The sequence below is a fragment of the Thermobia domestica genome, chromosome 1 (assembly GCF_964235325.1).
Source record: "Thermobia domestica chromosome 1, izTheDome1.hap1.1, whole genome shotgun sequence".
In the NCBI taxonomy this organism is placed as follows: domain Eukaryota; kingdom Metazoa; phylum Arthropoda; class Insecta; order Zygentoma; family Lepismatidae; genus Thermobia; species Thermobia domestica.
The window spans coordinates 207,178,676-207,322,854 of NC_137454.1; the positions used below are offsets into that span (position 1 = coordinate 207,178,676).

The following is a 144,179-nucleotide window of genomic DNA, read 5'->3' on the forward strand; positions in this document are numbered from 1 at the left end:
AGTGCGGATTTAGACGAAATCGATCAACTATCGACCAAATATTTACCATTTGCCAAATACTCGAAAAAAAGTGGGAACACAATACACCGGTACATCAACTATTTATTGATTTTAGGAAGGCGTACGACTCGGTTAGGAGAGAAACATTGTACAACATTCTTACAGAACTTGGAATACCGAGAAGGCTAATTAGATTAATTGAGATATGTATAAATGAATCCCAAAGTAAAGTCCGGGTAGGAAAATTTTTGTCCACGAGCTTTCCGTCGAAAATGGCCTGAAAAAAGGAGATGAGTTGTCGACATTATTATTTAATTTCGTTCTGGAATACGCTATAAGGAAAATCAAAGATAGCAACCAGGGCCTACAGTTGAACGGAATTCAGCAGGTTATGGCATATGCTGATGATGTAAATTTAATAGGTGATGATACGAGAACAATAGAAAGAAATGCAGAGATCTTATTAAACGCTTGCAGGGACATCGGTTTAGAAGTAAATGCATAACAAACTAAATACATGGAAATACGTCGGGACCGGAATACAGCAAATTAGGGATGAGTTAAAATATTAAATAATACTTTTGATAAAGTGGATAGTTTCAAATATTTAGGATCAATATTAACAGAGGAAAATCATATTCACGGAGAAATTAAATGTCGACTAAAAGCAGGGAATTCGTGTTACTATTCGGTTCAAAATCTCTTGTCGTCGCGAATTCTGTCGAGGAATTTGAAGCTTAAAATATACAAAACGGTAATCATGCCTGTTGCTCTGTATGCGAAACATAGTCGCTTACTCTGAGGGAAGAACATAGACTGAAAGTATTTTTAATAAGATCCTTAGACGAATATTCGGACCCAAGAGGAACGGGAATGGGGAATGGCGGAAACTTCATAACGAGGAACTACATAATTTATATGGTTTACCCAACATTGTTAGGGTCGTCAAATCCAGGAGGCTTAGGTGGGCGGGTCATGTAGCTAGAATGGAAGAAAGTAGAAACGCTTTCAAAGTCTTGACTGGAAGACCAATCGGAAAACGACCATTAGGAAGACCTAGGCGCAGATGGGAGGACAATATGGATCTCGCAGAGATTGAAATACAAAGTAGAAACTGGGTGCAGTTAGCTAAGAATAGAAGTCAGTGGATAGCTTTTGTGAACGCGGCATTGAACCTCCGGGTTCCATAGGCCATGGAGTTAGTTAGTGAGTTATCAATAGCCTAGAAGATATAACCGTGATACGTTAAAAACTTCTTTTCGTTTATATTATTCTCCCGAGAGTTTATTCTGTGCTGAGACGAAATAGATCAATCACACATGTGAATATCTCTTTCTTTCAAATTCTAAGTGTTCTCGTTTGAACGATGTATTATTACTTTTGATTGCTGAAATGTTGTACTTGATTGTTGTTCATTGCCCTCATTCAACGTCTGATAAGAAAGTCGAAGCAGTACTCCAGTTTCTTTGGGAGGCACCCTTGCGTCGCCACTGCACTAGATCCGAATGTACACTAATGGGATCTACGACTAAAAATAATGGACATTCTCTTTTACCCGACTTTGATCCGATGTTTTATTCTTCAGTTATGGCTGTTCTTACATTTTTCCGACAAATTTTCGTGTGATCAAGGCGCCAAAAGGAGGCGTTTATACACCCAGGTTGGTGTGTACTTTTCATTTTATATCCGTGTCAGGAGTCACCTCGTGAAGTTTATGTTAATTAAGTTACACCCTGTAAATATACGGGCGCCTTTTAATGTATTAAAACCCAAAGTTTGTTTAATATCGTAAATAGCCAAACTGTGAAAACTTCTAAACATTCTTTAGTTCTTGTAAGATTTTTTTGTCACACAAAATGAAGCTAAATATACTAATAAATCAATATAGCTATATTTTAGAAATGCAATAGGCACTGATTATTCCAATACTGCTCTAAAAAACACAGGAATAATCACATGACAAGGGCGCATTATGTAAAGGGCGCACTATACTCTTCACTGGTTCTTCACCAATAGTATGTATTCATTGTACAGAACTGTGCCATACAGAAAAATTAAACCTTTTATTTTTGAGGTGGTTTTGCAAGGGCGCTTTGCAAAGGGCACACTGTACCCTTCATGAGTTCTTTACCAACAGTAACAGTATGTATTCATGGTACAGAACTGTGCCATACAGAAGAATAAATGAAACCGTTTATCTTTGATGTGTTTTCGCAAGGGCGTCTTATGTAAAGATCGCACTGTACTTATGAGTTCTTTACCAATTATAACCGTAATAATTTATTATTTAAAAATGTACCTTTATATATAATGTGATGTTCCGGAGGGCGCACCGGGACATGTCCCGGTGGGCCAGCACGGGCCTGACCGGAACCCCTACATTTTTGGGCTGGCTACGGGCCTGTCTATAGATCAAGATTAAGCAAGAATTAATCCACAATATTGAGAATTTACTGTTGCACCAATATATATATATATATATATATATATATATATATATATATATATATATATATATATATATATATACCGGATTCAGGGGTAAAAGTGGATCTAAAAAGGTGGGGGGGACGGTAGGTAGAGGCATGACGTCACACCGTCCCCCCTACCTATCTTTGCCCATTGTAATTATTTTAGGAACTGGGGACGCCATACATATTTTTTTTCAAGATGGGAGGACGGCGTCCACCCGCACTTTTACCCCTGACCGGATTAATCGAGAATTAAAAGAATGATTTTGTAAATCAACGAAACGAGTCCTAGTTCTTGAAGAAGCCAGTAGCAACAGTAATCCACGCGCAACATCTTATAGCGTTGCTACTTAACAAACGTGCAGTATAAATAAAACTTCGAAAACGTGTTTTGCAAACTCTGACGAGGATAAGTCAGAAAGATGTCGGTTTGTTGAGTAAAATAACCCGGATTCAAATCCCGGCTGATACGAGAAAACTTTTTTTTCTTTAAAAATACATTTCTATATATGAACTTCTGCATTTGTATTTGTTAATACTTCTTTCTTACATTTTCATAGATTATTTTAAATTAGTGACCATGGACTAGTGAAGTTAGGTGAAGTCATGTATCTTTACACTTTTGTTTCTTTCTTTAGATAGTGAGGATTAGTGCCCCCACTAGAACGTGTTCTTGAAGGAATTGTGCTGTTTATAACACGAAGATTTTTTTTAAGTAATTGACCGGCTCCGATGCCATCTTGTTCCAATTTCGGCTATTTGCAGTATAAATACAACGGTCAAACCTACGTTTATAAGGTTGCCTCGGTGGCCTGGTACTTAAAGCTTAGGCGCCAGAAATAAAAGTCCTGGGATAGAGTCTCGACAGGGGCAATTTTTGCTTTCAAAATAAATTTCTATAGGTTCATATTTATTAATTGCTTTCTTGCCTTTTTCGTAGATTATCTTAAATTAGTGACCATGGGTTAGCGGTGGTTATGTAAGATCAGGTACCCACAACAGATAGAACGTCCCCATAACACATTCTTTACACAGCAATACGTTAATTTTCCTTTGGCACAGAAAGTTATTGCGAGAGTCTTCCCCCCTGATAAGCCATTTACTAAATGCCGGAGGTATTAGATTTCTGCATTGCCCTGAAGGACCAATAAATGCCTTTGCCTTGCCTCCATGACTTGTTATAGTCTAGAAATAACCTATGCATCATTATTCCCATGTTGAACAAGAACTATGTCTTCTATAAATATACCACATTGACTTGATCCCTAGTCTTTCGTTGCAAGCACTGCTATCGGCTGAAGGAATTCCACTCGCTTTCTCTCGCTTAGCAACAGCTGAACCCTTATTGGCTCAACGCGTGGTGTGTGAGGGTGTGAGCTTTAGTTCGCATTTTTGCCACGGCTCAAGACATTTTGGCAGCACAATAAAAATTTATATTGGATAATATCACGGCTAACATTTTGAACTATACACAGAAGTCCTTTTGGCATGTTATTGTTAATGATGTTTTTAAAACGAAAGACTGTTTTTAAAACTTACAAACTATGCTGTGCTTAAGTGTTGGAACTCTTATAAAACGACTTTGTCCGTCCGTCAGTCCATCGGTCGACAGCAGTGGCCGCTTTAGCGGGTAAGCATGGGTCTACCCAAAAGTTTTGAAAGATACGTAAACGCTAAAAGATACAATACAGAGTAAATATATTTTCACTATTTATATTAATGGTAGATAATTATCTAACAAATAGCATCAACCACTGCTGTAAAAGTAATTTCCTACTGTCATTAATCAATCAAATATGCATATGTATTCGTAAGCAAGAGAGCGGGCCTACCCAAAATTAAAATCTTAAAGCCGCTCCTAGTCGACAAGTATAAGAGCGACAACAGTAAGAGATATCGAAAAGCGGTTTTCTGCAATTGACTCAGTGTCCAAAGAATAGGTTCCATATCCTCCATTAAAGACGGAAGTGGTTCAAATTAGTCGTTTCCGGTTTCAATGTTTAACGCTATAGGCGAAAACGGTAACATATAGGGAACAGTGTTTTTGGCTAATAATTCAACATTGGTCATTCCAACACTCCACCAAACTGGAAGTGGTTTAAATTTACTATTCCTTCCAATTTCCATATCGGTTTCAACTTTTATCGTCATAGAACGAAAACGGTAACAGATAGCGAGAAGCGATTTAAAAAAAAAAGATTCAGCATATTAAAACAACACATCACGAATATCCAAAATACTCTACCGAAACCGTAAGTGCTTCAAATTTAATACAGTAGAGCGTCGATTATCCGAAGTAATTGGGGGACATGGGTGTTCGGAAAACTGGTTTGTTCGGATAATCGAACTGTACTGAACTGTACCAAACCGACAGAAGTGTGCTGATTGATGAAACACAGCGACTGGCGGCTTGGCCGGTCAGCAGCGCCTTATGAAGGCCCCATTAGAAGCAATGTTCCGCCAGCGGTGGCTCAGTACGGCGACTACTGTGGTAAACTTGGTTTGGGAGTGAGGGGGATGATGAACGGTAGGGTGGGAGAGTAACAGGTGCGAGCATGTACACAGTTCGGTTAAGCGGTCGTTCGGTTGACCGACGTTCGGATAATCGACGCTCTACTGTATTACTTGTAGTTTCAATACTGATTTCTGTAGAGCAGATATAGTAAATACTTTCAGGATACAGTGTATTGCAATTATTTCAGCGTCCAAAGGACAGATTTCATTTCCTCCGTTAATCTTCTACTCAAACCGAAAATGGGTAGAGCTAGCTATTTCGTGTTTCAACATTTATCGCCATAGAGCGAAAGCGGTAACAGTTAGCGAGAAGCGGTTTCTGCAAGAGATTTAAAAACGACATGTCATGACTATCTGCATTATTCTACCAAAACCGGCTGTGATTAAAATTTACTATAACATTTGTTGCCATAGAACGAAAATGGTAATAGATAGCGAGAAGCTGTATTTGTCAAACGATTCAGCCTCTCAAGACAATATATCGCCACTATCCACGATATTCTACCAAAACGGGAAGTGGTTCAAATTTACTAGTACTTCCAGTTTCAGTAGTGATTTCCGTGGAGCAAAAACGTTAAAAGGTATCGAGAAGGGGCTTTTTTTCAATTGATTCAGCGTCTCAAGAATTGATTTCTTCTTCTCGGATGAAGCTCCATTCAAACCAGACTGGTTAAAATTAACCATTTTAGCTTTGAATGTTCATCGCCATAGAACGAAAACTGTAACAGATAGCGATTTTTTAAAAATAATTCAGTGTCTCAAGACAACATTGCCAACATATTACCGAAACAGAAAGTGGATGGAATGAGCTATTACGTCCGGTTTAAATACTCATTTATATAGATCAAAAAAAGTGGAAGATATCGAGATCCGTTTTTTTGCAATCAATTCAGCGTCTAAAGAAAATATCCCCTATTTTCCACTAACTCCTATTCATACCGGAAATAATTGAAATTAGATATTTCCGGTTCAAATATTTATCACCGTAGAACGAAAACTGTAACAGATAGCGACAGATGGTTATCTGCAATTTATTGAAAGTATCGAAACAACCCACAGCATTCTATCGAAACCGGAAGTAGTTAAAATTTACCACTACGACAGGTTTCAATACTGATTTCTAAAGAATAAAAACTGTAAGAGATATCGAGATGCGGATTTTTACAATCAATTCAGCTGCCCAATAATAGATTCAATTGCCTTCGTTAACTATCTATCAAATTTGCCATATTCGGTTTCAACGTTTATCGCTATAGAATGAAAACGGGAATTAACACAAGAGAAGCCATTATCCATACCACATGGCGGTCCCTGCGGAACATCGACAAAGATTGACGCGCTGGTTGTGTACGAAGCCTTCCACACGCATAGCAGAAGGTGATAGAGATGGAAGGCGACGTACATTGAAGGAATAGAACAAGTGTTCTGTGGATAAAGTCAGATACGAATTATAACAATGATGCCATTATTTTTAATCAATTTCTTGTAATATAGTGTGTCCGGATGAAATTATACCAATAAGAAATTTGAAGAACTCGAGAACCAATAGTGATAGAATCGTCTGGTTTTGTTTTTCGGAAAGAATAGAATTTTATATCCAGCAAAAAAAAAAAAAAAAAAAAAACTCAACTCACCTTAGTACCCCTATATGTGTGATCCTTTTGTTGCTTGGCAAACATCAAGGCGGTACTCAACCTCCCTCCAGGAATTGCGTAACATTTGAAGTGTCACGAATACATAAGTATGGATAATTCTTTGTTTTAGATCATCCACTTAAACTTGGGTCTGGTACACGAAAGTCTTCATGTACAGTTCGCGGCATAGAAGTTGTTACACAAATTCTAAGTCCAAATTAATAACAACCTCTTGCCCCCGTTTTCTTATGCATCCAGAAATACCTGTCTCAATCGATTAGTTGCTTCTAGTATTCAATCCAACTCCTCCCCCTCCTCCACACTTCCTTGTCTAAAGTAGTGTGTGTGACGCAGTACACTCTTTCAATTCAGCTGAAAAAGAAACAGGAATCAAGTTTACAACGTTATAGCTTTAAAACAGTCTTTTCCATGCGTTTGTTCTGAAATATTTTTAAGACCCTAAATTTAAAAAAGTCACACAATGTTCCCAGAGCTTCATAAAGACCTTTAGTTTCATTCTTTCCTTTCTTTAAAGACAGCAAGCTAGTAAAATACTCCCTAATAAATCTATGGAAATTGCCAATAACGGCAGTAGGTTTTGTGCTTCCTAAAGTCTGTAATGCACGCACAGAGCTCTAAAATACCAGGGAAGCAAGAAAATTCGTGCGCTTTTATACTATGAAAGAAAATTGTCAATTACAGGATTTTAACGGTTTATTTATCCGTCAAAATAGCCTTCATTTGCTTCTACAACCTTCTCCCAGCGCTCAACAAGCTTGTAAATGCCAGTTTTGTAGAATATTTGTTCCCGAGACTCGAAAAACTCAGCAACTGCATTTTTGACGTCTTGTTCAGTCTTGAACTGCCTGCCACGCATAAAGTTGTCCATGGCCAAGAATAAATGGTAACCCGAAGGGGCAACATCTTGGGAGTAGGGGGGATGAGGTGGAAGCTCGCAACCAAGTTCTGAGATTACCTTCAGCGTCTGTTTTGCGATGTGAGGGCGCGCCTTGTCCTGGTGATAGAGCACACTTCTTCTGTTCACTAGTGCTGGCTGTTTCTGGGTCAGTTTGGTGGCTACCGTTCTTAGTTGTGATGAGTAAACATCTTTGGTAATTGTCTTACCACGTTCCAAGAATTCGTAGTGCACGATACCGTTTGTAGTCCACCAAACACAGAGCAAAACCTTGCGTTGATGGATGTTCGGTTTTGCAGTCAAAGGCTTCGGATCATTCGGTGATAGTCAATGGTATGACTGTTTTTTATTGTCATAAATGACCCACTTCTCGTCACAAGTTAATATACGGTCCAAAATTGGACAGATTTTGTGTCAACAAAGATGAACAGATATTCAGTCTTAGAACTTGGCTCGTAAAGGTCAGCTGGCGAGGGACCCACTGACCCAGTTTCCAGGTCTTCCCCAACTGATGCAGACTTACCCGAATGGTTTTCCTGCTTACCTCGAATCGGTGAGCAAGTTCCTCACATGTTTGACTGGAATCATCTTCAATAGCGGCCTTTAGGTGGTCCATATCCATTGATTTAGGCCTCCCAGAGCGAAGCTTATCTTGCAAGGTCATGTCACCAGTTGAAAAGGTCTGGAACCATTTTTGTGCTGTACGTTTACTTATTACACCCTCTCCGAACGCAACACATATTTTTCTAGCTGCTTCTGCACCATTTGTCCCCAATTTAAACTCGTAAAGCAAACAAGCTCTAAAAACTTCATTTGACACTGACATGATCACGAGGGATTTTTACACACCACACTAACAAATGCGTTGTTGTATTCACCGTGGCTGATGCATCAATGAATAAGCTTTCCCAAGCAGTCAAAACTTTCATGCTGCGGCGAGGGTCTCCGCAGCAGCCAAATGGACGCGGGAGTGGTTAAAAAGCCCACTCACTTTCTTGCTTCCCTGGTATCTACTGACAGAAATTAGTGTTATTCAATAATTCATTTAATTTCTTTACAGTAATTGCAAACAAATGTTCCAGGGGGGTCATTTGGGCAGGACAGGAGGGTACAATTCCCTTTCTCTTAAGCTTCATAAATGCGTATTGTTTGATCAAATGTATAGTAATACACTAATTAAAAAGTGAAAATCTTATGTCTGCGGAGAATTTTCCTACTTCCCCCGAATAAAATCTAAAAGACACTGCTTTTAGCAAAAAACCTATGGAGTTATGATAGCACATTGCTAGAGAGCTTACATTTGGTTTCAAGTGTCGAAGGTTTGATCTCAAGCCATATGAGTTCCTGGGCGACATTGAGAGAGAGGAAGAGAGAGAGAGATTCAAGTATGGAGACAGAGAGGAATGATTTATACACACAGATTTAGAATTGGGGAAAAATGATCGGACAGCATTCGTATTATGACGAAAATTATGATTTTGTGAAACAGAAGAAGCGAAGGTTTCGAACTGCGAGGATCACATTAGGCAGTTGTCGAACTAAGGTGGAGAACTCTTTTTAGAGCATAACATGATTACGAGGGCAGAGAAAGATCTTGAGTACTGAGGAATTAAGAATTTAAAAAATCTGAAGCTTCCGAGACGGGTTTCGAACCACGAAGCTTGTAGTTATCGAAACATGACTTTATCCACTATACTACGGAGAACTCTATGTACTCGTTTACATACGTTTCCTTTAGCTACGACACTAAAGACGAATCATTTACCGCATAGTGATCGTGATTCAGTGGTCACGGCGCTGGATCAGTAATCTGGAGGTTCGTGGTTCGAATCCACGTTGGACATTTTTTTACTAGAATTTTTAATGGCGATTGATCGACGATGACATAAGTTTTATTATATTGAGATATTTGAATACTCGGATGTTTCAATACTTGTACTATCAAATCTTCATGGTAATAATAGTAATAATAATGAACTAATAATAATAATTATTATCTCGTAGAAGATTAAAAGCTAGGAGCTAATTATCGCTAGGTCATACCATTACAAGCAGAAACGTGACATTTGGAAATAATATTTCGGTTTTGTTAATGTTGCCCACGAGAAGAGGAATTTTTCATCTCGTTTCGAAAAGAAACAAAAAAAAAATGAGAATTAACATTTTACATTCGAGACGGGACAAGGCTAACTCAAATTATCGTCTCGCTTTGGAGATGAGAATCGAGACGAAACGAAAAGTATCGTAAACATTTCTCGTCTTGTCTTGGTTCTCGAAATAATGTATGTCCATTCTTTAAGTAACAGTTGTTCTGTAGACTGAATCTTATAGGCTTTTTGTTACTTTGTATTTCAGAGCTAATTGAATTATGGTCTGTGTAGGAATTTTTGTAGCAAAGCTTTTATAATTACCTCTGCATATCCTAAAAATTAATTTATTATGTGCCTTACTATTGAGTGATATTCAGTTATTTTTATTAGTTATTTTCCTTAAAACATACAGCAGAATACTTTCTACATGAAACTTTAGTGGAAAGCTTTTGTTTGAAATGTGGGTAGTTGCAGAGGTATGTCTTGAAGGTACGGAACCCCTTCTCCGAAAACCCTATGTTTAAGTAAGTTTTTCCAACTTTCAGGTTAACTTTAAAACTTTTAATACCATTATGTATTATTATTATTATTATTATTATTATTATTATTATTATTATTATTATTGTTATATGAGATCTCAATATTACGTACTATTCCAATGCAAATAAGCATACTCAAGTTAAGAATAATAAAGAGAAAAGTTTTGAATCCTCTATAAGAATGAATTGCCTTATAAGAGATATTTTGAAAAGAAAAGGGGGGAAGAAGGTGTCAGCTACTGGACAATATAAAAATCAAACCTTCGGATGCCTTAACGGAAACTAAGTAGGATTTGTCTTCATCACGATACATAGTAACACCCTTTCTTTGGTAAAAGACATTGGATTATGTATGCGTTATATTGATTTTTTTAACAAAATATAGAAACAAATATAAAAAAGAATAATTCCTATTTACCAATTTTTGTTGAACGAGTGTATGAAATGTGTTGAAAATGGTGAACGAAAATATTATTATTATTTCTAGTAAGAGTGGAAGAACTTAATAACAATTCCACAATGAAGTTTCAGACAAATTTATGACTCATACTAGGCCTGAAGGATGACCCGTTTGTATTCATGAATTGTTTGCGAAACACTCGTAGCAAATTGCAAACGTTTGCGATTCCAATATTTTATTAACGATGATGCACTGATTTCGGCCATGATAAAAATACTATAGTCCAGAGAATTCAAGTTTAAATTTAAAGAAAGACCGAAAGTATCTCCGTAACTTATCTCTATTATATTCGGTTATTCTCGTTTTACAGGTATTTCCAGTAACCTTGAACGTCCGGGACACGAACACAGATACATCCAGGACATGTAATATTTCAAAGGCTCCCCCACCGGGAATCGAAACTGAGACCCCGCCTACTGAACTATCTGATGGGCGGGGTTCCTGGTTCGTTCGCAAGGCAAGTAAGCTTCAGACGGACACATCGTGAATTTTCTCGGGACACTCCCACTTTCTCATTCCACCAATTCGTCCATCGTAATTCACTTGTTTTAATCAGTCTTCATCAACCTAACACGCTTAATCGTTGGACATTAAACATAAAGATTTCATTTTCAAGCTCTAAACCCAAACCAATCCGAAGCGAAAAACATATGTATTTTCTATTGCTCATTAACGTGTTTTCATAATATATATATATATATATATATATATATATATATATATATATATATATATATATATATATATAGAGAGAGAGAGAGAGAGAGAGAGAGAGAGAGAGAGAAACATGGGGAATCGTAATTCCATTCAAAAGTGAAACAGAAGACTCATAATACCTTAACCTAAAACGAAACTATTACATATCGTTTAGAACTTTTCCAAAATATATACGGATATTCTGAAAAGTGGCAATATAGTGTCTATTTTCAAACAAAACTGAACCAAATTACGGTTCGTTTTCTGAAATAAACGGACACACTCTGTTTCAAGTTTAAACCGAACCCAAACCAGTTTACCCAGAGATGGCGTGGGTCAGTGAAACCTTGACCCACAACCCACTGATCCAGCACCCATCGTGACTGTCTGACCCATGACCCACCGTGACCTACTACGGCCCACCACCCACTATGACCCACTCCGACCTAGCATCCACCATGAACCACTGACCCACCAAAACACATCAACTCTGCTATCATCCACCCCCTCTTTACGACTAAAGAGTTTACACTTATAATACATTCAGGTTGTAAAATTCTAACTAATCGGAGTTTGAATTTCTATCGTCAATCGCTCAAGCACCGCTCTTACAATAACGATGGATCTGACCTTTACGATATAAAATAGTAAAGTGTTTGTCATGGGTAAAATTACGGTGAATTTCAATTAAATTATCATGGTCTAATTATTTCCTTGTTGAATTATCGATACTTTTCAGTGGAAAAACGGATGAAATTTTAGTCCCAATTCAAGGTCAGTAGAAAACGTACAGAAGCTTATATTACAAATTTTATGTCTATTTTTCCCACAATTTTATGGGTTGATTGCCCTATGCTTTAAGCGCTCCATATCATAAACAAGCTTCAGCAATTATTATAGTAGAAACCGCATGGTAAGCAGGGGCGGATCCAGGGGGCAATCGCCCCTTAGAAGAAGAAATAAAACCCAGAGTTCGGAGCTCTTAAAAGTAGCTCTAAGTAGCAGTTTTACAACCCACCGCCCCAGCAGAAGTGCGTCCTGGATCCACCCCTGATGGTAAGCATATATGGACATATGATGCGAAGCACTGTATTGTTTGTGTCTCAACTAATATCGATTGTTTTCGATTATTTTTACAAACTAATCCACTATCAATTTACCATATTTAGAGAGTGCTGTCCCTCTACATAAAGGAGAAGTTTAAAAAAATGCTAGGAGACGTTCTGTTCATTTTCAATAAGGAGATAATATACTGAATTTCAGCTCCGTAAGTTGAATGGCTTGTAAGATACTCATTTTTTTTTTCGCAAAAATTCGGATCCTAACTATAGCTTAGGATATTATTATAATGAAAGCAATATGATAACATCCAAGTTTGAATTAAGGTCTAACTTTATACCAAAATTCATTTCATTTGACTGCAATTTGGCCGTAATGATTAGGCACACTTAGTTACTTCATTTCTTTTATATAATAATTTATATACAACAGTGATTCAAAAATGTATTTTTTCCTGTAGTTAGCTTCTCTAAAAACTCGTCTCGAAAGCCAAGTAGTAGTATAAGTCCTATTGCTATTATTACAATCACAAATATCAATATCCAAGAATGGCTCAAGTTCTTTTTTCACCTAGAAATACTCATCTTAGGTAAGTAAACAGAAACAAATGAAAAAGGGAAATGGAGGCCTTGAAAGTAAAATGTAGACAAATTCACCAGTGTTCAGAAGCATATTTTAAAATCACGCTCGATCCTACTCATAGGAGGTGGTTAGTTGCAGTTATCAGTTTCTCGTCACGTAGCATTAATAAATACAGCAGAAATCAAATAACTGTTACTGGTGGTCTTCGTGGCCGTGCATACTAGCGCAGTGCTCTAGTAATTATAATTGCTTTTGGCGTGGGTTCAAACCAGGTGCAAGGATTTTTTCTATTTTTATAAAAAAAATACTCAAAAAGCGATTTACTTAGGTTACGTGGCAGATTTGCTATAGGATTCCACTGTATAAGAAGAAGAAGAAGTAGTAGTAGTAGGAACGGATTACAAGCCCCGCAGGACTCGTTTTGTTCCACCTTGACTGCCATGATATAAATTTAAGCTCAACTGCTTCTTTAATTTTCTTCAACCCCAACAAAGTGACAATTTTCTTCTATTACAACACAATATACACCAGGTTTGGACCTGGCCAGCAACCAGCCACAGAGGTTTAGAGGGGCCATGAATATGTTAGGGGGAAAAAGAGATTAAAAATTCTCTTACACATATCTAAATTGTGTTTTCTGTGTTAAGGTCTGGAGATACCACGAAATGTTTAGGGGGGCAGGCCCTCTAGCCCTCCTCTGATTGCGGGCCTGTTTTTGGACAATCGCAAACTGAAACCAATAAGAAACGTGTTTTTAGTTTCTATGACTAGGGTCGAGTATTAAAAGAAACATGCTGTTCAGAAGATGCTGCCTACATTGCAGTGAGCAGAGTATGTCGGTGCGTTGTGGGACGCGTGGGTCATGGTGAATGGTGAGTCGCAGTGGGTCATGCTGAGTGGTGGGTCGCAGTGGGTCACATGCTGTTGATCAACGACCCCTGACACTCAGAAAACTCGACGCACTTGACCCACTGACTCACTGACCCACTCCAACTCTGCTTGGCACTTTTCAGAATATCCGTACATATTTTGGAAGTTTCAAACGATATGTAGTTGTTTCGTTTTAGGTTAAGATATGAGTCTGCTGTTTCACTTTTGAATGGAATTACGATTCCACATGTTTTTTTTTTCTACATATTTGTTTTTGTGAAAAAATGTTAATAAGAAATAGAAAATACAACTGTTTTTCGATTCGGATTGGTTTCGGTTAGTTTGAAAATGAAATCTTGACGTTTAATGTCCAACGATTATGCGTGTTAGGTTGAGAAGACTATGATTGAAACAAGTGAATTATGATGGACGAAATGGTGGAATGAGAAAGAGGGAGTGTCCCGAGAAAACCCACGAACACGATGTTGTCCGTCTCAAGATTACTTGCCTTGTGAATGAACCAGGTACTCCACCCATCAGATAGTTCAGTAGGCGGGGTCTCAGTTTCGATTCCGGTGGGGGAGCTTTTGAAATATTACATGTCCTCGATGTATCTGTTTTTCGTGTCCCTGTCGTTCAAGGTTACTGGAAATACCTGTAAAACGAGAAGAGCCGAATATAATAGAGATAAGTTACGGACATACTTTCGGTCTTTTTTTAAATTTAAACTTGAATTTTCTGGACTATAGTATTTTATCATGACCGAAATCAGTGTTTCATCGTTAATAAAATATTGTAATCGTAAACGTTTGCAATTTGCTACATAGACTAGTGTTTCTTGACTCTTACTTAAAAGTTCGATTTTAGGGTAGTGGCTTGACCATTCTTTTCGTGAGTTAGGGGTCAGCAGTTCGAGTCCTTCCGAGGATATTCAGAAAAAAATATAATTTAGAATATAGATATTTCTGAAGTATAATAACATGAAAAATAGTTAATTACTCTCGTTCTTACAAGTTAAAGTTGAAAAGACTTCCTCCACAGGGGAAAAACTAACAACATGACGTCACAGTCTACAATCTCGATTCCTACTGTCTGAAAACTTCGTGTTACGGAAGCAATTCATGAATATAAACGGGTCATCCTTCAGGCCTAGTATGAGTCATAAATTTGTCTGAAACTTCATTGTAGAATTGTTATTACGTTCTTCCACTCTTAGTAGAAATAATAATAATATTTTCGTTCACCATTTTTAACACATTCCCTATATTCCTTCAACAAAAATTGGTAAATAGGAATTATTCTTTTTTATATATTTGTTTCTATATTTTGTTAAAATATCAATATAACGCATACATAATCCAATGCCTTTTACCCAAAGAAAGGATGTTACTATGTATCGTGATGAAGACAAATCCTACTTAGTTTCTGTTAAGGCATCCGAAGGTTTGATTTTCATATTGTCCAGTAGCTGACACCTTCTTTTTTCCCCTCTTTTCTTTTCAAAATATCTCTTATAAGGCAATTCATCCTTATAGAGGATCCACAACATTTCTCTTTATTTTTCTTAATTTGAGTATGCTTATTTGAATTAGAATAGTACGTAATATTGAGGTCTCAAATATACAGCAATAATAATAATAATAATAATAATAATAATAATAATAATAATAATAATAATAAAGACAAATTCTGTATGAGGACACATTGTATTAAAATCTGTAAAATCGCCTGTAGCGTTAGGCAGAAGTTACAAAGTAGCCGGGATTGAAGAGAAGTGTCAGGACCATGAGGACATACCCTCTGTATACGTCCCTACAACTAGCTAAATGTTAAAACGGAAAGTTTCGAGGCAAATTTCATGTAGAAAGTAGGAATACAGAACTCACAAGAGCCGTAAGAAAATTTGTTTTTAAGTAATAGTTATACGTTAAGACAAAAAGGCTAAGTTGACAAAAAATCTTATAAACTACTTCTTGGAGGGAATTTCCAACAGAATTCCTCTAGAAATTAGCTCATACAAAAAAATGGTGACACGGTGTATACATGATTGAAAGTATGTTTTATTTCAATTCCAATGAGGTATAAACCGTGCTTATATTGTGATTTTCGTGGAAATTATATGTGATTTTATGTGCACTAATGAATATGCTAAAATGAATAGTACACTTAGCATATTTTAATATAAATATGTTTATTTCTCTAGAAAGAATAATGCGATTCTTATGAAACTTAGAGGGCTTACTAAGTATAAATCAAGCTAACATACAGCATAATTTGTGTGCTTATATACCTAAGGGTACCCGAGCTACAGGTATGAAAATGGTTTTAAAAAAGGGAAATTTGAGAGGAAGTTTCCCGAAAATCCCTCTGTCACGGGAAAACTGAGGGTGATGGAGAAAAACTGATTGCAGATTCGAATTCTACGTGAAAAATTCTATTAAAATCAGGCATTTTCTTCCGTGTGCCAGAGAAAAAGTATTTTTTGTCGACTAGTGTAATTAGCTCTAGCTTTTAATCTTCTACGTGATAATAATAATTATTATTACTATTATTATTCATGAAGATGTGATAGTTCAAGTATTGAAACATCCGAGTATTCAAATATCGGAATATAATAAAACATGTGTCATCGTCGATCAATAGCCATCAAATATCTTAAAGTAAAAAAAAAATGCGCGACGTGGATTCGAACCACGAACCTCCAGGTTACTGAGCCAGCGCCTTGACCACTGAACCATGATCACTACGCGGTAAATGCTTCGTCTTTAGAGTCATTACCTTAGGTTTCTTTGCCTCCGCTTGCAAAGTTGTATTTGTTTCAGAACGTCTATCGTATTTCTTTTATTATGACATAAGTTAATAATCTTCGGCAAAATTTATATTAATAACTTGAGTTGTTCTTAAACCTTTGGTTCACAAGTTTGTTTCTTCTCCACACGAAACCACAGATATGACTGATTTAATTCTCATACTCTGCATTTGTTTCAAAGCAGTCGCCATTACCTGATCAATGATTTATATCCGCCACGATACATTGTAACTAAGTTACAAGAGGTTTACGTCCTATCTGAACGGCGCATCCACCGAGTCAACTTTTGCTAAAAGCAGTGTCTTTTAGATTTTATTCGGGGGAAGGGGGAGATTCTCCGCCGACATAAGATTTTCACTTTTTATTAGTGTATTACTATACATTTGATCAAATAATACGTATTTATGAAGCTGAAGGAAGGGGGAATTACACCCTCCTGTCCTGCCCAAATGCCCCCCCTGGAACATTTGCTTGCAATTACTGGAAAGAAATTAAATGAATCATTGGATAACACTCATTTTTGTCAGTAGATATTTTATAGCTCTGTGCGTGCATTACAGACTTTAGGAAGCACAAAACCTACTGCCGTTACTGGCAATTTCCATAAATTTCTTAGGGAGCGTCTTACTAGCTTGCAGTCTTTAAAGAAAGGAAAGAATGAAACTAAAGGTCTTTATGAAGCTCTGGGAATATTGTGACTTTTTTTTTTAAAAAAATTAGTCTCTTAAAAATATTTCGGAACAAACGCATGGAAAAGACTGTTTTAAAACTATAACGTTGTAAACTTGATTCCTGTTTCTTTTTCAGCTGAATGGAAAGAGTGTACTACGTCACACACATTGCTTTTAGACAAGGAAGTGTGGAGGAGGGGGAGGAGTTGGATTAAATACTAGAAGCAACTAATCGATTGAGACATGTATTTCTGGATGCGTAAGAAAACGAAGCAAGAGTTTGTTATTAATTTGGACTTAGAATTTGTGTAACAATTTCTATCCCGCGAACTGTACCCCCAAAGAAGAAGGTCCAGGTTTAAGTTAGGTGATCTCAGGAGGTGATCAGTTAGGTTATGTGACTTTCCTTTCCAATCGTTCTGAGGTTATCCACAAATTCTCTCACGCAATGAGCATAATATGGAGGTGTCTTGTTGAAACATATATTCCTGTGGTATAGAATAATTTTCCAACATTGCCTGGTACATTGCTCCTGTAATTGTATCCTTTTTAATGAAGATTGAGCCTATTACAGAATTTTGAGTCAACGCACACCAAACGTTTAATTTTGGGCTATTGCGCTCAGTCAACGCATACCAATAAATGATGGTAAAATTATAAAATTTGTAACATAAAATTGAAAATATGCAGTATGGCTACAATTATGTTGATGCATTGCTACGCAATATATAGATGCGAAGATTGATAAACGCATGTGCATCACATAATCACTAGGCGTAATCAGTGGAGCAAGGGGCCAAGGGGGAATTATAGCCTAAGAACCTTTATCCTCTGACAGAAGTTTTTCGGAAGATGGTTCAGGTGACTGTTAATATTTCATAAACATTTGACTATCACTCTACAATACGGCTTAAATAATTTCTCTTGGAAAGACAGAAGTAATACTTCGCTAGTGAAAACCTGTTTTCTGGAAAAGGGTTCAAGGAATTTGGATTTCATAAATTACTATTTATTTGTTTATTAATCTTACAATGCATATCTCGTGGAAAGATTCAGAAGTAGCAGTCATTTCAGATTTTGCTGGGGGAATAAAGGTGGTAAGCGTGAGATTCTCCACTGACAAAGTGTTTCACGTTTTTTTTTAAAACTATTTATTAAAAAATAGGTATTCTCAAACTCAAGGGGCAATTACCTCTGTTCTTCTCAAATGGCGCCCCTGTTCAGACGCGGTAGTCTGCGAATGAGAATAAAGTTTTTCCATTTTCTCAATAATGGATCCAGTGATACTGTTTATTGGTATTTCATAACTAAATTCTACTTATTTCTCTTTGATAGATTTAGAACCACTGGTTCACTGGCAAGAATGAGTTTTTATGGTCGGAAAAAATTAAATGAAATCTAAGTTTTACGTCCCACGATTATGCCGGTTAGGCTAAAGGAGACGGCGATGATGAAAGATGAGTGAAATGAAAAGTGGGAGGAAACGGGAGAACCCCGAGAAAACCCACGAACACGGTATTTGTCCACCACAAAGTCCACACGGCGCGAGCTGGGATCGAAGCAGGGATCCCAAGAACCGAAGGTGAACGCTCTACCACTGAGCCACCGCGCACCCATTTTTTAATGGTCGGAGTTTCCGCAAAATACCTCACGTGATTTTGTCTTATTTCGTTGAAAATGTTGTGTACTATTGCATGCACTTCTATTTTTACTCCACCTTCACAAAGACATACTTTTTGTCAACCTGATGATCATTCACTTGTCATTGTAACTACTCTTCACTATTAGCACAAATCCTTGGGGAACTTTACTTCTACCACGTTCAAAAATGTTTTTCTTCTCTTGGCCGATAAAATATTGACGGTCCTTGTTGCAATTATCTTAATATACATGCTTTCTCTAAAGTATCAAAAAATCTCTACATTTCATTGACCACATAATGTGCATACAGCTTCTGGCATGTTCAGCAACTGGAGCTTATAACTCCTGCTTTTATGCCGCTTTATTCTAGGTTCAAATTCCAGTTAATGGTATTTGTGATAATGACGGAGACTTTCAATTTCAATGCAATGTCCCCTTGTGGTGCTGCATTTGGACCGAAGATAAGATCTTAAACTGTCGAATTAGGTCTGGAATACAATCCAGTTCTTGTTCTAAGGAAGTCAAGTTTTACTGTCATTAACTGTTATTAAGATCAAACGAAATATTTTCTTGAACATGTTAAATCCTAGCATCTTGCATTGTCAGATGATTCGCACAGATGAGTACTTTGCACCAGTAAGGCAATAATATACCCCTTCAAAAGAACGACGATGCTACGTCACACAAGCTACATATATACAGATATGATTTACTAACGTCACTCAAACTGTAACTCTACTGTTACATTCCAAACCTGTTTCCCCGAACAACTCCATGTATCGGCAATGATATAGAAATCTATCATGTATTGCTATTCTGTATTTATACATAAATCTAAACCAAAGAGAAGTTTGCAAGAACAATTAACGGTGTATCAAATAACCTTTAAAGAGATAGGAAGCTTTTTTCTAAAGTATTATTAATATGTATGCAATGTCTGTTGGTTTTTTTTTTTTTTTTTTTCCGGTGGAATTACGGAATTTCTCATAATCACTCTGTTTTGGTGATACATGCTGCCGAGTGCATTGATTTTACCCTTTGAAGACTAAAGAAGATTACCCAATAAACTTTCTACAGTAATCGATACGGCTGATCCAGATCACATTACTACAAATATTGCAACGTTGTAACATTGAAGACCGATTATACTTTATTGTCATCACTAAAAACTAGTTTACACATTCTACATGTTTTTTATCAATAAAATCCACGATTGACCAACTGGAATATAGGTTTCACAAAACTATGCTACGTCAAGCAAAACTGCATTAACATTAGTTAACTACGTAGTTCCGCGGTTATTTAGTTGTGTATACCTACTTTTGCTGATGACTCTCTATCAAACAGAATCCAGTCAAAAGTTCCTGCCTTTATTATCGTTGGGAACTTTAAGTAGCAATCAGTGTTAAAAGGAAAAATAAATGAAATCTTTCAGTTTTATGTCCCATGATTATGCCGTGTAGGCTAAAGAAGATGGTGATGATGAGAATGAAGACATGTTGGGATGTAGAAAGTGGAAGGAAACTGGAGAGCCCCGATAAACCTACGTACACAGTGATTGTTCACCACAAAGTCCACCTGGTGCGAGCTGGGATCGAACCAGGGATTACATGCACCAGAGGTGAACACTCTATTACTTGCCACCGTGGCCTGCAGTATTAAAAAATTGCACTTGCTGTGAAAGTAGTATTCCCTGTTAAGGCAATATTCCGTTATATATATAGGATGTTCCAGAGCGACCCGGTACATGCTATCAAGTTGAAATAAAAAATTGCATCACACATGTGGGTCCAAAGAATATGTAGAAATTATTTATACAAAATCCCGACGGCCCCCTTCGTGGTATAATGGGGGGGGGGTCACGTGCCCCGTTCTTGCGTTTTTAAAATAGGAACGATATGTTTCGAATGTACATTCGAAAAGGTGGGAAAAAAATAAGATTGCCCTACAAAACATTTGTCCGTACTACCTACCGTTTTCCGTGTACTAATTGTTTTTTTCAAAAAAATGAAGATGCGCGAAATAGCGTATACGAGATAATGTAAGCACCGTCACAGTTTCGGGAAGTGCAAGACACACGCTTTCCAATGATATGCCACATGGTGACTTAGGGTCTTAAAAAAGAAGAAACTGTGTGACCCAAAAAAGGGGGTCCGAAGTAAGGTCAGAACTCGAAAATTTCAAGTGGAAAGGGGGTCGAGTAATACCTCGTTGCAAAGGTCTCTGCAAATGTTAAAAGAATTCGAACATGATTTTGGAATCCACTAACTACTTTCAACATGGCGACTACAAAAATATCGAAACAATAAATTTCTGGTTCGTCATGAAGAAATAAAACGAACTAGTGAAGTCGCCCACTTGACCAAAAAAAGGGCGGGCACGTGATAGTACCACAAAGAAGCAAGTTCTATTTGACTGCCCGTAAGCTTTTCACACTGCCCGGTTCAACGCAAGTTATGTCGCACAGGTGGAGGTGTGCCTAGCTCTTCTGCCAGTTCTAGTGTGCTTCCACTGATAACACGAATACGTCACTCTAATCTTGGTCTCATTCACCGTTGTCTGTTGCAAGACGTTGCGTCGTCGAAGGGATTGTGTGAAAAGTCTGGATTTGTTAACATACATTCCTCGTGGTCGTGTGCATTTGTCAATTACTTAGCATTGGCACATCGTGTCATGTAACTTGAAATGCCTTTCACAAACGAAGAAGCATTTGATGTGCTCATGGTGTTGGGCGAGTGCCAACGAAATAGTTCCGCTGCTGCTTGTGTGTATGCTGCTAGGTATCCCGATTGGGAACGTAGTTCAAGACATGTGTTTCGCAACCTTGCCGAACGTCTACGCAGAAGTGGAAATGTTCAACCTTCTATCAGTCACAGGAATGAACGCATAGCTCGGCCTGTTCAAGATAATAGGTCTGCTGATGTACTTGCTGCCTTCCATGTTAATCCTCACACGAGTATCAGGCAAGTTGCTCGTCAGCGCAACTACGTTGCCAAGGATTTTGAAGGCTAACACATTTCATCCATACCATATGTCCTTGCATCAAGAGCTACATGGCACTGATTTTCAAAGCAGGCTCGACTTTTGCATGTGATCTCAAGCTTAAGCTCATGCAAATGCTCGATTCTTTGACGAAATAGTATTGTGGTCTGATGAGGCTACATTTAAAAGTGATGGTCAGGTAAATCGTCAAAACCTGCATTATTGGGCCGCCGTAGACTCACAGTGGATGCAACAGGTTGATCAGCAACGTAGATGGTCTGTGAATGTGTGGTGTGGAATCATCGCGGAAGAATAATTGGAACTCATTTTTTTAAAGCGAGTCTTACGGGTGGTGTTTACCGTATATTTCTGCAAGAACAATTGTTTATTCTTCTCGAAGACGTCCCCTTACACATCAGGACACACAGATGGTTGCCTAGCACATTTTGAACTGACAGCGAGGAATCAGGTGAATGCAATATTTTTCGTGGTCGCTGGGTAGGTAGGGGTGGACCTGTGCCCTGGCCTCCTAGGTCACCAGATTTAACATGTTTAGATTATTATCTATGGGGACGACTTAAAGAAATCGTTTATCAACATCGCTCCACATCAAGGGACAACATGATGGAGCGCATAGTTGCTGCATGCAGGCAGATTAGTGAGGAGGAAGTTATTGCGGCACAGAATCATATCAGTTACCGTGTGAGGAAATGCATTGAGGCACAGGGCAGGCATTTCGAACATTTACTGTAAGTTGGTAAATGTACATCGAAATCAATGTTTTACCTTTCGTTTTCGTTCATCATTCATTTCTCATTGTTTCGTTTTTCTTTTTATTTCACTTAAGACTAATGTACTATCTTTTGTCAAGCAACGTTGTGGCAATTATTTTCTGTACAATGAAGAACCTTTTCAGTTGGCGAAGCAGCCGTTAAACACGCCAACGAATTCCTTATTGTGAGTGGAAATCGTTCCCAGTCCTAAGCCTGGAAAAAGTGTGAAGGGCGGTCCAAGTTACATTATTTCTTCATGACGAACCAGAAATTAAGGGTTTCAATATTGTTATGGTCGCTATGTTGAAAGTGGTTAATGGATTACAAAATGGTGTTCGAATTCTTTTAACATTTGCAGAGACCTTTGCAACGAGGTATTACACGACCCCCCTTTCCATTTGAAATTTTCGAGTTCTGACCTTTGAACCCCCTTTTTTGGGTCATGCAGTTTCTTCTTTTTTAAGACCTTGAGTCACCATGTGGCATATCATTGGAAAGCGTGTGTCTTGCACTTCCCGAAACTGTGACGATGCCACATTATCTTAATTAGTAAACTCTATATACTCTTATTTCACACACCCTCATTTTTTTTTGAAAAAAAAAAAAAAAAAAAAGAATGGTACACGGAAAACGGTACGTAGTACAAACAAATGTTTTGTAGGGCAATCTCATTTCCCTCCCTACCTTTTCGAATGTGCATTCGAAACATATTGTTCCCATTTGAAAATCGCAAGAACGGGACATGTGCCCCCACCCCCCTTCATCACATCACGAAGGGGGCTTTCGGGATTTTGTAAATAATTTCTACGGATTCTTTGGATACACATTTGTGATGCAATTTTTTATTTCAACTTGATAGCATGTACCGTTCTCGAGAAAAAGGCACAGGCGTGCGCAACGTGGGTGCCTTGGCACCCCGATTATACAAACCTTTTTTTTTATGTAGAATTATTACAAACAGAAGAGATTACGTGTAAATTATTTCCCGTCTGCCGTGCGTCGCCGACGCAGCGTCGAATGCAATGATGCTATCTTTTCTTAGGGGAAAGGGGGGGGGGATGACATTCCATATGGTGGTACTTTAGATCTGGCACCCACATTCCCAATGTCCTATGTCCTGTGCACGCTAGTGGAAAAGGTAGTGTCTGGGTCACTCTGGAACATCCTATCTATCTATCTATCTATCTATCTATCTATCTATATATATATATGAATCAATGTTACATATTGTGAATTTTCATGTGGAAGGATTCTAGTACGTTTTTTATAGTGGGAATATGAGCCAAGGGGCTTTATAAAGATAAGTCATAAGTATTGCAATATTTTCACAACCCAAACAGCAGGCGTTTGTATACGCGATGATCGACCTTAAGTACACGCGAAGTAGTACACATTTTCCATCGTAAAGTACGTTTGGCACATTGATTCGCTTTACAAGTTATTGCAAGATAGGTGTCGCATATTGGTTTGATTGTAACTTTACATATTTACCTGCCAGGCTATACAATGATTTGTGTTTTGCATTCTGTATCCCTTCGTCTCTGCCCATGTGTTGGCGAAAATGTTTGTTTTTCATGTTTTGCATTGTATTTGTCATATTGTATTATCAAAGACCTATCTTCAACAAATGGTTTTAAAGGAAGTTAACACAAGAAAATATATCTAGTTAACGAATGAAGTAATAAAGTTCCTTTTTCTTGTATGATTAAAAAGGTGGAAACTTTCGAGTTTCCGCAAGAATAAAATTCTCTCCTTTTAGTTCCTTCCCTGTTGCAGTATATAACGTGCATACAAAAGTGATACTATTTTGATTATCTTCACGTGTATATATATATATATATATATATATCTTTATATTTCCACCAGTATACATTATTTGTTTCAAGATTTTTGCTCGCCTTTCGTTTCATTATCTCTTCAGCCGTTACTTATACAGATTTCTCGAATTACTTTCTGCCTGCTGTCCATTCTTCCTGTGTATATATGTTCTCTTCAAATCCTACTCTAATATCGACCTGGCTGCTCATTGTAATGAAACATTCAGAACATTAATGGTTGTTGTTTGATTTTTTTTTTTTTTTTTAAAGGACAACACACAAATAGAAACTAGAATAGAGAAACTGAACCAAATGTTTAGTAACTGCCTTAATATGTGGAAAGTTATCTCTATGCAACTTCTTACAACTGTACGATGCATAAAACGTTTCCAATGTCAACAAACTTGTAACTCTCAACACATTAGAACATACATTTTTTTTTTTTTTTTTTTTTCAAAAAATCTATTTTAAACGTTCGCGAATATCCGTGATCTACCAGTCGATCAGGTATCGTTGCAAGGCTTTCTCATGTTAAATGTATCATTCAAAAACCAACTATAAGTCTGATTCTTTTGCGGGCCCTTGAGTGCAAAGCTATTACCAGTGCGATGAATAATAGAATACTAAACAGAATGGGAAGAACTGATCAATTGACCGATTACTTACTTCACATACAGAAAATAACAAAAATTCCAATAAACTACATGACAGAAATCCATACACCCAAATTAACACGAAAATAATTTATTTACACAATACACCATAGTACGTATTTCAAAGACAGGTAGATACGTTACTAGGAAGTCGAACTATATTTTGGTATACGTACAACGTAATATTAATGTCAAACAATATAATACTATCATGATTTTTTTTAAAAAAAAAAAAAGAAACTTAACATGGGAAAATGAATAAAAATAAAACTTATTAGGTCTAGTCTAGTTCATCACTCTTTTCCTATGGCTAACTAATACATCACTGGTCTGAATAACACTATTCAATGTGTATATATACACACCACACATGTTTATATAGGGTGTACATGCATTTAATTATAGTAAGTGGATCACAATAAAAACATTCTTTTTACACATAAAAAACATGAGAACACACTTAACATTTTTGTGTAAATACAAAAATTACAAACACGAAATAGCAAATCTTGATTATCACATATTTACTTCAAAAAGGAAACTCTTATTCAGGAAACACATCTTCGTACAGCGATTCGTTTTCGAGAGATATACATACATTGCGATAAATAGTACAGAGGAACAAATATTTACAACTGTTAAAAGGTATCTTTTATTCAAGTTCTGTTTTAGAACAGCGCTATTAAATAAGAAATCATAAATAAATTCATAGCTATCAATTATCAAAACATTAAACAACAATATCTATTACACCTGGTTTCAGAAAAATAAAAACTGTTTGGAAAAGCTAAACATATATATTAACCACGTGTTTCAATTGAATTTATTATAAACAGATTAAATATATTTTTCAAGTCACATTTTCTTGTCTTTTTTTCTTTCTTTCAATAAATTATTACCTTTTACGTCTTACTGTTCTTCTCTAAATAGCAGTAATGCTATCATTAGCAATTGTAACAGTATGAAACAAGAATGTAAATCCAAGATTACAATACATACACAGCTTATTTCACATTTATCACCTATATGAACATTGCACTTTCTTCAAATACTAATATCTAACGCTACGAAAATAACCACCATTTACGTCCTCCTGATATTCTTACTTATAAGAACAATCAATATTCTACAGGCAAGATATTTACACTATCGGTAAGTCTGTTTTAACTGAACACAACGGCATTATCGTAAGTCTTAGCTAATCCTGAATACAACAGCGACCAATAGAATTCATACTACATTCAAAGTATTAACTTTAAATTAATTACCCTCATTCTGGCCATCAGTATGTTGGAGATTATGTTCAAAGTTTATATGGTATATCAGATCTCATGGTCGTTTGAATTTCTAATTGTTCACTACATTTGCAAGAATTCCTCGCAAATTGTGACAGCAAGTAAACAATAGTCCACAACAGTGTCTGCCTCTTTGTCAGTTACATTGCACATCAGCTAAAGACCTAAAGAGAAACAGAAAATATTTCACGAAATAGTTACACACAGAACTCTAGTGAAAGTCTAAATTTAAAAATTATAAATGACTATGAGTTACTAACTTAATACTACAATTAAAATACAATAAAAATAATCATAAAACTAATAATAAGAAACTCAAAATCTAAGTTGTATTCGTCAATATTCCTAATATTTTAATAATTAGGCCGTGTTCTTTTTAACGTTACGAAGTTGAAAAGTTACACTTACACGACGTTTTTAACGTTACACGACGTTACGAAGTTTTAACGTTACAGAGTGATTGTAAATTCAATACCTATTTTTAATTCAGATTATCCTAGAAACTAGCATCAGCTCTAGCTGACATGTAGTGCTGTTTACTAATGTGAGGTTTACGATTTATGATTTTAGAAGTTGATCCAATGAAAACAGCAAAATGGTTGGTGTATGCAGTGTAGAAGACAGAGCTAAGATTCCCGCCAGGCATGAAGTTTGAAGTTCGGTCGTGCAAGTGCAGAGGTGAAATGGTCTGCACGTAGCTCCAATCTAACTCCATGCGACTTTTTCCTTTGAGGCTGGGCTAAGAAACAAGAGTACAAGTTAAAACCAAGGGATATTAACAGTCTTGAACAAAATATCCGTGAAGTGTTTGCAAATGTTTCAGTTGAGATGCTACGAAGAGATGTGGATTCTGTTTTTAAAAGATTGCAGGAGTGTGTGGAAAATACGGGTGCATACTAGGGTGATTCGAAAAAAATCATTTTTCTATTTCCAAAACACTATAGTGCGCAAAAGTTGCTGTTGGTATAGACAAGAAGAAACCCCCAAAAGAGAATGTTTTATTTACAAATCTTCCGGTCCCGCATCGCCGTTAAAATTTGAAAAATCCGCTAAAAACAATAAATTTTCAATATTTTTCTAAAACGACTGAATAATATAGGATGATGACCCTGCGTAGCCTAAAGGTTTCTTCAAGTATGTAAAAACAACTTTAAAATAAATAAACTATATTTATATAGTATCTTCTGGTCGCGCATCGCTGTCAAAAATTTGCAAAATTTGAGGGTTTGATATATTTTTTCTTCTTTTCTTAAAACAAGTAAGATAAGAACGCTACTCACAACGAGGGGATGGCTGTACTTGGAGTTCCACTACCCAACCAGCCATCCAATGATTAGGGTGTATTATTTACAATTATATTTATACATTTATAATTTCACATAACTCGTCCCCTACAAATTTCCATTTTCCCCTTTATTTTTGTCTAGTACTAATAATTTTAAACTCTGATTTATGCGGAGCTCAGTGATAAAGCGTTCACTTCTGGTGCATGGGGTCCTTGGTTCGATCCCAGCTCGCGCCAAGTGAGGTTTGTGTGGACAAACACTGTGTGCGTGGATTTTCTCGGGATTCTCCTGTTTCTTCCCACTTTCTTCATTCCACCATTTCATTCATTGCTCATCATCATCATCTCCTTTAGCCTAGCCGGCAAAACCGTGGGACGTAAAACTTAAAGATTATATTTTCTCTGATTTATGTAAAAATTTAGGCATGGATGATCTTGACAATAATGTAGCTCTAATGAAGCCATCTCCAGCACTGTGTCCACACACAATACCAGTTATTGAATTTGAACCTATCAATTGTGTGATTCCTGAAGTAGAAAGACAGATACTCAGCAAAGACCAACGATATTTATTGACCAAAAGTCATCCAGTTAGGGCACTGCTCTGAAGACTTTTCAGTTCGTGACTCTGACCCTTTGTCAGATTCAAGATGACTCACTATAGCTAATAGAGTTATGCGGTTATACATTAGTGGAAAGTCCTTCAGATAATGAGGCAAGTTGTCATCTTTATCTTAAAGTTATATATGCTTATGTGGTTTGCCATTAAGTTGAGCAACAATTTGACCGAAAGTTCACATGTTTACGAGACCATTCAGAAAACGCGGAAATTTGCCAGAAGAGCTGAAATAAGTTGTAGACCCTGTTATAGAACGGAATGCTTACTTTGCTCATTTCGAAAATTTGCTGGCGATAGTCATTGATGACAGAAACCACATTCGAGAGCTCAGGCTGGGATGATTTTTGAAGGCAAGGAAAGCAGCTTTTGAAATTGTTCCTATTCGACATTTTACGCCACAAACCTGAACTTTTGAACTAAAGGTTACATCGAAATAATACATTGGGATACTTGTAATCTTACTTCTTTTCCTTTATTAAGAGCATTGACTAATGATGAAATAAGACAGTTTATAAGCAAACATTAAGACAGTTATGAATTTCAAGAAATTCCCAAGTCATACTTATTCTGCTTAAAGATGAGTTAAGCTTGTGACGGAAGCTTCCGGTAGAATGTGTGGACACAGTGCTAGAGACGGCTTCATCAGAGCTACATTGTTATCAAGTTCATCCATGCCTACATTTTCACATAAATCAGAAAAAAATGAAATCTATAAGTTTCACGTCCCATGGTTTTGCCGGCTAGACTAAAGAAGACGATGATGATGAGCAATGAATGAAATGGTGGAATGAAAGTGGGAGGAAACAGGAGAATCCCGAGAAAATCCACGCACACGGTGTTTGTCCACCACAAAGCTCACTTGGCGCGAGCTGGGATCGAACCAAGGACCCCATGCACCAGAAGTGAACGTTTATCACTGAGCTCCGCATAAATCAGAGTTTAAAATTATTAGTACTAGACAAAAATAAAGGGGAAAATGGAAATTTGTAGGGGACGAGTTATGTGAAATTATAAATGTATAAATATAATTGTAAATAATACACCCTAATCATTGGATGGCTGGTTGGGTAGTGGAACTCCAAGTACAGCCATCCCCTCGTTATAAGTAGCGTTCTTATCTTACTTGTTTTAAGAAAAGAAGAAAAAATATATCAAACCCTCAAATTTTGCAAATTTTTGACAGCGATGCGCGACCAGAAGATGCTATATAAATATAGTTTATTTATTTTAAAGTTGTTTTTACATACTTGAAGAAACCTTTAGGTTACGCAGGGTCATCATCCTATATTATTCAGTCGTTTTACAAAAATATTGAAAATTTATTGTTTTTACCGGATTTTTTAAATTTCAACGGCGATGCGGGATCGGAAGATTTGTAAATAAAACATTTTCTTTTTGGGTTTTTTTCTTGTCTATACCAACAGCAACTTTTGCGCACTATAGTGTTTTGGAAATAGAAAAATGATTATTTTTCGAACCACCCTAGTGCATATGTTGAAATGTAGCTTAATAACCAAATGGTACACTTTAATAATATATTCAATGGAAATAAAACTGTGATAGGTTGTTTACTTTTGAAATATTCATTGTTACGAACAGGTACTGACTTTACAACCACCCTGTAGATATCCAATAAGTTATTTACGTTTGTAAAATTTAATTAATGTATATCTCGTGATAAGAGGCAAAGTGCAAAGTTCTGTAAATCAATTTCTGCTATTCGACCATATGCTTTTTATAATACAAGAAGGAGTCCGAAAATGAGTTTCCCCAAGCGACTGTGGACAGAGGTAGGGATGCACGACCAAAACTAGCATCACAGTAAAGATCAGACGTACCTTTATTTTTCTACATAAGTACCACGCACATTGAAAAATTTGTCAAACCGGTATATAAGCTTCAAAAGCTTTTCCAGGAAAAATTCAGGGCTCTGCATACGGAAGAAACGTCAAACAGTTTCTGTGACTTCAGCATTGCTTCCAAAGCGCCTGCCGCCGACAGTCTTCCACCTCCTTGACGTTTTCGTCTGCAGTGGCCGTGCACGTCCTTTCAGATCCCGGTATGTCCAGTACCTTCTGACGCCCCTCACTGAATTGGTGACACCATCTCCGCACCGTTTGTTTTGACATCATATCGGGCTCATAAACTTCCACGAGGCGGTTATGGATTTTGGCTCCTGATATGCCCAGTCATAGCGAACATCCGCTCGCACTTCCTAATCTGACCAGGGCGTCAAAACGCATCTACTCTTCATAGCTACCAGGCTCAAACTGAGAGACTCGTCTCCGCTTTGCGCAGGCGCTGCGACGGCGCTATCTGCAGGATCACGGGTAAACGATACCCACTTGGGTCTGGGAGTGTTGTGCGTGCATCCACTGTCTTGTTTCCCCCATTGCTGTTCGCTTTCCTGGGGAAAACGAGAGGCGAAACTTATTTTCGGACTCCCCCTCGTATTATGTTAAATAAGGACAATATGCTTTGTCTAAATTCTCCTGATCAAAATAGATAAGACGAGGCTATATATTACATTAATTAAACTATCTACTCTTGAAAAACATTGTAACAGTCAATATGTATAAAGTATTGAATGGCGTACGATTGGTATACTTGAGCTAAGATTTTTATCAATTAATTTGGCATTCATGTTTTTGATGTTGAGTTTTAAAAATTATCCGACGACCATGGAGGAATATTTCAATATATTTCAACGATTTCAGAAACAACAAATTAAATCATATTCAAAGTAAGTGCTCAATCACAGCATTGCATATTTGAGATTAGAAACATTGGTTCTTGTTCATTGTCTATTTATGAGAACTCGCAAAATGACACCGATTAACTCGCTGTAATGGTATAAATACACGTCAACGCTAGTAAGGTATAAAAGTGTAATTAGAAATCACCTGTGCAATTTTTTATCGTTTCGTCTATACAGTATGCGAAGTGACGGGGAATCTAGAGATTCCCCTTGACATAAAATTCCACTTGATCAATTTCTTTCTTAGTCCCATACTAAGGCTGCTAGTTAAGAATGATCTTTTCTTGTTGAATGCTTCTTTGGCTATGACAATTCTTGACCTGATCTCTTTGGTGTAGTAAGCGTCTCTCGTCAAAATACTTCCAGATATTTGAAATTATTGAAGTTTTCTTTGTTCTACTCTGACCCATACGAGTTTCCACGGGATATTATCATAACTTTCGATTTATCGATGTTCATTTTCATTCCAATTGTTTCCTAGTGTCAATCATTTTGTCCATCATCTCCTTTAGTAGTCTACCTAAAAGCTATAAATAAATTTACAAAATTAAGTACTTTCCAAGTGTTTTCATGGTGTGATCGTGAGTCGGAGTGGAAAATATTGTACAGTGTGCCTGGGATATGACCTAACGCAACTGCTTTTTTCTAATCCCTTGCTCAAATCACTAGGTAAAAGAAAGAGAAGTGACAGCAGATGGTTTTATACCATGCTGAAACGAATGTAGATGCTTGAGATATGCCATTCATTGCATGAAATGGTGCGCAGCCCACGTCAAACTATAGGATCCGGCCTACGACTTACCGATAGTGTAATGGACTACTTTTGGACAAATTAACGCGAGTCTACCTGAAACAAGAAAAATATTGTGCAACGAAAACAGGAAAATACGAGCCATAGCTTTTCAGATTGACAAGAGTCACGTATTGCTCAGCACAGGCCGAGCCAAACACACTATTTGCCTCAGTTTTCGTTTTTCTTTTTAGGAGTTGTGTGTGTGTTCGAAATAACGTCATTAATAGGAGTGAAATGAAGAAGACAATAATACACTTTTGTACACGGTAGAAAAAAAATGTGAATTAGTATGAGTAACCTGTCTAATAGAAAGTTCGTATCGTTATCACCTTTCAAGTCCTTTAGAAGCTCAATCCTGTTTCTGACTTCGTATCTCAAGTTGCCAGATTGTGTAACAAGCAACGAAAGTAGCATACTCGTACCACAAAGATAAGTTTCCTTATATGACTTTCTGACTGACGTGTGTTAGGTTCACGCTGCTAGTAGTTCCTGCGCATATATGACGTAAACCTCTCAGTACAATGTTCCCTGCATCAAAACAGCTTGCTATACTATTGTATATCTAGGCCAGCCTACAATCTCTCTTAATCCGATCGTGCACTTCAGTGCAATGGCCGAGTACATGTTTGATGAGTATTCCGACATGATATTAACATATTGTAAAGCCCATCGTAATGGAAGTCATGCTCGTCGTCTTTACGTGGAACACTATCTGCATCGTCGAGTGCCTTCACATACTATCTTCCCCAGAACAGAACGTCGGATCAGGGTCACCAGTACCTTCACCGTCAACAGAGCTGAGTTGAGTTATTTTTAGTTTAGCGTCCCGTTCAGCAGCGAGGCTATATGAGACGTGAACCTACTGATTAACGTGGAATACGAACCACATGAGCTCACGCCGGGAATCCGTGAGCTCCCGCGCCAAAGGCACGTACGCTAACTGTTTAGCCACGAGGGAGCTCTTACCATCAACAGAATTGACTGTGGTGTTCTGAGGTGCGTGCGAATAAAAGAGTTTGAAGAGGACGTCCTTCAACGCACAGAGAGGATTATCCGACGAGATCCGACGTGAGTGGTAACAGCACAGCGGTTTGGGAGATTCTCCACTAAGAACAACTGCATCCATACCATACTTAGTGGTACTTTCAGGGCTGTGAAGATGATCCTACATTTCCCCAATGATACTATTTACTGACGTAGTGACCTCCTCAAAATATGGCATGTTCAAATGTCGTAACAGCCAGGTGCGGGCACAAGAAAATCCACGTACTGTTCGCGAGCACTCATTTCAGGAACGATACATTGTGAACGTATAGGCAGCCATCATACATGGACGAATAATTGGCCCGTATCTTCTCCCACAACATCTCACCGGTGCCAGCTACCTCATTATTTATTTATTTATTTACGGAAGATACTGACACAGTTTTTGGAAGAAATTCCTCTTGGAATCTGGCAGCACATGTTGTTGCGCTTCCTAGTTTCATGTGTGCTGTCCTACATCACTTAAATATACAACTTGGACAACAATCACTCAATACAGTTTTGTGTTAGTGCAAATATTCAAACTATATATGCAACGAAAAGCTATGTGTCAGTGCGCAGGACAATCTACGTATAATGTAGATAGTAGATTTTACGACCAATTACTTAAGAACGAAAAGCATATTTTGCGGATTCTTGAATAAAGTTTTATGAAAAAGGCTCATTTAAGTGTTTTGTATGAAGCATTGTGCTATGCGAGGCAGAAATAGGGCTTTGAAACACAGCGACGAGAAACGACTGGAAGCCTTACAAACGTGGCTGTAGCGAAGGATGGAGAAAATTAGCTGGGTAGAGACAACAACGAATCTGGAAACGCCGGAAAAAGCAGAAGAGATGTATGTGATATTAAAGACAATCAGAGAGTGGAAAAGAAGCTGGTTAGGTCACTGGTTGATAAAGGATTGTACTGATAGTGTGAGGAAGAGTGGTTCATACGCTGAGACGAAGCGATCGGGAGATCGTAAGAAACATTTCTTAGCTTACTAATCATGACCTGCCACTAATGACAAATCGCTTATGATAAAGATGATGATGATATCACATACAAGGAGGGTGAAAAATCCCTTTATATAGTAAAGTATGGGCAAAAAGTCCGCACTTTTGCGAAGAAATCGAATGTAATCCATCGCATTTTAAGATTTGGGCAGGAACAACAGCTGACCATCTGTTAGGACCATATTTTTTCTTATAATCCTGCATAAACTACGGTATTGAGACTATGAGCTGTTGAAGAGTTTCACGGTCCAACTTCAAAGACTGTTAAACTGTCATTAGATCCTATTAAAACGTATATGGGACCTGCAAGAAAGTATATTCTTCGAAACTTAAAAAAGGACACTTTGTATTGAAATTATGTGACCATCCACACCATGAAATCGATTACGACAATAACACTACCAACCGTTGAAGATTTTCATGGTCTAGCTCTGATGACAATGATCAGATCCTAATGAAATTTATGCAAAACCACCTCACGAGCAAGTTTTTTGAAGAAAAAGGAAATCAACAAAATTGGTGAACCTATGTTGAAATTGTGTGATCATACAATTATGAACACTGTTATCCAGTGAGAAATTTCGTGGTGTAACTCCAAAGACTATTGTTAGCTCCTCATGAAATTTATATGGAAGCACCAGAAAAGAATACTCTTTCAAAAATAAAACAAAATAGAATCGGTGCATCTGTGTCGAAGAATTATCCTTGAATATACGCACAACATACACATAAACAGGTCTAACTGAGAACCCCGTCCAGTTTCTTAAGTCGGTTAAAAAAAACGTATGTATCTCAGCTCAAGAAGTCAGAGACGCCACATTTTGTCCATATTACGGGATTCAAAATGTTCAACTGGCTCCAGAGCTAAGATCCTAACCATACATCACGGCACAACACACCTTGATATAACTTGGTGCATCTATAACCTGTTATCCTATATTGTTGTATTGATTGATTTCTAAATCCCAAATAACTTTATTACTTCAAAGTTGCCTTTATTACCGAGAATGACTACTTTCTTCCCCTGACCTCAAAGAACTTTTCAATAATTTCCCTGGTTTTTCCTGACAAAAATCGAATTCTCTGATTTTCCAGGTCTGTGGGAACCCTGACATTGGATATAGCATATTAGATGATTATTAGAACAAGCAAATAAATATAGTGTAGTTATATAAAGTTCGCACAGAATTACAAAGTCTCCTTGTCGTCAAAGAGACTTTCAATATTTCTTAATGTGTACGAATACCAATTTTATTATACTGATAATTCTTAAAACTTAAATACATTTATAAAGTTTGTTGATTGTTGAAAAGAGTGAGTGTGCATATAATGTCTGCTCCGCAATTTTCGTTTGATTATGTTATATATATCGCGTTTGTGAATTGTATCTGTGTATATGTGTGGGCAGAACGAGTGGTGCTTCCAGAGGAGTGCTTTTTCACAAACGATATCTCTCGATATTAAGGTGTTTTTATGATTTAAATCGTTGGAAAATCGGTCTTTTAAACACCAATTTAAAAATTTCTATTGTTTGATTAAAATTATTTATTTTATCAACAATGGTGGATGGAGACATCGCACGAAAATAACAATCCAGAACTGCCTTTGTGCAGCGCGGCGGCTGATCGGCAGAGGCTTGACGCCAGTTATGATGGCGTAAATCATTTAACCTTATGTGATGAGGGCCACAATCTTGACGGAACTATTTCTGACATCGGAGGCGCATCACTTATTAAGAATGAAGAATCACTTAATCTTTCTTACGATGTATCCTGCACTCATTGTGAAAAACATCTAGCTAATCACAGAGCACTTGCCATCCACATTAGCAAAAGTCACCAAACTGTCCACAAGAAAAATAAGCCTTCCATACCAAAACAGAAGCCATCTCTAAATTACAGTGCTACTTCATCAAATGGAATTGAATATGATAATCAGAACAAATAACAATTTCCGACTTTTGCAATATACTAGTCAAATTAAAATCTTCTGTACCTTTATTAAGAAGAGTTCCCAGTATCTGTAGCTATCTGTCTCTATGATGTTATCCGTCGTATTGTAAACAGAAACGAACTAGACGTATGGATGGATCTGTTATTACTCACGTATGCAGTCCTCAATGTTCCTTCACAATAGGATCAAGTAAAAAACTTAACGACCTGGGTCAAGCAAAGAGTCTGCGAATGGAATGATTCTCACCGACATTCGTTACCCCATCATTATACAAAAAAATACAAACGCAAACCTCAACATTCTTCTGATCCAACATCCTTTAACGCCAGAAGAGTCGAGAACAAACTCAACAATGGAGACATAAGAGGTGCAGTCAGATTACTAATTTCTGAAGATATTACCGCCACACCTAATGCCTCTGTTTTAAAAGCACTTAAGGAGAAGCACCCTTCACATTCAGACACTTTTACATTACCAGATCCTCCTAAAGATCAGCCTAATACACCAGAGCTTCAGCTTCTGAATTACAATATGCTATAAAATCCTTCCCATCTGGATCAGCTGGAGGTTTTGACGGTCTCCGTCCTTCGATTCTTAAGGATTTACTCTTACAACACGAATCAGATTCAAAGGAAAGATTAACCACAGTAATTCTAGAATTACCTCATTCAATCCTTTCAGGTAACGTACCTCACAAAATAAGACTTTTTTTTTTTTTTTTTTTTTTAAGCATCGCTTATTGTACTCAATAAGAAGAGTGGTAGAATTAGACCAATCGCTGTGGGCAACATTTGGAGAAGGCTACTAGTAAAGGTTATATGTTCCAGAATTAAAGAATCCATCATAGCTTAACATTATCCTCACTTGGGAGTATGCGTCCTCAATGGAGCCGAAGCCGCAGCACATGCAGATCGCATTTACTTTTCTACTTCTCATACACAACAAAAGGCTTTTTTGAAATTAGACTTTCGTAATGCTTTCAATGAACTGAACTGAGACGCAATGCTACTCACAATTAAATCTAATTTTCCATCGATTTATCATTATGTATATTAATGTTATGCGTACTATCGCAACGTGGAGTACAACAAGGCGATTCTTTAGGTCCCGCTTTGTTCACCATTACAATTCAGTCCATAGTGTCTAGGATCAACACAGAATCAAATATCTGGTACTCAGATGACGGTACTATAGGAGAACATCCTCACACAGTTGTAAGTGAACTACACAATATTCGAATTATGGTAGCAGACACTGGACTACACTTAATTTTCATGAAGTGTGAAGTAGGATTTTTAGGAATTTCGCAAGATCAAATGGAAGTGTTATATTTACAATTTAAAAATTCAGCACCGGGAATACAACTTATCACAACCTCTTTAGCCTTTCTTCTTGGTGGACCTCTTTCACCTGAAGCAATATGTAACTTGTTAGTCAAGAAAACTAAAAAGTTAGATTCTTTTTTGTCACGTTTGGCCTTAGTCTCAGCACATTCAGCTTTTTATCTTCTGCGTGCGTCGTTCTCCATGCCAAGACTGGTCTATATTTTACGTTGTTCTCCTTCTTGGTGTGAAATTGACTTACTCGAGAGTTTGACATTGTTTGGAAAAGTGGATGAGGATCGTTACTCAACTGTAACCTAAATAGTAGCGCATGGATACAGGTCTCCCTTCCAGTTGATTCTGGAGGTTTTGGTATTCAAGCTGTCGATTTGGCGTATCCTACATATCTAGAGTCGTTCTATGGATCTCGACATACCATTGAGATACTCCTCAATCAAGAAAATGAGCCTCACATAGAATTTGATGTCCAAGACTGCATATCTGGCTGGTCTAACCTAGTTGGTTTAAGTCCTCCTGAAATAACTAGCAGAAGTTCACCATCAGTTTGGGACAACCCCGATCATCAAATTGCATCAATCAGTACAGAAGCAGACAGCCAAGAGGACAAGGCTAGACTTCTCGCCCCATCTCCAATTTCAGGTGCTTGGCTACAGGCATTACCTTCACACAACCTAGGACTACACCTTTCAAATGAAAGTTTTCGTATTGGAGTTGCACTTCACTTAGGGATAGACATATGTAAATCACACAACTGCTCTAAATGTGGTACATTAGTCAACCAGAAAGGGCTACACGGTCTCTCTTGTATAAATACTTCCGGAAGACAAATGAGACATTCGAACATGAATGACATTATCTGGAGAACACTCACATCGGCAGAAGTTCCATCTGTTCGTGAACCTCTGGGATGTAACAGATTTGACGGCAGAAGACCAGATGGCATGACGTTGGTACCATGGAAGAGGGGAAAGATTCTTCTCTGGGATTTCACCTGCTATGACACTTTCGCGTCATCCAACCTTACTCTTTCGTCATCACTAGGAGGAGCTATTGCAGCCCGCAGGAAATGTGAGAAAAGAAGAAAAATAAAGAACTACTCGATACGTACATGTTCGTGACCGTGGCCATTGAATTGAGCGGCACTTAGGATCTCGAAGGTCTAAATTTCATCAAAGAAGTAGGCCAACTCATTGCACACGTTATTGGAGGTTTTCCTCTTATAACTATGAAGAATTTGCTGTTTTCTCATATCAATTTTCCTTCTTTCTTTTCTACGCACCATCGTTTTATTATTATTATTATTATTATTATTATTATTATTATTATTTACCTTCTCTGTTTTTCTTTCATGTCTTTCACAATCACCACATGATTTTGTATATCGGGAGATTATATATTTGGTCTAGGAATTAATTCGTGCGGGTGGACAAGAGATGGCGCAACGAACGGAGCGTCCCACAGTTCCGTGTATCCACACATGTGTTGCAAACCCCTGTCATCGCGTATCGTTCGTAGTATAGGGCAGTGGATTAAAGCGTCAACAACACCAGTTTGTAGTTAAGTGAACATGGCGCAATTTGTGCTTGATAAAGTGTTTTTGCGGGGTGTCCTGCTGCATTACTTTAACATGCAGAAAAGTGCGACTGAAAGTCATCGTATTTTGGTGGAAGTGTATGGTGACCATGCTCTAGCTGAGCGAACGTGTCAGAAGTGGTTTGCACGGTTTAGAAGTGGTGATTTCGGCTTGGCAGACCAAGAGCGAGCTGGACAGCCAAAAAAATTTCAAGACGAAGAATTGACAGCATTGCTCGAGCAGGATTCGTGTCAAACGCAGGAACAACTTGCAGCAGCATTAGGCGTTGATCAAACAACAGTCTCCAAACGCTTGAAAGCCATGGGAATGATTCAAAAGATGTCACATTGGGTTCCACATGAATTGAAAGACAGAGACGTTGAAAGACGAAAAACCATTTGCGAATTGCTGCTTCAACGACAGAGCAGAAAGGGGTTTCTGCATCGAATTATTACGGGTGATGAGAAGTGGATCCATTACGAGAACCCTAAACGAAAAAAGGCCTGGGTGAAACCAGGTGAACCAGGTCCATCACAACCAAAACGAGATATTCACTGTGCAAAGGTTATGCTGTGCATATGGTGGGATATGAAAGGTGTGGTGTACTATGAGCTGCTGCAACCGGGTGAAACTATGAATGGAGAACGCTATCGACGACAATTAATGCGTTTGAAGCAAGCTCTGGCCAGAACACGACCAGAATGGGAGAACAGACATGATAAACTTATTGTTCAACATGATAACGCTCGCCCACATGTCGCAAAACCGGTCAAAACCTATTTAGAAAATGTCGGATGGGAAGTTTTACCCCACCCGCCGTATTCACCAGACGTTGCTCCTTCGGACTACTACTTGTTCGATTGCATGAACGATTTGATTGGACAGCGGTTTACTTCTTCAGAAGATATCGAAACATGGGTCTCTGACTGGATCGCTTCCAAGGATGAGGACTTCTTTCGCCACGGAATCCGTACATTGCCTGACAGATGGGCGAAAGTGGTGGCTAGCGATGGACAATATTTTTCTTAAGGTATTTATGTATTTTGTGTTTGTACTACAGCTTCAATGTGTGCGTACCAACCGCACGAATTAATTCCTAGACCAAATATATATATATATATATACCGAGAGCAGTTCTTTTCTATCGGATGGAAGCTGCGAGCTAAGAGAGAGCTTAATTCGTATACCAAAATATAAATTAAGTAATATATTGTTATACCAAAATATAAATTAAGTAATATATTGTTATCATAATAAAGTAAAATACTTTTCAAAAAATATAAAAAAAGTAATTTTGGTTTCGTACATAATGCAAAACCCATTAACTTTATACAATTCACTCACCACTAATGGAGTAATCCAATCACCGTAACAAGCTTTGCCAACTCCGATAAGAAATTTTTCACAGTAACAAACTTAATTAACTACTGAAATTATTCTTGTGATCATGTCACAATGAGACTGCAAGAAGTCTGTAATTATATATGCAACTTGCTAATAAAGTTTGTTACTAAATGTTCAATTCTTTCTGTAGATTACATTTATCTGTATTTAGCTCTGGATCTTTTTCTCCGGTAAAGAAGGTTCACACACACACTTCTCTATCACTAACGACACCCTGTGGAACACCGAAGACTCTCTGATAGTATGTTTTTTCAGTAGCGTACACAAAGTCGTCAAAGGGGAGAGAGGTTTAATCTTGAAGTTCATACAGCTTCAGAATTTCTGTATATACATCTTAATATGGTAAATGTTATTTTTTCATACCTTGTCAAGGGGGAAGGGTTAAAACCCAAGCCTGCTATTTCTGTACGCAATTGTGCTCAGTGGTATTAAGGTGTTCCGATACACCTGATAAGAGTTAGCTTTAGCTTTGTCACGTCTATGTAAATGAAAAATTACTAACTGCAAGAGCTGGTTAAAAGGTAGTGGTAACACTGTTATAATTCTTCATAGTACTACTGTTTCAATATAATCGTTCGCCATATCTTGTATGACCTTCTGGCCCTCCTGTGGAGGGCATTGTACACGGTTAACATGTCCATCATTGTCGATATTTCGCTGGGACCGGTCTATTTCACCGATGATGTTTTCTCTTGTGTCATAATGCTTACCGCGAAATGTTTCTTTAATCTTGGCGAGGAGATCGTAATTGCATGGACTCATATTCGGGGAAAGGTGGATGTTCAAGAACTTATCATCAGTTATGTGGGAACTTTTGTACTACATTAGCTGTATGACATCTGGTATTGTCATGCAAGATAATGGACGTCGTTATTAGCAAGTGCCATTGTTTCCTTTAAGTGCAGAATGCAACTGCATCGACCAACTGGCTGCAAAATACAGAGAAGTCCCGGATTACTTCATGAATGTTGTATGTCATCTTCAAGGCTACCACCTTGCATAGGAAGCACTTTCTTTAAACAACGAAATCCAGTATGCTTCCTCTTACTGGATTACAGCTTCAAGCGTGCTTCGTATAAATAAGACCAGGTCTTGTCCATAGTGACGATCCATCCAAGAAAGTTGGCAAATTTCTTCTCGTATTGCAGCAAGTCATGTGCAATTGCATAGTGTTGCCATTTCTGTACTTCGGTGATTTGACTGGATATACACAGCGCTGAAATTTTCACTATTACCAAACTTGTTTGATTGCTTAGCAGAGAATTAATTTGAATAGATGGAAATTATATACTGAAAGAGAGGAAATGGATATTACTTACGAAATGATCTTAATGATTCACGTAGCATTTACTGCAGATTCCTCATTGAAGATTGGTTTACTAATATCCATTTTATTGCATTCATTGTCTGTCAATCTGTGAGAACTACGATCTTTCATAGGAAAGAAGAAAAAAAAAAAACATTTGCATTAAAGAACATAAATATAAAAGAATAAAGTCTCAAGATAATATACAACTTACGACTTAATACTTTTTACATTAGGAATAGAAAAAAAAATACTACTCGGCTGTAATAATAAAATGCTTTGAAATATTCGCTATTCAAATTAAGTCAATTATTCTACAATTTCACTGAAAACGAAATGATGAAAGTTTGTATTGCTTGAATGAAAGTTTTTATTGCAAAGCAACAATTCATATTTTCATGACAACAAAGCACAGAAATATATATCAAGAGATAATGTTAACTATTCCACGTCCCTATCAACTGGCCTATCGTACATGTTAGAAAACAAACAAACAAAAATAAACACACACACACATTATATACACAAGTTTGTTTTTCATTGTTTTCAGCAATTGCATAATGTAGACAGATCCTTAACACACCTTTTGATGCACTGAAACATCAGCAAGGTTGCCAATTCAGAGTGTTAATTTATGAAAACTACGATTTCCCTAGTTCCCCCTTACGGAGGCCTCATCCGATTAGTTATCGGTGGAAATGAAAAATTCTTTTTTCCATTCCACAGTTTCCAAGCTACTCCAACTAAACAAACTGAAAATTAATGACAGAACATCCATACGTATGAGTTATGAGTCAATTTACATGTTTTGCAAAAAAATTGATTTACACCTTCGGTTACATTTGGCAACATTGTGTGGTTCCTAGTGTACTTCAATCGTTGCTTCCTAGTTTAAATATATATATATATATATATATATACAGGGTGTTTGAAAACAACACCGACTACGTTTGGGAGGTGATTCCTGACACCAAGATAAGACAAAAAGTATATACCAACCTGGGTGCACAAATGCTTCCTTTCGGAGTTATAGGCTGCCGAAAACATGAAGAAAGAAAAAAAAACTTTACAGCTCCATAGCATGTTTCAGAATCCTAAAGTACTCACAAACCAATTTTTATAGAGGGGGTCTGACTACGGGCATGCAATTTGAAGTACTCTCCAACCACCTATATAAAAAAATTGTTGAGGAAGTATCACAGGATACTGAAAGTTGGATATTTGGATAGAGCACATAATACTTCCTAAGTGAAGTCTTGATCCAACTACGGTAGGTCCCATAGTTTTGGAGCTATTGACCTTTAAAATTTACATTTTCATGTTTTCAGCAGCCTATAACTCTGAAAGGAAGCATCTGTGCACCCACCATGGTCTATACTTTTTGCCTTATTTTGGTGTCAAGAATCACCTCAAAAACGTTGTCGGTGTTGCTTTGAAACAACCTGTATATATAAATTAGTAGTTTTACTGATTTTGACACTTCAGTAAATTTAACACGGTTCAGTTGCACATTTTCAATCTATCAATTTCATATATAGTGAGTCAGTTCCTATCATGTTTCTTGAGACCGGGCTCTTCAGTTCGATTTTAATTCATAAGTATGCATTATTAATTATACGAATTAATTATTCGTGAACTCTACAAATTCCGAGCAATTCAGTCTCAAACCATGGACTCAAGTTTGGGTATATATGCTGGTGTATAATACCTAGATATTAAGAGAAAAGGAGCAACTCTGTCCCTTGTGGTAAACAATATCACGTTTAATTACGAAGGGATATTCTGTGTAAAAAGCTGGAAGGTAGCTAGTTTATATTTATTTATTTATTTATTTATTCTAGAATCAAATATCTGAAATTCGAGTCGGAAACTACCCTGATTTAATAAATGAGAATTGGGGAGTAAGTCACGGCAACCCAGTAATATTTCGACAATCGAAACATGTATTAAAAAAGTGTTATATACAGCTGAAAGAGTATCCATAATGGATATTTTGTTGGTAGGAATCATGAAAGATAGCCTAAGAAACCCTGTAACATCACATGTTACAAAAACTCGTCTCATTATGATAAACCCTCAAAATAATCTCCTGCATTGTCCACAGCACGATGACATCGAAGTGGAAGATTTCGAATACCATCGGCAGCACCATCCTCTGCACCATGCCATCTGTTGGCGCACAGCATGTCCAATGTCCAGGAGGGTCGCGTATCGTCTACACGCAGTGGCTTCTTCACCTTGGCATGTAAAATTCACATGGTGATAAATCCGGTGAACACGCTGGATGCTCCAACTCTTCCCATTCCCATCGGTGCAGTTGGTCCCATACATCTGGACGCTTCTCCATACAGCACTTTGTAGATGTCGCTGCAAGAAGTCTTTCTAATACGCTGATGTGACTGTGGTATTAAGAGGAACGAAGTGAGAATCAAATATTCCCCTTGTGTCAGATGCCACAATCACCATCAATCGTGTGGGCGAGGAATTCTTCCGAAACTTCTGAATACGCGGTGATCCTGGATGTTTCCACTCTATGGACTGCGATTTCATCTCAAGTTTATACGCCCTGGCTCAGAATTCATCCATGACATGACGATGATCTTGGAAAGAAATAGGTTGCCCTCATTCTCGCAGTGCTATAGGTGATCGGAACAAACTGCATCTTGTGCCCACTTTTGAACCTCCGCGAGGGCATATGGAACCTATTTCCATGCAACGTTAAGTACGTTCTTGTGTCAAAATTTTATTAATGGTGTGCTTCTCAATCCAAGACTCCGTCTCTAATTTACGCAGCGTCCATCGTTTCTCGTTCTCCAACAATGTTCCCACACGGCACGAGACATATCGGCTCACAGGCCGGCCTGACTGTTCCATGTCGCTGTTGTTTGGCATCTACGCTGCAAAGCCGTTACCCTCCTTGCGACAGTTCGATATGGTAGACCATTTTCGCTAACGCTTTTACCAATTTAGGTGACGCTCACTCGGGATTTCTTCCACGCAGAACGGCCACTTTGATTTATGATCTCTATTCCACTCTGGTCATCTTTATTTTACACCACGAATAACTCACAACTGTTTTCCCAGCGTCCCGTGCTCATCCAATACAATAAACAGAGCCATCTATTGACCAGAGGGTAAAGTATTGGCGTCAGGCTTCCTCCTACAGGCTGCATTTTTTCGTTCATATTTGCTTATCGTTAAAAATTACTGGGTAAATCATGACGTATTTTGAGTATTTATCATAATAAGACGAGTTTTTGTAACATGCGTATTAATACATGTGTATGTCACACAGTTGGTTGAGTTTTCTTTCATGATTCCTACCAACAAAATATTTATTACGGATATTCTTTCAGTTGTATGTAACACATTTTTAATACAACCTTCGATTGTCGAAATATTACTGAGTTGCCATGACTTACTCTCCAACCATTGTATTTTGTTTCAGCAATTAGTAACTTTATTTAAAGTTGAATTAAATTAATATTTTGTTTTAAACTTTAATAATTTATATTAACAATGGTTTTACAAACTACGAAATATGAAATAATGTTTAAATCACATCGGATGACAATATACATATATATAATTTATACACGCTAATTCACAGAAGTTACAATGCTAATTCTATCTGAAATTTTGGGAAAAACGTTAAAAATCGACTTCACTTTCTTTGATGTCTACACAGATTGTTTCTTTAAAATCTATACAACAATGTCTTGGGCACTTCCAGTATATAAATTATCTACATCAAATAAGTTTTAAGAAACACCTCCCTTTATATTAAAGCAAGAGAGATATCAATAATTATGAAAATCGGTCCTATTATAGTTTATTATTATATCTACAGATCTTGTAATACAAGAAAACAAACACAGCTTTTTGTTTATTTTTCAGAAAATAATTTGGTTAAATTTTCACAGACAAATAAAAACGGCCAAGCTGCGTAGAATTTTAGATTAACATACAACAAAAACAAAACATCGATGAAGAAACATTCTTAAATGATTATCTATTTAACAAAATGACTTGTTTCTAAATGAAGTTATCAACCGGAACATAGTTTTTAATTTGAATGAAGAATCACGTTATCTCAAAGAAACCATGATTTTTTTTTCCACTTTTGTGGCCTGAATTTTTTCCTTCTGGACTGAATGTTAGATATATTTATTCAGGTATCTTCTTTTGAGCCTACAGCTAGGAAAAGGTTACAGTTCTAGCTAAGCGCTGCGTTACTTACAAGAATGAGCTCATAGCTCTGTCACTATTTGTTCACTATCTAAATACGTTCACTTTATGATACCCATTTCTTAGGGCAGGACGCAAAATTTTCGGTCACCAGGTCGCCATTGGCGACTAGAAATTTAGAGCTGGCGACCTGCGTTGAATAGGAATCGTTTCTCACGAAACTTACAGGGCTGCGAAGTTTCTGTTTCGCATGAAAATAATTGTCATTGAGTGAGAGAAAACACGAAATGTAAAGTCTTCACAACGTTGTAATTCGCCCCTCCTTTCCTTAAGGACTTAAGGACATTGACCTGAAAGCTGCAATCGACAACTAGTACTTCAGTGCAGAAAGAGAGAGAGCATTACACAAACGTGAAGTCTTAAGGCACGGTATTGTTTAACATGTATATGAATTGCCCAAATCAAAATTGATTATCCTGAATCTAATTGTGTGGTTTCGAAATATTATGCCCTGATGTAATCTCTTTCTTTGTCAAATTAAGGCCGTGGGAAGGGGGAGGGGGGCTCTCATAATTTGTACGTGAGAGATACTACGACCATCATTTTTGGATTGACAAGTGCGTCTGACTCTCAAATTTTGCGCCCTGCTTTAGGGTATCAATGTATTTATTCCACTAGGTTAACCTGTAGGCACTCAGGACTTCGGTCTGGCCGCGCAGTGGGCGTATTCCACTTCCTTCGAGAATAGGGGTTACACCGCAAGTGCGAGTCAAGACAAAGGAACATACCTTGACGATGCGAAGACAGACACACTATCCACACATCTGAGGAACTAAGGACTGGATGCATCTAGCGAAGCCGGTCTAGAACTTAGGCCGAAAGGCCGCAGCACGTCTAGCTAGCGTACGAAGTGTGAAATTATACCACTAGATCCTAATGCATAGTAAATTTATTTTCACATTGCAGACAGTAGTTTCTCTGCTAAATTCGTATGAACTACGTCTCCTAACGAAGGAAATAGTGACTCGTGTTTGTGACGCTTACGCACGCAGCCCGAATACGTACATGTTTAAAACTACAAGGTTCACAAAAGTCTGTGTGGAATATCTTGCACAAACATTTATTAATGTTACTCGTTGAAGTTATTCCAGCCTTGGTAAAAACGAAAAGTAACAAGAAACAACGTTGAAACGAAGTTATATTCTTAGTTTTAAATGTAATAATGGGGATATTTTATTGGCTATCTTAGGAAAAGTTATATACAATATTTTTCTAGACTAAAAATTCTTTATGAGTTATGAGCTAAATTCGGGAAACATGCACGCTGGGCGGCTGCTGTTCAGCGAAAGAAAGAATGGTGCAAGAGAGCAAAGGAATAATAAGTGAAAAAAAAAAAAAAAAACGTTATATGACGCATAATGGAGATTTGAAAAAATGAAACTATTTTACAGACGTGACCCTGAATTACAAAATGACACCCTTCCTAGAAAGTTCTCAGCATTTTCCCGGTTCTTTTCTTTTTCTGCCTATTTCAATTCCTCCCTATTTTCGCTGCCTTCTGTAGGTGGTTCATTATATATACAGGATGTCTCAAAAGTCCCCTGATATTAGGTATCTCTGTTATTATCAGATTTACAACAAAATGTAAGAGGAAAAACAATGTCCAAATATGATGTTTTCAATTTAAAGTGATTTTTTTAAAATCGGATGAGTCGTTTGGGTTGTACACTCTTTATGCGTCCAATATTAAATGAAAATGCAATGTTACCACTTACCTAGACCCACAATATAAGTAAGTGAATGGAGTTACTGTTTGAAATGGGGACTGGCCATCGACAGGTTAGTGTAAAAGACAGTAACTTCCATTCACTTATGTTGTGGGTCCAGGTAAACGGCAACGTTGCATTTTCATTAAACATTGAGCGCATAAAGAGTATACAGCCCAAACAACTCATCCGATTAAAAAAAAAATCTTTCATTTTAGATTGAAAACATCACATTTGGAGACAGGTTTTCCTCTTACATTTTGTTGTAACTCTGATAATAACAGAATTACCCTATGTCAGGGGACTTTTGAGACACACTGTATATATTCACATGCGGCCAATTTTCATAGCTTAATGATACCTCTCATTCAAAACAAAAGTATACTTCAATTTGTTTGAATACCAAATTCTCACTTTTTCAAAGTTCCTATATGAAATAAATAAAATAAATATAAATAAATAACACATAAGTACTCACCATTTGACGTAGTTTTGTCTTCTGGCAAACCATCTATTTGCGCTGGGTGTGGTAAATTTTCGGAATTCTCAATTTTGCTGGCATCTTCTTCACAATAAATTTCTTTTCTCACGTTACGATTCTCATGGCAATATGAAGTATTTATTTGTGTGTCGTTAGAAGGCAATTGCATTGAATCAGCTTTTATCGCGGAAACACCTCCATCTTGATCACATTCACTGCCTACGTTAACAACTGTTTCTCTCTGTGCACTATTTTTATCTATTGTCTCCGCAGATTTACTCACATTCTCTTCCTGTTGCAAGCTGAGATTGACATCAGCTGGGTCCATTATCTCTCGCCTTGCTCTTTTTTCAGAACAATCGTCTTCAGCTACCGGAGATTTTCGTTTCGCTGTTGATGCAGTAGGACTACATTCAGCACTAGACACCTTTCCTCCAGAACGTGTTTTCCTCGGTTGGTAATCGGGAATAGATTGGAGTTTTTCAAGTGCTGTTTTCAAAGGCAGAAGACCCACTGCAAATGGTATATCCTTTGTAGGAGACGTAGTAGTGTTCATTAGTTCATTGGTATCTGTAATATTCGATGCAACAAGCTTCAACGAACCTTCTGTCGCTTGTGATGTTTGTAAATCCAACAGTGTGTCCACGGCTTCACTAATGTTTACTCCGACACGATCTGTTTTTTCCTCACAATTCTCTTCCTGGTTGGTGGTAGACTCTGCCGCTTCACCTTGACTTTCACATTTTTCATGCAATGCATTTGACATTTCATTCGACGTATTTTCATTTATCGTCGTGCTTACAGAACAATCTCGCTGTTTCTCTAATTCACATGAATCTAATACCAATCTACTGCTACCAGACTCTACTTCTGTATCTACCGAATCACTACCTGCACTGGCTTTGCACTCTTCGTTATGTACATAATCCTTGTTCATATTAGAGTCTTGATCCTCAGTTGATGTCTCTGATGAATTAGGAACTTGAAGATCAATTGCTGGCTTGGGTATCGACGCAACCTTATCATCTTCAGATGCTGACTTTATGACCTCAGTTTCACCTTCATGTTCTTCTTCTTCCTCAACAATCAACAGAACACTGAGGTCATTTTCTTCCATGCTCACGTCCTGCACAACGTAATCTTCATTGCAATCAGAGGCAACTTCTGTTTTACTTTCGGATGAATCGACTACTTCACTTCTTGCTTCATTTGAAGTATTTACTTCGCTTTCCTGAAGTATATTTGTAATTTTCTTTGAATCAGATCTACATATTTTGTATTCAGAATCTTCAGATATTCTTTCTTCTTCTGGTTTACACGTCATGTCTTCCTTTGTTGCTTTACTATTGATTTCATAATGACAATCTAACACCATCTCTTTAGTTTCCTCTGACATTTCTTCCGTACACTCTACATTAATAAGATTTTCATGGTGAATTTGGTCCTGACAGAGGTTTGCTTCGACTTTACTAGCAAAGTTCGTCGAGGCCTTCGAATTATTTCTACATTCAGATTCGATAGTTTTTCTTAATTCTTTTACTTTTTGAATAGGTGGACAAGAAGTGCTATTATCCAATACCATGTTTTCATCATTAGTTTCGCAGCTCGATTTTGTACTTTTCGCCAAGGAACAAATACCTTTTATGACAGGTGTCATCAATTCAAGTTGTTTGAGAGAATTTTTCGACTCCTCCATTTCTTTATTAGACGATGACGCAACTTCCTGACTAGATTTTTCAATTTTTCTTGTTTCATATTGGGTATTCGGCTCTAATACATCACTAAACGTTGCACTATCGGCAAGTAAATTTACTTGTTCTTCAACTACTACTGTTTCATTTGCACCATGCACTGTAGCACTTTGCTGGTCAGATGTTGTACTGCTCACACATTCCAATGTTTCTAATAACGGTTGTTTCGATTCTGAAGTACTATTGAAACGTTCTGTATTAACAACCTGTCCATGTACGGTTAAATTCTCTCCTTCTGTAATTTGACACTGCAAGATTCCTCCATTGACAATGTTCATAAGCATTTCTTCGTTTACAGTAACATATGACCCATCCCCACTGTCCATTAAAATGGGAACGTCTAACGGCAAACCTGCTTCTTTTAGTACTTCTGCGTACTGACTTGATACAACGTTTTTTATCGAACTGGATTCCACATTTTGTTGAAAATTATTTCTGTCTTCCCCACTATTACAACTATTCGTCGGATTGGATATAGTCCGATTAGGGTCACTCAATAACTTACTAGGTTTTTGTATTATTTTAAATTTTGTGTTGAAACTATGACTATTTGACACTGAGGGATTATTAAAAGTGTTGCTTTTTACTGGCTCTGAAACTGAGGAAGACACACGTGCATCAGTGGAGTTAGGAACCCCATAAGGCACACTGGGATCTTTTGCTGATGTTGATGTTTCGTTCTCAATGTCTACTGACTCAATGCCAGCCATTTCCTTTTGAAGCATTTCGAGCGCTTTCCGACTTGCTTCTGCTTCTTTGCGGAGGGCCATTTCGGCATCTGTCATTACTTTCTCTTGGAAGATCAAATTCATTTGACGTTTCAGAGGACGTCCCCTCTTCCGAGGACCGGGTACATAAATAGGGTAGCCGCTTGCTGACACCATTTGCTGCTGATGTTGTTGTTGTGGCTGAACCTTTACTGCAGTCCCAGAAGACTGAGATGTAACTGTGATTTTGGGATCTGCTGAAGAGTCGATGTCTTGTACTTGTTGAGGTACACCTGTGCTATGCTCCCGAACTAAATTTATACAATTCCGAATATTGGATCTTAACTGTGCGTCTACAGGTCGCTGTATGGAGGTCACGACATCTGAACCACCAATGCTTCTACCTTTCTGATCCCCGGAAAGTGACAGAAGTAATTCCGCCGTATCTGCTGTGTGTGTCTGCTGTTGCGTCAATGGTTTTCCTACAGCAGTTACGCCCACAGGGTTTACTTTAGGTGTCAAATGAGCCGTACCAGTACAATTCACGCTGGTAGGTTTCGCTCCTTCTTCAACAGTTGATGTCTTGCCATTTTCCCCTGTAAATGAGGAACAAAATAGGTTATCAAGTTGCAGTAATATTCATAACATATTAATAGAGCTCTAAAATACCCAGTTTAGACAAAAGCATCGATATAAACTTCATATCATCATAAATAGCCAAGTAGAAACTGTCAAAACGGGATATGTGAAGTGAAGGTAGTAAACAGTATAATAGTTCAAGATCACAATGTCTTAGCTGCACCTGTTTGTTTGAGATGGATTGAAGTACAAATGGGAGTAAGATAACCGTTATGGATTTGCACAAGGCAGGTAACACCGCAAATAAAATATTCAACCCTCTGCAGCAATTCAGGATTGCCAGACTATCTGCTCAATATAGTATTACGCCTGTATTCATCTACCGGATTATAGATTTGCAAGCTGGCACCTTCTCTCACTAATCGCGTATTGTACGGACTCCACTGGGCATCAAAAATGTGTCTACCCGACAGCAACGAAAGGTGGCACGGACAGTCAATAAATATTCGTTACTCATATTCACAATGTCATAATTATCTAGAGAGCCGCTATACATCGCTAGAAGCATCTTCCAAAGAGTGTTTGTGTTAACTCAGCGGTAAGCCATTGGATTTTAAATCGTAAGGTTGTGAGTTCGATTCCCATCTGAGTCAATGTTTTTTTAAAGGTATATTTTCCGCAATGCATGAAAAATTATATAAAATAATTACATTAAAATACATCAGTTGTATATATATATATATATATATATATATATATATATATATATATATATATATATATATATAACATATAATTATTGCAGAACATACTGATTATTATGTTTAAAATATAACATCTGATATAGGTATTCACAGCACGTTTGTATTCTATATGTGAGTTTTAAATAAAAATTAAGAAAATAATATCATAGCAATAAATAGGTTATATAGTGTATTTATTTGCAGCTATTTGTCATACGGAGGTTACTTCTCAATTTTCTCATTACAGCAAGTGATTTATGCTTCCTGAGACTATGCGGGTATAAACAGAAATTATTATACAAACTCGAATCTTAATTACAGACACAAAACTCACGAACCCGAAAACCATGTAAACAGAAAATCTACGAATACAAAGTCATGTCTAAGAGACCTATTTATACTTAAGAAAGAAGGCAGAATAGGATTTCTTTCCAAAGGATTTCAGTTCAATAATCTGCAATGCTTTTGCATATGGATGTGGTCTCTTTCTCTCTGCCTCTTATATATCTATATCTATCTATCTATATTATATATATATATATATATATATATATATATATATATATATATATATATATATATATATATATACGACGCGCATTTCAAAAGAAAGGGCCGATATTTTATTATAACCGACTGACAATAGTGATCGGATCACGCTTGCGCAGTAACATCACTTGGTCCATTGGCTATCAAACAACCATAGTTTCGCCAGTCATCTGTTTGTTTTCGAGTGTGCTAGAGCGTGTTAAAATGGCTGCGTGCATACACAATCCCGCTAGATGCGAGGTCCGCTCTGTGATTAGATTTCTTCATGCCAAAGGGCAAAGTGCTGCTGAAATTCATAGAGAATTGTGTGCAGTGTACGGCGACAGTGTAATGAGTGAAGGAAAGGTACGGCAATGGTGTCGTGCATTCAAAGAAGGCCATACAAATATCCACGACGAAGAGAAAGAGTGGAAGACCAAGCATTCAGACTGACGACTTGGTGTAGCAAGTGAATGGAAAAGTTAAAAGAAAATGTTTCTGTAACAATTCGACACAATATTGTTGGTGAAACCTCTGGAAATTCGATGTGTAGAGCGATAATGGTGAAGCGACGATTTTCTTTAACTTTTTTGACCTGGATTTTAAATTTACAGGGGTAACATCAAAAGCGTTGCTCACATAGCTCTAAACATTTTAATGTATGTATAAGTGTATATTCCAGCGAAACCCGGAATGTCTGGAGCAACTACTACTAACGTGGGAGACATATTACTTTCAATCTAAGAAAAAAAAATTGTGGAAGTCAGACACTCCACGGGACGGAAGTTGGGAGGAGTGACATGTAAAAATAGTGTAAAACGACTGATCGTAGAGTGTTATCCATTGTTTTCTGGGTCGTTGAGATGAATAGTGAGGCACTCAATGGCGTTATATCCAAATTCATCCCCATCTTCACAGGATGAGGGGCTCGGAGATATGACCAATAAAATGTAAAAACTTACTTAAATATTTGTCGAATTGATAGTTTTCTGCGGTCGCGAAAGCGTTTCTAATAACTTTGGAATGTAGTTTGTACCCACTTCAAGATGGGCTTTTTAATCGTATCAATTTCTCACCTTAAGAAGAAATTACCATCTCAACTAGTATATGTATCAAGTCAGCCTTCGCAATTGAGAAAAAAATTTGTAGATGTATGTTTCGTCTTTTAAATGATATACTACATGTTAAAATCAGAGATTGAGTGGGTCGGTGGATCAAATGGGTCAAGATTTGTGGGTGGGTCAGTGGATCGTGGGTCAACAAGACATGATCCACTGCAAAACACTACTCACCGTGACCACACTGACCCATTGACCCACCGACCCATTCTGCTCAGTGCCTTGTAGATAGCATTTTCTGAACACTGGTAAGTTTGTCTACATTCTACTTCCAAGACTTCCATTTTTCTTTTTTTCATTTGGTTCTAATGAAAAAAGAATAATTCAGGCTCTTTTGGAAATGAAATGAAATCTTTGTTTTACGTCCCACGATTATGTCGGTTAGGCTAAAGGGGACGATGATGATAAGTGAATGAAATGGTGGAATGAAGAAAGTGGGAGGAAACGGGAGAATCCCGAGAAAACCCACGAGCACGATATTTGTCCACCACAAAGTCCACACGGCGCGAGCTGGGATCGAACCAGGGACCCCAAGCACCGGAGGTGAACGCTCTACCACTGAGTCACCGCGGTGCCTCTTCTCTTCAGTACCATTTTAACCAGAGATGGTGTGGGTCAATGAAAATTTGATCCACGACTCACCATGACCCACTATCACCCACCACCCATCATGACCCACTCTGACCCACTACCAACTATGAACCACTCTGAACCATTGTGACCAACTCCGACCCACCAAAACCCATCGTTATCAACTCTGACCCATGATCCACGTCCTCCTCTCCATTGACTGAAGAGGTTACACTTGTAATAAAACAAGACTGTAAAATTATCACTTATCGGAGTTTGAATTATTACTGTCAATCGCTCAAGCACCGCTCTGTTACAACACCGGTGGATCTGACCTTTACGATATACAATGGTAAAGTGTTTCTCATCTTTCGAATTAAAATGAATTTAAATTTATCATATATAATTATTTCTTTGTATGCTTACATATACATTTCAGTAGGAAATAGGATGAAATTTAAAAGTCTCAAATCAAGATAAAGTAGACCAACGTAGAAAAAAAAAATAGTTTTCCATATAATTAAGCATGCCGTACTAATTTAACCTTTTCAGGACGGACAGGGATTTCAAGAAAATCGTAGACCTTTACTTTGGCGGTCCTAGCACTCCTCCTAATTATTCAAGTATGAATCATACCTTGTTGGAAAGCTTATGAAACAAAGATTCTAGTAAGATAACCTTTGAGGCTACCGTACCCAACCCGTAAAGAAGAAGAAGAAGAAAGAAAGAGAAAAAGTGATTTTTTTTTCGAAATTTGTGAGAGTCTGGTAACACTGTTTCTAGTCGTACGCTAGAAAAAATATTCTGACCTGTAGGCCAGACATTGATAATAATTATACCAAAAAATGAAGGGCAAAGGTACAATAGCTACGTAAAAAAAAAAATCGGAAGATAGAATCTAGGTGAATCATCCTGTTCTTATTTTCCCGAGAAATTTTCGTCTACCCTTACGTTGGCAGGCTTGGCGACGCCTCTAAATGTCACACATAAACAAACCATACCTCGTTGGAAACCTTATAGAACAGACATTTCAGCAAAGTAGCTTTCGTGTCTCTCGGACCAAACTAGTAAAAGAAGAAGACGAAAATCATTTTTTTTTTCAAAAATACATTTCTTCAGATTTTGTCAGACTGTGGCAATACTGTTATATACCGTACGCAAGCAAAAAAAAAAAAAAAAAAAAAATCTCAGATTTACGCCACACACTGGGGAGAATGATATCAAAAAATGAAGGGTTTAGATTCAATAGGAATGGAGGGGAAAATTCTGAACACCGAACCTACGTGAATCATCCTGTATTTTTTCGATAGATTGTGGTATACGCTAACATTGGCAAGTCTGGTGATGCCCCTAATTGTCACAAACATATCAGCTATACCTCGTTGGAAACCTTATGAGACACCCATTTCAACAGGGTAACTTTCGTATCTCTCGGGCCAAACTAGTAAAAGAAGAAGAAGACGAAAGTAAAAAAAATTGCGAAAAAATCTATTTTTTCCAAATTTGTCCGACTATGGCAACACTGGTATTTGTCGTACGCAAGGAAAAAAATTCTCACATTTACGCCAGACATTGGGAACAATGATATAAAAAAATGACGGGTTTAGGTACAATAGGAATGGAGAAAAAAATTCGGAACATCCAACCTACGTGAATCATCCTGTATTTTGCTCGAGAGATTGTGGTATACGCTAACATTGGCAGGCTTGGCCACGCTCCTAATTGTCACAAACATATCAGCTATACCTCGTTGAAATGCTTATGGAACAAACATTCCAACAAGGTAACTTTCGTGTCTGTCGGGCCAAACTAGTAAAAGAAAAAGAAGACGAAAATGAAAATTTTGGGGGGAAAATCAAGTTTTTCGAAATTTGTCGGACTATGGCAACCTGTTGTTTGTTGTATGCAAGAAAAATAATTCTTACATTTATCCCCGTTATTGTGAACTATTGTGCAGGAAATAAACCGTGTAAGTGCAGTAGGAATGCTGAAAAATCCTATCTTACTAACGGCAGAGAATAAACTCGCATTGGTTCACCTAACATTGTTCGTCGAAAGATAATTGCTTTTCTTTCCTTTTGCTTCGGCAGGAAGATTTTGTAGTTGAAAGAAATGTATTGCATATCTACAACCCTTAGGTTCAACTGATAACTATAGCTGACCTTGACCAGGCTAAAAATAGAACGGTGCGTTCTGAGGTGATAACTGTTTTTCTTTCGCTTTCTCTCTCTCTCTCTCTCTCTCTCTCTCTCTCTCTCTCTCTCTCTGTGTGTGTGTGTGTGTGTGTTTGTTCAATAAGTTACCTTGTTGCAATATCTGTTCTATAAGCTTTCCAACGAGGTATAGCTGATATGTTTTTGACAATTAGGAGCATGTCCAAGTCTGCCAATGTTAGCTTATACCACAATCTCTCGAAAACATACAGGATGATTCACGTAGGGTCGGCGTTCCGAATTTTTTTCTTCACTCCTATTCCACCTAAACCCTTCATTTTTCTACATAGTTGTTTCCAATGTCTGGCGCAAATGTGAGAATTATTTTCCTTGCGTACGACAAATAGCAGAGTTGCCATAGTATGACAAATTTCGAAAAAATTGAATTTCTCCCCAAAATTTTCATTTTCGTCTTTTTTTCTTTTACTAGTTTGGCCCGACAGACACGAAAGTTACCTTGTTGGAATGTTTGTTCCATAAGCTTTCCAACGAGGTATAGCTGATATGTTTGTGACAATTAGGAGCGTGGCCAAGCCTGCCAATGTCAGCGTATACCACAATCTCTCGAGCAAAATACAGGATGATTCATGTAGATTGGATGTTCCGATTTTTTTCTCCATTCCTATTGTACCTAAACTTGTCATTTTTTTATATCATTGTTCCCAATGTCTGGCGTAAATGTGAGAATTTTTTTCCTTGCGTACGACAAATACCAGTGTTGCCATAGTCGGACAAATTTGGAAAAATCTGATTTTCCACCCAAAATTTTGACTTTCGTCTTCTTCTTCTTTTACTGGTTTGGCCCGACACACACAAAAGTTACATTGTTGGAATGGCTGGTCTATAAGGTTTTCAACGAGGTATGGTTTGTGAGTCTGTGATAATTAGGAATGCCGCTAGGGCTGTCAACGTTAGAGTACATTACAGCGGATATTGAATAATATACAGGATGTCACGTAGGGGTGGGGTTCCGAATTTCTTTTTCCATTCGTATTGAACCGACGGGTTTGACTTTTGTGTATCATTGTCCCAAATATCTGTCGTAAATGTGAGAATTTTTTTCTTGCGTACGATGAATAACAATGTTGCCAGAGTTCCTCAAATTAGAAATATTTTTTTTTTGTCTTTATAAGAAAATATACAATAAGAAAAAGGGTAAATTCAATACCCCTCCTATTCACCCCTCTCAAGCCCAAAAGTCATGGACTGGGTATGGCTAGGAAGTATGTTCATTTGTCTCTATGGATGCCATTTTTTATCCTTGTAGCTCCATCAGGGGGGTACCTCCCCCCAAATTATGAAGGGAGAGAGGGAAAGCTATAAACACCCAACTTTGCCCCCTTCCCCTTCACGGCGGGACCCACTACATGAATGATATACACAGGATTAGAAAGTTCCATCCTTTCTGAAGAGATACATACCAAAATCATATGTCTAGGTTAATTAGGAGCTGAGCTAGAGAGGTTTGAATTGCTGGCTCAAGGGTTGAGCCGTTCGTCCTGAAAAAGTTAAAAATGCCCATGTAATTAAGGTTGGAACACAAATTTTATGGCCATTTTTCTCACAACTTATGGCTTGATTGCCTTATGCTCTGAACGCTCAATATATATAAAATACCAGCTTCAGCAATTATTATAATAGAAAGCAGTGGGTATAAAATGCGAAGAACTGTAGTTTTCATTTCTCAATTTGTTTCTCAACTAATATAAATCGTTTTCGATTATTCTTACAAATCAACCCACTACCAATTTCCAATATATAGAAAATACCCCCCTGCTCATAAAAGAAAATTTTTAAAAATGCCAGGACACGTTCTGTTTATTTTTAATAAAGAGTTATATACTGAATTTCAGCTCTCAAAGTTAAACGGCTTGTGAGATACTCAATTTTTCGCAAAAAATCGGACCCCTATTCCCCCCTAAGGATGTGTATTAGGGTATATCGAAAAAACTTTTTTTTCGAAATCTTGTTACCCTTAGTTGCCATTTTTTGCCAAATGTGGTTAATAAAACAGAAAAAATTTCAAATCGATACCTCAATATTTTGAGGTGCAGCCATCGGCTTGAAATATTTTTTAAAATGATCAAATCCGTAGATTTTTTAAGACACGAAATGAAATATTATAACTTTACACTATGTTCCACTTTCATAGTAATAATTGTTCTCCAGACATCCTGAATATACTGTAAAAAGATTTCAAGACTCTATTTCAATTGTTTGAGTTGTCAGCATCCCTCTGAACTGTGGAGGGAAAAATCAATTATCTTGTATATTAATGTATATTTGTAAAAGAATTTCGTAAAAATATTTAAACATGTTAGTGATCTTTTTGTCAAGTATCAGACACAATGGAGTCCAAAATCAATAAAATGAAAAGTATTCCAGTTTTCATACATTTGGAAAACGTATAATATTTTAAAATTTGCAGAAAACTCGCTGAGATACAACATTGTAGTTCCTGCAACACAACTCTTTTCCAAATAGATGTATTACATTGGAAATAACCCAGAACTCACCACGATGAAGGTGGCTGCAGTTCGAGTTCTGTCCTCCCTCCCACTCTTGGACTTATCTTTAATTTTGTAGTTGCAGATTATATTACTGGTTCTCAAATGATGTCTAATATTTACGTTCAGTTACTCATTTTTAATTTGCATTCTGATTCTTTGTGAACTGTAGTATCCGCTTCCGAGATTTTGAATTTGCCAAAATAAGTCCATGGAGAGCGTCTGCACTCCACACAGAACTACCCTCTTCTGTCACTAATTTTATCATGCGCTCTACTGATTGAGTGGCAAGAAAAACTTGTTACTTATTCACTTGCAACTGTGGCAATTTTTATGTTATGTTGCAGCTCATCCTTGCTTAGGTGTTGCGTTAGTAGTGGCTCCGTCAAGACACACTCAGACCAGTTTATCATATCAATGTAGGTTTTCGCGTCTAATTTGACCTCAGGAACTTTGAATACTCTCACACTGATAGATAAGGATAATGTTCTTGTTTTCAAAATTCTTCTCCAACCGAGCTTTCTTATGTTTACATCTGTGTTCAATATCATTGCCCGAAGTAAATTCTCGGGATAACTAAACCATGCAATTCGTATTATCACGGGATCTATGATTGATTTAGTATTTGAATCCATAGATCTAGAAAATAACGTAAGTTTAAATGTTTAGCTCCTCGTGTGCACGATGGTTCACTTTTAATATAGAACCATACAGAAGCATAAATATTCATTATGTAGGAAACCATAATCTTGAGCTCTTTTGACTGATTTTCCGTTCCGATGTAAAAGCAAGCGCAAAATTCCACTAGCAGTTGTCACCCACCTCACCTGATGTAGATTTCCTTGGTCCTCGTTTAAAGTTTGTTCAACTTGTTTTAAATGTTCATTTCCACGTTTTTTGTTTCTTTTATACCGCTTCATACGCAGTTTTGATTCACTTTTGTCTATTCCTCCTATAATTATTTCCCTTTTTGTTCTTTGGTCAAGAAGAAGTGACACTTCTAACTTTGGCATTCGTCTTTCTTTTTCACATTTACAGTGAATCAGTGGATCAGCACATTAACACGAAGCAATATCAAATAAGGTTTCTCTCGCAAATTTGTGAAATTGTACTATTTTAGCGTCACATGTAGGGTTGGATTTTTTCCCTGATTTTAGGAGCTGACGAACTTTTTCGTGATATTGAAGAATTAAGGCAACAATTCGTTGCTGACTTAACCTCTACGGTCCCCTAGTGCTCATTTGAGTGCATTCATTTTAATACTACGTAAATATATGTTGTTTCATTCCAATCGCATCCTTATACGTTTTGCTACTCAAATACTTATTCGAGGACACATTTAGTGCACTCTGGGTCTATTGGATTGCAGCATTGAGCACACAAAGTGAGATTCAGAAGAATGGCTGCAGCACGAGAGAAAAGGATTGAAGGTCCTGACAAGAAAACGTGAGTATATTCTTTTATTTACCTTCGGCATGGTTCAAAAAATTATTTTCTTGTAATTTAATATCAACTTCTTGATATAAGGGTATTATTTGTAGCAGGGACGTTCTGTACATTTCAGAACTGAGTAGAAACTACCATGTACTCAAATGAGTACTTTGGTACTAACGTATACATATTATTACGCTGTACTCATTTGAGTACTTTTCATATTGCTAGATATTTTTTATCTCTCAAAAGCTATTGTAAGTTTTGTTTTGTTTTAGTTGCATTTAGAAATAAATATGCACTAGATGCTGGATTAAGAAGATGTGTTAAAAGCAGGTGAGATATAAATAATGTAATAAAGTAGGCTTGTATTGTAATATTCTCTTTATAAAGTTTTATATCTATTTATGCTACGGGCGTAAGACGTAATTGAGGTTACGGACCATAACATTGAATTTATCCTTTCTCTGTTTATGCTTTTAACTTATTTTCCGATTAAGTACTGTTAATTTAAGTTTTAACTGCTGGAATATCATGAGAGGGATCGCTACTATAATTTCTAAATATTTCTATATTAAATTGCGCTCTTTCTTTGTTTTAATTTTACCAGTTTTTGTTTGCTTGCGACTAAATTCAAGTAACTTTCTTTTATGGAGTAATGTTCAGCAGTAGCTACTTAAATTCTAAGCAATTGTTCTTAATTTATTTCAAGATCTTATAGAATAAAAGTACTGCATAATCCTGATCACATTCTACAAATTTAGGGAATGTCCTAGTGACATTTCAATATCAGACGACAATGAGGCCAAAAATAGTGACTTCACATTGAAGGAAACCAGCACCAGTACTGTATCAGAGTATGATGCTCAGCAGACTAAGATGGAATTAGATTCCATTTCTTGTTTTCCAAATGAAGCACCAAATAGAGACATGATATGGGAACACAACATATATGAATTAGATCAATGTGGTAGTTAAGGACAATAAGAGTGTTCTCGTTAAAGTTATTCTCGTGATGTAAAATGTATTATTGTTCTAATGAAACATTGACGGCACATGATTATAATAGCAGCTTATCTTATAAGGTACTGAAGGTAAATATACAATTAATACATTTATCTTTGTTTCTAATTTTGTTACGATACATCACAACAATATAGCCTACTTTGTTCTAACTTTATTGTAAACACTACAACAATATTTTTGTCATTAACATTCGATTTTTCATTTAACATTTGCAAAAAGTCGTTTATGGTATGGAGTGAATTCAACCAAATTCTCAGGAGTAATTATAATCATACTGAATGGATCTTGAATGATGTTAAAAGAAAGAATTCTGCTTGAAAACGAAAGCAAATAAATTTTTATTGATAACTAGCTGTTAATATTTGCATCATTCCTAGCAAAAACATCCTTTATTTATTTTCATATTTAGAATAAATACATGCAGTACGCCCCAAAAGTACTCAAATGAGCACATGCCCTCCCTGTGGCACTTTTTAATAAGAAATTTCTTTTAATACACCGAAATACATATGTTTAACTAGAAAATATTCAGAAATAATTTTTTGGTGCATTAAAAAAAATTCAGGTCTGTAGAGGTTAAATTAGCTTTTCACATGTAGATGACTTCTTCCAAACTTGAAATTTTTAGAACTAACTATGTAAGTAATGTCATAGGCTGGCCGATCTCTTCTAGAACCGGAATTATTCTTTGTTTCCCTTTTCTAACAGGAATTGTTTTAGTACACTTTCTATTGTAGGCAGTTGAACACAACTAAACCCCTCTGAAGACCCAATAACATAGTGAATAATGTTTTTTGTGTCCTCTAACTGTAATCGAGTCTTATTCTCCAATTCCATGTTGACACAAGCAAAACAATTGCGCACTCACAAACATGGAAAAAGCCACAGACTTGTACACAATAGGATCAAGCAAAAACAGTATCATGCGTCAACGTTACCAAACTAGCAAAAGCTCAACACTTAAATGTGATATCACCTCAAACTGATTGTTATGTCTGAGCAAGGCAAGTCCATTTCGATAATTGAGTTGCAGGGAAAGCACATGCCACACACAAATATTGTAAATTTATCGATTTTCCCCCCAAGTAAAAGAGATGGTCGCACTTCATAAACAGAGCTAACAATTTCAAATTTCTTTTTTCATTGTATTTTAGCTATTTGGAAAACAATTATTACTAAGGGAAATACTGTATAAAGTAATACGCGTAAATATTTCATTTGTTGTTTTAAAAATCTTCGATTTGATAATGTTTTCTCGAATTTCAAGCCAATGGCGGCACCTCAAAAAATTTAGGTATCGATGTGTTATGTTATATTAAACACATTTGGTCAAAAATGGCCACTATGGGTAACACGATTTCGAAAAAAAAAAAAAGTTTTTTCGATACACCCTAAGTATTATAATGAAAATGATACGCGTATGATAACTTCCCAGTTGGGATTGGGGCTTGATTATATACCAAACGTCATTTCATTTGACTTTGCAATTTGACCGTGATGATCACACAGACATAGTTACTTTCAATTTTTTTAAATATAATTCATATATTACAGGTGATTCAAAAATATTTTTTCCAGCAGTTAGCTCCTCTAAAAGCTCACAGGCTGCATCTCAAAATCGAACAACTCTTACAATTGCAAATATCAAAATCCAAAAGTGCCTGAACTTTTTTCATTAGAAACAAATGTAAAAAGAAGAAAAATGGAGATCTTGAAAGTAAAACGTAGACAAGCTCACCAGTGTTCAGAAGATGCTGTCTACAATGCACTGAACAGAATGGGTCGGTGGGTCAGTGTGAGTGGTGTTTCGCAATAGGTCACGTCCTTTTGACCCACTCACAAATCTTGACCCATTTCACCCACTTACCAACCGACCCATTGACCCACTCTATCTTTGATTTTAACATGTCTTATTTCATTTAAAAGGCGAAACATACATCCACACAATTTTTTTTATCGATTGCGAAGGTTGGCTTAATATAATAGTTGAAATGGTCATTTCTTCTCACGGTGAGAAATTGATATGTTTAAAAAGCCCATCTTGAAGTGGGTACAAACTACCTCCAAGTTATTAGAAACGCTTTCTCAACCCCGAAAACTATGAATTCGACAAAAATTTCAGTAATTTTTGAGATGTTATTTTTAGCTCTCCCAGGCCATCATCTTGTGAAGATGGGGATGAATTTGGATGTAAACTCCATTGGGGACATCACTATCCATCTCAACGACCGAGAAAATTATGAATAAAACACTAAGATCAGTCGTTTTACATTATTTTTACATGTCACATCTCCCAACTTCCGTAACTCCCAACTTCATACTACTACAATATTAGATTACTTGTATATTAGATTAGATTGAAAGTAATATGTCCCCAACGTTTGGTAAAGATTGCCCCCAGACATTCCGGAGTTATGCTGTAATATTCATTTATACAGAAACATTAAAATACTTAGAGCTGTGCGAGCAATGTCTTCGATGCTGCCTCTGTATATTCAAAATCCAGTTGACATGTTTGTTCAGAAGTGTTGCTATTCATCTCGGTGATAATGAAACTATGGACGCTACACTAACACCGGTCGTTTTCAATCATTGTATATGTTACTCCCTTCGACTCTCCTTATTAGGTGTGCTAGGGGATCTTACTCCTACTGGAAGTTGAACTTAAACTTAAAGGTCATCAGAACTGCTATCAATGAAATTGGGGACCCCGAAAGATAAGGATTCGACACTAACATTGGTCATTTTCAATTACTTCTACATACCACAATTTCACACATTCCTTCAGGGTGCTAATGGGAGCTTAACTTACATGCCATCTGGAGTGCCACTTTTATCTAAGCGACCCCAAAAATTATGGATTCGACACTAATGTCGGTCTTTTTTTATAATTTTGATGTCAGCTCCGTTCATTCCTCCTAGGAGAGCAAACGGATACTGCCACCGCTAGCACTAAATTTGGTCTTAAATGGCATTAAAATTTTTACCAATTAATTTAGCGACCAGTGCTGCATTTAGAAGCTCGGCGTCCCTATGCACTTTTGCTCTCGGCGCCCCCAATAACTACATATTTCTCCGCCCCTTGATCTCCAACTTAAAAGTAAAACTTAATTCGAATATGCTTAATTAGTGAATTTATTACAGTTAAATACCACTCACTAGATGTTATAGCTACAACTACGTAAAAACAAATAAAAAATGGGGAAAATGTTCTGAATTATTTTTAGATTTCTTACATTATCATTAAACATATTAGAATAGTAAAAGAGGATTGTTTATGAAATAGTATATTTGCTCTTGATTTTTTAACTTTTTCATACGAAAAAAATTAAAATATTATTTAATTTTTAAACTTTGCGCTCTTCAAATATGTTGCCCTCTAGGCACGGACCTGGTTGGACTAATGGGAAATGCGGCACTGTTAGCGGCGCTGAAAACTTACGATTCGACTCTAATATCGGTTGATTTCGATATTTTTATGTTGCTACGAAACCACTTTGGGTGCTAATGGGAGCTTAATTGGACATGAATTGAAAGTAGAACTATTTACCTAAGCGACCACGAAACTATAGATTCGATACTAATATCAATCCTTTTCTAGCATTTTTGGTATGTATCACGACAGTACTCTTTGCCAAACTGTAAGAAATATGGTTAAAATTGCTCCAGATCTATCATAATTATGTTGAAACACACACATATATCCACTTTTATATATATAAATACAGAGTCAGCGACGAGCGAGAGAGAAAGAGCGACCCATGGCATCACAACTTCCACATTGCAAAAGCATATATCAGGTATTGAATTGAAAATCTATGTAAAGACTTTCTGCCGTGGCATGCTTCATAAGGACAATTCCAGTCTGCTCACGTGACCTTTGGGGTTCATGAATTTCTTGCGAGCGTTCCGACTTTGGATTCTCTGTTTATACCCTCTTTTTATGCCTCGAATATTTTTTAAGAACATAAATGAAATACTGTAATATGAATGTTGAGAAGTAACCGCTATATGACAAATAGCTGTAAATACACTACATAATTTATTTATTGTTATTAAACGATTTTCTTAATTTGTATTTAACATTCTCATATATAATACCGACGTACTGTGAACATCTATCTCAGATGTTATATTTTAACCATAATAATTACTATGTTCTGCAAAGATTATGTTATATATATATATATATATATATATATATATATATATATATATATATATATATAACTGATGTATTTTAATGTAATTATTTTATATAATTTTTCATACATTGCTGAAAATATAACTTAAAAAAAAACATTGACTCAGATGGGAATCGAACTCACAACCTTACGATTTGAAATCCAACGGCTTACCGCTAAACTAACACAAGCACCCTTCGGAAGATGCTTCTAGCAATGTATAGCGGCTCTCTAGATAATTATGACATTCATATCCACTGCAAACGCTGTTTTTGTTCTGTTTTAACTTTTATTTTAGCACTCTGGCGAGATTTATGTTCTATGTCTTAACTTTCAGCATTCTTTTACATATGGAAAGATTCGTTTACGTATCTAAATGTTCCATTACGTATGGAGACCTAAATGACAAACAAGCATGTGCTGACATTAATACAAAGTTTCGAAATATTGTATCACTAAGTATTTCAATCAATGTTGCTTTTCTTATACAATTGGTAACAAGTCTTATTATATTTAAAAGATGAAAAACCATCTGCAAAATTTTTCCGATTGCAGAGGTTGGCTTCGACGTTCGCACCTGCTTTACTTTTTTCCGAAAATACCCGAAGTTGGACTTAGAAAATTTTTGCCTCAAAACAGCAATAAAGAATGCGCTCAACTTTTTTGAGACAAGGTGTACATCAAAACTTTTGTCTAGATTAGGTAATATGGCTCTTTCAGATTCCAAATCTGGTTCTATTCTATTTGCTATTGAATCCAGTGTGCGAATTGAGTATTTTCCACAGGGGGATATGAATTTCACCCATATACGCATCCAATCATTACACATACACACACCAATATCTATCTATCTATCTCACGGAAATATCTCGAAAACGGTTGAACATAAATGAACCAAACAAAAACTCAAATAGGAAATGCCATGGGGCAAATCTAATGGTGTTGTCCTGGTGCCCCCAGGGACGCCCTTCATGGGGCCCGGGGACCAACTTTAAAATTTTAAATGGAAACATCGGGCGAGTAATACCTCATTTGATAGATCTTCAAACACTAAACAGCGTTGTGGCTAGTGTTGTAAAATTTTCGGAAATTTTGAACCTGCTGGTAAAAAACCGTTTCTTTCGGTTTCTTTCCAGAAAAACTGGGAAAATAACAAAAATCTTTGTGTTAGGTTAGCTTTACTAGTAATGGAACCTTTTTTATTTTTTTTTTCGAGAGCGTGAAAAATGTAAGTTAAGAAATTTCAATATTTAGAAAAGAAGTATTCGAAAATAAAACTGTTGTAATTATTCTTGAAAATTAATACTTTACACTCATTTCCTTTATGTTACTTTTATTCGTTTATTCGCGGTTGTGCATTAATTACAGAACTTTTACAGTTGCATACACATCTACAATCATGAAGCGTTTCTGTTGCAACAAATAGGGCTCTTGAATGAAATTGAGTTCTTAATGTGCTCTTTGATCTCGTGAAATTTTGTTAATTTTAACCAAATTACTTCTTAAAAAGAAAGAGCAGTAGGCAAATTTCAGTAATGCTCATGCATAAGACATATAATTACTATTATTTGATATTCAAATACAGACTAATGTAAACTTCATGTACAAAATTTTATATGTAAACAAATACTTGCTTTCTAGTGCGACAATTTATCTATATATATAAAAATAAAAGTAACTATATTTGTAACTTAACAACTCTTGAACCACCAGACAGACCTCGATAAAAAAAAAAAATTAACATAGATGAGGTTCGGGCCTGGGATGGATTTTACCATTTCACTTTGAAGGTGCAACTTGGAGGAAGGAAGTACGGATACATATTACCAATCTTAGTGTCGAACCCATAGTTTTCGGGGTCGCTGAGATGAGCAGAGACATTTTCGATGCCGTTTAAATCCAAATTCATCCGTGCAACTTGGGGGCGGGGGAGATATATATGAATATGATCGAAAATGACCGATATTAGTGTCGAATCCGTGTCTTTTGGGGGTCATGAGATGAGCATTAATACTTCCGATGCTGTTTAAATCCAAATTCAGCGCCGCAACTTGGGGGGGAGGGGGAAGAAAGGGTGGATTTATAAAAATGATCGAAAATGGCCGATATTAGTGTCGAATCCATAGTTTTCGGTGTGGCTGAAATAAACAGTGACACTTCCGATGCCGTTTAAATCCAAATTGAGCCAAAATAATACTCTAAAGGAGGAGGGTGATAGGTAAAAGTAATTGAAAATGATTGATACTAGTGTCGAATTCATAGTTTTTGGGGTCCCTAAGTTCATTAGTGACAATTTTGGTACCCTTTATACCCAAAATGAAATGTATTCTCTCCGTGCGATGAACGGGTATTCTACTAGTCTTTAATAATAAAGAACGGACGTTTCACATATTAAATTCTTCAATATATTTGTCGCTGCTCAAATTTACGCACTTGTGCGGTGTATGTGTGTATATATAAATAAGGTCATCTTTCTTTTTGAGTTGTTAGAAAAATACATATACAAATAATAAAGAGGGATTTTTATCAGAAATCAGAAAACTAAAAAGTAAAATTAAAAGCTGTTGCTTTAAGTATTTTTCCTGCTACCGAAATACGTTGTGTATGTTGCAAACATGTTACAGTAAAAACATTCTAAATTATATTTTCCGGGTTTTGCCAATATTTCCGAACAAAAGATTTTTCTAATTGGTTCAAAATTTCCGGAAATTTTACACAGCACTAGGAAGATACGTATCTCCAGAAAATATATATTTAATTTTAACATACTGGTATTAACTAAAATGATTCTGGCCCTGTTATTTTAACACTCCCCTGCCATAAAACGGTAACTTTATAATATTACTTAAGATAATTTAAATGCGTCTATATTAATTAATCTAAGATTATATTTTAGTATATTTTTGTAGCCATAACTCCATTCTATCACGGTGCTAACTTTAAAGGAGTGGTACAAATATATTTGTTGCCACAAAATTTCCCTATTCTAATACAAGAAACATAACTAATCAAGGATCTTAACTGTAAACTATAAATATAAATAGTTTTCATTTTAAAAGCATAATGTAGTAAAATATTTGAAAATTTCAATTTTTCCGTTTTTTTCCAAGCTCGGGAAAAACGGTAAAAAAAACAACTGGTTTTTTACTCAAAATTTCCGGTTTTTTCCCAGGCCTTCACAACACTAGTTGTGGCACAAGATTTTTCATATCGGTCACTGTTTTCAAAATGGGCGCCAAGACATGGTGCCTGTATCAGATAAGACGTCCAGTACCACTATTATGAAGACAGTTGGAGATAAATGAACAGTCAAAAAGTGAATCAGGAAAATGGCATGGGGCACTTCGAATGATGCCGCGGTGTCCCCAGGGCCGCCTTTCATGGGGGCCAAGGGCCCAACTTAACGGAAATATGGGTCAAATGATACCTCGTTCGATAGATCTTCAAACACTAAACAGCGTTGTGGCAAAAGATTTTTCATATTGGTCGCCGTTCTCAAAATGATCGCCAAGACATGGTGCTTGTATCAGGTAAGACGTCCAGTACCACTAATATGAAGACGGTTGGAGATAAATGAACAGAATAAAACTCGTATAGGAAATCACAAAAGGTATTTAACATTCCACGGCTCGAGAATGATTCAAAAGAGAAAAAGATATTTAAAGTAAAAGTAACAATGCAAATGAGAAAATCTAATTCTTAGAAAATTATCTTTCCGACCTCTTTCCGTAAGTGGGTGAAGCGGGAATGAATGGTAAAATCTCAATGAGAACCCCACTTTTACTTGCAGTAGGTATGGTTTGTCTGAAACATTTGTGTGCAAGTGACTGGTACTATAATGAATCAAAATAAGGTGAAATTTGCTATCAAGGGTAACAACCATTTGTACTGCAGTGTGATTGGATGGGAAAAAGAAGCAACTGAAATACAGACAACAAAGCATAATACATTTTTGGAACTTGCAAACATTTTAGCCGCGTCCTTCGCCCCTGATAATTTAACGCAATGCGTACAAGATGTTTGGGAGGCATCTGCGTCAGTATGTACCGTTTTGTAATTAGGGATCACAACTGAAATTACCACTGAAAATTATTCGACATGTAACTATGGACAACATCTCAATGAGCCTCATATTCTATCACGTGCAAGAAGACATAGAAGGAAAAAAATCGAACGAATACCATGCAGACGACTGTTGAACAAACCCAACGTTTGTACACATTATCCTACAATTGCATCGTTCGACAATTTTGTTTGCATTTCAATTGATTCATTTTTGCATTAAATCATTGCTTGCTATCAAAATGGAAGCTACCATTTACGAATTTTCCATTACAAAGACATCTATCTCTTATAAAAACCCATTTCAGATAATTTTGTTGAGTAGATTCAACTGGCAAAAACTAAGGTTCTCATTTGAAATTTCACCGTTTCTTCCCGCTTCACCCACTTACGGAGAAAGTTTGGGGTAATACTCTTTTTAGGAATTAGAGTTTCTGCTTTGCATTATGGCACTTTCACTCTAATCATCTTTTCTCCTGTTGCAACATTCTCGAGCCGTGAAATGATAAATACCATTTGTGATTTCCTATTCGAAGTTTTGTTCTGTTCGTTTATCTTTAACCGTTTTCATTCTATGAGCACTGGACGTTTTATCTGATACCAGGTACCATGTCTTGGTGGTCATTTTGAAAACGGTGACCCATACGAACAATCTTTTGCCACAGCATTTTTAATTTCTAAAAATCTATCAAACGAAGTATCACTCGCCCCAGGTTTCCATTTAAAATTTTAAAGTTGGGTCCTGGGCCAATATGACGAGTGGCCCTCGAGAGCACCGCGACATTACCATTCGATGTGCCCCATGACATTGTCTATTTGAGTTTTGTCTGGTTCATTTATGTTCAACCGTTTTCATATTAGTGGTACTGGACGTTTTATTTGATACAAGCAACATGTCTTGGCGGCCATTTTGAATACGGTGGCCGATATAAAAAATCTTTTGCCACAACGCCTTTTAGTTTTTAAAGATCTATCAAACGAGGTATCATACGCCTCATGTTTCCATTTAAAATTTTAAACTTGGGCCCTGGGCCCCATGAAGAGCGGCCCAGGGGGTACCACAACAACACCATTAGATTTGCTCCTTGGCATTTCCTATTTGATTTTTGTTCGGTTCATTTATGTTGAAACGTTTTTGAGTTGAGCTGATTTTGAGTTTAACGTCCTTTCAGCAGCGAGACTATATGAGACGGGACCTAATGATTAACGTGGAATCCGAACCACACGAACTCCCGCCGGGAATCGAACCCAGGTCTCCCATGCCAAAGGCACGTACGCTAACCACGAAGGAGCTCTGATACGTTTCCGAAATACGAGGGCTATCCAGAAAGTAGATTACGTTTTGGAATAAAAAATCAACAAAGTATAGGAAACAAATTTTATTATATACAGATGAAAGCCACACACAAATACTACTTTTCGACATAGTCACCATTCAAATTAAGGCATTTATCGTAGCGATGTACGAGCTTGGAAATTCCTTCGTCGAAAAATTCGGCCGCCTGCGACTTCAACCACTTCGTTACCTCTTCTTGCAGCTGTTCGTCGTCATCAAAACGCTGCATAGCCAGCCACTTCTTCATTGCTGGGAATAGGTGGAAGTCGCTCGGTGCCAGGTCGGGACTGTACGGCGGATGAGGAAACAACTCCCACTGAAAAGATTCAAGAACTTCACGCGTGACATTTGCCGTGTGGGGCCGGGCGTTGTCGTGAATCAACAAGATCTTAGAGCTCAACATTCCTCTGCGCTTGTTTTGAATTGCTCTTCTGAGGTTTTGCAGAGTTTGGCAATACCTTTGAGCGTTTATTGTAGTGCCTCTTTCCAGGAAGTCCACCAAAATCACACCTTTTCTGTCCCAAAAAACAGTCGCCATCATCTTCCTTGCCGACATTGTTTGCATGCATTTCTTGGGTTTTTGGGGAGAACCTGTGTGCCCCCACTGCATTGATTGCAATTTCGTTTCACAGTTCACGTGTTTCACCCATGTTTCGTCACCAGTAACGATGCGATCGAGTAAAGAGTCACCATCCTTATTGTAGGCGTCCAAAAAGTGCAACGCTGCAGCCATTCGCTGATTTTTGTGGTCCTCTGTCAAGATTTTTGGAATCCATCTTGCACAAAACTTGTGGTAACCAAGCTTTTCGCTGATGATTTCGTGCAACAAACTTCGCGAAATTTGTGGAAAACTCAAAGAAAGTTCCGTTATTGTGAACTTTCGATTTTCACGGACTTTAACATCGACTTTTTCGACAAGTTCGGCAGTCACTTTGCTGGGTCTCCCACTTCGATCTTCGTCGTGAACATTGGTTCGGCCATTTTTAAATCTTATGACCCACTGTCGCACTCCACCTTCAGTGATAATGTTGTCCCCATACACTTCACACAGCTGCCGATAGATTTCTATCGGTTTACAGTTTTTTGCTGTCAGAAACCTTATTACTGCACGCACCTCGCAGCTCGCGGGATTTTCAATTAACGCAGACATTTCAAACCGTCACAGTATCTTAACGGAGCACAGCACGAACCTCTCACTAGCACGGCTAGATGCCGACTGAGCTGCGCAACGCTCTGACCCCAAGATGGCCGCGCTAGCCCCGCCCCTAGCGGACACAGACGAAAACGTAATCTACTTTCTGGATAGCCCTCGTATTTCAGTGAAAAGTTTAAAATGGGCCACCCTATATATATAGAGAGAGAGAAATGAAATCTGTAAGTTTTACGTCCCACGATTATGCCGGCTAGGCTAAAGGAGACGGTGATGATGAGAAATGAATGAAATGGTGCAATGAAGAACGTGGGAGGAAACGGGAGAACCTCGAGAAAACCCACGCACAATGTGTTTGTCCACCACAAAGTTCACTTGGCAGGAGCTGGGATCGAACCCGGGATCCCAAGCACCAAAGGTGAACGCTCTACCACTGAGCCACCGCGGCCCCCAGAGAGAGAGAGAAGGGAGAGGGGGTCAGAACAACACCGACTGCGTTTGGGAGTTGATTGCTGACACCAAGAGTAGACAAAAAGTATAGACCAACCTGGGTGCACCTCCTTTCGGAGTTATAGGCTGCCGAAAACATGAATAAATGAACTTTTTAGGTCATAGCTCTAATACTATTGGACCTACCGTAGTCAGGTCAAGACTTTATTTTGGAAATAGTATGTGCCCTATCCAAATATCCATGTTTCTGAATCCTGCGGTACTACCCAATAATTTTTATAGAGGCAGTTGGTGCATATTTCAAATTATATGCCCGTAGCCAAACTGCCTCTATAAAAATTGTTGCGTGAGTACCTTAGGACTGTGAAACATATTTTTTGATAGCGCACATATTAGTTCGTAAGTGAAGTCTTGACCCGACTATGGTAAGTTACATAGTTTTGGAGTTATGGACCTTTAAACTTCATTTTTTCATGTTTTCGGCAGCCTATAACTCCGAAAGGAAGCATTTGTGAACCCAGGTTGGTCTATACTTTTCGTCTTACCTTGGTGTCAGGAATCACCTCCCACACGTTGTCGGTGTTGTTTTGAAATATATATATATCATCGACTTAAACGAAATTGCTCTTTCCGCTGGTCTAGTAGCTAGCGCGTATGCCTTTATGCCTTTGATGAACGTGGTCGTGAGTTGGATTTTCGGTAGGAAATCACAAAAATTTAATTTCAGTCATTCATTTCTCCTTTAGCCTAAAGGGCATAACCCTGAGACGTTAATTTGAAAACTTCATTTCATTTTTATCTCCAAAACAATATGAAATATCGATATCCGTATTATTATTATTATTATTATTATTATTATTATTATTATTACTGTTGTCTTCGTATTACAAATACATAGATATGTGTAGGTGAAACTAAATCACCATTTAAGTGAACGTTATGACACTAACACGACATACAAGAATGCTTTAAAAGGAAGTGTAGATCTGAGCTTTTAGAGATCTTTCTATCCGCTTCGACCCTGAGCAAAAAGAATGTCTTTTCTGCATGAATAGGTAAATATTTCAAGAAACAAAAGTGTGTGATGTAACGACTACTTATACAAGCTGAGAACCGAGATGTTTCACATAAACTGTCTTAACTCAAATATATAAAATTTCAAAATTTATTTATGGTAATTTAAATGACACTGTATAATAGTGTAATCATGTATTTCTATCGAATATGAAACATATTTTAGGTTCGAGTCCTAGACATGCTTATTTTGACTGAATATTAACACTCAGCCAACAACAATTCAGAAACTTTTGTTTTGAATGTTTCATATATTCAATAAGAAGTTGCAGGTTCAAGTATCTATAACAATACCATACAAAACAATCTCCTGTACTTTTACATCACCTAATATAAATACAAATAAAAATATGTACAATGAGAGCCCACTCTTGAACAAAACACTACTAAAGTCCATTGTAAATTACAACCTTAACATGAGAATTCAAGTTTTGATTTCCAAATACTTAATCCAAGATTAAGCTATGATAAATACAAAAATTACGGAAATTAATTTTTATGATGCAATTTTAAGCAATATATATGGAATTACAACCGTCAAAAGGTGTTCTAAATATATGGATACTAAATTGTCCAAGCACAGCAGCTAGGCTGCGGTACAAGCCATGTGGTCTGAATTAAGAGCACTGACTTCAGGAATGAGAGAGTGTGGCTCTTCTGGGAAACGAGCTCGGTGGCGTAGTGAATAACGGATCGGCACGGTATGCCGGAGATCCTGGGTTCGATTACTTTTTCACTCTTTCTGTGTTACTGAATTCACACCTACAAAGAATCTGATGTGTAAAAATAAGTTTAATCGGTTTCCTCCTTTCATTAATATATATGAAATTACAACCACCAAAACGTGTTCTCAATATATGAACACTGGATCGTCCAACTACAGCAGCTAGGCTGAAGTACACTTCTGTTCACAAAAACCTAAAAACCCTTTCAGAGACTAAGTCTTCGTAAAGAACCCGAAGGAACTTGAAGATCGAGGGTTCGAAACTCGGTCTCAGATTTTTTAAATTTATTTTTTAAACGTAAAGATATGATGAAACAATTAAAATGTAATATCTGTTACAATGTAAATTTCAAAATTAATGCTTTGGTGTCAAAATTGGTGTTTATTGCCTATTGCATTTTCTTAAAAACACTTTTAGATCCAAAACAAATACTTATAGGACTTCTCTAGACTTCCTTCACTGCACACGATATAGAAAGGCGAAGTACTAAGAACAGGTCTACAATATGATATCAGCCGTATCAACGTCGATTCGTACTGTCTGGGAACGTAACGTGTTTAGCAAACAATTGATGAATACAGAAGGCACATCCTTAGTATGGATAAAAAATATTAGTGACAAAGAACAAATGTTCTTGTTTCCTAGCAACTGAGGAATTGTTCCTTATTTTCTACTACTACTTCTTCTTCTACTACTACTACTACTGATAGAAATGGTAATAATAATGTTTTAAGCAATTCGCCACTTTGAATACGTTCCATATATTCGTTCAACCAAAATTTGTAAATCGGAACAATTCTTTACTATATTCATATATATATTTTGTTAAAATAACAATATAACGTACAAATAATCCTAATTCTTTTATCCAAAGAAAGGGCGTTGCTATGTATCGTGATGGAGACAACGAATCCTAAGCATGTGCGAAAGTACAGTAATGTGAATATCACTGTCCAGCTCTGTGTGAATATTTACCTTCTATTTCATTAATGATGATAACTGCATTTACAGTAGCAAAATGACACGTTTGGTGTGGGGCGTGTTTTCCTATTAGTTATCACCCTGCCTCGAAACAAGCTATTTCAAAACGGGACTGTCTAGCTCGTATATCATACATACGAAAAAAGTGAATTTTATTATTCCGTTTGTTAACACACAACCATCCCAGATAAGTAATATTTTGATTCTATAAGGTCTTAATAGAATGGTTATGTCCACTTAATTTTCTTGAGTTCTTCAATTTTCTCTACTCTCTTCAAAAGAGAGAGTGAGTGAAAGTCGAGAATCTTAACGTAAAAGACCTGGGATTCTTTTTTCTGGAAGCCGTTCTTTTCGATAAGACAGCAGCTGATAATTACTGACTGAATCTCGAGTGATCAGTTTACATTTTTAACGATTGTCTCAAATTTTCACTCACACGTTACTCCACAGCAGAGATCTATTGTTTCTTACTTGTGAAAATTTAATAGCCCTTTTCATTAGGAAATTACCAAATATTTTAAAAATTCATATCGGACGATAACTTCCGAAAAGGTAAAAAGGATATGAAAAATCTTCATAAAGCTGGGAGCTCAACTCTTCGTTTTACAGTAAGTGATGATATTTATTTTCGTGATAGTAAGGAAAATAAAGTTACCTTTATAGCAATGAGTGTAATTTATCTAAAATATATATATATATATTTTTTAATTTTTCAGTATTATATGATTAATTGGTTTTGCAGCAGAAATGTATTTTATTAGATATAAAAGTAGTTTGACTTATACATTTCTAATTACATGCTTATTTGCATTTATTTCAGTCTAATTTCACACGCATTCAAGTGTCACTGATTATTCTAGAGATTTTAAACCAAGACGACTTATAAATATTTGTTTTGGAATTAGAAGTTAAGAAAAATTGCAATATTGGCATAAACACCAATTTTAACACCAAGGTATTAAACTGAAATTTACATGTGTAACAAATATTACATTTTAATTATTTCATCATATCTTCATGTTTGAAAAATAAATTAAGAAAAACATCTAAAAATCGAATTTTGAATTCTCGATCTTTAAGTTTCACAATTTCTTTACGAAGACTCAGTTCCTCACCATGCTTGGCTACGGTCGGCACATGCACGTATTGCTGCTAGTGTCAATATAAAGAACGGAGGGAAAATGCAATTCACTCTGTACAGACCTGTGGGAATTGTGATGAATCTAGGCTTACTTTTTAGGACTGTCTCTGAAAGAGTTTCTATGTTTATGTAAACAGATGTGTACAAGGCATATAGTCTGAGTAGAGAGCACGACTTCACGAGTGAGAGAGTGTGTAGCTGTTCTGTGAAGCGGACTGGACGGCGTAGTGATTACGCATCGGAACGATATGTCGGAGATCCCCGGCTAGAGACACGGTCCAGTCATTCACTTTTTCACTCTTTGTGTTCTTTTACAGTTCAGTTTACACTTAGCATTGAATCACCTTCTGCACCAAACTTTGGACAAAAATATTACCCAATATAAGAGCTATTACATGGATACGAAAGAAAGATCAGGACCTAGGAGAAATGCAGTTGCTAGGAGTTATATAGGTATGACTAAAAGAAATTTAAAAGTATGTGTCAAAGAATGTCTCAGGTATACAAAAGCAGTATACCCGGTTTCAGCTCTTCCAAAACATTAAGAGAAATAACACAATATTATAGATTTCAGAATTTTATTTGGAGCTCAATAAGAAACTGAAAGTTTTTTTTTTTCTTTTTTTAATTTTTTCTTTGAAAACAGCCCAGATTTAACATACAGTAGATAAAAGTAGTTTAAATAATAAACGGATAACATTTAAAACTACACCGAATACAAGAACATTAAAAAAAATCCTAACAATGAGTTGGTAACTTCAATTGCCGAACACACAGTTCACTTTTGATGCGTAGGGTCTCTGGTTCGATTCCAGATCATGCCAAGTGGGCTTTGTGAACACACGCTGCATGTGTGAGTTTTTTCAGGGCTCTCCCATTCCCTCGCACTTTTACATTCTACGATTTCGTCTATTACCATTAACTCCGTCTGCCACGCCTCAGGGCATAATCATGACACGTTACACTTAAATAAGGAAAAATAAAGAAATAAAGGAAGGAAAAAAAAAAAAACATTTCACGGCAAACCACACTGCCACTTAACAGATGTACTGTAATATTAAACGAGTTGTCTCTTTCATTCTTTTTATTTATTTATTTTATTTTATTTATTTATTTTTTGATGTTTTCATTCCTCTCATTCCTATTTTTACTTTCTGTGAATAAGGCTGAGGTAAAGAGAGATCCGAAAATTTGACAGTGCCAGAAATATACATGAATTAGAAATTGAAGTATATGAGATGTGTGATAAGCTACTTTCGACGATTGGTACATAATAATAATGGTTCTACCTCAAAAGCATTGAACTGATATTAAAATACATATTGGTTTTAAACCACCCACTTTTCATTCAACCATTTGAACTACATTCTTGTGAACTTTCTAAACGAAGAAAAATGTTTAAAAAGAAAAATGTGAGTATCCGAACACGAGTTAAACGAAACTGGTAAGCCTCAAGCTTCATCAATAATAAAGATGAAAGATTTTTATTTTATAAGAATTAATGTATTACCTGCCGAAGCTGCATTTTTGTTACTGCGTGGTGGCAGACCAAGTGCTTCACGGGTCATTGATGATAACCCTTTCACCTGGAAAAATCAAAAGTGAAATTCGTAAATCGCTGAGAACTACTGTAAGTAAAAAAACAAAAGTTAACCAAGTTTCCAGTATCAGTCAAGATAAGAGAGAAAACTCTGGAAATTTTTTGATGCTTCTTTTCACTGTATTCAGTAGCACGCCCCGTGAATAAGAAAAGTGTGCCAAATGTGTAGTGTAGTTTTTTTTATTATAACATCACAATCATAAATTGCACATGTAAATTTGAGAAGGTTTTTCCATTCTCTTTTTTAACGTATCAGCAGATGCTTCACCTTCTTTCGTGTTAATAAATAAATAAATAGAAGTCAACTGTCATAAACTTCTATAAAACGTTTATCAATTGTATTTTTCCCTCCTCTTCATTTCCTTCTGTCATACTCATCAGTGTAGAATTTCTTTAGAGAATTTCTACAGGGTGTCTATTAGAGCTGTGGTTATTTCCAATATATTTTCAGTATTTCTAGTGTCTGATAGATAAATTTTCAGTGAACTGAAAAGAAATACGTGACACACACATCAAAATTTCGCTGTCTACGTATAAAAAAAACTTACGTAAAATATAATGTAATCCATGTACATAATTCATTGATTTTTTAGATCTATCAATCTCTCATCTTCTTACCCGTTATGAAAATGAAAAACTTTGTTATATCTCTATCCTGCACTTCAGATACCTTCATTAGAACTGCCCCGCAAAAATTGTGGGAGGGTATATATATATATAAAATCAAAATGACCAATATCAGTGTCGAATTCAGTTTTCGTGGTCGCTGAGATGAACAATGACACTTCCAATGCTGTGCCCCACGACATGGGGAGGGGATGAGGATATATAAAAATCATCGAAAATGATCGATACCAGAGAGCGTTTTAGTAATAGTAAAAAATGACTGACTAAGGGAACATGTTACAATTTTTTTTAATTAATTTAACCCAGCGAAGGGGGTAATTGATGCTAGTATATATATATATATATATATATATATATATATATATAAATTCGAGTTCGAAGTTGTTAATAACACGAGAATAACCCGGCACTAACATATCAATACTCAAAATGTGACGATTTTAACTGGCTAATCATATACAAACAGAAAAAAAATATGTCAACATAAACACTAGTGTGTATCCCAACAAAACAATAAGAAATATGCACTACAAAACTTGCATACTAAACATCCGAAAATCATCAACTAAATATTAATAACCGTCTATTAAGTGGTGGAATTACATATGCGTATTAAAATTCTCACTATTGTTAAACTGATAGAAGCCATGTTTGAATTATTTGCAGATTATGACAAAAGAAAAGAATAAAAAGGAGAGAGAGAGTGTAGACAACGATCTTACTATTTATCCCATAATGTTATGATGTTAGAAAAACAAAACTCACCTAGGAACTGAAGGTTGCTAGGAAGAAAAAAGAAGATTTAGCAAACTACATTACACCCCTCAGCACTTACAACCTGTTTAGCCTCGCATGGGTATGTTGTCACACATCACAAAAACAATAGCTCATACCATCGTGGAATTTAATATTCTTTAATATTCTTTAATTCCTATAGGCCGAAAAATATGATTCCTATTGCGTGATCTACTTTACTTACGATCTGAACATTTAAGTTGTCATATTAATTTTTTATATTTGCGAAGCACTAGGTAGTCAAAAACTTTAAAACTGTAAAATTGTTACGACAATCTTGTCGCACATCTTCACCGAAGATCGACATCAGAAGAAGAGACGCTTTGTCATCTCATACTCCCGGTTTCCAGATATCTGGAAGCTGTAATTTACCCAATCACATCTATTCCATCCACCTGTGCCAGATGTGACGAGAGAAAGAAAAAGACGAAGAGAAAAGAATAAATAGCTGCTAAAATTTTCTATTGGTTATGATAAACTTTACTATTATAATCCCAAAGAAAGAAACTTTGATGCTACAGGCCTTTTACGTTTATTTATTAACTGAGAATTCTGTTTCTAGGCAAAGTGCGTATGCTTCAATAAAATAAAATTTAATAGAACGTTTTAAAACATTTTATTTTCAGTTCATAACGTATTTAATCGTAATTAAATGTATTATTTAGGATTATGGACTTTTAAAATTACAATTTTATGTAAAATTGAAATCCTTAAGTACACAAGCACTGAAAGACAAAATCTATATGGAAAAGAGAAAGGTAAAGGGTATGAAAAATATTTCTTTTTCAATCACTGTAACGATAAGTTACACTCTTTTGTCTTAACGAACTCTGACGAAGAATTTGAAGCTTCAAATATATACCTAGGTAAATGAATGACTATGCCTCTTGTGTTATATCATTCCGACACCTAATCGCTTACTCTGAGAGAAAAACATAGACCGAACGTAACTGAAAATAAAATTGTGAGACGAATATTCGGGCTCAAAAGGGATGCACATGAGGAATGGCGGCAACTTCATAACAAGGAGCTGCATATTTATACAAGTCTACGAGGCTCAGGTGGGCAGATCATGTGGCTAAAATGAAAGAAAGCAGGATGGCTTGTAATATTTGAACTGGAAATCCAATCGGAGAAAAACTATTAGAAGACCTAAACGTAGATAGGAGGAGTTTTAAGATGAATCTCGCAGAAACAGGAATACAAAATAGAAACTGGATCCAGTTGGGTAAGGACAGAATGGAGAGCTTTGTGAATACATCATTGAACCTTCGAGTTTCACAGGCCATCGAGAGAGTTAGTTGACGCAAACCTAATACGTCATGATTCAGAAATGCCAGTTTTGATAAGACTTCTTGTCTTCCTAGGGGCTTTGAAATCCTTACTACAAACTTACTCTGATGAAATAATACCATTTTTCACTATTAGTGGTGCTACACACAATGAAGAATATAGTTTCCCACTTAGAACTGCAGACTGCACAATTATTCTTCAGCTTCTTGTAAGAGTATACAAAAACATAGCATGTACTTCCTCGCACTTTATATGTTTGAAAGTACATGAGTCCTCGATAAAAATGGGAGAAGGAGGAGGAGGGGGGAGACAAGTGAACCTGGCATTAACTAAATGAAATTATGATAAGTTACCTTATGTTCAAAGGATAAAGAACCGACAGGTAAAAAGGGATTACTGAATCCCAAGTCTATGCCACACTAGTGATTGCACAGACAGTTCTGTGAAGCATATTATCATTTACCAATTATCTGATGTCATTGCGACTTGTAATTTGTATCACGTTTATCATTAACCATTGACTCTTAAGTCATATATATATTCAAACATCACAATTGGACTTAATTCGATTTAAGCATCACCTGGAAAAATTTCGCCGCTTGAAGTAACGCTCCGAGATCCTCCTCTGCTACATTTGTCTCTCCACAGTACATAAATTCCACTAACGACTTCAGCACAGAAAACTGCATATCCTTCAAAACAATCAAAGGTTGTTGCCCTAACTGTCGATGGTAGATAGACTGCAACAGACTCTGGAAAAAGAAGACAGCATAATTAGTTATGTCTACACAGCAAAATTGGTTTTTGTCTATCATTTCTTTTTTTAAAAAATAATAATGCGTGGACAGTTCATAGCACACGTCATCAGATGAATTCACTCGATCTTCATCAAATTTAGCAAGTGACAGCCTCTGCAAACATCTGATTATTGAGTTATGAAATATCAAACTTGGAAATTGAATATAGTCAAATATACATAAGAAAAATCTTATTTGTTATTTAGAAAATCACGGAAAAATCTGTTAAACGTTAATTTTTGCCATAACAAAGTAGATGATACACGTTTGACTAGCTATGTTGTAAATGCAGTGTGTACTTGTGCATAATAAAAATTTACTAAAATCAATGAAGGATGATGTTTTCTGCAATAAGGACACTTATTAATCATATTTCCTCTACTACTGTAACTCCCTCCCGAGAAATAAATAAATGCAGACTTTTGAAACACACGACTTACAGCAATACACTGCAATAGAAAACTCGCAGTTGTTGGGGGACATGCTATACACTCGCGTTATAATCTTACAGTGATGTAATAGTATTTAAAAGAAATGATCACGATTGTATTAACATAACTTTGTTTCTGAATGTTTATAGGAGAAGTTATCAACTTTCCTCACTCAAAATACACGAACACGTGTCAGGTTTTCGAAACTTCTGCTTCTAAAGAGAAAAAGGAAGCAATTTCTATAATATTCTAATTTCTGATTCTATATTTATAAAATGCCTAATGTGTGGATTTCCTCAGGTTGGAGGTGAGCCACTCCATATAATATAACACAATATTAAACAAAAATGCTTGCTCAAAACCGTCAGGTACATTATTTATATTTACCAATTTTTACTTTATTAGTGACCTGCTCAAATATACTGTCACTGTTCAACTGACGCAATCTCGGATTTAGACTAATTTCTCTTCAGTGCGGCACGCGAAAACAACGGTTTGTATTTGTACAGAAAACAGGCTGCCGCAAGGTTACTATTAAAGATAAAAAGTTGTAGAGTTTACTATTTAAACCAGAGATTCTGGACTTTCATTAAAAAGAAAATATATCCAGAATAATACCTTGGGAAATGGGATTTTACAGATTTCAAATGTATCGAAATTACGACTTCTGTCAATTTTCAAAGCCTGTAAAATCAAAAAGATTTGAAACTACAGAATCCGGTTTACACCACAAGAACTATAACTAGAAAAATTTTCACGAATGATTATAGCCGAGGCCGGAAGCCCTTCCTACAAACTTTTTTTTTCTTTCTTCATTTGAAAAATTCAAATAGCTAAAAGGTAGACTAGCAAAAAAAGATGAAAGTATGGGCCTAAATACCCATTTTACAGCTGAATAAAAACTGTGGACTTCATTTTATGGTTCACACTAATCCACGTTTCACAAGAAGACATTTCAAAACAAGGAGGGAAAGGAAAATGAAATGTTTGAAACAGGAAGGAAGTAGTTTACCTCATTGAGTTATTTGTGAAGACTTTAAAGACATTATTTCTACGGAAAACTACCACATGAAAGTTTTCTGATTGCAAGAATTGTGCGACTAACTTTTAGTGTTCTAACCGTAATAGGGTAACTGTGTTCAATAGTAGTGCAAATCAGCAATTTTTCTTCACGGAACTGAAAGAGTGAATAAATCTTACAAAAAAATCATATCTTTTACATTTAAACTTCAGCGTTACTCACAATGAAACAGTTCTTCAATATTAAATTCGTTTAGGAGTGAAACTAACAGTCACACTGGCGATGGAGCGAGTTGTGTCCAGAAACCATATGTGGTATTTGATTAGTTATCAACTGAACCTGTTAGTAATCAACTGAAGTTTAGGTTTATAACATGAAAATATTCATTTATAAATAATTAGAATTACATGTATAATTAGAATTATACACACAACACAAGGTCAAAAATGGTGTCCACAAAGATGCTACACACGTTTTTCTCTGATCTTTTAATTTTTCCTTTCTTTTCTCTTAACTTTCTCTCCTCCCTCTCTGACGAAGGTATTTAGCGAAAGAACTTATACCTTGTCAGTATGTGTGGTTATATTTTCACTATTTTCTAGTAACCATTTCATCGACTGGCAGAAAGCTTTCGAAGGGATCAACTGGGCCAAATTTTTAAAACTACTTAAAACAATCAGGGAAATAAGAGATCGTAAACTCATTCGCAACATATCCAAAGGAACAAAGAATTAAGTTGCGCCTGAACCAAGGAAAAAGCAGTAGTGTGAAGATTGGTAGACGAGTCAGGCAAGGATGTTGTATGTTACCCTAATCACTCAACGTTTACATTGAATGCTTAGTGAAAGAAGCCTTAATACAAGTTGGAGATTTCATCCATCATCAGAGCATATCAACAGCCGATGATATATGTGGATGACACGATTTTTAGAGCTAGAACTGAAGATGAACTAAAGGAAATGAATAGTTGAACTAAAAAAATATGGAATGAAATCAGTAAAAAAAAAAAAAAAAAAAAAAAAAAAAAAAAAAAAAAAATTGAAAGTCATGAAAATTCAAGTGGAAACATGCTCTTTCGGATCAGGGTAGAACAAAGAGAGCTCCATCATTTCAAATATTTAGAAAGTACTTTGACGAAAGACGCTCATTATACTAAAGAGATCAGATCAAGAATTGCCGAGTCAAAGAGGCATTTAACTTCTTGTGATCACTCATAAGAAATGATCACTCCTAACTAGCAGGTTTAACAATGGATTAAGGAAAAAGCTGGTCAGGTACTATATATAGAGTATTGGATTGTATGGTTCGGAGACGTTGACATTACGGAAGTTAGGAAAGAAATATTTAGAGAGCTTCAAAATTTGGTGTTGAAGAAAGATGATAAAATCAGTGATGAAAATTTTCCGATTCATAAAAATATACTCCACTTATTCCTACATCGTTGTTTAGCCGTGATGTGAGGTGGAAAATTTTCTTCTATATTTTCCAGAAAATTTTCCGTTCTAAAAAATATCAGTAATCAAGTAATAATTCCTCAGTAATCATAAAATTGATTGAGTTCATGTATAGAAATGTTAAAAAGTGAAAGATCGTTTAAAGAATGTGAAAAATTTCATGGCTCAGACAATTTTCAGGACCATGTATAAACAAGTGATACAATTGTTCATGAATCAAAAAATTGTCTTTCCTGTATGGAAAAATTGAAAAACTTTTTATGAGTCGAAAAACTTTCATCATTTTGAAGCAAAAAGTGAAACAACTTTTTGTGAATCGGAAAGTTTTATTGCTCTTTAGAAACAAGTGGAAAAACTTTTCATAAGCCGGACAATTTTGGATATTATGTATAATGATGTTAGGTGGAAAATTTTCCACTATATTTAAGTGCACACAATTCCTGTAGAGGAAAGTTAGACAGCAACAAATTATAATTTTCCAATTCGGGAATCAGAAAATGTTCTAATATTTCAAGTTGGGAAGTAAAAATTTACACAGTGTTTCTCTCTGTGTCTCTCTCTCTCTCTCTCTCTCTCTCTGTGTGTGTGTGTGTGTGTGTGTGTGTGTGTGTGTGTGTGTGTGTGTGTGTGTGTGTGTGTGTGTGTGTGTGTGTGTGTGTGTGTGTGTGGGTGGGTGTGTGTGTGTGTGTGTGTACGTGTGTGTGTAAAGTGCAGGGAACACATATCGAGTTCGCAGAGAACAAATATACCATATTGGCCTGCCTATGTAATGAAATAACTACATGATGAAGATTATTTTTGTAACACAAAATAAGAAGAAATGTTTCGATTTTATTGTGTTTAACACTTGCAAACCATAATTTCAATATTGGAATTTTGTATAATCAACATCTTATATAAATATAAATATAAATATAAGTATATATATATACAGGATGATTCAATAAGAACGTACCAGGCCTATATCGCAGCTAATACTGCACGTAGTGCCTTCAAACAAAATATTGCATTACCAAATCGTATGTGTAGAATGCAATAAAAATAGTAGCGAGACCAGTGGCGTCTCGTGAATACCTCCAAGAAGGGGGGGGGGACAACTTCAAAATTTGAAATGGAAAGTGGTATAACTGTTGGAATCGTTCGGAAGGACATTAAATGTCATGCAACTTTTAGAGGACAAACTTTTTCATATCCTTTCCCATTTAGCCGCTAGAGGCGTTGTTGCAGACTTGTATCTGACTACCCGAAGCTGGCCTTTATCTCGGCTAATAATGCATATAGACCCGTCAAACAAACAATCGAACTACCAAATCGTATGTGTAGAATGCAATAAAAATAGTAGCGACACCACTGGCGTGTCGTGAATATCTCCAACGGGGGTCATCTGCAAAATTTGACATGGAAACAGGAGTTAGTTGTGCCTCTATTGAAACAAGCGCACAATGGGAGAAACGTCGAGAGTAAACACCCTCGCACCATCTGATTTTCACCTAGTAATGCGACCGTGTTGCTGCCAATATGCCAACCACCATCATCATCATTTATCATCAATCATCATCATTATTATTATTATTATTATTATTATTATTATTATTATTATTATTATTATTATTATTATTCTGTCGGCAGATCCTGAGACTAAGCTTTGTTCTTCTCTTCTCCTTAGGTTAGTCGAAATGTTTCTTCGACGTTTTTCGATCTTTAGCTCCCTATATTTTCTTATATATCATCATCCACTGACCATCCATAAGAATTGTGCATTTTATTATACAGTAAACCCAGACTTAACGGACAAAATTTCACTAATGTAGTAATAGGAGAAAAACTTCGACTAGATTTTTAAAAGATGCGACTGAAATGTGGCAATAGTTCATACAGAGAACAACAGTATCACCACCACTGCTTGTTGGACTCGAAACTTCCGCTCTATTCGAGCGCAGCTTCAAGGGTCAGTTCCGATCGGCTCTTTGTGTTTACTGCGTTTTGTAGCGAATCGTAGTCTTCTGGTATATGTAATTGTTACTGAACAATGGCTAAACAAGGATGACTATGATCAAGGATACCTAATTCCCAACCAGAGCAAGATAATAGAAAACGTTATGAAGAATGAACACGACAAAGATTATGACCACGAGGATGAAGACTCGAACGTGTCTGGTCTACATTATCAGAAGTAAAAGGAAACACGGACGCTATCATTGCATACGTAGAATGACCGACCGCATAAGAACCGAAAGTATAAGATTATTATGAACATTTCAGGCAGCATAGATCTTTGATTATTAAGAAACAACATTAACTGGAAAACAAATGAAGCTTGAGGCTTTTTTTTTTTTTTAATTCTTTTCATACGCAGTTGTAAAGAGTTTTTTGTTACTAATATACTATGTACATTAAATATTTTACATCGAAATTATATAGCACAGTTCTGAGTGCAATATCCTATTTTAAACATTGTTCTTAACAACACAATTTGCGATTTAACAAACATCCTTTCGCCGCAATCATTCCGTCAAATGAAGTGTTTACTGAGTTGTTTGATGCTGTTTCAGAATCTGATCAAATTGTGACTGATGGTCGGTTTTCTCTCTCTATAAAATTAAAAACATTAGCGATGTAATATGTGCGCGTTAAATGAAAGTGCCTTGTATCTAACATGCGCCACGACCATGCCCATGAAAATGAGTAAAAAATGCTCATCAAAAAATGACCTCAGAAACTAATATATTACATACGATTATTTTCAATTTACTTCTGTCACTCTAAGAACGAAGAATGAATGGGAGAGAGATTTATGCTTAAGAAATGTCACATACATTCTTTAAATAAAACAGCCACTTAGACTCATCTACGATAACACACATGTACACTTATGTCCAAAATTATTGTCGCATGTCTATAAATGTTGTTATAGGAATATAATTTGATAACGAATTCGCCTGGTATTTCTTATAATGTTAGTATGTGTATAATTGGCAAAGACATGTATGTGGAAAATTTCATGTCAAAAGAGCAGTAAATAAGAACAATACAACGAAAATAAAACTTTCTTGTCCATTTGGCAACATTTTGTTTTACTCGTCCTAATTTTCGTATTTGTAATTATTTTCCTATGAAATTTTAGCACAAACATACATTTCCCAATTATACACATAGTATCAGTATTAAAAGTATCATGCAAAATCATTATCAAATTATATTCTTACAAGAAAACAGTTATAGATATGCGACAACCATTTTGGACATGAGTGTACATTATGCTAATCATTAAAATGGTAACTTCTTGCGACAAGTTGCAGGACACAAGAAGATATTACAAAGTTTGATAAGAATTGCAAAATCACTTACATGAGTTCCGATCGCCTGAAAGTTTAACTGCGGAATTTAGAACACCATCAATAGCAGAGATCATAACATGCATTATGGGGGAGGAGTGAAAGGGCGGAATATGGAATTAAAAATAGGCAAATTAGTTTCTGAAACCTTACAAAAGTAAATAAAACAATTTTTTTAAAAAATTAAAAATTATCTTGCAAAAACAAGTTTCAACGTGTAAATTTGTAAGAATGCTAAAATTAGATAATTCGAAAGTTCCCAAGATCTTTATGAATTAAGTCACAAGTGTCTCTGAGTTTTTTCCATTACTTTCGACTAACAACACGAGAGAAAAAAGTACAGTAGCCGTAAAGAACGAATTCGAGAATTTTACCGTTCAACGTATTCACATCAATTTTTAAACTTAAGGCGTTTATAGGATTCCACCGGGGCGTATATCGAATTTTCTTCCTACTTCCAAAAATACGAGTGGTGTACTGAAGAATGAAAATATAAAACCTATTTCCTTTCGTTATATTTCATACACACATATTTCATTAACAATCCTATGCTGAAATGTAAGTCACTTATCTGCGGAAAATCCAGAACTGGTAGCTTACTCTTAATAACGGTTCAAACGCGCAGAAAACAAGTCTGCAGCAGACTCTCATTTCCTTCAATGTTTATTGATTTACGAAATAACGAATAAAAGTCCTTTCATTATTTTCGCATGAACAGCACTTCGTTTGATGAACTCTTCACGAAAATAAGTGATAAAATTAAAGATGAAGATACTGTCATGAGACTTGTACTATAAAACGAAAGACATTAAAATTAAATAAAACAATAGTGATTTAGAAGATTCCGTGCATTTTCACACGGTGCAATCTCGCATGGTGCTCATTATCGAGCAATTTCACACGGTCCTGGTTATCGCATTAATCAGTCAGCACGTGTGGTGCATTTTCACACGGTCCATCTGCAATCACGTGATTCACCCTGAAACTCCTTTCACTACAAGGGGAGGGAGGACAGAACAAGTATGAACTAAGTAAGAACAGAGAAAGAGCAAATACAAGTTAAATATGAACAATTGCAATTAATACTAGAGAAGCTAGAAAAAAGAAAAAATTAACAAACACACGTTATAATAAAGAAGAGGAAAATAATTACAAAAATAAAATAAAACTAATAACGAAAATAATAGCAAATTAAAGTACATGAAAATAAAAATTCAGAAAAACAAATGATCTTGCGAAAACAGACTAAAATGTGTTACTGGTTTCCACTCCAAATTGATATCGTCTCTGCAGGTCGACTTTCAAGGCATTCTGCGGCTAAGTTGATCAAGATCTCTATTTTCGGAAATAATGTATGGACAATAAAGTCATTCTCCACAGCAAAGAATAAAATAAGCACTTTGTTAATGAAGTCGGAACCCATTGTTTAAAAATAGAAAGATGAGTTAAATAAACTTTTATTTTGTGATTATTCTTTTCCTGTTACTGCTTAGTTATCTCAGCAGGTGCGTATGCCCATGGTACACCTGTGAATCATGTCATTGGAGGGTGGGGGATAAATAGGGTATAAAAGAATCGCCCTTGATGTCTAATTCCTTAATTTTAGTGTTTTCGTTGTTGGGTGAACATAGTGATTCAACGTAGAAATGGAATTTATAACAACTAGCAGAGGTAATCGTCTCTTAGTTCATGCAGGGTTCCAGTACTACATGCAGAGAGAAAACAGGGATCATACAGTATGGGTAAGTATCGTATTAATAGAATTAGGATTTTCTGTAAAAATTCATGTTTCCTTTTTTTATGTTCTTAATTTCTTTTCTTTTTTTTTGGGGGGGAGGGGGCGCGAAGGCTTCATATAATATGACTAGACATCGGATTTTTATGCAAATGCGTTGTTTGCTCGTATGCATCTCTGTTAAATTTGGTAGGGGTTTCTAGAAATAATAATATAGTCCGAATTTGAAGCTTTGTATTTCAAAGGTTAGAGCGTATATTAGTACTCAAGAGCATATTCAGCACATTTTATAAGTTTTTATTTCAGATGTATGTTTACAACATGAAATAAATCCAGTTTTAGTTTATATTTTCAATACATTTACATGCCTGTGCAACGGAAGGGCTTTTTGCATGAGAAGATGGAAGAATTCCTAATTTATAGACGACCAATAATGTTAGAAACCGATCACCAGAGCAGAAATGCCCACAATTACCAAAACGTTAAGAGAAATCTGATAATAATAATGACATTGTAATATCGTGTCGACATCAATTCAGAAACAAGAGATACGAGTATTGCTACTCAGTGAATGCTTAGCTCTAGTTGGTGAAGTTCGACACGAGCTCCGGTCATTTTCTGGTAAATTCGGGCACTCCTTGAAAAAAAAATGACGGATCTTATTGGGAGAAACTCCAACTAAAAATAATTGAAGCCATGGGAAAATATCTCCAAGGGTTAAATTTCAATTTGCCAGAATATATATATATACTACACTTGCTCCTCTGCGTAAATATTGTATAGTAACATCTATTGATGTTAATAGTTCATTTTCTGGCTACAAATGTCATAAACGGATACCAAAAAATGAAGAGAAGCATCTTGTGATACACTGTAAGGCTAATTGCGGGAAGAGCAAACCCTTGAAAACGATTATTATTATTATTATTATTATTATTTGTACAATGGAAACGTGTGGACTCGTATTATTTCGTCCCGGCGGGAGCTCATGTGGTTCGGATTCCACGTTAATAAGTAGGCCCACGTCTCATATAGACTCGATGCTGAACGGAACGTTAGACTCAAAATCAACTCAACTCGTATTATTTCGTGTTAATTGAATCCACTGTAAAATACAAATGTCAAGAAAACCAGAGATCGTGTTCTCATATAACTTAATTCCATTATTTGTGTGTGTTTTAAAACGTTAAGAGTATGTAACCTATAACTATTATAAAAGTAAATTCTAAAAAGAAGTCCCTGAAGTTGTATGCATATTTCATAAATTTTAAGTGCATAAAAATCCGATGTCTAGACATGACATGTTCTCGTAATACATGTTAGTTTCTTTTAATGAAGTAGGTTGGCTTATATTGTGGATTTAATACATTCTTAGTTTTCTTGGTGGTTGTTTTCATAAACTGGGCACCGATCGTCTAAGGCACTAGAAAATATGCAATAATGTATGATATCTTACTTTATGATATCTTACATGTATGATGGTATTTTGAAAATTTCGTAACTTTTAATCTTTATCTGAATTACAAAAACAGTATCTGTATTACTTTTTATCTTTATCTGAGAGGACAGTATACTTGCTTCTCTAAAGCATAAATATTTTTTCACGTTGTTTTAGTACTTCTAATATAGTAAAGCCCCAATTATCCGCGGAATTTGGTAGCAAGGGCACCAGAGATGGCGAAAATCTCCGATAACCCAAAAATATTTCAGCATAAACACTGTTTTATTGTACGAACAAGACATAATAAAACTTTTAAAATATGTACAATACAGCAGAAAATTGGAAATATTGATTTTTACAATGCAATTTATTTTTATGTATTAGAACATACAGTACATATCTGCGTACGGATTGTCATCCCGCAGCGACTCGAGTACTTATGAAAAATAATAGTAGGCGGCTGCAGCAGGGCTTAAAAAAAAAAAAAAAAAAAAAAAAAAAGTACTCGCGGATAATCGGAGCTTTACTGTGTTTAAAAATTAACTTTCTTTCATGTGATATTTTGCCTAAACAAATATCTACACATATATAATTGCGTAAAAGGAAGTAATAACACAAATTCGCATGTTTTTATGTTTCATTTTTTAAACAAAAGATACTTATGAATAATAATTTATTTTGTACATTTGTAACCGAGCAAACGCTTTTTTATGTGTGTGTACGTATATGCGAAAACACATTTCAATTGTTTATTTCAGAAGCTGATGTTTTTTTTATTATCATTATTTTAGCTATGCATCAACAGACAGAAGGTAAATTGCCATGGCAGGCTCAATCTGCCCAAGACAGAAGATAAAATAGCAGTTGTGGAAAGAGATCATCAGTGTGTACCTGATGTTGCAGTTTGCGAGATACTTTCAAATTGCAAGAAGAGAGCAAGAGACGAGATCCTTACACCAGTGTCTGTTATCTTCAAAGAAGAAATGGCTGTTCCAATTAATCAAGGTCTGGACCTAGTAACCTCCATACCATCGTATGATCAGCAGAAGAAAGGGGGTTTAAATGGTGTTAGAAGGAAATCACTCGGCATACATCAAGGTGCACCGACTCCTAGAAATATCTGCTTTCCCGATTATATGATTCGGTTTGAAGATGGTACCTCGTTTTTACAGTACGACGCACTGGAAGGAGACGGACGAATTCTGTGTTTTGGTTACGAGGGTTTGAAACCAGCACTGAAGGAAAGCGAACAATGGTTTTTTGACGGAACGTTCAAGAGTTCCTGTAAGTATTTTTCCCAGTTATACACCATACATGCAGACATAGGAAGCACACATGATAAGACACTGGTTGTACCAGTCTTGTATGCATTGTTGCCAGATAAAACAGAGCGAACATACAAACAACTGTTTACATTTCTTAAAACGTGGTCTGGCCAGAACGAACCTCGAGTGTTAAAAATAGATTTTGAACTTGCTGCAATCAATGCGTTGCGTGCAGTGTTTCCCAATTCACAGGTTTACGGCTGCCATTACCATTTCAACCAGAGTATCTGGCGGAAGATTCAGAGTATAGGTCTCGTCGAAGAATACCTCCACAATGAAGATGTACGCCATCATGTTCGCATGTGTAGTGCATTGGCATTAATACCAACAAGCAGGATCGATGAAGGTTGGCTCACCGTCATGGAGGACTGTCCATCTGGCCAGAAAATCGAAATGTTCAACGATTATTTCATTGAACAATGGATGGATAATCCAAATGTTCCAAGAGAAATATGGAACTGCAACGGTCAAAGGCACAGAACAAACAACCCAGTGGAGGGTTGGCACAATAAGTTAAATCGCACCATATCTAAGAGTACACCACATATCTTTGAGCTTGTGAGTGTATTAAAAGCAGATGCGACAGCTAGTTTTCATGCTTTCGCGAGACAGGGCTTAGACTGCAATTCGGAGAAGCGTAGAAAATTCACTTACATCCGTCTTGACGAACGATTGCAATTAGTCCTGGAGAAGCTAGAAAATGGCGCAGACCTTAAAAATTGCTTGAGAAGCTTGAGCTATCTCCAAAAGCTAAGATAATGGGCTATGAGCTGTAAAAATGGGTTGACGACATACAAAAGTAGAAGGTTCCATCTTAACGACGTGCTGTTCGCTCGGAAAATAACAAGATGACAAGGTTCTTCTTAGAACCGCCTTGGAGTATGGAGCTAATATTGTGTGTTTTACAAATCACAACGTTTTTCTATGCTCTAGGGCGGGCACATTTTTCTTCGATTGTTGAACTACCTGTCTGAATTCTCTGATGTGCTGCTTATTTTATTCTTTATTTATTTTAATATGTGATTATTCTATCTTCTGTCCCTAATTATTTTAATTTTTGATTATTCTTTATTTGTTCTTATTTTCATTTGCTGTTCTTTATGTATTAATATCAATTTCCGATAGTTTCTGTTATTTTTTTTTCATTTATTTCAATTTCTTATTGTATATGCTATTTTTCTCTTCTTCTTTACTATTGTTTTTATTTGCTGATTTCTTTGTTCTATCTTGTTCTTTGTTATTTTAGTTTCTGCTTACTTTCTTCGTTATTCTTTTTGTGAAAGTGAAACATTTTCTAAGCTCTCCTTCTCTAATATTAATTGCAATTGTTCGTATTTAACTTGTATTTGCTCTTTCTCTGTTCTTACTTAGTTCATAGTTGTTCTGTCCCCCCTCCCCTTGTAGTGAAAGAAGTTTCAGGGTGAATCACGTGATTGCAGATGGACCGTGTGAAAATGCACCACACCTGCTGACTGATTAATGCGATAACCAGGACCGTGTGAAATTGCTCGATAATGAGCACCGTGCGAGATTGCACCGTGAGAAAATGCACGTCACCATTTAGAACATGGGAAGCATTATGAAACAGATAAAAGAAAAAAAATCAAGAATTTATTTTAGCTGAGAAATATGACATGATAACGTAATAACGCCATAATGCTATTATATCGTATTTCTCAGCTAAATATAATATACTGAATTTTTTTCCATTAATTTTCTTAGTACTTTCATATTCTAGACAAATATTTTTTTTATTTATTTATTTATTCTTTTAATTTTTTTTTTTTATTTATTTTCAAGTAAGAAATGATTTTTTAAAGTTCGTCGGCAATATAACGGACTACAAAGTTACTAATTCCTGGAGTTTTGCTTTTCTCATTTTGTAATAATAATAATAACGATGTAAAGTAAGTGATTAGCCTCAAACCTCAACTGATAAAAGTTTCTTTTCACCTAACAAATTTTTAATGGAACTAACAAATACTTTATGCAACATTTATATCCGAACCTACTACATTGTTCCAAAATATACGAACTGAAGTAACTGACGCAGGGATACTTAGAATGAAATCCTTTCATGTCAATGGAGTACTTCTAGCTCCTACCTTTATTATATCACTATAGAATGAAGGAATGAAAGCTGCTTTAAGCTAATGTTTTGCTCTAAAAATTGAATTTCCATATGAAACCGACACACATTAATCAAAATTTCTTCTATTTCTCACTATTTTAATGTCCCCTTGTTCTTCTGCTTTTATTTTCAATCACTTTTAACGTTAGAGCAAAAATTGTCACAATTACGTCTAACTCTGCTTCTAATTGGTATATGTGTACAAATTATACCCAATTTTATTCATATATGTTTTCATAAGAAACAAATACTTTTCACTTCATTTTGATATAAACTTTCATTAAATAGTTATATATATAAAATTACTTTCCTCTATTTGAAAATATTTAGCTTTTCTACTTTGAGGTATAAACGTTAACGTGGATTTCTTTATTAACCATACGGATGTAGGCTTAAGAGCAAGCAAATTAACTCTTCGATTAGGTTGTCTGAAAAGTAACGGCCCTTTCTCGCTTTAACAAACCACCTGTTAAGATGAAAGTATCATTTTTATCAAAAAATAAAATAAAGAACATAATTTAAAAATAAGAGTTACTTCAAATATAAGTATATAAAATTTGATTTAAACTAAACTACAATATGAATTAAAATTTAAAATAATAATAATAATTCCATCCAACTACTTTCAAGAAATGGAAACCACTTACTTCAAAATAAGGACTACATGCTGCCAAGACTGCTCTGTGAACCCGAAGAGTATGGGTACTACACATTAATGTAACATCAACTAATGTCTGATGTTCTAGAAGGTGGCCCAACCGAGAAGCCAAATGCAATGGATGTTCCTCCCATTGAACCATAAATCGGGACCCTGCACTCATGTTTCTGCACTGAAAAAAGAAACAATCTTATAAGAGAACTACATCCATCTTGTATAAGCATTTAATATATTTTTTCTTCTTCTAAGTTGGATTTTACCATTACAAAACAATATGAAATTATTATAAAATGTATACTCAGATCTAGTGTAGAGGATGGCCAAAAAGCAGCGATCCTTATTTTAAGTATTGTCTTTTACAAACTATATGAAGTTTTAACCTTTTAGGATTCCCACCTAAAACCTTACAAGACCTCTGACACAGGATGATTTCAAGACATTTATTTATTTATATGTAGAGTTCCAGAAACAGCACGTTGATCATTTTACACAGAAACATATAACAAGTTGAAGAAAAATCAACAAAAAAATCAACATGTAACACAATAATCCAAAAAAATAAATGTATATCAAGAAAAAATACACACTCACAAAATTTAGAAATTAAAGCTTGTCGAAATCAGTAGGAATTCTGTACCAAGCCTTAGTTCCGTTCATACAGCCTCGGTAGTGGCTGCTGAAAAGGGACGTTACATTCTAACCAAATGATAAGACTAAGCTCACAGTGTCAATGTATTTATTCCAGCACGAATGGTTGCGAAAGTCGCTGCTGCTTTCAATTTCAATCGTCCGAAGTATAATGCACTAAACCATGTTTCTTCAGATTCGTGCTCGTCCACGAAAAGCCGGTATATCAATTTGTTCATGCAAACAGACAGAAATTGTTATGAATTAACCTGCAAAGTAATGTCAGTGTTTTCACTTCAGTATTTCTCACACCATATTTCATACTATGAGTAAAGCGGCTGCTTATGCAAAACGAAGCCACCAATCCAGAAACTCGGGATTATATATATATATATATATATATATATATATACAAAACAGAAGTAGTATTAGATGTTGAATATGTCGAAAAACATTAAGGGGTTGCTCAAAGAAATTTAATAGCAAGCGACATTGTTCAACTAATCATGCCAATAAGTATGATAAATTTGAAGGAGAGAGAAGAGTCCAGGCTGCTTCACAAATTAAAAAAAAAAAAAGTAACAAATGTAATTAACAGCTACCATTATTATTATAAATCGTAACTATTGTTTTTAAAATTCTCCTGATAGTTGAAAGATAGGCAGTAACATAGTAGTACGTTACCTAATTTTCAAATTTGCTTTCAATATATAGAATTGTGTTTCTCGAAACGTAATCAGTGGACCACCGGTGATTCACAGAGTGGTTCCAAGTAGACGGTACGGAACATGATAATTTTCCAGTCACATCCAGAAGATATATAAAATATATGCAATAGTAATTTAATCTTGTTTTGCTTGAAATAGTGTTTGAATGATTCTCTCTATACTAGGTAAGAAATTATTACTTTTTAAATGAAAATTTTATTTGAAGCAAAAAAATAAAAAATAGCAGTATATATAATTTGATTACTTAAGGTTTGTAAAACAATTTCTGAGAAGTTATTTTCGTATCTACATACCTACAAAAATTACTGGTGAGATACCTATTGAAAAAACGATAGAAACTATAATGTTAAATCTTCAATTTGCAGTACTGGGTGTTAAATTAAAACAAAAATATATAAATCTTTCTTTTCTTTTTTTCAGTAGCCTCATGTAAGTGAAGCGATGAAAATTTTCTCACCCTATCGTCGTCACAATATGCGGCTCTAAGGTGTACCCAACCTTTGTGAAATGAGTACGTAGGGCAGCCTGGGTAAAGAGAGTCAATATCGATTCAGGTTATCTTGATAGTCTCAGACGTTAAATTTCAAGAGCAAGTAAGAGACTTTTTTTTTCTTTCTTCCCCTCTTGTAAAAAAAAAAAAAAAAAAAAAATCCTAGTCCGAGTAGGGGTGTTCGATAAGGCTGAGGACCTATCTAACTTCGGGAGTGAAAATTTATCGAGTTGTCATCAGTTACTCGAGACCGTTCGAGTATTTGAAATTATCGAAATTTCGAGTATTATCGAAGTTTCACGTTATCAAAAGTAGTGATGGACAGTTCGGTTCCTTCACCTCTCCAATGATTCCTTCTTGCAGAAAAACTAGTCAAACAACTTTTTTCATCTCATAAGTTATTGCAAAGTTGTATTTGTGAGGAGAAAGGAAAGCGTACAGAAAGGGATTGCTTTTTCGCCCGACACACACAGACACACACACATGGAGTTCAATTTCTTCCTGAATTTTATCTGTTTGTTATTTGCTGACTGCTATTGTATCAGTGTTGCCAGACATACATACGGTCTTAAACGTACAAATAGGGTAATTTGCTCTTCATACAATATAGTATACGCCCAGCACCTCAACCATATAATCACGTACGGTGTTGCTAAAATGTTGTAGCAAAATTTTATTTTTAAGCCAAATATCGCGTTTGCTTTCTCATAATGACCACTAGTTCACACATTGCCGCAATCAGATATGATGATGATTTGACCAAATAGTCTCCAAATGTCTGAAAAGTTCCTGATCCTACTGTCGACTTTTTATGTTTACTAGATACGCTGCATGTTGGGATTTGTTTCGAAATTTAGTACGTAGTGAGTTCGGAGGTACCCCACGAACAATGACAGGAACGTAGCAAAAATGATTATGTGCCTGAAGATGCACGTGAGACACTACTTGAAATCCGTGTCATTTACAATAAAACAGATCCATGAACGAATTTCTTAGAAAAAATGTACACAATACTGCATTCAAGTTTATATACCTCGTACAGTGGTCAGCTCCCACAGGACATACAGCGTATTACAGTGCGCAGCAGCACGTGGAAAATTCATTTAAAATCTGCAGTATATTATTCGTACTCATTCGTACATTTCACTTTACTGTAACTACTAAAACTGGTTCCCTTTAATTTTAATTAATGCGTCTTTCTTATTTTTAATTTCCTATTTTATTGATTTCATAAAGCGACTCTTGAAAGGTTTATTTTCGTCGTTCCTCTGTCGTTTCACTCTCTGTGTCCCAGTTGTCTTCTTTCGTATTTAGAAATAATGAATTGCAAAGAGAATATTGTTTCAATTTTAATCTCCACACCTAGATTTTCAAAATATATATGTGTGTGATCAGGTTAAGTGCTGGAGAGTAGACCAAGAAATATGAAATTAGCCTAATCTAACTGAGTAATAGAACGTCAACTAAATGGGCTTACTCTGCGGAACAAAGGCAAAATCTGTCACACAATTTATTCAACACGACATATATTTCGTGATCATTCAATCTAACTTGTAAATTATCCAAATTTTGACTTCGCTAAACTAAACGTACACCCAAATTCGGAACAGCTTACATGAAAAATGTTACCTATAATGTGATAGAAAATACTTCAGACGAGTACATATTAAGAAGAAACGCTGAGTTGGTCAAAAGTGTATTACTGTCTTGTGCTTAAAATGAAAACAGATTGTAAGCTATTATAAGAAAAAAAAAATTAAAAGAAATTCAAGGAATCTCTGAAATGTTCCCATGGTTGCTTAAGTTAATTATACATCGGCAAGATAGTGTAAGATCGTGGATAGAAATTATCTTATGTAAATTGAACCATTTACACTAGGAATTAGCTTTCTGGGTTCTCGGCATCTGTGGCCATGTTAGCCCTCACATATGAGGATGACGTCGATTGGCGATCATACTGCCTGGGAAATTGGCAAGCGAGAAAGTAACCTTGCACCTTTGTAGCAGGTACTATTCCGGCACTTGCCTGGAATGAATAAGGAAAACACAGGAGAAGCCTCACTCAGGATGACTGGCCTGAAAAAGGTGTTAAAACTGCAGGGTTCTATAACACTGGCCCGCATTCCCATTGAGTCGAAACAAAGAATGTAACATGGCTATTAAACCACCTTCACGTGCTATCGCTCGCTCGGCATTAATAGGTGAATTAAGTGTTGAACTTTGATTTAAAAAAAAAAAAAAAGGAACCAACCAAGCTACTAATCCACTTTCGCCTATATATGCGAACCAGGGGTAAAGTTTACAATACACGCCCCAGTGTCTTCTTCCGCATCGGAAAGTAGCTCTTGTCGATATTATTATTATTATTATTATTATTATTATTATTTTTTTGTATTAATCTTGGTGATGTTAGATATCAACAAATGGCATTGTTGTTAGTTTCTCCACGTGGTTAAGTATAGTCTGATTTTGTACATGACGTATAGCGAAGGCATTATTCTTGTCTGTAACATATAGCGGAGCGCACTGTCTATATTACACCGTCTGTTGCTTTGGCTGTCAAATACGAGTTCTGACAAGTTCGTATTATGACTTCAATTTGTAATGGTTGTGATATTAACTTGAATTTTCTATTGACTTATACAATAACGAGGAGTTGCTAATGTTTTTGGAACGTCACGGTTTAATTAAATTGGATATAGATTGCTGTAAATATGGGGCAATTTTGAAGTTGCGTAAGGATAGAGGTCATCATATTTTTCGGTGTAATCGACAGGTTAATGAGGTAGAGTCCTTTTGGCGTCTGTTTGGCTTTCGTGGAACATTTTTCGAAGAATCAAAGTTACGTGTGCAGCAGATTATTTATTTATTTTCCTTTGGTGTTATGATAAAGAAGGTCGCCAAAAGTTTAATTGAACAAGAACTTCGTTGTTCATCTCGGACAGTTGTCGACTGGAGTAGCTTTTGTACGGAGATTTGTGTAGAGTGGATGTTGAAGAATTCGATAGCTATCGATGATCCTAAAGTTGTGGTGGAAGTTGACGAGGCGAAGTTCAGGAAGAGAAAATTTAATAAAGGAAGGCGTGTCGATGAACAGTGGGTGTGTCGTGGTGTTAAGTGTGGCAACTCCTTTTTTAAGTTCCTGTCGCTGATTGAGGTAAAGATTCTTTGCTATCTGTCAAAAAGGAGAAGATATTGCCTAGTACTATTATTATATCTGATTGTTGGAAGGGATATAATTGTTTGATGGATAAAGATTATGTACATCGACGTATTAATCACTGTATAGAATTGTTTGTACTTTAGCTAGTGGTGAAGTGCATGAAGAGAATAAGGAGCATTTGAACGGCGAGGAGTTGGTAGTTCATACACGGTCTATTGAAATATCGCTGGCTAGTGTTAGGTTTTTTATTCCTCATTTTGGAAGGAGACACGAACGTTTTGAAGGATATTTGAGGGACTTCTTGTTTTTTTCATACTCAATCGAAGTAGGATTGTGCACGATTTTTTGCTTGCTTGAGGAATTCCGATGCATGATGCACGCTATGGATTGTTTTTTGATTGCTGATTTGATTCTTTATCTTAATACTGTGGTAAGTAGTTTTATTTATTTTAGTGTATTACAATTTGGGGGGAAGGGAGGTGTTGCCTTATATTAATGTGTAATAGCGTTTTCTTTTTTTAAATTATTGGGAGGTTGCTCCTCAATTTGTTAATTGGGCTATAGAAGTGTTGTCCGTGCTTTGTAAACTTTATCCCCGGAAAACAAACTTTACAATACACGCTCCATTGGAAAGGATGTTATCTAAAGCATTGGGTTAGACGTGGAGCGGGCTTTGTACTGTATTCCCTTTTCTTGAGGTCGCTAGTGTCGCTTTGTTTATATTGTAGAATACGTACTTTTACAGAGTTGCCAACGGCTTAAAGCGCTAGGAAACTAAACGTGCTAGAGACAAAACCAGAAAGTAATCGAGAGGGAGAGACAGTGTCGATAGCAGATAATACATGTTGTTTGTTAGTGCTCAGCATTATCTTTCTTAGAAGATCGGCATACGAACAACAGGAAGAATGATTATTTCAGAAATAATAAAAACTTGTGCTTTCTTCTAACATTAAACAAGGGGATATGACCATTTGAAAATAATTTATTACTATTATTATTATTGTTATTATTTAATAGTTGTGATGCATTTGTTGTCAGTGGCGTCGCAAGCGGTGGGCAATGCCCAGGCCTCGCGCTTTAAGACAAACGAGCCTAAATACAATTTGACACTGACATTTATAAAGACCCATCGATTCAATAATTAAGAATGTAAATACAAACAATTATGAATTGGGATTTATTTACATAAAACATTACAGAATGGTGGCTTAAAACAAACTTCTCATCTATTCTTGTAATATTAGGCCACTAACATAGGCGACAGGCAGTGAGCTTACCTTAACATTGCAATAATGAAAGCAAACAAATCTGTCATTTGCTTAGCACTAATAACATAGTTGAGATTGACTGATTTCGAGAACTTACTATTATTATTAGCTACTTGAAGAAAGAAAAAAAAAGGCGTATTTTGGAGGAAGGAAATCCAATGTCGTATTTTGAAATGTGAAAAGCTGCGTGTTGTTTGTACTATTTCGAGTGGAGGCATGCTGATGTCAGACAATAGGATGTAATGAGGAAAATAGGTCCCCGTACTAAAAGAAAATTTGAGTTCCATGTGACATTTAGATTTTTAGCTTTATCAGAGCGTTATGTTGGTAAAAAAGAATTATTTAGCTTTGAGGAGTGACATGGAAGGCATTAGAAAAAAAGAAATGGAAGAACAGTTACATATTCAAATGTGAACATCGTGTTGATAGTGTGAATACAACGTGAGCACATGTTACATTATTTATCAAAGTGCTTATATAAGCCCTCCAATACAAATGAGTCAGTTGTCCATAGTTTCCTGAAGGCCGTGTCGTAATTTTACAAAATATAAAAGTACGTCATCGCAGTAAACATGTTAAGGAACGGGTTAACCAAATTTAACATAATGTTTTAGCGACATCTTTGTTCACGCTCATACCCACCGTCACTGACGCGCCTGATCTGGATGCACTACATCAGTAGTGTTCGGGTCTCAGTGCTGCGCTCTTGCCCTGAATCGGTTAGATAGCATTCGTGCTTTTCAATGGCCACCTCGTACAGGTTAGTTTGTATTTTTTACAGTGTAGTTTTTGTGGCATATTTCCAGACGCACTATTTACACGCAAAACAGTGTAGTTCTGTTCAAGTGAATGTTAACAGAGGTATTCTTGAAAAATACTTTCTAAGGTAGTGACGGTGTAGTAGTAATAGTAGTAGTAGCAGTAGTAGTAGTAGTAGTAGTACTCTACCAGTTCCGGTGACAAAGAACTGGGGGAGCGGGCTATACACAAGCCGTAAATTATTTGTTCCCTGTAAATCCTTCTTTTTAGAATTCGTTATAGGCCAACTATACAGGTTGCTTTTGGGAGCCGCACCATTTTTTAATAACATTACGATGCTTACACTAGCATGGACAATAATAAAGGTGCAGATAAATGAAGTAGGTACTGTTTGTATTACAGAACTGTGAACTTTGGTCACTTCACTACAGGAACTTCAGTAGATTTAAAAGTTCTTTAGAACAAGTACTAAGATGATAAACTATTATAGAAGAATTAGTTACATATATGCACCTACTTCTTCAATGAAAACAAAAAAAGCCAGGTTCTCAAATGAGCTCATTCCCTCTCTCGGCGATTTGTACCCTCTCACGAATTCTTTAATCTCTTGTGCTTGTACTCAAATATCCTTGTAATACAGAGAAATATATCATACATTACCTTTTTAATGAAATGTTAACATCAGGCTTCGGTCGTCCATGGAAAAAATACACTGCTTCTATTTAACAACAAAACGCACAATACGCTTTGACGATAGGAAAATGTCTTCTCTCAGTGCCCTCTATCCAAACACGAAAAGAAACAAGTACGCCTCGATGCGCGTATGTTTAATGAAAGAATACGCAGATGGCAAATAGCGGTCGTTATGAGACACAAATGAAGCCCGTGAGAAGCCATATTTCGTCTGCTGCATACAAAGTCTGCTCAATATTTTAACAATTAAAATTAATTTGACGATATATTCGACTAGGGTAATATTGTAATCTCCAAACATTACAATTTATTGCTTTAATTTGGCAATAGACAGAGATAGATCTATTTATGTATGATTGCATGGCAAATACCATAAGTGCTACTTGCAGAAAATTCTCATCATGTTTCTTTAAACTGATGATATATTCGTATTATAGAATACTTAAGGGAATATTCTATAATTAACAGTATTATAAAATATTCATACAGTGAAGCAGGGGTGCCCACAAGGGGGGGCTATGACGCAAACTGCGTCATTGAAATATTTGGGGGGGGTTAAAAATCTATATAAATATGTTTGAGGGAGTGTAAAAATTAATCGAAAAGATTTTTTTTCGTGGAAGAACACCTACGGATAGACAATTGAGGGGGGGTGCGTCATGGAGTTGAGGGGGGTGGGCACCACTGCAGTGAAGATTTCAGAAGATTTTCACTGGGGGATTTTCAATACACAGGGTGAGAAGTAATACTCCAGAAATACTAGTAACCCAAGTTGAGCACAATCGAAGATAAGCTGGGAGAGACATATAAATTCCCCCGGCCACCCTGAAATCGACTGCACATTCGTAGACTACGAGAAATTCACCTAATATAAGAAAATTTTGTAGCATAAATTCGCAATTAGGGAAAAAGCAGATTTTTGAGGCAAAAACTGAATTGTAGGGAACTAGGGCTTCGTTCCATATCGGTTTTTGCAAAGTTTGTGGATCGCGACACAAGGCAAATGTAGGGTCTCTTTAATCCGGACATGACCTCTTTTTCAGAACTCTGAAAATCGTGCGGGCGGCTTTTCTTACTAAATCGCCTGATGTCCTCTTTTTCCTGGTGGTGCTGGTGAACTTCGTATTTTTGGAAAGAAAATAAAAAGTAAAGAAGAGAAAGAAAGAAGAAAAACTTGGTATATTATTCCACATAGTGTGTAAACTTTTCATAATAATATATGGCCTTATGCAGAGTCGTTTTGACGTGTGATTAGTGTCATACTAAAGAGTTCGACTAGCATATATTTCCTGCAGTAGTCATGGTCTTTAGTATGATGCTAATCATACGTCAAAAGGATTCTGCATAGGGCGGATATGGTCTTATACAGAGTTGACGCATGTTTTGCGTCATACTAAAGACCTGACTACTGCAGGAAGCGTTAGTCTAACTCTTTAGTATTGCACTGATCACTCGTCATAAGGTTCATAATCTTTTGGTCTCGTTGTTACAATAAGTCGCAGTCTTTCTGTATGTGTTTGGATTAAGGGAAAATTTACGATTGCAGCATATATATAACAGTGTTACTGTCTTTACTTATTGAAATGTATTTTTCTACTTTCGAGCGGTCAACAATCAACAAAATTAGCCAATGGGCTATATAATAATAATAATAATAATAATAATAATAATAATAATAATAATAATAATAATAATAATAATAATAATAATAATAATAATAATAATAAACGAACAAAAATATACAGGGTGTTTTAAAACAACATCGACAACGTTTGGGAGGTGATTCCTCACACAGAGATAAGACAAAAAGAATAGACTAACCTGAATGCACAAATGCTTCCTTTTGGAGTTATGGGCTGCCGAAAACATGAAAAAAATGAACTTTAAAAGTCCATAGCTCGAATACTATGAGACCTACCGTAGTCGGGTCAAGAATTTATTTAGGAACTATTATGTTCACTATTCAAATATCAATGTTTCAGAATCCTGCCGTACTTCTGCAACAATTTTTATAGAGGTAGTTGGTGAGTACTTCAAATTATATGCCCATAGCCAAACTCCTTCCATAAAACTTGTTGTGTCAGTACCAGAGGATTTTGAAACATGTGTTTTTGGATAGAGCACATATTAGTTCTTAAGTGAAGTTTTGATCCGACTACGGTAGGTCCCATAGTTTTGGAGCAATGGACCTTTAAATTTCATTTTTTTCATGTTTTCGGCAATCTATTACTCCGAAAGGAAGCATTTGTGCACCCAGGTTGGTCTATACTTTTTGTCTTATTTTGATGTCAGGAATCACCTCCCAAACGTTGTCGGCAGGGGCGGACTGGCCCACCCTGCTACCCTGCAAATGCAGGTAGGCCCCCTCCACCAATTTTTTAAAAAAATGTGCTCAATTAACCCTACCAGCATAAAAAATGTGGCAGGGTAACTCCCGCAAAGTTGTGTTTTGCATAAAAAAGACGTAAAGTTAAAATTTCATGAACAGACCTTATTCTTCTTCACGTTTATCGACTTGAAAAGGTTCCGTCTATGAGACAACAGGCCTTAAAACATTGTGGTGTTTGTGATACAGCAGCTGTTAAAAACGAGCACGTTAACTACTACTTTTTTAATATAAGAAACACAGTAGATTTCAGGCTGTTATTGGATTTGGATACCATTGCCTACTCCGGTCCTTTTACAAGCCGGCGAGTGGCGAGTTTTAAAGAAACAATAATTTCGTAGATATTGTTATTGTGGAAAGTGGAGGTGGAGCCGGAACTTTTGAACTGCATTGTCCTCAGATCAAGTTTCGAAGAAAGAAATCGGATCAGGCTTCGTTGTTTTTTTTTTCAGTGCGGTAAACTGAAAAAAAAATTAGTCGCCACTATCAACGATTGTTTTATACAAACCTCAAACAATTACTATGAAGTTGCTGCCCTCGGCTTGTGTTTTATTTGTATATTACATCGAAGAGCAAATCTGATAGCAGCAATTCAATTATTGGAACATCAGTTACGTGTCGTTTGTCGTGGAAGACAGATGTGGTTGTGTCAGTATGGATGGTAGGAGTGATTGTAAGATTACTGTAAAGAAAAAATATAAAAGTGGTTCTAAAAAGCGAGAACACAAACGAAGATGTGATTTACAAAAAGCTGCATCTGACCCAAAACAACGTAGGCTATTTGAATCTGTGAAGCCCCAAGAAACAAATGAGCGTGATGTGACTCATTCGAGTACTGCAGGACAGTTGCCAGGTATTTTTTTGTTTGTTTGTTTTTCTGTTTAAGATGTTTATAAATTGTAATGTATACACTACGTCTGTGGTTAATTTCAGTCAATTGTAGCTTATCTTTTATGACTATTTTCACTTGAAATTACACAACTTTAACAGGTGAACATGAAATTAACTGAACTGTTTGCTGCCGCGTAGTGCTTTCAAACGGGTAAGATCAGGCTTTCATGGGTCAGGGGTCGAGTCAAGCCTGCTTGAGACACGGGTCGGGTCAGGTCACCTACGCTAGGGTCAGGGCTGCTCTAGCCACGGGTCGGCTCGGGTCAACTATCTTATGTGCCGTTTCAGCTAAATCCTCGGGTCGAGAGGGTCGGGTCGAGTTGAACGTCGACCCGACCCGACTCATGACCCGAATAGGTTTTATCCGAAACGACGCATAAGAAAGTTGACCCGACCTGTAACCCAAGGAGGTTCGACTCGAGCCCTGACCCGATGAAGCCTGACCTGACCCGTTTGAGAGCACTAGCTGCCAGCACTGGGCTTAGTAAGTGTTGGTGTAACTTCTAAAAGTGCTGAACATTTATGCTGTCAGTCAAATCAGTGTGTATATCGTGTAAATGTTAACTTCCCTTTAGTTATTTAAAGTTAATTTAAAATAAAAGTGTAGTAAAATGTAAAAATTATTTGTGATGTACAAAGTAGGTACTCATATAAAAAGAGAAGTTGGGGCCAGCCGAGGAATGGACGGACAACACTATACGATAGACGATATCTAATCTTTCTGCGACATGAAGATATGATATTATGACTTTCTTATGTCAACTAAAACCTTGCGTTTCGAAATCTATCGCAAATTTACCTTCAATCGCATTCTTTGTGTTGCATTGAGGTCACAAAGTTACAGCCTTTTCAAGTTTCCAACACTGACGCCATGTCTGTTGTCTCACCTGACACGCCTGCTTGGGGGGGGGAGTCGTCTGCTATGTGCGGGGCGTACTTCCTCAAGATTATACAGCAATATTTAGACGAGTTTGTGTATGTGGGTTACAACAGTTTCTTCTCGCCAAAAAGACAGGTACAGAGAGAGATTGCGGCACATTCGCGAGCAGACTCCCGACTGAAGTAAATGGTATTATTTACGTATCAAGGGAGAGGGGAGCCCCAGATCAGCTATGACAAAGTACGGATCTTCTTTAAGTAGGATGGTTGCAGGTTTGGTTACCTAAAAAAAGTTTCAGATATGTTATTTTACATGAAAACGCAGTAAAAATTACCTCAAATTAATTAACGTTTCCCAAATGTCTATATCCAATTTGATATTAGGACTGATTTATGAGGAAAGAAACTTACATTATTTCTGTCAGTGCTTTAATTATGAAATATTTAGTGTTTCAAAGTTGACTTGAGATTAGTTTTTACGTATTGCACATGTATATATTTTGGGTTTTCTAAAACATGACACTCATTTGTTTAAATAAATGGTTTAAATTCATTACATAAAAAAAAAAAAAAACAATAGCATTATATAAATAACTGAAAGCACCAATTCCGGTATTGTGTGTGTTTACAATAAAAACTGATAATGCCAATTACACTGTATGAGTTACTATTAAAATGTTCCTACTTCAGATTTTTTGTAATTAATGTTTTGCTTTTGTATGAATATATGGGATACTATTTATGGGTTCGAAGATGGACTTTTATATGTAATACATATGAAGAATGCCAAGTACATTTTTTACATTTTTATACAGTGGGCCCTCATTTCAGTTTAGCAGGGTGGGCCCTATGGTTGCCAGTCCGCCCCTGGTTGTCGGTGTTGTTTAGAAACATCCTGTATAGTCGATTTAAATAGCTCAATTTTCACTGCTCGTTTTGCCGTCAGGAGAGGGAGACGTACAGTAACCTGGAACGAAATTATGAACAAAGAACACATATTTAAAGTTATTTCCTTAATGAGGAACATTAAAATGACGAAAAGAAATTGTATTCTTAGTGATGCTCTGAGTAAGAGATCAACATAATTAAGGATAAATTATAATGTGTAGTTTTCGATAAAAGAGAAAAAATAACCTTTGTGGCGCTGAAACATGTCATTCATTTAATACAGGGTGTTTCAAAACAACAATGATGAAGTTTGGGGCGTGATTCCTGACACCACGATAACACAAAAAGCATAGACCAACATGGGTGCACAAACGCCTTGCTTTCGGAGTTATAGATTGCCGAAAACATGAAAAAATTAACTTTAGTCCATAGCTCCAAAACTGAGACCTACCGTAGTCGGGTCAAACCTTCACTTAGGAACAAATATGTAGGCTATCGAAAAATACATGTTTCAAAATCGTAAGGTACTCACGCAACAATTTTTATAGAGAGAGTTTGGCTACGGACATATAATCTGAAGTACTCACCAACTACCTCTATAAAAATTGTTGCGTGAGTACCTTAGGATTGTCAAACATGGATATTTGGATAGGGTACATGCTAGTTCTATGAGAAGGTCTTTGACCCAACTACGGTAAGTCACATAGTTTTGGAGCTATGGACCTTTAAAGTCCATTTTTTCATGTTTTCGGCAGCCTATAATTCTGAAAGGAAGCATTTGTGCACCCAGGTTGGTCTATACGTTTTGTCTTATCTTGATGTCAGGAATCACCTCCCAAACGTTGTCGGTGTTGTTTTGAAACACCCTGTATAATAATCGATTTTTATTTTACTAAAATAATTATATACGCCTATTTGTGTGCTGTATATGTAACAAATAGGAATGGGCACGAGTCGAGCTAAAACTCGACTCGACGAGTCAAAGGTAATTTTCTCGAGCCGAGTTCCGAGTCGTGTCACTGTTTTGAGGTCGGCTTTCCAGTCTAGCCAAGTTTGATAAATGGCTCGCTCGTTCAGCCTGTTTTAAGTCGTTTTGAAATCATGGCCTGATTAGACTGGCAAGCGAAAGCCATGAGAAATGTAAGAATTAATATGGAATACTTTTAGTGTTGCTCACGACAGGAGTGCATCTCGTCTCGTACTTTAGTGCATCTTGTGGGGTGCTTTTAATGTATCTCGTCTCGTCTCGATAACGAGACAATAGATTTTTGAAGGATACAGTCTCAAATGGGCCTAGGACAAATCTGCCAATTACCAAATGCGCCAATCGTGAAAATGGACAAATCTGCCAATGGACAAATCCGCCAATGGACAAATCTGCCAATTGACAAATCTGCCAATTACCAAATCTGCCAATTACTAAATGTGCCAAACGCGAAAATGACCAAATGCGCCAATTGTGAAAAAAGACAAATCTGCCAATTACCAAATGCGCCAAACGCGAAAATGACCAAATGCGCCAATTGTGAAAATGGACAAATCAGCCAATTGACAAATCTGCCAATTGCCAAATGCGCTAATCGTGAGAATGGACAGATCTACCAATGGACAAATCTGCCAATTGACAAATCCGCCAATTACCAAATCTGCCAATGGACAAATCTGCCAAAGGATAAGTCACCGAACTATCATTTTATTTTAGATGTATTCTTCAATCATCATCCTACAATATTACGAAAAAGAAGAAGAATTATTTATGAAAGAAAGCGGAAAAGAGTATTTTAATTTTGATGTGTTTTACTTTAATTAATTCGCAATTATGTTTCGAAATGAATGTTTACTGATGTTGGTTGTTGGAGTTTAGTATCCCATTGCTGTACATAGGTTATATGAGACGTGAAGTAACGCGTTTGAATTTTAATGCCCTCTTACTAGGAATCGAACCCGAAAAGACTAATGTTTGTTGTAATTATTCGATAGCCAACAAATAATTTTTAGAGTAAGTTTCTCTTTATGTAGTTAATACGTTTAAAGTGGATTGAATATGATCCAAGATTAGTTCATATAAAAGGAAAATTAGTATAATTGAGTTCACTTCGCATCTATTAGTAAATACACATTAGTAACTGGTGTTTTGTAACTTGTATGCTTAGTGATTTTGTAATAATTTTGTGATCCTGATTACAGATTTCTAAAGTGAAAAATATTAACTGTTAACAATCGGATTGTACCTTTTGTTACTTGATTTCCTCTTAACACTGACACACATATTTCCAAGAATGAAACGCGTAGTTCTAACAGTCTTCCAATGACGAGACATATATCATTCCATTGATAATATTGAGGTAAACAAAATGTTATACATGCGTGTAAAAACCCATGTAAACTTTTCTAGAACATGTAGTAAAATATCGTATTCGTAGATATGAACATTGATGCTCTGTTACAGCTATTTACTGATATAAAAGTGAAATTGAATTACATCGTCATTAACCATGCACACTGATCTTGGAGATTGGCCTCCCTGAATGTAGATATCTTTATTCGAATTTGTGACAAGGAAATACACATATTTCAATGCCTCCCCAAAATTATACAGAAGTCGTCGTCGCTGTCATTAAGATCTTTTTTACACCAATTCTAAGACTACATTACTCAGTTAATGAGATATAGTCCACACTGTTGATTGATTTTCTTCCTTTAAAAATAACATTGTCAAACACATTATATATGTATAAATCGATAAATCACATCGAACCAAATAAAATGAGATACTCGAATACAAGTTTAGTTTATAAAAAAAAAAATATCCTGCACTAACAACTGTATCTTTCGTTGCCAATAATCAGTGACAGCTTTCATTCATTGTCCTGGCAGTAGTGAACTAGCAGTTTCCTTGTCTTTTCGGACATGGTGACACATACAGTTTTTCGAACATGATAGCTAGTTGTAATAGTAGGTAATAACAATCAAGTTAATTAAAAAGTCTTGGTAATAAGTATTTTCAAATTGGTTAAAATGAATACGAACCTGTTTTCGGAACGGGTAATTTGAATAGGGACATCAAAATATAAGCCGTCACTTTAGAATCTTTTTAAAGAAAATTACAAAAGTGTTTACTTAAAATATTTACTTTATATTTTACAAGGCTATGAAAATATTTCTTCACATTCTTTCAAATATTCACAACTTTCACAATTACAAACTAGAATTTCTCACCAAGTACAAGATCGTATAAAAAATAAATACCAAAATTTATAGTTGTAAAAGAATTTTTTCTGTTATAACTTTCGATTTTAAAATTCACGACTGTAAATCAGGTCAACAGGACAAAAGTTACTTGTAATATGGGCAAAGTTCCTACAATCTAAGAACCCCGCAAACCTGACTTAATAAATTATATATAAAAAAAACTATATATTCTAAACGTTCTAAATAGAGTACTCAAAAAAGATCTCAAGATACGTGTTTGCAAACAAGTCATGATTATACTAACTACTGCCTACTTATTAACGATGTTATTATTGCTAAAATAATTGCGTTTCTTCTTACTTTCCTTATTCATTTTCTGTTAAAGATTATAGCTTCTTGTTCAAGACTTTTTATTATTAACTTTTACCGACTGTATTTTTCTACTTATAATAAGGAATACATATATTGGTTTATTTCGAAAATGTAAAAAAGAAGCAGACATCCGCTTAATGAATTAGGTCAGCCATAGCTCGTAGATTTCATGGTCTTTCACACAAATTCTATGCGAGGTCCAACCAAACTTGTGAAATCTCCATCCCCGTAAAGGTCGTCAGCACAGTTGCAACTTCGTTTTTGTTGAAATAGTCAAGTAACAATATTTATATGGTTCAAGTCCTTTTTCTTTATTATTTCTTCTACTACTTTTAAATTTGAAAATTGAAAGAGCTTTTGTGTAAAGTGTATCCCTCTCATAGTGGGCTACTTACATGATGATGCACCACAGGCACTTCGTCGGTAACTTCAAACTTGAAATACTCATAACGGAATAAATTGAGTTGAGTTGATTTTAGTTTAGCGTCCCTTTCAGCAGCGAGGCTATATGAGACGTGGATCTACTGATTAACGTGGAATCCGAACCACATGAGCTCCCGCCGGGAATCGAACCCGGGTCTCCCACGCCAAAGGCGCGTACGCTAACCGCTTAGCCACGGAGGAGCTCTCATAACGGAATAAACAAAATAAACAAAGAAAAGAAATAAACTGGCTCCCCAAAGACCACAATATTAGCCACGGTTACCCCCTTTGTGGTCATATCAGTAAAGAAACGCAGTTTGTCCTTTACAAGATAATATTTCTTCGACATACATTTAGATTCTTTTTAAGAATAAATAATATACGATAACCCAACACATTACTCACATATTTATCTTCGTATTCTCTTGTATTTCTTTCATTATAATATATTCATGGGCATATATAGATTGATCCTTTGGAACAAATGCTATAACTTCAATAAAAGTATCACAAATTGCCTACTTATAATACAGCATATATAAAGTATATATATTCTCTTATTATTTGCGTAGGTGTTATTCTCTTACATACAATTTTTACTTTATGGTTTTCAATGAATAGGTTAGGTTCTCTAAAATAACGATGTGTATGACATGTTCCCTTTTCTGTACTTATAAATTTATTCATACAAAACTTAACATTTCGACTCATATTTCTTTGATTTACTAACTAGTTATATATTTTTCATTATTCATTTCGATAACCTGAGAATAGTTGTAAACTATAAATTTATAAAGTAAGTAGTCATAACTTCGAAATCAACATGTTTTCTTCTTCCATTTCTCATTCAGTCACTTTCTTTTAGAAAAAATGTACTGTGTCTTTTTTACAATTGCAAACGTAATATAGAGTCACAATGATACAATTTAATGGCATATAAATATTATAATGTCTTATAAATGTTCGTTAAAATGTCATACATTAAAGCTTATACATACCACGTTTTTGATAAAGTTATTACAACCCATTAGTGGCGTCTTAGGAAGAAGGGCAATGTATTATACGACATTACATTAGAGTTGGGGAACCGGTCAAAACTCCCACAGCCAAAACACCCACACTCAAGAAATGTCAAAACGCCCACACAAACGGTCATAACTCCCACACAAATGGACAAATCTCCCAAATACACGAACGGTCATAACCCCCACTAAATTGAAATCCAATCCAATCGAACATGATGTCTTTCGACTACAAATTTAACATTAAATTTAGTATTTGCATATTAGTCCCCCCACACACACAGACACAGAGGTCGAGATGGTTATAAAGATGAAGTCACAACTTTAGAATTGCTCATGTTCTGCTATTAAAAAGAGAAGTATAACATGACTTTTAATAGGGTGTGACCAATTCTCGGCAAACTGAAAATGTCACACGCTATTTATAAAAGAGAGAGAAAGCAAGAGAAGGGAAAGAAGGAAGGTTAGGACAACCAACAGCAATGTTACTTCCAGATATACTTTCGGGCACTTGGTTCTCTCAGTCGAATATGAATAAAAATGTCCCCAGTAGCAAAGATAAATCACATTTCACTCTTGTGAAGAACACTTCACCAAATAATGTCCAAGTGCAGCTTTCTGATAGTTTGTTTTGTCCCACGCTACCCATACAATACTTTTAGAAGAAATCATCACCAGTATAGAGGCTAGAGGTACCTACTAGGTATATTTAAGATAAAAAGTAGTAATCCTGACCTTCAACAAGATACTATCTCGATATCTGCCTGATAAAACTGAGCAAAAATTTGCGTTTGAGTATCGAAATTCGATAAAAGTTTTTTGCTATTTCGACCACCTGCTGCTTGTTATTTTAAGTACCTTCTCCATCTTACAAGAACTTGTAGCAAAATGGGTTCAGAAAGTCACTATTTTTTTCCACGTGACTTTACTCGTGAAAAAGAAAATGTGATAAACCACAATACATAGCCTAATGTTTCTTTCTTTGAGTATTATTTCAAACCTCAGAATGTATACATATTTAAATTTAATAGACATAATAATCCTATTTCTCTATTAATGCTCACATACTAAGTATAAATAGAAGAATCATTGTACCGCTTGTTTTAGTGTGCTTGCTTTCCAGTGATAAAAGTTCTAGTTCAATCCAGGATACCAGCTATGTTGAATATTTTTCAACATTATATTATATCTCGTCATGATGGGGACTGTACCACCACTTACTTGAAAACTTATGTAGGTTCAAAACAGAACATACCTAACATCAAAATTTAAATGACACCCATTTGCAGGAAATAGGAATACACTCATAATAGTTCATGTTAACTTGTAGTATTCCATTAAAGCATTTCTCAACCTTTGTGGTATGGTTACTATCAATCTTTCCCAGGCAAACATTAACTTAAGGTATATTACCACAAAATATTAAATAACAATGAATACCTGACACTTAAATAATTTCTTTCCTGAACAACTCAATCGTTTTACTGAGCTCCTATGTCACTAAATGGTTAGCGTACGTGTCTTTGGCGTGGAAGACCCGGGTTCGCTTCCTGGTGGGAGTCATGTGGTTCGGATTCCACGTTAATCAGTAGGTCTCATATCATATAGCCTCGCTGTTGAAAGGGACGTTAAACTCAAAATCAACTCAAGTTATATCGTTTTGCTATGTTTGTAAGTAGCATGTCCATCACTGTCAGGAGAATTGATATAATAATTGACGCAACTTCCTACTTAATAGTGTGTTATTTTAGTGGTATTTTAACTACCAGAGCTTCGAAATTAATTGATATTTAATTGTTTTCAGTTTCGTATAACATACAAGTTTGTTTACATTTTTCTTTTTACTTTCTCCTTAATTCCTTATAACCACGATTTCTTACAGTGAAATATGCCTTATGTAATGAATATAAGAACTATGAGTATTAAAAACATACAATTCGACGGGATCTTTACACTGAGAGAAATGAAAATTTAAAATAAAACAAACCTGTTTATTTTCTGAACCAATATGGAAACTCTTTCGACTTAGATTCCTTCAAACTGATTGGTTCATAAGTTGTGAAACAAATGTAGTAAAAAAATAAATTTAAATCAACGAATGGATTTGGTTCAAAGTGTCTTTAATGAGTTAACAGTTTAAACATTTGAAAGAAAAAATCTGAACCAAAATTGGGTAGTTCTCAATTCATTTAATTAAGCAGTTAGATGTTTGTACCAACATGTAGTAAAATTTAAACAAACTAGTAGTTCAGAATAGTTTAACTTTGTTTGAAAATAACCTAATCTGAGTTGAATTGTAGGATAGAGAGTTGTGAATGGCTAATGTTTGAACGGAATTTGACTACTATAAATTCGAAATTAAATAGGCCCTAAATTAAGGTCTATATCAGCGTTTCCCAACCGGTGTGCCGCGGCACACTGGTGTACCGCGAATGGGCCGCTGGTGTGCCGCGAGGAAATCGAAACAAATTATTAATTCTATAGGAATCAAATTGCAAGACATAGGGGAAAATGTATATTTGTATTTAACATTACTATGAACCACTACTATAAATCTACAATTTTAAGTTTCATACTGTGTTACTTTTCTGTACATTTTTGATGTTGTAAAACGTATTTATCATTTTCATGACCATTATTGCTTCTTTATTGTTGCAGACTATTTCATAACTTGAAATTTTAACATATCATTCAATAAATTCAACAAAGCAAATGTGCATCAAATTACCTACATTTGTGTTTTAAAAGTATAGGAGATTTGTTTGTTTATTCGTTATTTAGTGATCTTCCCTTTTAGTTAAAGGGTAGATACAGTTTTCGAAAGAGAAAGTGGATTTTTAAAAACCCGAATCCTATATTTCATTGCAATTCTTTTCTATTTTAAAATTAGAATGAAAAATAAGCATAATGATTTACCACGGGGGAAAATCAGTGATCAAGCTTTCTTCTCTGTAAGGAGATCAGTAATCACATAAAAATACCACGATATTTTATATTTACAAATAATAATAGTAATAAGATATATATAATATGGGTGTGCCGCGAGAATTCAAGTTACACCTATAGTGTGCCGCAAGTTGACAAAGGTTGGGAAACGCTGGTCTATATTATGGTAAAGCTTCGTGATAATATGCCAAATATCATATCTACGCCAAATTTATGAAACAGCTCCAATGATTTTTGTAACAACCCTACATTTTATTATATGTTGTTCCCATATAACATACACGTGCAAACCTCTCTTTTTAGAAAAAAATCAATATATAATTAGTATACTAACTTACTATAACAATTTTAATAAAGTGTTAAATTTATCTTACTTTCCGTGATCGATTGTAGTTGCGCAAAAACAGATCCATTCACTTGTAATAGAAAGTACGGCAATTGGGTATGAACACTAAAAAGGGGGACAAAACACTACTAATATAAAGGGGCCATGTAATTAGGTTATAGTGTAAAGCTAAAAAAGTGAGAGCAGCAATTACCTTCACGCACCTAATCGCCGATGGACAGCAAACTTGTTAATATTATTCCCAATTTAACTGAATTTTAAGACATTGTTGAGGAATAATTTTAGTAGTATATAATTATATCTATACGCTTTTATTTGAATCACTTCACTTCAGATCTACGATTAGTTTCATTATATTTTCATTAATTGATAGTCATCCAACGATGCGTTCAAACATAGAATATTCACTAACAATCATTGCATTGGCCAACAACTTAAATTAATTTGTTTACAGTTAACTAAATATTAAAAAAAAAAAAAAACACCAAATTTGTTATATTTAATTTGAACATGTGGTTTAGTCCAGTCATTTGAATTAATAATTTTTCAATTTAAAAGTTGGTTTACATCGATCAAAAGTGTCTGCTTACTGTGTCAAAATGTTTTCAGTAGACCTTATATTGAATGCTGTAAATTTCTTGTATCTTATACACTAACATGAGAGACGGACATAGGGCGTATTGTGAAGTTATACACTCAGAAAAAATGTATGTGGCGTACGTAAAAACGTAGGTTACATGTGTAAATCCTGTAGTTTTTGGACTTAAGGTAGAACTAAAAAAAACGTATAACTAAAAAAGTATAACTAAGACATACTTTCCGTATAAATATTTCGAATAAACGTACTTTCTGTACGAACGAAAGAACTGTATATAAGTGATCAGGAGGTCACATACAGATATACGCATGTAACATACAGCTGGCGTATGTAACATACGTATACGTATGTGATACATGGAAGACTGCTAGATGTCATACATCCTAAAACGGCATTATGTAGTATCTAAGTGAGGAAAATCTGTAGCATATGGATAACGTGTGCTCCTTGCAGATTCCTGTAGTAAACAATGATTCCGTATATTTGTACAATGTATCGCTGTCCGGATAACCGACTTTTCTCAGTGTATTAATTAATAAGAATTTGCGTCCGGTGAAGGGGAATGTTAAATGTTCGAAAAATTTTCTATATATATATTTATATATATTCTATCTATATATATATTTACAACAATGAGGAATATCCCAGTCGAATCGATAAGTGTCAGTAAACTAGACAAATGTTTAGAAGGGAGATGAAAAACAGAGCCGTAGCTATAGACTTCGGCGCCCCTACACCACTCACCTTATCGAGCTTTTTTTTTTTTTTTTTTTTTTTTTTTTTTTTTTTTTTTTTTTTACAAATAAGACAAACAGCTGTTGTCTGGTTGCACAGATTATTGCAACAGCCAAAAGTGATCATTCTCTATTCTTTTACAAATAAAAGCTGTTTTTAAGAGGCTTATTTTGGACTTTTTGTTGAACTTACAAAACTGCCTCTGGCTGTACACATCCACCTTGAGAACAGTTATGAAAATTTACAATGTTTACGTTTCATACTATCTAGAAGAAATGAAATTTTAATATGTTTGAAACTATGTGTTTAAAAAGAAATGTTCGAAATGGGTAACAGCTTCAATTTCCAGTAATAATTGTAAACTTTTGTAAATTTATTCTGTATGTGACCACATAAAGAAGATTTTAATTTTGATTGTTTTACAGTAAAAAATATTTTGTGAAATGTAACGGAAGCTCTGAATGGACCTTCTTTGCGAATTTCTTAATATTGATCGATAGAGGTGAAGAATAGTTTAATGTTTGTACTTGAAATCCAAAATATAGTTTTGCTACTATATACATTTAAAATTATAGTACTTACTTAATTTCTTAATGACTGAAAATTTTGAATTTAAGGTTACTTATTATTAATAAACATACAAAATATCACACAACTAGATACGTAAACACACACACACACACACACACACACAAAAGAAATCCTGGCGATACAAGTGGTTGATGGGGAAATGATCCCAATCGTGTCTTCACTGTTCGCGTTTTCCCGTTTTGCCTTATGATTCTTATCACAGGAAACGTCAACCAAAAATTGGTACTTAATGACTTGTTATCATAAGGCAAAATGGGAATTCCCCTTTCGCCTTACAATAATTTTCATATATTGGTAGCCCTGTTTTAGCAAATATAAATGTAATTAAAATGTTCAACAGAAGGATACTGAAAAACTGGAAAGAAAAAAGTTGCATTGAAAAAGAAGGTAACAATGTAATGGATTCGAAATCAGAACTAAGAATTAATTATCACAGAGCAGGGGTGGACTGGCAAACTTTGGCCCACCATCAAAATTTTGACCCATGAATCCGACCATTATGGCTCACGAATCCGGATTTTCGACACCCTACTGCAATTCATGGGAACAAAGTTATACCTAATTACAAAAAAATAAATAAATAAATAAATAAATAAATAAATAAATAAATAAATAAATAAATAAATAAATAAAAAATAAAGAAGAAAGAAAAGAACAAAGAAAGAAAGAAGAAAAGAAAAACGGCATAAACATAGTCCTACAAGTTCTGGAGTGCGTAAGTGTTTGTTTTTGTACGTAAAACAGTAGAATCTCTTTTAACAAGGGCGGATCAAAGGGGTGATAAGGGGCTATAGCCCCCCTTGACGCTCAGCTTTACACTGGATAAAATGGGCTTCAATTCTGCTTTACACTGGATAAAACGGCAAATTATGGTTTAGCCCTTCCCTTGATCATATCCTGGATCCGCCACTGCCTTTTAACCTTACATGTATCCACCTTACATAGATTTTATTTCTTTTACCTCAATATAAATCGTTTATTCTGCCTACAGAAATAGAATTGTAACTCCTCGAAAACGTGGCGAGCACCAACCGAGAGTAAGTGAAACTAAAGTAGTAAGTTACTAAGAGAGAAGGAAATCGGCGACTTCCAGTCGAGAGTACTGAACTAAAGGAGTAAATTACTACAGGAGTAAATTTTTCGTTTACTACTGTAGTAAATTTATTTACTCCAAAACTGGTGGAGAGCACCATCAAAGAGTACGCTACTACATTAGTAACTTCAGGAGTAAATAAGCCCAAAATTTACTCCTAAGCAGTAGTAGGAGTAAAGTTAGAGAGTAAGATTAGTTCTTTGGTTTCTACGTGTTAAATATCGAATTCTATGGATTACTTGGACTACGAAGAATATATGGAGAAGGAGGAAGAAGTAGACATCTCAAGAATGAGAGTTTTAGTGGAGAGAAGAGACCTATTAGCAATGTATAATGACATTGATTTCAAAGAGCGTTTTGGGTTGCTTAAGGAATCTTTTGAGAGGCTACTTGATATGTTGGAGCCGTTACTGCAGCATAATTATGACAGGAACCGTGCTTTGTCTCCTAAGCTGCAACTTCTTTGTAAATTGCGAATCCTTCGCATTGGTACTTATCAAATCTTAGCAGGGGATCTCATTAACATACATCGTAATACTGCTGGAAGAGCTTTTAACAGTGTGATAGACAGTTCAATTGCCTTAAAGCCACTGTGTGTGTGTCCACGCCACAGAACAATATATATATATATATATATATATATATATATATATATATATATATATATATATATATATATATATATATATATATATATATATATATATATATATATATATATAGCTATATATATATATATATACAGTGGCCGCTCAGGTTTACACGAGATAAAATGGGCTTCAATCCTGCTTTACACTGGATAAAACGGCAAACTATGGTTTAGCCCCTCCCTTGATCATATCCTGGATCCGCCACTATATATATATATATATATATATATATATATATATATATATATAGTATATATAAAGGAAAAAAGTGAATTCTATCGAATTGGTTGATTCCCGAATGTCATAGGAGTCATGTGTACCTATACCCATACTTTGTCCTTTTGGAGCACAAGCAGAACTATACAGAAATTGCAAGAATTTCTTTTTTATCAATACACAAATCATTTCTGATGCCAATATGAAGATTTTGAACGTGGTAAGCCATTGGCAGAGTTCCACGCATGATGCACGCATTTGAGACAATAGTAGAATTCATCCAGAATTGGAAAACGAACAATATAATGGGTTGCTTGTTGGAGATAGTGGATATGCTCTCTCCAAACATCTTATGACTCTTATGTTTCGACCTCAGACAGGAGTCGTAGGGCGCTACAATAAAGCCCATGTTGTTACAAGATGTGTAATAGAACGTACATTCTGTGTTTAGAAGAACCGTTTCCAAATTCTCACTAAAACAATGAGATATAAACAAAACATGTGTGGGAATGTTATTGAGGATACTGCAGTTCTACACAACTTGGGAACAGAAGTACGTGTGTTTCACCCTGATGCTGTGCAGTGTTTCTTTCAGAAAAAAATGTCCCGGAGGGAACACTTAGCATCCGAAGGGGATCATATTATTTTTACATGGTACTATTCTATTTATTATTATATTATAGAAGTATTATTTTCGTCTCCTCCCAGAAAAAACTCTCAGAGCTTCCGAGGGGCAATCCCCCCCTTCCAAAAAAAAAAAAACATGTCTAGAAGAAACACTGGTGTTGTGGATGTGAATGCCATGAACCAATATGCATTTCAGCCAGAACCAGATGCTGCAGGACAAGCTGTCAGAAAAATTATACCTAATTTGCTAGTAAAATAATAAATGAGTATAAATACTTTTCCTTCTTAAATGAACAAATAAGGCACTGGATCGTCACTACTGCAGTGAAATGTCACCCATTTTATTTATGTATAATTTTAGTTATGTATCTCTCTTTTTCTTTCTTTTCCTTCTTCTTTATTTTGCAATTAGGGGATTAAGATTTTCATTTTATTTCTTTCTTCAGTACACAGAGTTATACAATAAGGATGCTTTGATTATTTCTAAGAAAAAGAAGATGTCTACTTTTATAACTTCGCTGATACAAATAAATATTAGAATGTGGTAAACACAAATATTATGTCATGTGAAAAACAAGAACTAACCATTGGGAAATATATCAAGCAAAAAGAATATGTTTCATACAGTGGCGTATTTACGATCTTGTTTCCGGGAGGGCTTTGTTAACTTTCGGGGGGGAGGGACTTTGCCTGAAAATGTGAAAATTCTGCAAGATATTTCATATATTTTACTATAGTAAGTAAGATTTCGGGGGGGCTTAAGCTCGGAAGACCTCCCCTAAATACGCCACTGGTTTCATAGATATAAAATATATTCACATTCATTTATAAAAACATAAATTTCTGGAACACATTGCCTGAAGAGCCCATTTCGTTCTTGAATTCGTTCTTATTCATAACTTCCATTTTAAGGTTATGGTCTTCCACGATTTCTTTTTGTCTTTCAATTAACAACATTTTTGTATTATATTTCTCTCGTATTAAACGCATTTTTAACGAATGAAGCTCGTCTGCTTTTTACAACAACTTGCTGTACTTCACTACAATCGCATGTTCTCTGCCTTTTTTCATGGGCACTTCTTCTGATAAGCTTCAACTCCCAATAGGAAACGAAATGCACGTGCCAACAGTGCAGAAATGGCTTACTTCTTTAGTAAAAAGGCGTTACTACTTTAGTTACAACTAGAGATGCAAGGGCTCGGAAAAAAACCGGCTTTTTTGGAAAAAAACTCGGTTTTTTCTGCTTTGCTTTTTTGCTTGGGAAATTTTGGGCTTTTTTCAAAATTCTGCTTTAAATCGATAAAGCAGACTTTGTTTCGCTTCTCTATAACACAGAAAGTCATTTAATTAGTGGTTGATGCCGATAATAATATAAAACCTCGAAAGTAAACCATGAATTTCGAAAAGATATTTTAAACAATTTTACTTCAACATTTTTACATTATAAATTCCAAAGGATTAACCAATGTATATTATAAACACATTTTAACCTCCTATATGCAAAAGTAAGCAGAGTTGGCAAGAACCATGGTTGTTTCTGAAAATGCCAAAAACCCGTTTCGGGGGGGCAGTTTAAACCAGGCTTTTTTGGGGTTTAAACCAGGTTTTTTTATTTAGATATTTTGCTTTATGTATTTGTATTACATATTCACAGAAATAAGTTTGTTTCGCCTTCGTGTTATTATTCAACAACGGGGTTATGCTGGAAGAGGTCCCATAAGCTTAAAGAAGTCCGGTCAGTAAATTTCTTAAATTGAGAAACTCCCGCCCTAGCCATCGGGAAAATCCCGTCATTCTTTTAAATGTAAAACAATAACGGGAAAATCTTGTAAAATTTAATTTGCATGTAAAATTTAAAGGTCAACGTATTATAATCAGTACGCTAAAACTGAGTGACACACAATCATAGTCAACGTCTTGCGAATAAAATCAGAAAAATAAACACACTGCTGAACAAGACTGCACTTATTTAATATAAAAACACATTTACACCTGACGTTTCGATCTTCTATCCAAGATCCTCATCAGACGTGAGTGTACGTCTGATGAGGATCTTGGATAGAAGATCGAAACGTCACGTGTAAATGTGTTTTTATATTAAATAAGTGCAGTCTTGTTCAGCAGTGTGTTTATTTTTCTAAAACTGAGGTATTAAATTACAAATTTAGTATGTAGGTATCATTGAAAGTCCAATCCAAGCTAATGTTGGAAGCTAAGTAGGCAATCGATAAATTTTACCAATTTTAATCAATATATTTAAGCAACCTTCGCTTCTTTATAAAACAACAGGCATGCAGAAATATATAATTTGGTTTCGTTTTGTATGCTTAGGCTTAACATCCTTACGTAATACCGAGGTTATCAAGGAGAAGACTTTCGCTTAAAGTGACATCGGAAAGAGTACTTGGTTTACACATGAAAGAAGGGTTGTGGTTCGACCGAGAATTGAACATGGGACACCTTGATTAAAAGGTGAAAAGGAAATAAGACTAATGCAGATGGTTTGACATGTGAAACGTCACTATGAAGTTCACACGATTCGCATTTTTGTTCTTTTAATTTTTTTTTTAGTTTAAACCAGTTATTTAAAAAAAAACAGCTGGTGTAAACGAGCCAACCCTAAGAGTAAAAACTTCTTTCAAAAAATACACAAATAACTAGCAAAATTGTATGTAGTATTTTTACTTCAAAATATTCCATACCCTCTTTTTGAAACAAAATAAAATTAAAATAAAACATAAGAGAAATACTTAGATTTGTATGATACAATTAAAGGCTGCACATGGTTCTGTATATTCTTGAAATTCTACAGTCAAGTTTTTTATAACCACCATCAAGGGCGCCCATCAGGGGGGTTAAGGGGGCGCTTGCCCCCCCTAGAGAAAAATGTACTTCAGAATATTGAAAATCCAATAGGATTTTTACATTAGTTACAGCAAAATTTGAAACTATTTTTGAAACGTCGCTTATACTTCCCCTCCTTGGAAACCACAACTTGGGCGCCCTTGACCACCATCACGGTTTACCCAGTCCTCAAGTTTTCTGAATTTTTAACAAGAGGGATTCAACATATCATTACGGAACAAAAAAAAAAAAAAAAGACTACGGAATATATTTAAGTTAAGCTAAATACAACTGCACAACAAACGTGACTGAGTGGTTGGCTTTTGCGCTTCTATCGGGAAGTCCGGGATTCAACCCAGCATTCGACCATTCTGACAAAGCCTCCCTTCATTCCATCTGAGAATGTAGAAATAGTGCGTGTACTGGCCGACTAGGAGTGTAGGAGTTGGCCGACTTCCTTTCTTATTGTTTCTAAATCGTTATTATTACTAATTACCAGCAGTGACGGTTTTGCGAAGGTTAGAGGATCGGTCTTTCGGACTGAAGCCTGTTCTCCAAAGTTGTGGAATGTCTAAAACGAACGAAATATCTATTAGTTATGCCTTTACTCATAAACTTTAAGCTCCCGTCAAATAAAAATTACGAATATTTAGAAAAACTAAACATTAGTAATAAGAAAACCCCTCCCAAAACACTTTTTTAAATTCGCCACTGATTCTCAGTATAAAATGATCTTCAAGGTTGTATCCGGAAGATTATTGCTAAACATATAAACGAAACGAAATATTAGTTATGCTTGTACTCATAAACTTCAAGCACCTCCCAAATAAAATTAGGACTTTTTAGAAAACGAAACAATCAGAGAAACCCCTCCCAAAGTACTTTTCTAAATCCGCTATTAATTATTTGTATAAATTGGTATTCAAGGTTGTATCTGGAAAATTATTGCTAAATCATTGCACAACTACAGTATAACAGAAATGTGGAAATACGGTTTGACGGACATATTGAAAAACGTATGCTTTGACGGATATATAGAAAAACGTAAGTTTAACTTTCGTGCTAGAAGCTGGAGTACTAAGCTCTTAGAAATGAAACACGGATGACAAACTAAAATGATCTAGAGAAGGAAAAAAATGTCGATAACTCAAAAGTTAAAATAAAGTTAAATAACCTGTAAAATTGCCCTCAAATACTACATTCTTCATGTTAGCTTTAATTCGTAAAATATGTGCTCCATCCATCTTGATGGTGAATTACAGAGCTAAATATGGCATTCAGGTCGTGGAAATCTTATCTAACTATAGAATATACTATAAGAAAGCTATTTGGATAGAAAAATCATGAAAATGAAAAAAGCCAAAATTTCCAAAATTCTCGTTTTTTTTTCCAAAAAAGCCGGCTTTTTATGTGAAAAAAACCATCGATTCAAAAAAGCCGGCTTTTTTGCATCTCTAGTTACAACTAAAGAAGTAAATAGAAATTGAGCTCTCCAACAGTTACTAAAATAGTATATTACTACGGAAGTAATTTACTAAAGTAGTCCAGACTAAAGAAGTAAGAGTTACTAAAAGAGTAATTTACACTAGTTTGGTGCTCGCCACCCGGATCAGGAACGCAGAAAATTTTTGAAGAGTGAAAAAAGTCTTCACCGATGCTCAATGCTTATGTCAGTGTAAAGAAAAGAGACAAACTAAAATGATAGTTCTCATAATCATGTTTCATTTATTGCGTAATGAAAACATTTTTGCACAAATTCCGATTCAGAAAACTTCCCAGATATCAAACAGTCTGAGCCTAACGTTCCATATAGGGATGCACACGAGACGAGTCGAGACAGGATTTTCCTGACAAAATTCGAGTCGAGACACGGCTCTTCCAATAGAGAAATATACATTTTTCGAGTCGAGACATCAAATGTACAGCACATTTTACAGCACATTTTCAAGACGAGACAGCCACAAATCTTGTCTCGTGCGCATCCCTAGTTCCATAGTATACAAAAAATTTCAAGCAAGAAGTGTACAACTATACTTAGGCAGAAAAAAATATAAATGAACTCTTTCACAACCTAAAGGGAGGATAGGTTTATTTGGTGAAGTTGACATTAAAAAAATGCAACAAGGAACTTGCAATAGGAGTACAATACAGAAGGGTAACCAGAGAGTGGAACGAAGAGCTGGACCTTCAAACCATATCCTGCCAAATAGAGTTCGCTTATATTTAATTAAACTTTTTTAATACTTACATACAGCCAGGGACGTGAGTGAGCAGGAATTCATTTCGGGGGGAAGCTGTCCAAATTCAATATGAGGACAAATTGTATTAAAATTTGTAATATCGCCCCTAAAATTAGACAAAATTTAAGAAAAGTCGTGATTTTGGGGAGGGGTTTTCGGATCCCCAGGCACACCCCCTGCCTACAGCAAATGAAGAATATAGTATAAAATGAAGTACTTTTTAAAAATATGAACAATGCTAATACGTTAAAATAGTTGAAAGAAATGATTGCCGGGTAGCCAGGTAGGCAAGTCCGCTCTTGTCAGTGGGATAAATTATTGAAAAGGTATAAGAATTAATGTTTATATTCATGTAATTAGATTATTTCCATGTATTTGCGAAGGTAGAGCAGAAAAGGGAAGGGATTTTAGAATTTTTGTGTAACTTTGTTTTCTGTAAGATTATTGATTATTACGAGTCAATCAGGTAACAGGTTTCAGATTAGATGTCACATTTAAAGATCTGTACGTTGCTCAAGTAGTTTCACACTGTGTATGATGAGTAAAAGTTCCTGATTAGTACTGAGTTCGTCACTGGAAAGTGTATAAGTGCAAGTGTGTTAAAGTGTGTTAAATGGCTATATCTTTCATTGCATATAAACGAAGGGGAAGGTTACTGTGTTAGGAAGAACATATTTATCGGATAAACTATTGTCGTGAGTCAAAATAATATTGCAATTGTAGTGAAGGGTGTAAGGTTACTGTTATTCTAATTTGTGTCGAATTTGAATCTTTATCTGGTGAATACACACATCCTCCAAGAAATGAGCAGATTGAAAGTTCTCTCATACGAAATGAAATGAAAGTTTTACGTCCCACATTTATGCCGGCTAGGCTAAAGGAGACGGTGATGATCAGAAATGAATGAAATGATGAAATGAAGAAAGTGGGAGGAAACGGGAGAACCTCAAGAAAACACACGCACAGGGTGTTTGTCCACTACAAGGCTCACTTGGCGTGAGCTGCGATCAAACCAAGGATCCTATGCACCAGAGATGAACGCTCTACCACTGAGACACCAGAAATAGAAGTGAAAACAATTAAACATTCGCCTGCGTACTTTGAAATGTAGAATGAGTAGTAAACAGATTTCTCTAATGCAATACTTAGATGCTGTTGCTCATTGTATATGTACCGAAGATAAACACCATCTTGTATAGGTGTTCTGTACTTCTTGTAGTTACTGCACTTATTTTGTTATATGAATAAACAAATTAAATTATATCTATGAATGCACTTGCAAGCCTACCAACATAATGTTCGTAAGGCGAAACGGGATAATTCACATCGAGGTTTCCCGTTCCGCCTTACATGAAGATAGAAAGTGATAACAGGTTTTACATGTAAATTCCATTGCTAGAGGTCATAAGGCGAAACGGGAAAAGGCGAAAAGTGCAGGAATCATCTCAATAAATTCCTTGAAATTGGAAGCATTTCATATGCAAATGAAATTTAAAAAATCACTGGTAGTGATCAGTCTTTGAAAAAGAGGAAATTCATGGGGTTAAGTTCTGACCCATTAAGCCCCTATACTACAACTGTTTCAAATTCAAGAACGTTATTATTCCCCTTGTTTACCTTTATTTTTAATATTCCCGAGCAAAGAGCAACTTGTGTGTGTCTCTTAACTCCTTTCATTTTTCATACCTTTATTCTCACCGTCGTGATTAAAACAATTGGGTAGAAAAACGTGATTAACTAACCAAATTCATCATCAGCAAAACGCCAAATACGTTCGTATTTAACACTTTGACCGTTTCTGATTTTGAAAACGTTCTTGTGTATACTGTAAGTCATTACTTGGCAGCATGTATGTAACATCGTCATTGATAAATCATATATAATAGCTTTTTTTAAAGTGATAAGTAAAAACTTGTGACTCTTATTGAAACGTTTGGATTGCGAGCGTAGCAAGCAAGAAAATTTTTAACAAATCTATTTCTTTCCATACCAACAACAATATTGATTTAATAGGGCGCCAATACTTTTTCGGGGCGACGCGTCGTTTATTCATTTCCAATACCTTTTCTTTCTTCTTGCTCGTTCGGCACCCTCTTGTTATCAGCGCCCAGGGCAACCGCCCCGCTCGCCCGCACCCTAACTGCGGCTCTGATGAGAACTTTTCTAAATATACAGCAATCTATTCTACAGTTGCTAAACGAATAAGAGATAACACAAGCACTTACACATTTAAAAATTAGTTGTATTTAAGGTAGAGATGCAAGGGCTCGGAAAAAAACCGGCTTTTTTGGAAAAAAACTCGGTTTTTTCTGCTTTGCTTTTTTGCTTGGGAAATTTTGGGCTTTTTTCAAAATTCTGCTTTAAATCGATAAAGCAGACTTTGTTTCGCTTCTCTATAACACAGAAAGTCATTTAATTAGTGGTTGATGCCGATAATAATATAAAACCTCGAAAGTAAACCATGAATTTCGAAAAGATATTTTAAACAATTTTACTTCAACATTTTTACATTATAAATTCCAAAGGATTAACCAATGTATATTATAAACACATTTTAACCTCCTATATGCAAAAGTAAGCAGAGTTGGCAAGAACCATGGTTGTTTCTGAAAATGCCAAAAACCCGTTTCGGGGGGGCAGTTTAAACCAGGCTTTTTTGGGGTTTAAACCAGGTTTTTTTATTTAGATATTTTGCTTTATGTATTTGTATTACATATTCACAGAAATAAGTTTGTTTCGCCTTCGTGTTATTATTCAACAACGGGGTTATGCTGGAAGAGGTCCCATAAGCTTAAAGAAGTCCGGTCAGTAAATTTCTTAAATTGAGAAACTCCCGCCCTAGCCATCGGGAAAATCCCGTCATTCTTTTAAATGTAAAACAATAACGGGAAAATCTTGTAAAATTTAATTTGCATGTAAAATTTAAAGGTCAACGTATTATAATCAGTACGCTAAAACTGAGTGACACACAATCATAGTCAACGTCTTGCGAATAAAATCAGAAAAATAAACACACTGCTGAACAAGACTGCACTTATTTAATATAAAAACACATTTACACCTGACGTTTCGATCTTCTATCCAAGATCCTCATCAGACGTGAGTGTACGTCTGATGAGGATCTTGGATAGAAGATCGAAACGTCACGTGTAAATGTGTTTTTATATTAAATAAGTGCAGTCTTGTTCAGCAGTGTGTTTATTTTTCTAAAACTGAGGTATTAAATTACAAATTTAGTATGTAGGTATCATTGAAAGTCCAATCCAAGCTAATGTTGGAAGCTAAGTAGGCAATCGATAAATTTTACCAATTTTAATCAATATATTTAAGCAACCTTCGCTTCTTTATAAAACAACAGGCATGCAGAAATATATAATTTGGTTTCGTTTTGTATGCTTAGGCTTAACATCCTTACGTAATACCGAGGTTATCAAGGAGAAGACTTTCGCTTAAAGTGACATCGGAAAGAGTACTTGGTTTACACATGAAAGAAGGGTTGTGGTTCGACCGAGAATTGAACATGGGACACCTTGATTAAAAGGTGAAAAGGAAATAAGACTAATGCAGATGGTTTGACATGTGAAACGTCACTATGAAGTTCACACGATTCGCATTTTTGTTCTTTTAATTTTTTTTTTTAGTTTAAACCAGTTATTTAAAAAAAAACAGCTGGTGTAAACGAGCCAACCCTAAGAGTAAAAACTTCTTTCAAAAAATACACAAATAACTAGCAAAATTGTATGTAGTATTTTTACTTCAAAATATTCCATACCCTCTTTTTGAAACAAAATAAAATTAAAATAAAACATAAGAGAAATACTTAGATTTGTATGATACAATTAAAGGCTGCACATGGTTCTGTATATTCTTGAAATTCTACAGTCAAGTTTTTTATAACCACCATCAAGGGCGCCCATCAGGGGGGTTAAGGGGGCGCTTGCCCCCCCTAGAGAAAAATGTACTTCAGAATATTGAAAATCCAATAGGATTTTTACATTAGTTACAGCAAAATTTGAAACTATTTTTGAAACGTCGCTTATACTTCCCCTCCTTGGAAACCACAACATGGGCGCCCTTGACCACCATCACGGTTTACCCAGTCCTCAAGTTTTCTGAATTTTTAACAAGAGGGATTCAACATATCATTACGGAACAAAAAAAAAAAAAAAAGACTACGGAATATATTTAAGTTAAGCTAAATACAACTGCACAACAAACGTGACTGAGTGGTTGGCTTTTGCGCTTCTATCGGGAAGTCCGGGATTCAACCCAGCATTCGACCATTCTGACAAAGCCTCCCTTCATTCCATCTGAGAATGTAGAAATAGTGCGTGTACTGGCCGACTAGGAGTGTAGGAGTTGGCCGACTTCCTTTCTTATTGTTTTTAAATCGTTATTATTACTAATTACCAGCAGTGACGGTTTTGCGAAGGTTAGAGGATCGGTCTTTCGGACTGAAGCCTGTTCTCCAAAGTTGTGGAATGTCTAAAACGAACGAAATATCTATTAGTTATGCCTTTACTCATAAACTTTAAGCTCCCGTCAAATAAAAATTACGAATATTTAGAAAAACTAAACATTAGTAATAAGAAAACCCCTCCCAAAACACTTTTTTAAATTCGCCACTGATTCTCAGTATAAAATGATCTTCAAGGTTGTATCCGGAAGATTATTGCTAAACATATAAACGAAACGAAATATTAGTTATGCTTGTACTCATAAACTTCAAGCACCTCCCAAATAAAATTAGGACTTTTTAGAAAACGAAACAATCAGAGAAACCCCTCCCAAAGTACTTTTCTAAATCCGCTATTAATTATTTGTATAAATTGGTATTCAAAGTTGTATCTGGAAAATTATTGCTAAATCATTGCACAACTACAGTATAACAGAAATGTGGAAATACGGTTTGACGGACATATTGAAAAACGTATGCTTTGACGGATATATAGAAAAACGTAAGTTTAACTTTCGTGCTAGAAGCTGGAGTACTAAGCTCTTAGAAATGAAACACGGATGACAAACTAAAATGATCTAGAGAAGGAAAAAAATGTCGATAACTCAAAAGTTAAAATAAAGTTAAATAACCTGTAAAATTGCCCTCAAATACTACATTCTTCATGTTAGCTTTAATTCGTAAAATATGTGCTCCATCCATCTTGATGGTGAATTACAGAGCTAAATATGGCATTCAGGTCGTGGAAATCTTATCTAACTATAGAATATACTATAAGAAAGCTATTTGGATAGAAAAATCATGAAAATGAAAAAAGCCAAAATTTCCAAAATTCTCGTTTTTTTTCCAAAAAAGCCGGCTTTTTATGTGAAAAAAACGATTCAAAAAAGCCGGCTTTTTTGCATCTCTAATTTAAGGTAAAGTATTTTTTTATCTTAAAAAGATATTTTACTTCCAAGGAACTTATTATTATGAGCAAATGTACTATCCAATGTAATGTAGCATGGTGCATTTATACCGTCACTGTTAGAACATGCTTGAAAGATTGGGAAAGAAAACAGGAGAGTGAATTAGTTGCCGCCTTTCAGATTAGTAAAGTACAACAACATAATTGATATTGTTTTGATTTGGTTATGTTGTACTTCAGATCAAGTGATAGTTCGTTTTCTATATATTAAATTTTAATTATTCTAAATGTGCTTTTGTAACTTTTAAATAACTTGTCAAGTCACACTTCGAAATTAAAACCTTAGTTTGTTTGTACTTAGAGACGGTTGACTTTCCTTCTTTTTCTTGACCCTTTCATTAAGGACTAGATTCTACAAGAGCAGCAGATGCTGAGCATATATTACCCAAAAGCAGTGCGCGAATTAGGTTGTGTATATTTGAAGGGGGATAAAATAGTTCCTAACAGGATAGTTGGTTGCTTTGTGAAGAATCAATGTTTTAGTTTGTTGCTTTTTGAAAAGGATTACATAAAATAGAAGGAAATTCCGCCCCGGGATTCGCACCCTACCCTAAAGACATGAGTGGCATAAGCTGAATGGTAGGCCCTGTTTCCATGAGATATGTGACGCCACAGAGGGTAGATTTATTTGTTATTCGAGAAATCTAACAAATTTAGTGGGAAAAAATATTAAATTCAATTACTGCTTTCGCAAAATCATGCATTTAGCTTTTGTTTTTCTTTCTTTCTTTTTTTTTTTTTTTAAATTGTCTGGTTTAATTTTGTTAAGACATTTTACGGGAATTTCACATTCCAATACTATGAAAAAGAAACAAAAAGTACTCTTACGTTTGAATATCATTCCCTAGTCCAATTTTCTTTTATTCTTTTCTTCTTGCTTTTTATTCGTTTCCTTAATATCATAATGTTTATAGGACCTGCACTTAGGTCTCTTTCACATTATCCGGCGATTTGCCGGATCCGTTTCCGGCTGTTTGCCGGATCCGGTTTCGGCCCCTTTCATATTATCCAGCGTTTTGCCGTGGATGAAAAATATGCGAGCAGGATTGCTGTGCAACGGAAGAAACAAAACTCTGTGACTCTTGTCGTGTTGTGGTGGTTGTAAGGGACAGACGCAAAATGTGTTTTCTACTCGCCTTGTTAAGACACAGGCAGAAAAAAAAAACGTCAGAGACACATATGGGTTCACCCTGATTTTTCTATACTGTTTCCACAATTAAGGGAAGACGAAGGAAAATGCTTTAATAATTACTTTCGTATGTCTATCGCATCAACTATAGTCATTCATTAGTTTTGTTAACGTGACTGCAGTGGACAAATGCAAAATAATATGCATTTTATTCGCTTTGTTACCAGGCCCGTAGCCAGCCCAAAAATTTTGAGGGGTCCGGTAGAAGTTAGGGGGGCCCGACCCAATCATAGTATACTTCATCACCATATTATAGTTCATTTGCAAGCCTACCGTAAAACTTTTAGGAGGCCAGCCAAAGTTTAGGGGGGCCCGGTCCCCCTTGCCCCCTATGGATACGGGCCTGTTTGTTACCGAAATGAGAGAACATGCCACATACAGAAAACATGTGCACTTTTTATTAGAGAAGCGGTATTTTGGAAGAGATTTTTCTATACTGTTTCCACAATTGATAAACTTGGGCAAAATAGCGGCCTGGTTCTGGATATTTAAAATACCGTTCCGGTATTCAACTGTTGTGACTGAGAAAACCAGACTAAAGTCCTCTCGGGATAGTCAACCGTTGAGGTCTATCCGAGAATCTCAAGCCAACATTCAGTCACTGACCCCAAGACAAATTCCGGGGCACAAATTCCGGGGAAATGGGGAGACATGTCCCCCCCAACATAGGAACTAGAGACTCTCCCAATAATCCGATTTGAAAAGTGCTTTTTGCAGATAAGTGTGATGATTTGTGTCCGACTGCCACAAAGGAAAGTGAAATGAAGTTTGTTTCTCTTGGCTTTTCCATGTTTAATGAAAATGAAGGCGTGCAACTGTGTGTGACGTAACCTGATATGAAATCTTATCTCCTCCTCTCCCCTAGGCCCTAGCACGGGAAGAGTATAGACTATCCAATGTTAGTAGAACCCATCTTTTCAGTAAATGCGTATTTAATCTATTTGTAGTATCAGCCTAGGCATCTACTCATGCTTCGTAAGCTAACTACCTGTGTAGCCTATGGAACCCGGAGGTTCAATGCTGCGTTCACAAAAGCTCTCCACTGACTTCTATCCTTAACCAACTGGATCCAGTTTCTACTTTGTATTCCTATTTTTACGAGAGCCATCTTAATATTGTCTTCCCATCTGCGCCTAGGTCTTCCTAATAGTCGTTTTCCGATTTGTCTTACCGCTAACACTTTGAAAGCGTTCCTACTTTCTTCCATCCTGGCTATATGTCCTGCCCACCTGAGCCTCTTAGACTTGATGACCCTAACTATCTTTGATAAGAAGTATAATTTACGTAGTTCCTCGTTATGAAGTTTCCCATTCCCATTCCTCTTGGGTCCGAATATTCGTCTGAGCATTTTGTTCTCAGATACTTTACGTCTATGTTCTTCCCTCAGAATAAGCGACCATTCCTCAACAGAATTCGCGACGACAAGAGATTTTGAACTGAATAATAACACGAATTTCCTGTTTTTAGTCGACATTTAATTTCTTCGTGAATAGATTTTCGTCTGTTAATATTGATCCTAGATATTTTAAAGTATCCACTCTATCAAAAGTATTATTTAATATTTTAACGCATTCATAATTTCCCGTATTACGGTCCCGACGCACTTTCATGTATTTAGTTTTCTCTGCATTTACTTCTAAACCCTTGTCCCTGCAAGCGTTTAATAACACCTCTGCATTTCTTTCTATTGTTCTCCTATCATCTATTAAATTTACATCATCAGCGTACGCATAACCTGGTGAACACCGTTCAGCTCTAGGCCCTGGTTGCTATCTTTGATTTTCCTTGTAGCGTATTCCAGGACAAAGTTGAATAATAATGGCGACAACGCATCTCCTTGTTTCAGGCCATTCTCGACGTGAAAGCTCGTGGCCAAAAATTTTCCTATCCGGACTTTATTATGGGGTTTATTTAAACATGCTTTAATTGATCTAATTAGCTTTTCCGGCATTCCAAATTCTGTAAGAACGTTGTACAATGTTTCTCTCCTAACCTAGTCGTAAGCCTTTCTAAAATCAATAAATAGTTGATGTACCGGGCTACTGTATTCCCACTTCTTTTCGAGTATTTGGCGAATGGTAAATATTTGGTCGATAGTTGATCGATTTCTTCTAAATCCACACTGATAATCTCCAATAATTTCATCTGCGTATGGGGTCAATCTTGCTAATAGAATGTTCGAAAGGATTTTATAGGATGTTGACAGAAGAGAGATGCCTCGATAATTATTACAGTCAGTTTTGTCGCCTTTCTTGTGGATTGAAACAATGATTGATTCTTTCCACTCTTGTGGCAATTCTTCCTTGTTGTAGATAAGGAGAATGAGTCTGTGTATCTTGTTCCACAATTTTTCGCCTTCAGCTAAAATTAACTCTGCCGGAATTTCGTTTACATCCGGAGATTTGTGTTTCTTTAATTTCTTTATAGCGATTTCTACTTCTATTCGGTTGGGTTCTGGAATATGCAGTTCTGCGGTGAGTATCTCCCTTTCTCCACGCACATTTGTTTTTGACTGGGTGTTAAGCAAATCGTCAAAAAAATCTTTCCATCTATTTAAAATGCTATCTGTATCAGTGAAAACTGTTCCATCAGCTTTCTTTACTGTATAAGCACGAGGTTGATAGCCTTCCTTAAATCCGTTGATCTCTTTATACATGTCTCGAATGTTTTTATTTTTACTATTATTTTCAAGTTCTTAAATTTTAGCTTTCAAAAAATCGCGTTTCTTTGTTTGGAAGTTTCCCGCCTGATATCGACGAAATTTTGTGTAGTTATTTCATTCGAATTTTTTAGCCAACATAATTTTGCCTGTTTTCTCTTCTCTGCTAGATCGAACCATGGTTTGTTCCTACGTATTTCCGTGTACCAATTTTACTTTTGAGAGAGGATGCTTCGTAAGCAAAGAAGAGAATTCAATTGCTGGAATATTTTTCTCCATAATCTTAAGGTTACATCTGTTAACTAAAGAGTATATGACATGCGTCAGATTTCTGTAACGATTCATGTAGTGTTATTGAGATTATCATCATTTTGCTTAAACAGTATTGTTGCGTCATACATAATTGATATTCTTTCTTCATAGTTTTGGGGAAGTCATTTATATTATTATAAAACAATTTTAACGTTGATCTTTGTGGATGCCTAATCAGAAATATACCAATTATAAATATGCGTGTATTCAGATTTAAGAATGTGTTCACGGCAGTGATTTGTAATACTGATATGTACAACTACTTCACCTACATCGCCTAATATATAATATACTCCACAACAGTTGATCAGATTCATCTACCGTAATATGAGTTTCATCTCCCTTCTCTAGAATAAGGCGTACTTAGTATTTTGTTTCGAGGGCTATGCCCAACACAAGGAAGGAAGTCGGAGTGCAATTGCCCATCTGAGTTTGAGAATTAAATATATTTTAATTTATACATAAATTGAAGTTATAGTGGCAAGAATTGCAGACCGATAAATCCTATATATGATATGATACAAAAACTTATGAGTGAATCTAACCCTTTATTCTATTCATACAAGAAAAAGGAAGCATCCTCTTGGCCTTCATAACTTCCTTGACTAATTATTCCCCCGGTTTGATTTTCTTTAATTCAAATATTCCCTTCTTTTAAAAATAACTAAACGATATATTTTTTCCTTTATTATAATAACTAAAGTCCTGTCATGTTGATATCCGCGCATGTTGGTGTGGAACACCAGTTTCGCTTATCAACTCCTCTTAGTTTTGGTGTTACCGATGACGGCCGACTTGAATCACAACTGACAACGGTCGATAAAATATGATAGGCGAAATGAAAGAAAATAACGTCCAGAAAAAGAAACAGAAAAGTAGAAAGGACGAAAGAAAGAACAAAAGAACGCAGTTCTTACATGGAATGAAATTTGACAAATACAGTATTATTTCTAAACAAAGAGCATAAGAAAATGGAAAGTCAATTGCATTCTTAGAAATGGTAAGAAGGATTATTGTTGTACGTGGAATGCGAAAAACTAACAAATTTATTTCGGGGGGGGGGGACTTGAGCCCGATAGCCTCTTAAATACGCCACTGAAGACAATTCTGCTCCTCTGATTCTTCACAGCATTGTTTTTCAACTTCATAAATATTTTGAATATCGCATATATATATATATATATATATATATATATATATATATATATATATATATATATATATATATATATATATATATATATATGAGAACGGTCTTACTCGTCCCAACCAATGTTGAAGACAGATTTGCGCCGATGCGTCCTACCCTTATGCCGTGTAAGCTAAAGGATATGGTAATGATAAGAATGAATGAAAAATAGTGTAATGAAGAAAATGGGAGGAAGAAGAACTCCGAGAAACCTCAGACACACTGTGTTTGTCCACCACAGAATCCACTTCGCGCGAAGAAATTCTGAAGTTCAGGAAACACAAATAACATCAATTTATAATTTTTATTGTGAAGATCCGAGAAAGTAGCTGCACAGAGACTGACTTATATACTTGTTTCTCTTTGACAAAATTACAACTGAAGTCATCAGAGTAGATTGTAATTAATTTCTTAATTGTGACACTGTCATCCAAAGTGTTTACTCTGAGAATTGCTTGAAAAGTCAAGTAAATATATCTCATTTCTGTACACCGAGAATCCACCTGAGATACGATCTTGTGTACGATTACATCAAAAAGCCAATATTTTAAATTGTTCTTCTCTGATTTCTTCTCGGAGTGGTTCAGTATCAAATGCGGGATTCAATTTCTTACATTGATATGATCTAGATTTTATCTTCAAACGTCCGGAAGAATTAATGGTTGTAACTTAGAGAAATGTAACCTACCCGTTTCTTCTGCCATAGGTTTTATAGTCTTAAATCGTACACAGGGCTCCCTTGTGGCTATGTGGATAGCGTACGCGCCTTTGGTATGGGAGACCCGGGTTCGATTACCGGCGGAAACTCATGTGTATCGGAAACTATGTTAAGTTGTAGGCCCAAGGCTCATAGTCTTCTGCTGAATGGGATGCTTAACTCAAATCCACTCCAATTCGTGTACATTCCATCTTGTTTCAGAAATGCTATGAAGGGATTGCCGACCCTTGTATTTTAATAATCTCTGTGGGACAAATTTGATTTTCAGTCTTAGCGTCCCGTTCATCATTGAGGCTATATGAGACGTGGACCTACAATTTAACCAAATAAGCTCCCGCCAAGAATCGAACCTGGGTCCCTACGCTAACCGCTCATCCACTAGGCAATATCAATTTTGAAAATGCACTTGGAGAGTTTCTAAGCATACAAATTATTATATTGAGTGCTTGAACTCACCTTGAATAAATTTAACTGTGGCGTGAACAGCTGATAGCGTAGTAACCCAATAATGTGCTTGGGACAATTCGTATTGTATGCATTCTGTTTATAATATAATAGATTTGATCATTATAATATGCTCATCTGGCAACCCTTAGCTTATAAGTCGATTTTGTATAAGTCTTCACGATTGTGGTATAAGATAAGCTAGAGAGAACAATACCGTGGCAAACAACACCAAAATGGAGTCATGGCAAACAACACGTAATAGCAATTTGATATTTTACATGGTTTAGGAGATGTGATAATGAATGTTAATGTTGGCAATACTGCTAAAAGTCGTGAAACTAGGAGAATATGTAGTAATCACGACTCCCAAAAACTGTTGGTCAAGTGTCAAAAGTACGAAAACAAACAACAATCGTTTTAAAAATTTCTCGCAACTACGTCATTTTAAGAAGTATTGCCAACTGTAACAAGTATAGTGTAATGTCCAAGAGGTCGGGCACCCGAAAAATATAAACTCAGTGCAGAAAAGGGGCAATCACTCCAGCAAATAACAAGAACATTCATTTTTAACAGTTATAAATTCATCAAAATTAACATATAAAAACAAACAAATTATCTCATTGCGTTAGAGCATGTACGATTTATTGAACTTTTACATAATGTCTCTCCGGTCTTCATAAAATAACCAACTTTTTTTTTTAACATATACTGAGTAAACGTTAATGTTATTTTAAATGGTTACCTCGTTCAAATCCTCAAATATCTGGGATATGATTTGATTACTTTCTATTAATTACTTTTAGTTTATTGCTTGATATTCGCAAATACTTTCTTTCTATATGCTTTTTACCAGACTATCCAGTTATTTGATGATAATACAAACAGAGTTAGGTGTTTTCCGTTTGGCAGATTTGTCAATTGGCAGATTTGGTAATTGGCAGATTTGGTCATTGGCAGATTTGGTAATTGGCAGATTTGGTCATTGGCAGATTTGGTCATTGGCAGATTTGGTAATTGGCAGATTTGTCATTTGGCTGATTTGTCCATTTTCACGATTGGCGCATATGGTCATTTTCGCGTTTGGCAGATTTGGTATTGGCAGATTTGGTAATTGGCAGATTTGGTAATTGGCAGATTTGGTAATTGGCGGATTTGTCCATTGGCTGATTTGTCCATTTTCACAATTGGCGCATTTGGTCATTTTCGCGTTTGGCGCATTTGGTAATTGGCAGATTTGGTAATTGGCGGATTTGTCATTTGGCGGATTTGTCCGGGTCCCTCTCAAATGTCGTGAGCACCAATATAAATATGCAGTTCTTACCATTAAGGCTGAGACTTGCACGGTCGAATGTCTTTAGCCCAACCCGGGTAATGATATCAACCGGCTCGGCTCGGTTCAACTGACCGACCTACTCGAGCCGGCTCGATTGGAATGAGCCACCAACTCGGTTTATGTGAGCCATCGCCTCGAGCCAGCTCCATTGAAATGATGTCTATCGGCTCTGTTCGACTCAGCTCAACTGAGTCGATGGCTCGAACTGACTCGATTGGATATAAGTAGTCAGCTCAATTCGATTCGGCTTGGATGAACCATTGGTTCGAGCCAGCTCGGTTGGGTGAGCTGTTGGCTCGGGTCACTTCTTGGTTCAGCTCGATAGTGAATGAGCTATGATCCGAGCTGCTCGAGCCGTTGACAGCCCTAAACCCTTGCCGAGCAGTTTTGAACATGTTTGGCCGGCGCCCTATAAGTTTTAACAAATTTTTAGCTCGAGCCCGAATACTTGGTCCTCCGGAACTCAAACCCAGAACCTCGTGAACGATGTCCTTGCCTCCTGAAGACTTCTCGACGAACGAGATTCAGATACAAACCGCCTACCTTTCATGGTTATACACAGTGTTATAATAATAATAATAATAATAATAATAATAATAATAATAATAATAATAATTATTATTATTATTATTATTATTATTATTATTATTATTATAAGTTTCAGTAGTAGTAGTAGTAGTAGTAGTAGTAGTAGTAGTATCATTGATAATTATATTGTCTATGTAGGATACTTAAGGAGAGTACTTGGAACTACACACAGGGTTTAGCTCGAATTGGCTCATTTTGGCTAGACTCGACTCGAAACTCGACCCAGATTCGAGTCGAGTTGGAGGAAATTTTTCGAGCCTAGTTCTCGAGTCGAGCTCAAAGATGTTTGTTTCGAGTCGAGTCGAGTTTCAAAGAAAACTCGCTCGAACTCGCTCGTGCCCATCCCTAGTAACAAAATACAGTGTTAACTATAGCGGATTGTATTTTCCTAATGATGACACACATACTATTTACGTACACACTATTTGTGTTTCACTAGTAATAACTTGACAAAATGGCATATCTCATGTTTTTCTTTAAAAATCCACAAGGAATAATTTACTTTTGGAGGTGAGTTTTCCCGGATGATTTTCTCAAAACGAATCAGGCGATTTTTATTCATATTTCACTAATAAACATTCCATTAATAATCCTATAAAGATGCCTAAATCACTTATCATGAAAATATTCACAAGATGTAGTTTACTCTTGGGGATTTTTTAAAAGACAATTTCTTCAAATACGACTCGTGCAATTTTGTTGATAGTTTACAAATAAATGTTTCATTAACAACTCTAATAAATGGCATAAATAATATCGCGAAAACTCGAGAAGTAGTAGTTAACTTTTGGGATGGATTTTCTTCGGATGAAGCATTCGGAAAACGCCTTATAATTTTGTCCATGTTTCAGAAATAAATTTCTCTATAATAACTGCAGCATAACTCGATTTAGTTTAAGAAATTGGAGCGAGAAAGTTTAGTGCGGTAGCCTCTACCTTTTAAAGTTTTTTCCTGCTTTTTAATCCATTTGTTTAGTAGCCGTCTTATAATCCGATGCTTCTAGGTTATTAAAATATTCTTTTAATTCAACACACTAGATAAGATTCTTGAAATTCTAATCATCAATTTGTGTAAATTAACACTCATTGTGGAATTATATCATTTGTGTTATAATTTTTTTAAGTAATAGGTTGTATTTTCGCAGGTTTTAAGATCAATATAATATGAGTAAGAATTTATTCTTATGGAACGGAAAATAAGAAATATACTTAATGTTTTATTTGCAGAAATCGAACATCTTCTCTACACTGAGGATTTGATCTCTTGTTCTTTGCAAGCTGACTTTACTTGATTCACGCTTTGTTGTGCCTCCAATTCCATCGCAGGCATTCTTTCTATGGTAAGGCATTGTTTCTTCCAAGCACTTCGATAATCCCAATGTTTTCAAAGTATTCAAACGACTCGACCATACTGAGATTTTTCAGAACTTGCTGCTTTCAAACAATCGAAGACTCACGAACAGTTCGAGTGTCTCAAACTCGTCTAATGTTTCTAACATCTTGAATGTGTCTAATACTTACAGTGCCTCGAACTTTTCAAGAGTCGAACATTCGAGTGTCTCGAACATTTCAAGAGTCTCGAACCCTTCAAATGACTCGAAATTTTGAGAGTCTCGGAAGTTTGATAAAATTAAAATTCTTTATCGACGAAATGGTTTTGAAGTTTTTAAAATCGAATTGTTATCGATTACTCGATTATCGGTACAGCTCTAGTTGCAGCTCGTGCCAACTGGATTTTGTGGTGGACGAACACCGTGTATATTGTATTCTCGGGAGTTTTTCGGTTTCGTCCCACTTTCTTCATCTTGCACTTTCATTCATTATCATCATCAACACCTCCTTAGCTTCGATATATGTATATACGTGGAACGTTAAACTACAAATGTCAAATTTTCGTCACGATGAAAATTGTGTGCAATGTTTATTTAGTATAAGCAAACTTGACAATGGAATTTTTTTCTTTATTATGTAAAGATTGTTGGACAAGGATACAGTGTCTCTATGGTTTTATTAGTGTGTATTTCAACTGTAATATATACTGTATTGGGCGAAAAGTGAGAAGTTTACTAAAGATACATTTGTTTGGTTTTAACTTCGGTGTGGAGGTTGCTGAAAATTGGTGAGTGGAATCTTTATATTACTGTTATTACCATCAATATGTTTTATTCATTGCAATATCTTGATGGGTTCATTAAAATTCTTTTCTCAGAAGTATCATAATTGGTCTTGCTTTGAGAAATCTTTTTTATTGTTCACGCAATTATAATTTGATTGCCCTATTTGAGTGATGCGTGCAATTGCATCACTAATTTATTTTATGTATAGGTTGTTCAACAATAGTATCAATTTATAAAATTTATTTTTAAAAAACAGCAATAAATTATCATTATCCTATACTAGAAACTAGGAAAATTGTTTTTCCTTAAACGTAATTAGGTACCGACATTACGTGTTAGAGTTAGCATTATTGATCTTTGTTTTTTGTTTACATATCAGGTGAGATGAATATTTTACAATTGCCGCAATTCTGTTTGGATACACTTTTGAAATATTTTCATTAAAATATTTTAAATTATTAAGGTTTATGGAGTGCTTTAGAAAGTCCCAGACCCGCACCCAGAAATTTTTGTTGGGGGTGGATGGGTCCAGTACTACAAACCACTACGACAATGTAGTATTGAAGAGGTAGTATTCTGCACCCGAAAAGACGATAAGTAATTGTAAAATACTTCAACCTATATATATATATTTTTTAAAAGATCTTGATTGTTTTTATAAAAGAAAGAAACTGAAATGAAACCCTTGAGTTTTACGTCCCACGATTATACCGGTTAGGCTATAGGAGACGGTGATGATGAGAAATGAATGAAATGGTGGAATGAAGAAAGTGGGAGGGAACGGGAGAACTCCGAGGAAACCGACGCACACGGTGTTTGCCTACTTTATAAAAGAAAGAGTAGAGATGTAGTGCAAGATCAAATCTCCATGCTACATCTATTATTTTCCTTTTAAAAAGGTATAGTTTTATTGAGAAAGTGTACAATATTGTAAGTTGAGTAAGGAAGTTTTTTTTTTTTTTTTGGAAGGTCCGGCTCCGGACCCGGTGAACCCCCGTGGGTGCGCCCCTGGAAAGTCCTAGATTTGTGGTACAGAATTTTCTGTCCCATCATAAAAAAGAAAAGCTCAGTTTAAATCGGTTTGGGCTAATAAAATAATTAAAAATAATAAATTCTGATAAAGATAGTAAAAAGGATCGCGCCCTGCCGTCTCAAATGCAAATATCAACTGATTAACTCAAGTAACGAACTCGGCCGAGAGAATTGCTCTAGCTGCTTATTTAAAAAAAAATAAAATAAAAATCGATTTTGTTTAAGTTATCGTGTAGTAACGGACATACGTACTAACAATACAATCTTATGACCCACTGTGTGAATCTAATAAGAGAACGAACGCCTTTTTGGTGTGTATAGTCCTTGGTGCACTGTAGTTTCAGGGAATTATCATTGTCTTGATTCTTTTCATGGTAATTTGCAGCACATATTAATGTTTTAAGTTAGTGTCAACATACTCAAAAACTTCGTAATACGTTTAGTTTTGCGAACAGAGAGAAATGTCAGAAATTATTTTGATTGAGTGTACATTATACTGGGTTGATGGGATCGAAATATTCGATTTTTTTACATCTGGAGGGAAATCGCCTTCTTGTAACGTAATCAATAGATGGGCCTAGGCTATAAGTGCGACATCACAATAAATGTTAAACATACAGGCTAGTGTGCCCAGTCAGTCAGGAGGTAGTACGTTGTTAAACTTGGTCCCGTGAAACTGATTTTCCATTTCCAATTTTCTTTATAAGTTCAAACTGGGACATAGCACCAACAATGTATTTGTACCAGGAGTGATGAATTGCAAAGCTCACGAAACGAGATGAAATTTAAAATTGTCTTGTCTCGAGAAAATGCTGTTTCATGTAGTGTCTCGTCTCGAGGAGTTCTATCTCGTCTTGTCTCGGAATTCTAGCCAGGCACCTTGTTTTCGAAAGAGATAAAACATATAGCAAAAAGTTCAAGTGTGGAGAATGTACAACATTGTGGTCAATATTGAGCAAATGTCACAAGTCCTGATGGAAGGAACTGACGGACAATTGAAGAGGCAATTTTCTGCCTTCTTGAGGACAACTTGGGGTCAATAATCTTTTTTTTCGGCTTGTGAAACACTGACATTTGGGTGTCCATCAGTCGCCCTCCTACTTCCCACTAAAAAAATACGCGAAAGGAAAAATTAATCTTAAAATGTCGATATCTACTAGAAGATACTTAGAAAGTACCACACAGTGGAATAGTTTATGTTCTATGTACACACTGACCAGCCAAAACTATGACCTGCTTCTAATATCAAGTATGTTCATCCTTTAGTTCCCAGGACATCAACAACACGATTTGGCATTGAAACAATGAGGTCTTGGTAGTGCTTGTAGACATGGCTCACCATATAAATCACGTAAACCATTTATATAATTCCTATAAATAAATTTCGTGGAGGTGATGAGTTCCAGATGAGGAGTTTAATGACATCCCATATTTATTCAATTTGGTTAAGATTGGATGAGTTTGTGGAAAATGGCAGCAATTAAAATTCCTCACACTACTGCAGAATAACTTGTCTTGTGACAAAGATGTTGGTCTGTTTAAAGATGCTATTGCCAGCTAGAAATATGGCCCATATGAATGGGTGTACATGATCAGTAATGACCT

At 35.9% G+C, this 144,179-nt stretch overlaps 1 protein-coding gene across 2 annotated transcripts; it reads right to left on the minus strand.

Annotated features, from left to right (window-relative positions):
- Window positions 1–25,406: 25,406 nt before the first annotated feature.
- On the minus strand, window positions 25,407–102,752 carry LOC145693294 (uncharacterized). Of its 2 annotated transcripts, none has more exons than XM_081769154.1 (7): window positions 102,596–102,752; window positions 94,890–95,072; window positions 81,154–81,324; window positions 77,768–77,843; window positions 47,979–51,035; window positions 41,560–41,671; window positions 25,407–26,636 (listed from the first exon to the last, which is right to left on the minus strand). In XM_081769154.1, exons 2-6 carry the CDS (start codon window positions 95,061–95,063, stop codon window positions 41,577–41,579), a joined length of 3,573 nt encoding a protein of 1,190 aa, XP_081625280.1. In that variant the 5' UTR covers window positions 95,064–95,072; window positions 102,596–102,752; the 3' UTR covers window positions 25,407–26,636; window positions 41,560–41,576. The 2 variants fall into 2 exon arrangements, with proteins under 2 accessions (XP_081625280.1, XP_081625288.1); XM_081769162.1 differs by lacking the exon at window positions 25,407–26,636 and adding an exon at window positions 26,907–27,211.
- Between the last annotated feature and the right edge of the window lie 41,427 nt (window positions 102,753–144,179).

Excerpts from the sequence above, each read along its gene's own strand:
- LOC145693294 (XM_081769154.1), bottom strand. The coding sequence starts at position 95,063 with ATGAGTGCAGGGTCCCGATTTATGGTTCAATGGGAGGAACATCCATTG. Across the intron at positions 77,844-81,153 it reads AAGCGGCGAAATTTTTCCAG|GTGAAAGGGTTATCATCAAT; the intron begins GTGATGCTTAAA and ends TGATTTTTCCAG. Across the intron at positions 51,036-77,767 it reads CAAAAATGCAGCTTCGGCAG|GGGAAAATGGCAAGACATCA; the intron begins GTAATACATTAA and ends CCTCATTTACAG.